The following is a 144,179-nucleotide window of genomic DNA, read 5'->3' as shown; positions in this document are numbered from 1 at the left end:
AAGAGTAAGGAATCTTCCAAAGTTAGTAAGAACTATCAACTCACAGAACCCAAGAATGGTCACCTCCACCATTCTCTACAGGTCCAAGGAGAAACTAGTCTACCCACACCCAAGTTGAGGGCACAGCTCCACCTCTTAATGGGAGGGTTACAAGGTCGCAGTGTAAAAGAGCACATGGAATGGGAGAAAATAAAATCTGTTGCAGGTAATGTCCTTTTTTCATATTATGCCTCCATATTGCCTTTTTGCTGAAAAAAAAAGCCTTTTTTTATGTGAGAAAAAGAATAGAACATTGGGTTTTAGTTCTCCTCAGAGAGCTACATGGAGACTAAGCTAAGAGACTGTATATTTTATTAAGTGGAAGAGGAAGTTTTATGTTTATACAATATATTTATGTTTGTCCATAAAAATCAATAGAATGGATAATTGAAATTTATTTTTTTTAAGTGGGCCTTTAGCCCAGCCGGTGTGACTCAGCGGTTGAGCATTGACCTAGGATCCAGGAGATTATGATTTGATTCCTGGTCAGGGCATATGCCCAGGCTGCGGGCTCCATCCCCAGTCGGGGACCTGCAGGAGGCAGCCGATCAATGACTCTCTCTCATCATTGATGTTTCTGTCTGTCTCTCCCTCCCTTCCTCTCTCTGAAATCAATAAGGACATAACTTATATTTTTAAAAAGTGGGTCTTTAAGCAAATTGGCTTTTTAAAATAGTTTTTAAATAGGAATAACAAAGACAGACTAAATCTAATCAGTCTTACATATAGTTCTTACATTTAATTTACATATCAGAATTTAGGAGACTGCTACACTCACTTCTGCTGCTTCTCCTTCATTTAAAATTTTTTTTTGAGCCAAGGCAAACAGAATTCTTGTGCATTAGTCCGGATGCTCCAAGAAGATTGATCAGATGTACAAGAGATTTATTGGGAGAACCATCTGTGAGGGAAAACAGGAAAAGATCTATAGGGAGGTTGGAAGAGCTAAAAGAACACAATTTAGGTCTGACCACCGGGAAGGAGAGTGGGAAGGAAGGAAGGGAGAGAGGGAGAGAGATGGAGTGAGAGAGAGAGAGAGAGGGAAAAGGTCTTAGACTGCAGTGCAGTTTTAAGAAAATTTGGCAAGCCCAGCAGGGAGTGTGAGCCAAAGTCAGATATCAGAGACATCTGACACACCTCCCTATAATGAGCCTGCTTTAATAACCCTGCCACACTCAGTCACTGGCTGGAAACATCAGTACAAAGGCCATGATGGATGCCAGGGACTGGGGCTGGCTTCAATTATGCTCCCCCCAATAGATCGGAAAGATGCATTTTCTTGAAAAATAACTCCTACTAAATTTTTTCTTTATGCCCTAAAAACATTTCTGTAGTCACATTGCAAGCCATCCTTCAGTTTTTCAGGCCTCATCATTTTATCAGGGAAGAAGTTCTCCAGCTTCATCTGAGTAATCCATTTCAGGTTTTAACTCTCTTTATTTTAAAACTCTTCATGGCTTAGATTTAGCTTGATATTGTCTTAAATTTTTAAATTTCTTTTTTATCATTCAAGTTTAAGGTCAACATTTCCTATTTAATAATTCAGCACCAGGATTTGATTGTGTTTAATAAACCCTAGGCAAAATTACTCCTAAGCCATTGTATAGCACTGTTAACTACCCTACCAAAAGACTTTTTGGATGTCTCAGAAATAAAAATGTGAAATTAGATAAACATAAAAAAAGTTCGTGGACAATTTATAGTTCACATAAAATATCAGTTATATAGCAAATTTTAAATCACTTCAACTACAATACAACTTGATATAGCTAAACCCCAGTATATTTCCTTAGCCAATAAAATAGTATTATTAAATTAAATGCCAATTTTCAAAATGTTTGTTGGTAGTTTTAACTAAAATTGATCTGGTTAAATGATTTCTAATGATAAATTGATTTTTTATTACACAATTTTCTTTACCCATTATCCCTCTGAAATTTTCCTGTCTCCTGGGCAAATAAAGGAAAGACCTGTAGAAACTTTCCTTTGCAATGACTTACAGACTTCCAGATTCAGTGAATCCTGAGAAGGGCGTTTCTTGGCCAAGAATAAAACAGAGAAGCTGATCAACAGCCACCTCTCTCTTCCAAGTCTATCTCTTGCTCTATTTTCTCTGTTATTCTCTTTGATGTTTTGCCAGACTCAGGCAATTAAATGCAACACATTCTTCCCCCTACAATAATATTCAGTCTCCCCTTTGCCGTGCAGGATGTTTCACTATTCATGCCAAAGGACTTCAAATCATAGTTCAGTTTCAGAAAATGCTTTCTTTTCATCACAAATTAAACTGGAAGTTTTTTCTTGCTTTCACCAGCTTTCCCACCCCCCCTCCATATTGATGCCAATGGGACTAAAACGTATGCATATATGACTATATTGGCATGTAACATGGCACTAAGATTTCAATTCTGAATTTCTGTGACTATTTTTAGTGGCATAGTCAGCTCTTACAGCATTATATACAATTCCAAAGCCTAACGGGCAAATCCAGCTTGAGGACCAGATAAATCCAACCTGACCCTTAATCAGCTGATTTAATGAGGGGGGACAATAGCTTTAATGACGTGATAATCCGATTATTCTTTGATCTTTTTTTCCACATCCTCCCTTCCAGTTTTTCTTTATTCATTATGGTAACAATGCATGGGTGAGATTACAATTTAGAGTGAACTGACGATAGCTTTAATGTTACATTACACCTAAAAACACTTTCTGGAAATCTACCCTATTTTGATTCTGAGTCCTGAATCTCTTCCTTTGGAGTATTGTAGATCAATATGTGCTGCAGTTATTTAGACCGATGGCTACTTTAGTAAATACATTATTTTTTTTGTATCTGAAAGCTAATAACACTGTCTTAATTAATCCAAATATATCAGAATTAACAGGAAGAGGGGCAATTAGAGTGGTCAATTGAGCCTATTTAAATAAGTCTTCATTATGTTTGAGGCAATGGAAAAAAACTGGCATTTATCAGGGTGACTAAGTGTTCTTAAATTTTATAAAACATGTCCTTCTGTCTCTTACCTATAAACAGCTTATGAGTCTAAAAGTGAGGTTGCTGTAGTCTAATGCAGCTCCTAGTGCACTGGAAATCATCCAAGCTGGAAGCAACCCAGATTCCCATCAATACTGAAATGGATAACTAAATCACGGTACATTTCACATCACAGAAACCCATCCAAGACCCAAACGAACAGAATGCAGCTCAACAATATAAATGTGTTTCACAAACATGGAACTGAGTAAAAGAAACCAGAAATACGAGCATATATATTGTAGTATTCAATTTATACAAAACTCAAAAGTATAAAATTTAATGACACTATTTAGGATGAATGTTAATAAGCAAAATTATAAATGAAAATGAGGGGTTGATAACCATAGTGGTCAGGTGGTCATGCATTTGGGGATGTGTGTGGAAAGGCTGAGAGGAGTGACTGTTGGGATGTTGATAATGTTCCTGGATGACCGTTTTGTGATTAAAGTGTAATGAGTTGGGTGGGGGGAGATACTTACAGCCTAAATACCCCTAAACTGAGCTTTTTACATTATTAAAAATGTTATTATTAAAAAAATTAGTAAAACCATCTATGTATTTTTCAAACTTATTTTCTTGCACAATTTTTTCTTTAGAACAGTAACTGTTTATTAGGAAATGTGGCTGGTAAGGCAACCTCTGTCATTTCTTTTTAGAGGGCTTTGTACATTGGCTGTTACTGCCATAAAGTACCAATTGTGTCTTCATGATATTTTTGGCAAAGTCTATCAGGTACAATTTAGGGAAAAAAGACAGTTTGAGAAATAAAAGTGTGTCAGAGCTAAAGCATATCCTGTTTACACAAGCTCAGAGTTACTAGAACACACTGGCACTTTCCTAAAATAAGGAGCATGGTAAATATTTTGACTTTATATATTGGTCAGAACATATTTTTATTTTTCTCTCTCATTTTATTGAGGGTCTCCCAGTGTACTGAATTCGAGGTTGGAAATGATTGTTCCTTAGAAGTTTGAAGGAGTTCATTGAATTTTATCTTGCAGTGCTGTTAAAAAGTCCAAGGCCGTTCTGATTCCAGAGATTTTATTTATGACAATATGTATTTTTAGTTTTTCATTTTTAAAGCTTGTAGAATCTTCTGTTTTACCTCAGTGTCCTGAAATTTTGGAGGAGCTCTTCAAGAAAAATAATATCAAAGTGCAAAAAAAAAAAAATTAGGTACAAAAGTAAATATTTGTCTAAAACTCATAAAGAAAACAAAACAAATTATAAATTTTTAAAATAAATGACAAGTACTACAAACCTCACAAACTCCTAAAAAAACATATAGTTTTTATTAATTAACTACCTTCTATAACACTATAATACATTGTTCCTACTTTTTTGTCTGATTACTCTTTGATCTCGTCTTTATATGACAATAGTGTTGTAACAGTTTGTACAGAGAGAGTAGAAAGATATTTCAGTTTTCCTCTAGCATAGTTAATTGAAATTTATCTTTTATTATCAATAATTTATATTTTTTTCTGCTTTAAAACTGATATAATTCATTATGTGGAATGCTATATAAATTTGGGGACACCCCTAATCCCTATTATATATTTCTGCATTATCCCTAAATTTGGTAGCTTAAAACCATAGCCATTTTGTTATATCTCACAATTTTGTAGGTCAAAAATTTGTGCAGGGATTGACTGGCTAATTTTTCTGCTCCATATGGTATTGACAAGGTCATTTGGTCAGGTTCAGATATGGCCAGGTTGGTTCGGAGGATTCATCCTCACAGGCTGAGGTTCAACTGGGACTTTTTCTCTCTCCATGTAGACTCAGGGCCACTCCATGTGGTCACTGTGTGAATTTACCACAGAATGCCCAGTGCTCTAAGAGACAGTCCTCTCAAAGGTAGGTCTCAGAACTAGCACAGTACCACTCCTGCTGTACTTATTGGACAGAGCAGTCACAGGCCAGGCCTGATTCAGGGGGAGAAAAAAGACCTGATCTCTTGATAGGAATTGTGGCAAAGGTTCTATGATTGTCTCTATTATATCACAGTGATTCTATTTCAGTCATCTATTGCTACATAACAAACCACTCCCAAAACACAGAGGCTGAAAACAACAATTTGCCATCATCTCTCATGGCTCTGAGGGTAGTCTGGACTCAGCTTGGCATTTCTCACCTGAGAGTTCCCATTCTGTCACAGTCAGCTGGAGGCTGCATATATAAGATGACTTTCTCACCACACGCCTGGGCTGTCAGCCGGGATGGTTTTGACAGGTGGGGGATGCTCTCTACACATAACTAGCTTGAGCTTCCTCACACTATGGTGATCTCAGGGTAACTGGACTTCTTACAGGATGTATTGCTTCCCCTAGAGAACATGTTCTAAGAGAACCAGGTACACCCTGCGAGGCTTCTAGGACTTTGTCTCAGAAGTTACCCAGATCATGTCTACCATGTTTTATTGGTCAAAATCAAGTAATAAGGGCGAACCAGATTTAAGGGGAGGAAAGTACCCAAGAACATGAGTTGAATACCAGGAGACATTGGGGGCTATCTTTCCTGTCAGCTGTGACACCCTAAACAAATTTCTTTCATATATATATACTCTTAGCCCAATCAATTTGACACATGAAGTTATTCACCACAACCATAAATAAAATAATACCTTAAACAGCTCAGCCCTGATACCTTTTCTTACTCTCTTTAGCATTTGCTGTTGGCTTTCAAAATATATCCTTCCTATTTCTTCCTTCAAATTCATCAAATATTGCGCCCTCCCAGCAGTCTCTGTCTTATGCAGCAATATTTAAGAACTGCACATAATACTTTTACGAGTGACACCTACCAACTGCCCATACTTTTTACTTTCTGCAGAGCTAATTTAACATTAACTGAAATTTATCCTTAACAAACAAAAATTATAGTAGGAAGGAGTTAAAATTAGCTGAGCATTCTGCCTTATAGCCAGCTAATGGAGTTCAAAGTAGAAAGAAAAAAAGAAGGAAAAGGTAGACAAACTGAAGAAAAAAGAAAATGCGAGCATAATGTATACATATGAGGGCAAGAATCATATGTGTTTTATTTTTTGTTAAATATCCAGATTTTAGCACATAGCCTAATACAAAGTAAAAGCTCAATAAATACTTGAGAGGTACATGGGGTACAGCTGGACAAGCACAGAAAATAAAAAAAACACAATTATGGAATATCCCCAAGGGAAAAGCAACAAACAGCATATTCCTAAAACTGGAGGAGAGAGCTAGAGATAGTGATGGAGACAAAGAGAGAAAGAGCTCCCATGAGCACATTAAACCACAGACCGGATTGAAAGAGAAAGGAAAGAGAGAGGCCAGGAGTCTTTGAACCTTAGCCTGGTGACAGCTCTACAAAGCTGAGAGACTTCAGAAGTCTATTATCTTTGATATTTGAAATGCTAATTCACTGATTAAAGGCCTTCCACCACTCGTTATTTATACTTAAATTTGCAGGCCACAACTGCTCACCAGGCAGGAAATGACTCTTTTGGTTGTACTGACAATGACAGAAGAGCCAGGGTGATGGGGTGAAGCCCTGCCAAGATCTGAGGCTGTTGACCCTTTTTTTTAGAATAAGTACAAGATACCCCAGCATTGGATGTTTGCATTTTAAAAGACACAGTATTTCAATAACATTGCTGTTTTCCACATGATTCCTTTTGTTTGGTCATGCCATCCAGTCATTCATCCTCTAAGGAGGCCTCTGAATATTAAATTACTCAGAGGATCCCTTAACCTTTGAAGATGTCCTCCCTTTTGAAGGTGATTTAATCTAGGCAGTAGTGGACAGCAAAACCCTAGAAATAGCGATAATATAGTCAAACAGAATGGTTGGTCAGTTAAGTAATGTTAAGTCACATGAACAAGAGAAAATCTGAAGACTGGGTGAAAAGCAACAATTTAATTTTAGCTTATTTCTCATCTTAACCAGTATTTCTTTTTTAAAATTATTCTTATTTTTCAATTACATCTAACGTTCGACATTATTCTGTGTTAGTTTCAGGTGTACAGCATAGTGGTTAGAAAATCATGTACTTTACAGAGTGGTCCCCCCAGTGTTTCAAGTACCCACTGGACCCCACACATAGTTATTGCAATGCTATTGACTATAGTCCCTGTGTTGTTCTTTCCATGCCTGTGACTAGTCTGTAACAATCAATTTGTACTTCTTAATCCCTTCACCTTTTTTGCCCAGTCCCCTAAACCCCCCACCGCTCTGACTACTGCCAGTCTGTTCTCCATAGTTATGAGTCTGTGTTTTGTTTGTTTGCTTGTTTTGTTCTTTGGAGTCTACATATAGCAAAATCATATTGTATTTGTCTTTCTCTGTCTGGCTTATTTCACTTAGCATCATACTCTCTAGGTCCATCCGCGCTATCGCAAAAGGTTAGCCAGTCATTCTTAATCTTGGTTGCTCATTAGAATCACCCGAGAAAGTGCTTTGACATACTGACTTCTTGGCCTCGCTCTCCCATATTTTGATACTGTTGCTTCAGAGTGGGTCCTGGACATTCATATTAAACACACGCAAACACCTCTCTTGAGGTGATTTTAATGAAAATCCAGAATTGAGTATCTCTGCCCTAGGTGATCTGCTAGTCTCCTTTTGTATTAAATACTATCTACACAACCACAGTTCTTTTCTGATTTACACACTGGTAACTTCACCTGTTGTTTTACTTCAAGCTTAGCTCTTGATTGGCACACCCACCTCCCCCAAGCCCAACTTCATTCTTCTTCAATGTTCTCCTCCCTCCGAATCCTCCATCACTGCAAATAAATGTCATCAGGACTGACACGGGAAAAACCTCCTGACACCTCGTGCATGTCTCACAATCCTCACATTCCACCATCGTGTCCTGCTGATTTTACTGTCGGGGCATCTGTCCACTTCTCTGTATCTCCGCTGCCTTCACAAGGCCCCAGTCCTCCCTAGTTGTACATCAGAGTTACTAGAAATGGTCTCTGAACCACTTTCTCTTCCTCCACTCTCTTCCTACAATGCATGCTCCACAGAAAAGTGTTTATGACATTTTGCTGAAGAGCGTTCAAGATCCTTCTCAGAATGGTGGTTCCCAGGGGCTGGGGGTGGGCGGGGGGAGGAGGAACTGGGAGATATTGATCAAAGGGTCCAAGCTTCCAGTTGTAAGACTAACATGTCCTTGGGAACCAAATGTACAGCATGGTGACTACAGCTAATAATACTGCATTATATACTTGAAAAGTTGTTAAGAGAGTAGATCTTAAATGTTCTCACCACAAGAAAGAAATGAGAATTATGTGACAGCATGGAGGTGTTAGCTAATGCTATGGTGACAATCCTTTTGCAGTATATAAAGGTATCACATCAACACACTGCACACCTTAAACTTACACAATGCTATATCCCAATTATAGCTCCATCCAAATTGTTTAATTTGACCTACTACAGTCTCATTTCCTACTCCCCTACCCTCACACACCCTGCTTCCATGTCTCCACTGACCTTCTTTCTTTTTTTGTTTCTAGGCCACATCAAATCTGTGGTCTCTTGAGGGGCCTTATACAGCATCATTGTTCCTTCTGCCTGAACTGTGCATCTTCACATCTTTCCTCTCTGAACTCCACCCCCAGCTCTCCACACCCCTGCCCTGTCATTTTGGCCTGACTAAATTCTATTCACTCTTGAGTTCTCAAGTTACATATTACCCTCATTCTAATTTAGGTGCACTGTTCCTTCAAAGCATTTCCAAAATTGCAATGAAACATTTATTTGTATATTTATATATTTTTCTTTCCCAGTAGAATGCAAATTCCACAAAGTCACGGGCTTTGTGACCTGTCTTGTCTTGTTAGTGTGAAATGCCCACCAAGTATCACAATGTGGGTCTTGTAGCCCTTGAACACTAAATATTTAATGAACAAATGATTAAAATGGGAATGTCCTCTTTCCAAGGAATTTTATTGACTCTGGGAAACTGATGAGCACTCATGAGTCCCAACTTGGCTCTCACACAGAGTAGCCGAGGGTGAGGAACTCAAGATTATAAGAAACTTTAGATTGGATCCTAATCGGGTAGGTGTAGCATTGGGGATTCCTAATAACCTGTGCCCTTTTACCCTATCTGTGTTTCATATGTTGTCTTCCTCAATGAAAGCATGCCCTTGCTTGCCCAAGGCATCCTGGTGGATCGCTGTTGCAGTGTGATTTTAAAACAGTGTTAGTCTGGCATGCAGGATGTGAGGTAGATCATGGGACATGAGCAGTGGGGGAGGCACAACAGCTTAAAATACCACCTGGGTCTCCCTCTGACACCCACTGAACCAGAGATTTCCAATTACTAACACACCGAAGTGATTCCATCCATTGGTCCAGCAACATCAGTAAATCTTCTTGAGGAGCTATCTAGTCCAGAATCATCTTTACCTTTTACAACATGAATAGTTCCAAAGTTCCTCCAGTATTATGTTAGCTATTTAATTAAAGTTTCTATTTAATTTGATTAGTTGAATCATACCTGTTTCAGAGGCTATTTACAGAAATATGAAATGCTTCTCCAGTCTTGTTCTGGCCCAAGAATATAAAATCATCAGATATTAAAAGCATCAAAGAGCAATCTACTCTCTTGTGTGTGTGTGTGCAAACAATCTACTTTTTTATGGCAATCAAAAAAAAAAAACAAGGTCATAGTACCTAGAACTATGAAGAAAGCTAGCAGAGCATAATTTCCTATATCTCGGCTCTAGGCACTTGGCATTGACAGTTAACTGGCTCTAGAACTCACCAAGGATATTTCTGGGGACTTCTGAAGGCATTCTCCAGCAGAGGCACCCATTACATTCATCCTTCCAGACATCTGCTATCATGAGCTCAGTCACCTGCAGGAGGAGCTGCACATTTCAATTTACTTAGCACCTTGACTCAGCAAATACTGCACAGGAAGCAGCCTCAGGGCAGTCAACCGATAGAGTCATCCACAGCTTAGAGACCAATTTTCTGGTCCCAGGGGAGGTGTAGAGAATAAGAGGCAGGTCATAAAATACCTGTAGGCACCAAGTGAAACGATCCAGGGACCATTTTTTCTTCAAGGTCACTATGAACAGTCTGGGTCTCTTGGCTTAATTTTCTGGGTATCCCTCCTGATAAATTAGTAAAAGTATAGAGGTGTACAGGTACAAAGAGAAAGAAGAAAATGTTTATTTTTTTGTTATAATTTTTTGAGCATAGGCAAAAATTTTATTTCTCATTCTTTTTAAAAGTCATTTTTAATTAACTATTATCAGCGTGTACGTGATAATGAACCAATAGTATAAGTCTCTATATTCATTATTAAAAGCATCTCCTCTTGTTATTATTATTAACAACTAATATGTAGCGAGTGCTAACTATGTGCCTGACAATGTGCTAAGAATATTATATGCATTATCTCATCTAATTGTGACCATAAATTTGTGAGAAGCTAGTAACCTGCACAATCTTGTGTATGCGATGACTTGTATTATAAAATAACCTTCATGTTATTCAATGGTGACAGCAATCCTGTGAAACGTTAAGAAACTTTTGTAATAGGAATTTAATAATCATGGTAAAACCTTAGATAAAAAACAGCAGAAGAATTTGTTTCAATAAAATTGGTGGGGAAATACAACATACCTTAAATGGAACATAAGATTAGAGACCTCTATATTAAGATGACACATAGTCTCTTGTAGCAGTCAACATAAATAGCAATTTATCCTTACAAAGTACATTTTAGTTCCATTTATAATGTTCTCAAAATAATAGAGGGAAAATTGAGGAACAGATCCTAATTAAGAATCAAAGAATCCACAAGAAAATGAGTTATAATTTTTTTCTTTAGTTGTCTACTTAAAAAAATATATCTTACTGAGATACTATATTTAAATATACTTAAATAACATGCTTCAAAGAGCCAGCCTTAACTTTCAGCGATGGTACATTCCAAGGATAATTTCCATTTTTAAGTTTATTTTAAAAAGATAGACTTGTACATTAAATTTATTAGAATTTGTATTTTGAAATTCATGCATTTTCTTTAAGGCTGCTATAGCATTTAAGTACCCATTTCTAGAAGTCAGACTTCCATGACTTATTATCTACAAAAATATGGATAAATAACTCAGCTCTGCTAAGCTGGTTCATCAGCTATAAATCAGATTAATAATAGCTCTGCCCTACAGGGTTGTTTTGTAGATAAAAAGAAAATTGATTGGCCTTAAAGAATTGAGTATAATTACTGAAATGAAATGATATTTGCCTAGTCACATTTACAGAAGCCTGGGCCCGCACTTGAGTACGCTATGCTCTAATTTGGCAAGTGTTTAAATTAGCTCTGGGCGGCAAGATTCCCAATTTGGAAGCATTTTAGAACACAGCATCACACTGCATATGTGATAGTGTTTGTTATATCCATCTGCCTCTAAAAGCAATTTACGATCAATTTTAGGATGCTCATAAATTTGACATTTAACCATAATTATCTTAAATATTTTAAAAGAAATTTGTATGCTCACTTGGTTTCAGACAACCAGTAGAGCTGTGCGTGCTTCATACTGAACTTGGAGTTGCATGTGGGTTGCCTAGTATATTCGCTGGCGTCTAAATCAGCTCATGCTGCTAAAACAGGATATCATGGACTGGGTGACTTAAAGAATAAACATTTATTTCCCACAGGTTTGGAGGATGGGGAGTCCAAGATCAAGGTGTCAGCCTAGCTGGGCTGTGGCAAGATCTCTCTTTCTGGCTTGCATATGCCTTCTCATGGTGTCCTCACAGGACAGAGAGAATGCAAGCTCTTGGTGTCTCTTTCTATAAGGACACTAATCTCATCATGGGGCCCCCAACCTAAACCCAATTACCTGGCAAAGTCCTATTTCCAAATACCATCACATGGGGGGCAAGGACTTCCACATATGAATTTGCGGGGAGCACACAAACATTCAGCCCATGGCTAGAGCTACTATGGCAAAGCACCACATGCTGGGCGGCTTCAATAATAGAAACTGATTGTCTCACAGTTACGGAGGCTGGGAGTCTGAAATCAAGGCATCGGGGGCTTTGGTTCCTGCTGGGAGCTGTGCGGGAGGGTCTGTCCCATGTCACTCTCCCAGCATCTGGTGGTTTGCTGATGACCAGTGGTGCTCCCTTGGCTCCTGCTGCAGCAGCCTGACCTCTGCCCTCACCTTCACATACTTCTTGTCTGTCTGTGTCTCTGTGTCTGAGTTTCCCCTTTTAATAAGAACAGAAGTCATACTGAATTGGGAGCTCATCCTATTCCAGAATGACCCTGTCTTTACTAATTGTATCTGCAATGATCCTATTTCCACAAAAGGTCACATTCTAAGATATTGGGGTGTAGGATATTATCATAGGAATTTGGGGTGGGAATGCAATTCAATTCATAATGCCCTTAATATCTATAAAACTTAGATAAGGACATGAAACATTATTTAGCTCCCAAGTTTTCATAGGTTATATTATTTTTTCACATTACTATAAAACATTATTTAATATATGATGTGGTCTATGTTTTCTCACTTGATACCTTCTCTTCTGTGAAAAGTAGTGGCAATATTGAAATAAAATTCTAAGCTTTGTGGGCTAAAAGGAACTTTCATTTACAAAAACAAAACAAAACAACAAAAAATCAGAATTCTAAGCATCATCTGAGAACATTTTGCCAAATCAAATTAGCCACTTGCTCAGTTTCCTGGTATGGTACTTGTAGTGTTTAAAAGTGGTTTCTAAATTAGCTATTAAAAAGCATTTAATTTTGCATAAAGCAGCTTTTACTACAGAGCCTTAATTAAAAGTCACTATTCAATTATTTATGTACCACTTGGTGTATTCAAACGATTTAGAAAGAACTAGCAAGTGACATTCTATAGATTTGGGCCTATTGGTACACAACGCTCAGGGTAAATTCAAAATACAAATTTGATCTTACTTTTTTGGTTTTGTATCTATTAGTCTTTGGAAAAAGCTGGCAGCTTATCAGGTCTCTCATGAGATAAAAAAGCCAAGAATATAGTGGAAGCATTCTGAATATTCACTTACAAGTCCAGAGAAATTAGAAACTAAAAGTTTTACCAGCTCGCAGGAGAACAATTAGGTTGATAGGACAAACAAATTTGTAAGAGATAAGTAATAATCACACCAAAGGAAAGAAGACTCAGTTATCTAACGCAATAGGACATCTGCAGCTTGTGGGTGACCAGGCAAGCTCTGGGGCTGTTGGAATCCTCAGTCTAGTGGCGTCCAGCCCCATGAGGTTTCCTTAGGGACTCCTAAAGTGAGAGATGTTTAAGGGCATGACCACAGTCCCCCAAACAATGAGCAAAGCGAGCAACATGGGTGCTTACTGCCTCTTTGATACCTTGAGGATGCCCAAGCGGTTTTCTGACACCTGGCCATCTATTGGAGTGGACAGCTGCAGAGGGTGACACCGCCCATCGTGGGCAAGCTGCCCCAGGAGGAGCTCGAGTTGTATTTCAGGTAGAAGCAGATCAAGTAGTTCCAGGTGTGGCGGTTTTGGGGCGTGAAGCACAGCGGGGGCTCTGGTCAGTCATAGCTTCAAGCAGCCAGCCTGAATCTCTCTTTTCACATACACAGTAGCCCACAAGTCTTCTTTCAGGGAGGGAGGGAGGGAGGGAGGGAGGAAGGAAGGAAGGAAGGAAGGAAATAAAGAATAAGTGTTGGAGAAGATGTGGAGAAATTAGAGCTGTTGTTCATTGTTGGTGGGAATGTAAAATGGTGCAGCTGCTTCGGAAAACACCATGGTGGTTCCTTAAAACAATAAAAATAGAATGACCATATGATCCAGTAATCTCACTTCTGAATATATAACCAAAAGAATTAAAGCAGGGTCTCAAAGAGATATTTGTACACCCATGTTCATGGCAGCACTATTCACAGTGGCTAGAAGGTGGAGCTGATAGACAAAATATGGCATATAATCACACCGTGATGGAAGGAGACTTGACTTGAGTGGTGAACACAATGCGATGTACAGATGATGTATTATAGAATTGTACACTGGAAACCTATATAACTTTATTAACCAATGTCACCCCATAAATTCAATAAAAAATGTTTAAAAATTTAAAAAAGAAATGGTTAAGATGGTAAATTTTATATCATGGGTTTTCTACCACAATAAAAAGTTATTACACAAACTTTCTTAAAACTACATAAAAATGTAATAAATGTAAATAATTACATTTTCAAATAATTTTTGGGGGAATTTTGAAGCATTCTAACTTCTGAGATTATTAAGACTTAAAACTTCACTAAGACTTTTGAGATAACCCTGTTTTGGGCCTTCCCTCCAATTCATGGCTGATGATGTGGGCTATTAGGTATAGGTTAGCTGAAATGCTACTGCTCTAAAATCCACGTCATAAATACAAGCTTCAATGTTATTTTTAAATACTTGATACTTTAAAAATTTCCTATGGATTTGAAATTCATTTGCATTATCACAGAAATGTGAATTATTACATTTGGCAGTGAAAGAAGTAGAGGTGCCATTAGATTCTAAAATAATTTCAAATGTACATTTTAGAATAGTTGTAAGAATAGTTTAAACTTTTTTTACTTTTAATTATGAAAAATTCACATATATAAAAAAAGAAAAGAGATGTTAGGACAACTAGATATCCACGTTTAAGATTCAATTGCACACTATTAAAAGAGTTGGTAGAAGGATCAAAGACTCATGGTAAAACCTGTGCTACTGAAAAATAAACAATTTTACATTGAGTTTTAAAAATAACTTTTTAAAATCAACCAAGTACTTACAAGGTCAAGTTTGACACATAAAAAGGCTGCAAGACTCTTCTAATTTAAATGACTAAACTTTTATTTTTTTATTGGCTGGGTTGCTTCCAACAGGTTCAGTGAACTCACAGTAATTATCATGAGGCTGGTGAGAGAAGTTAACCTCCTAAGACAAACATAGCTTACTGCTATAGGTGAGCAAGCACTAGTATCTACAACAAATATTTTCATAAACACTGCTTTCCATAAAACAAAACAGTTCTAAGGTCAACAGTACTTAGAGCATATCTAATAAAACAAATGTCAAATAAAAATATGAAAAATTGATTAAAACATTGAACTATTAGGGGAAAGTTCCCTTCTTTGTTTAGTAAACAGACTCAGATACTTCCTTTAAGATGATAAGGAACAGACTAAATGTAGATTAAATTTACTTTTTATGGTAAAGGCTAAATATTCTTTGTTCTTTTTCTTACCTATCTTTCTAAACATAGGAATGACTAAGCTAGTGCTTTGGGTTTCTTCTGTGTTTTTTTTTTTGTGTGTGTGTTTTATTGTTGACAGTATTACAGGTGTCTCCCATTTCCCCTCTTTTTTTCTGTATTTTTTTTTAATTTTTATTTTTTAGTTACAACTGACATTCAATATTATATTAGTTTCAGATAACCTAGTGCTTTGACTTTGTGGAGTCAATTGTTTCAGCACCCTGTTATTTTTCCTTCCAGGTTTCACTTTAGGAATCTTTGCTTAGTGAGTTTAATTTAATCAAGGGTGAATGAAAGTATGCTAGGCTAATAATCTATTTTTCCTCTTATAATAATTTACTGTGAATGAGCATTATAACCAAGTTCTTTATATTCTGACTGGCATTTTGAAAATTGAATAATCCTCCCCCCTAAAAAAAACAGATACCCATGTCCTAATTTTTAAAACCTATAAATATGTTACTTTACATGGCAAAAGGATTTTGCAAATATGATTAATTTAAGGGTTTTATCCAGGTGTAATGTAATCACAAGAGCCCTTCCTTTAAGAGAGTAGCCAGAAACAGAAGCAGAGGCTATGCTGTTGGTTTTGAAGTTGGAGGAAGGGCCCACAAGCCGAGGAATCCAGGCAGCCTCTAGAAGCCGAACAAGGCAAGGACCTGGATTCTTCCCTCGCTCCTTCACACGAACACAGCTCTGCTGACCCATTTTAGACTTCTGACCTCCAGAACGGTCAGATAATAAATCTGTATGGTTTTCAGCCACTGCATTTGTGGTGGTATGTTCCAGTACCAACGAGAAAGTAGTCCAATGGTCTGCAAGCAGCTTTCCCTCATCCCACCTACAGTACTGCCTGTTGTTGCACTTAGGTGTGTTTGAAAGCGTTGCCAGGCTGTAGGGGTCCATTTGCCTGAGTGCATCAAAGCCCAGTAACAGGGGTTTGCAGCCCAGACAGTAAGGATTTATTAAGGAGATGGCGCCATGCCGGGAGTCACAGGTAGCTCATGCTCAAAGACCGGCTCCCCAGTGGCTTCCAGGGATGTGTTACATAGGGCAAAACATTAATTGTGGTGACTAACAGAGTTAGGGTCATGGTCTCTACCAATTGGTTGGTGCTAGGGTAGGGGGTAATAGATCATTGCATCTGGTCCTGACGTCAGCCATGGAGTTATTCTGTCCAATTTCTCAAGGATTTGTTCTGTGGGTGGGATCGTTCCACTTTCCTGGGTCTGGAGCTAGAACACTACTGAGGCCATGGTACTATGCTTAGTTTGGTTGAAAACTGTCTCAAGTCAATAGACCCAGGCAGGACCTTGTTTCTAAGACTACTGGATACTGATGAGAACCTTGTTTTCTTGAGGGCTTAATGATTAAGCAAGGGAGAGGGAGGTGGGTGAGTCAGGTGCTAGGTGAGGCCAGTTTGAGTCAAAGGAAAAAAATCAAAATAAAAGGCCAGATTAAAGAAGCCAAAATTTCTTCCTGGTTACATAGACTGGCCCAGCTCAGGCCAGTGCCTCCAGTTCCTGGCCTCGAAGGTGGTTGAACCCCTGGGTGAATGGTGCCATATAATAGGTAGCTAAGTTTTTCCTACGTGTGGAAAATTAATTTCCTGACAAATTAATTTTAAGTAAGAGACAATCTAGAGGGAGAATCAAGGAAATGCCAACACCTAAGCCCAACTAGTGACTCTAATCAGTAAGTTTTAACTGTTCATCATTCCTTAATCTAATTGGAGTTTCCTGTAAATTTGAGTAGAATAAATTCATCTTGAACCTCTACTGCTTTGAAATTAGTCTAGAACTTTCAAGCCAAATTGATATGAAAAATATTTCCCAACTGCAATACTTTGATTCTCCTTAATTAAATATCGATCTTTGGGGTTTTCTCTGATTACCCTCTCCCCTATTTGGTTCAGAGCCCAGACCGTCTATGGCTTGCAGCTGCTTCCACATAGAATTAATAATATTATTGGTTTCCTTTCATTCTCCTGGGCTGGATTCTGTGACTGCCTGTTCATCTTATCCCTCGTTTACCTTCTAAGATAACAACCTGAGAGCTGTTCTGTGTGTGTCTGTCTATGCCCTACAACATTTCCTGCTAATATCCTGCTGAAAGATGGCCTGTGGGATAAACTTTTTAGAAAGGCAAGGCATGAAGTTACATTTGGTTCACATTGGTTATTGCAATTCTGGGGGGTAGGCCCACCTTTAAACATTCCTTTCAAAAACAGTCAAGTTTCAAAAATTAGATCTTTAGCACTATGTGTTTTACTTGCAAAAGTTAGATCTTTAGTACTATGTGTTTTACTTTTAAAATTTATTTTTCAGTGTTTATAAAGTGAAGGGGGATTTTAGAAAAACGAATTCATCCAAAACAGACACTATGTGCGGCGTTAGTGCAGAGCTCTGGGCATAGCTGTCTTCCCAAACAGATACTAACAGGCCATTCATTTCTGAGTGGCCTATTGTGTTGTTCAAGTTTATTACCCGAGGTTTAAAAAACAGAATGCGCAGTGAGTTATCTAAGCTGCTCCATATTTCCTGGAAAATAGGCTATTACTTTTTTTGTTTTTGACACTACTGTGTAGTGTTTGAAGGCCAACTCCTATGAGAGATGAACAAAAAGTAAGTGGGTCACTGGAGCAGGCAATTCATTAAATCAGCCCCAAGTCTTCCTTTTCCTGTCCCTTCAATTCTTTATACCCTAACTTCCCTTTCCTCTTCATTTTTTCATTGTGAGATATGTCAAGGAAGGAAGAATGGCCCGCAGGACAAAAGAATGACCCCAGGACCAAAATGAGATGATAGTAGGAGACTCTGAAAATGACAATGGCACAGACATTTCATATGGGAGCTGGGCTGTGGGACTGTAACTACCTGACATGAGTTACCTTCATACCATTATCTGGCAAGTCCTTGTTATCTGGCTGATATATAATTGTTAAGGAGCAGAATATTCTTTCATGAGACCTATGCCATTTTCCTGAATGCACACATTTCTAACATATTTTGCAGTTCAGTCTTCAGAGGCATCTACTGTATTCATGTAATAACTTGCAGATTTCACACTATTAGAATCATAATTTTGAGCATGCTTTTAAAAACAAGAATATTTTCACCATATCTGAAACAATGCACAAATCATAAAAACCTCTGGGGAGTTCATCTGTTTGCTTGAAACTTTGTTGGTCATTTTATATGGAAATAACTTATTTTATATATACACCAGGGAAAAAATAAACAAACCTTTGGACTCCATCTAACCAAAACAACTTTAGAAATTAACATTTGACTTAATAATTTTTAACCACAGGATGATGAAGAAATTTAGAAGTGACCTTTATGAATTTTATTGAGAATTTTAAAAAATCGTGATTTGTGACATTAGCAAATCTTTAAATCTTTCCATTGTAACCAATTTTTTAGGGCTTTCTGAGAGGATATGAATGGGGGTTCACAGAGGCCAGAGGGCAGTTGTGGAGTATATAGAGAATCATGGAATCATACAATGCTTAGAAGTCTTAGGTCTTACATATAGAATTATGGAATCATACGATGCTTAGAAAGATATGTGCTCTTTCAGGTCATTTTGTTTAACCATGCAATTTTGCAAGAAGAGAAACCCAAGTCAAGAGAACACAAGAATGAAGAATAGAGAGACTATGGTCTATTTTTTTTAATTAAAATTTTTTTTTTCTGGAGAATTGAAATCCCAATCTGATGCACCTGTCCCCAAAACTCTTATTTCAGATGCTGAACACAAACAAATGTAGTTCTCCAAAAGTTATTATAAGGATGAAAGGTGATGATAAGCATTTTAGAGAATTTCCCTGACAGTTTGAGGGGTATTATTTTGATCTGAAGAGAAACTGAAATGATATTTGCAGCACTTTAAAATGAGATTAAATAGTACAATTTTTTATTCCATGTAGCTCCCATACAAAAGTGTATATATCTGTGCGTGTGTGTGTGTGACTATGTAGAACTCTGACCAATATAGATTTTGGTATCCTTAAATCTTGATATCATACTATAATAAAAACACTGAATCACTGAATAAGTTATGGAATATAATGAAACCCACAATCTATTTCTAAGGTGGTTTATCATCATTATGTTTACGGGTTTGAACAAGCTGCCAGTTGAGGTAATACTAAAAAGACCAGGAAATATGCCAATATTTGTAATTTCATGTTTTTTCCTACCAACTAGAACACAGAAGGTATGATAGGTTTTAAAGGTACCTATAAATACAAAGCAATCCGAGGCCTGGTAACTGCTCCCCTCCCACCGAATGGTACCGATGCTCATTTACTGTGTAATACTAATTTTGTGATGTAAGTTATGACCTAAAAGAATTCTCTCTTCCCCACACAGCATAAATTCTCAGTCCTTAATTAATTTGTTTATAGATTTTCTTAAAGATTTTTGTCCTATGGAAACTTTTATAATTTTTTTTTTTTTTTTTTTTTACAGAACATCAGGTTTTTCTTGCTGTTGCCAAGGTAGCTAATACCTGATAGAGATGGTAATCTAAAGTGGAGGATTTCTGGAACCAGAGCCTTCTGTCTGGAACTGTGAGCAATCAAGCTGAACGTGAGTTATCGTTTGAGTGTGGTCGAGCCTGATGTCAAGTTCATAGCAAACAGTCTCTCCTCTGTTCTTTCCTAGATCTCTTGACTTTTAATTAAACCCCACTTTAAGTGATTAACAATAACATGATAAATCGTTTCTAAATTTAGTTCTCCAGATGTGGAAGCTACAGATTTTTCTCCCCAGGGTTTTTAATGAGGCAAATGTAGCAGAGTTGGAAAAAAGCTTACATCTAATAAATAGATAAATGAACTAGAATAGGCGTGGAGATTGTGTGGCTACGGCAGCAAGCAAGAATGATGGCAAGTCAGTAAGATTCCTAAAAGAATTCATTGTTCAAGGTCCTTTTCTGGTAACGGCCGAGTAGTTTCCATAAGACCAAACTCCTAACAGGTAACAACTCTAAACTCTAAACAAAATAGGAAGAACAATTACTTTAAGGCACTGGAGAGTGATTTAAAAAAAATAAAAATCAGGCAGATACTGGTGGGAGGGCAGAGAATGGGAGGAGCTGACACTTAGAGGAAGAGAAGAGCACTGGCGAGTGTGTCTCCCCCAAATCCCACCACCTTTAAGAAAAGTATACAGTATATATATAGCCTTTAGCCTGAGAACAATGATTTGAATGCCCCACCCCTACCCCCGACCTCTCATCAGAAAAAATGGAGAATGATATATAGTGGAAGAAGGTAAAAAACTACAAACTCAGAACACAGTATCCAGTGAAAATATTCTTATAATAAAAGCAAAATGTAGACATTTTCAAATAAGAGTAAATTAAGATAATTTGTCAGAAGACCTACACCATTAAAAATTTGAAAAGCAGGAATTTTTGTCTTCGGTTTTATTTTATAATTAAGAGAAATGATACCAGATGAAAACTCAGATCTTCAGGAAAGAAGATGTACACCATAAATTGTAAATAAACTGATAGGTATAAAACATGTTTGTTTTAAATTAAAAATGCATAGAACTGTTTAAAACAAAAAGTAGTAATATTGTATTCTGGGAATGTATAATGTTTGTAGATGTAATATATATATGACAACTTATTCCATAAAGCATGGGGGACAGGGTAAATAAGCCTATAGAGTTTCAAGGTACTTATATTTTATGCAAAACATTATAATATTAGCTCTAACTAGACTGAAAATTTAAGCTTGTTCATTGTAATTTCTACAGCAACCAATAAAAAGATAACATAAAGAGGTGTAGCTAGAACAGATTGGTGGTTGCCAGAGGTTGGCAGGGGGTGGGTGAAATGGATGAAGGGCGTCAAAAGGTACAGACTTCCATTTATAAAACAGATAAGTCCCGGGGACATAATGGCAGCTATAGTTAATGATACCATATTGTTTATTTGAAACTTGCGAAGAGAGTAGATCTTAAAAGTTCACATCACAGGAAAAAAGATAAATTCTGTAACTATGTATGGTGATGACATTAACTAGACTGTTTGTGATAATTTTGTAATATACACAAATATTGAATCATTAAGCTGTACACCTGAAACTTACATAATGTTGTATGTCAGTTATATATTAATAAAAAATCAAGAACAGAGGTATAGCTAGAAAGGCAATAAGTAAAATAAAATGGAATACTAAAAAATAGTCAATTAATTCAAAAAGAAGGTAGGAAAGGAGGGATAAAGAAATACACGGAGAAACAAGTGAGAAAAAATTGTAGACTTAAATCCAACTATATCAATCCAACTAACACACCACTTAAAAGGCAGAGATTATCAAGATGGATTTTTTTTGGTGAGTTATATTTTTATTTAAATCATTTTTTATTTTTCAATTACAGTTGACATACAATATTAGTTTCAGCTGTACATGCCAGTGATTAGACATTATATAACTTACTAAGTGATTATCCTGATGGATCTCATACTCATCTGACACCAGTTATTAGAATATTATTGACTATATTCCCTATGCTGTACTTTACATCCCCCTGACTGTTCTGTAACCAATTTGTACTTCTTAATCCCATCACCTTTATCACCCATCCCCAAATCCCCTCCCATCTGGCAACCATCAAAATGTTCTCTGTATCCATGAGTCTGTTTCTGTTCTGCTCGTTTGTTTTTTAGATTCATTTGTTGATAGATATGTATTTTTTGCAATTTTATTGTTCACATTTTGTACCTATTTTTTTCTTCTTCTTAAAGAAGACCCTTTAACATTTCATGTAATACTGGTTTGGTGGTAATGAACTCCTTTAGCTTTTTTGTGTCTGGGAATATCTTTATATGTCCTTCCATTCTAAATGATAGCTTTGCTGGGTACAACGATCTTGGTTGTAGTTCCACGTTTTTCATCACTTTGAATATTTCTTGCCACTCCCTTCTGGCCTGCAAAGTTTCTGTTGAGAAATCAACTGACAGTCGTATGGGTGCTCCCTTGTAGGTAACTGCTTTTCAGATTCTCTCTTTGTCTTTAACCTTTGGCATTTTAATTCTGATGTGTCTTGCTGTGGGCCTCTTTGAGTTCATCTTGTTTGGAAATCTCTGTTCTTCCTGGACTAGTAAGTCTATTTCCTACACTAGGTTAGGAAAGTTTTCTGTCATCATTTTTTTTCAAATAGGTTTACAATTTTTGGGTCTCTCTCTTCTCCTTCTGGCACCCCCATGATGTGAATGTTGGTACACTTGAAGTTGTCCCAGAGGCTCCTTACCCTATCCTTATTTTGGGGGATTCTTTTTGCTGTTCTGATTGGGTGTTTTTTCTTTCTTATATTCCAAATCACTGATTTGATCCTCGGCTTCATCTACTCTACCAGTTGATTCCCTGTAAATTTTTCTTTATTTCAGTTAGTGTATTCTTCATTTCTGACTGGTTCTTTTTTATGGTTTCCATGGCCTTTTTTAAATGCTGTTGAAGCTCTAAGTTCACTGAGCAGCCTTATAACCAGTGTTTTGAACTCTGCACCTAGTAGGTTGCTTGTCTCCCTTTTGTTTAGTTCTTTTTCTGGAGTTTTATTCTTTCTTTCATTTGGGATGTTTCTTTGCCTCCTTATTTTGGCAGCCTCCCTGTGTTTGTTTCAATATATTAAGTAGAGCTGCTACATCTCCCGGGTTTGGTAATGGCCTTATGTTGTAGGTGTTCTGTAGGGTCCAGTGGTGCAGCTTCTCTGCTCAAGCTGGGCACTCTAGGTGCAGCACCCCATATGGACTGTGTACACGTTTGTGTTGTAATTGAGCCTTAATTGCTGTTGGCATGTCAATGGGAGGGATTTACCACCAGGCCAATCAGCTGCAAGGACTGACTGTTACCACCAACCACTGTGGAAGATCAGCTGTGCAGGAGGCCCACCCCACAGAGGTGGGCTTACTTCAGCAGGGCTCTGGTCAATGTGCCCCTTGAGTGTGTTGCTTGTGGAGGTGGTTGGGTGGTGCTTTGATGTGGTCTGACGCTGTCCACCAGGTGTGCTTGCTCTGAGGCCTCCTGGGAGGTGCAGGCCAAGGTTAGCCACCACCTGTCTTCTGCCTGGGGGCAGCTGGCATGAGCTACAAAGCGATCTGCTGATGGCTGCTACTTGTGCTGGGCTTGGAAGTGCCCAGGCAAAGCCAAACTGGGAACCAATGCCAATTGCTGCCAGTACCGGGTCTGGGGCCATTTAACAAGAGGTATGGGGCATGCTGAGGCCAGATGAGCTTGTTTGAGATATTTTAGGAAAGTCTGAAGCATGAACCAAGATAGACCGTTTCTATGGGAATGCCACTGGAAACAGCTTGGGTGGGCCCACAAGTTGGCTGGGGCGGGGTCTTAGGGAATCACTAGGTGAGGGTGAAGAGTTGAGTGAAGTTTATGGAGACTCAGAAATGATGCCCACCTGCCAGCAGTGTGGGTGTGTGTAGGGGGGTGTCTCAGAACAGGAACAATGGCCTCTGCCAGCACTTCTGTCTGGGAGAAAGCTGCCCCCCCCAACTCTTGCTCTGATGCCAGATATTTCAGTTCCTCCCTGTACGTCCCTAGTACCTTTTGAGCTACTTCCCTGGCACTGGGGCTCAGAGGGAGTGAGTACTGTGTGAGCCCTTTAAGTGGAACTTCCTGGGATTCCAGCATCCTCCATCTCCCTCAGCCTCAATCCCCTCTGGTTTTTACAGCTAGGATTTATGGGGACTTTTCTTCCTGGCACTGGAATCCTGGGCTGGGGGGCCTGGGGTGGGACTGAGACCCCTTGTTCCTCAGAGGGGACCTCCACAGTCCAAGATAGCCCTTCCAGTTTTTATCCTGGTACACGTGGTCATCCCATTCCACACTGTATCCACCGCTGAATATAATCATTAATAAATAATACAGAATAAACTCTGTGTTTCACCTACTCAATACAGTTTGTTCTTGTATTATTATTTATTAATGTATTCAAAAGTGGATACAACTGTAAACTTACTTTTGCCCCACTCTGTATAAAGACATAGGTTGAAAGTACATGGATAAAAAACAATATGCCATACAAACAATATGCCTGAAAAGGGTAGCCTGGCTATATTATCAGCTAACATAGACTTCAAGATAAAGATTATTACTAGAGGTAAAGGGAGATATTTCATAATAAAAAACTGACCAATCAGGAGAAAGACATAATAATCATAAATGTATGATTAATACGATCTTCCAGATACTGAAGCAAAATTGGTCAAATTAAACAGAGAAATGTAGAGTCTATATGACTTAGAGAAATTAATACCCCTTTCTCAACAATTGACAACTACTGGACAAAGAAGTCGTTAAAGCCAGAATCTCTGAACATCACTATCCACCACCATGACCTCATCAATATTTATAGAACACTCCACTCAACACGTGTAGAATACACAGTTTTGTAGTGCACATGGTACATTCACAAAGAGAGACCATATGTTAGGCTATAGAACAAGTTTCAATAAACTTAAAAGCTTTGAAATCATGCTGTGTATGTTCTCTCACCACAAAGAAAACAAACTAGAAAGCAGTAACCGTATGTCAGAAAAATTCAAATATATGGAAATCCAAAAATGTACTTACCCATGGGTCACTGTCATTGTTCACAGTATTTCAGAAACCATGTAGCATTCACATGCTATGCTGTAAAACATGTTTTGATGTGAACAAAAGAGGACGTATTACAAAAAGTCCACAGCTTTTCAAAAACTCATGGAAAAGCTTTAAGTTTGGGCCCAAAAGATAAACGACCAGATATTTCATGTGCTGTTTTATCCCCAGCCTTCATGCCGTGTCAGAATTTAACAATCTTTTGTTACAAGCTAGTTAGCCTGAAACGAAACCCTCCTACCTAGACTGCCATATGCATGTGAATCTAAAATTCATTTTAGATTCACATAAAATTCATTTTCACTCCTCTGTTGCCTCTGTTTCTATCACCCTCTATTTTGAGATATGTTGAGAAGGCTCATAGTCCAGATTCCCTTGTATTTAGAAGAGCTGCTGCTCGTTACCACAAAACCTGCTGCTGAGCTTGTTAATGAGCATACTGGAAACAAGAAATAAAAACCCAAATACATTTTCATTTCACTATTCAACAAGAAGGGAAAAAATGAGAAAAACCAGCTTTCGGAAGAACTGCTACTTTTCAGAAGGTGTTCCCACGCTCCTGGGAAAGAGTTCATATTATCTGCCAGCTGCCTCCATAGCTTGAGCTGAGTCATATAGCTACTGGGCACTGACATCATCTGTTATGTTAGGAAAAACCCTTATGCTAGGGAAAAACCATGGGAGGATGCCACATTATCTTGCCCCAGAGATACTGTCCAGTCTCTGATCAGCCTTCAACAAAACTGAAATCTACCATCTCACTAACCCCAAAGCCTGGTCCCTCTCTGTTCTAAATATCCTCCCACCCTCTTGACATTTCAGGGATGTGTTTGTTCTAAGATGGGCTGACGTGAACTTTAGGTTAGGCCAGTGGTTCTTACCCCTGAGCATGCATCAGAATCACCAGGAGGACTTGTTAGAATAGATTGCTGGGTCTATCCAGAGTTTCTAATTTAGCACGTCTTGGGCGGATCCTGACAATTTGCATTTCTAGCTAGCTCCCAGGTGACACTGAGGCTGCTGGTGTGGGTCTACACTTAAAAAAATCATTGGGTTTTCCTGTTAAAGGGGAAAGAGAATGTTGAGAAACATCCCAGAATTTACTCAAAGGGTTTTTTCCTATTTTAAGAAGTCAAGACTGTCTGAACTGAGACCTTTCAAACCCTCCTGTACGTCTTATGAATACTTGAGGATTTCAGGGGAGACAGGAGTTTGAGAGCGCTAGGGAAGAAATGATAGAAATTCAGCATCTTTCCTTTCCTTTCTTTAGGTATCCCATTCCTAACGAATGTGTCACAGCTTTTAAGCCAGTCTAAATCAAGGTGCCATCCTATGGGGCTTGGTTGCTTCAACATACCTGCTGCCAAGGAATTATAAACCATTCATCCCACTGGCTCTCAATGTGTACGTTAGTAGACCACCAGCAGCGGCATGCCCAGGGAACTGGTTAGAAATGCAAATCCTCTCATCCCACCCCAGATGTACCGAGTCAGACACTCTGGAGCTACTGTCAGCAATTTGTAATGAACAAGCCCTCCAGGGGATTTCAATCACACTCAAGTTTGAGAACTAGTAAACTATAGCCCAATGCTACTTTACCTGTTTTAGAGACCTGTTCTGGTATGGAGGGCAGAGGCTGAGGGGATTACGGCTGGTCAACATTGTGTGGTCAACACCCACAATTTGCTGTTACAGAGAGAGTCCTACTAAATGGTCTTTATGAGAAAAGTTATTTTTGCTTCTTTTGGAAACAAGGGATGTGTCGGGATCATTTTATAAATTACGGGCCCGCATTTTATTTTCTGTTTCAGAGGGTCACACAATCAATTATGATGCATTTCTACTTAGTGCACGAATCAAAATTCTTACTAAGTAGCAGTCAGGCTGTGGTCCCAATGCTGAACTTTTAGAGAAGATATAGGAATATATTAGATGAATTTATAATGAACCCTTTAAAAGGAATTCTTAATGCACATTCACTCCCATTTACTGAATACAATGCAATTCTTGCCAAGCTATGCACTGTGCTGAGTGGCAAAGATACAGATATGGGAAAAACACAACCCACCTCCTTTATTGAAGAAATAATGGATCAGCCATCACCTGAAACCAGCCCTCAGACCTTGCCCCAGACCTAGAGAGTCAGAAACTTAGTGGGGAGTTTCAGCCAGCCATCAATTTTAGTCCTTTGGGTGATCCTGATGCATGCTGGGGTTTGAGAACTAGCAATCTAGCCTAATTATTTTCTTTCTCAGGTCACAGGCAACTCTGAGAATCTGATGTTTTTGCATTTATTTAACTTTGAGTGGTATGAACTGTGAAGTCCCAGTTTAAGGGACTGATCTTGTCCAGGCCCTTACTTTACAATTAAGCATAGTAAATACTAAGAATTAAGTGACATGCTAATTACTTAAAAGGCTAATTAATGGCAGAATGGTGCCTCCAAGCTCAAGCCAACCAAATGCATCCCTCTACTCCTCCACTTACACAGCAGATAAAACAAAATGTGGAAGTTGTACAAACAACTGAAGCCATAGTAATTTATGATTTAATTAAAAAAATCTATGTTGCCCATATAAAAGAGAAGGCAGGGAATGATTTTTTTGGTAATGAATGCTATGAGGAAATGTATGTTCCAGAACTATTTCCGAAAAACAGATGAGCCTAGGAATTATTCTTTGTGCCAAAAGAGAACAGTGCAACATTTTGGCTCATTAAAAAATAACATCCTTATGTTTCACGTGTTCTTGCTGAAAGAACTGGTTATTATTGTTGGTAGATTGACCGTGTCTACTTAGTCAATTACCAGAAAGAAACTAAACACAAACAACAAAAGGAGGTGAAGCTAAGTTCAGTAAAAGGCATAAACAAACTACTGCACACACCATTTCAAACACAGGCAAAATGTATCTATACTGTCAGAGCCCAGGATGATGATTTACCAAAAGGGGGCTGCTGAGACTCTGCTAACGTTCACTGTCATTTGACTGCTGGTTACACAGGTGTGCTGTTTCTATTCAAGCCATAGGCACAGACTAGGCATTTTTCTCTGCTTCATATCAATGAATAATTAACACACACACACAAAACCAAGGTGTAGAGAATTTAAATATGCAAAGTCTGGCTCTAAAAAGGTGTTTTGCATGAAAGAACCCACCTCCTTTATTGAAGACATAATGGATCAGCCACCACCTGAAACATTTTACTCCCCCATCTATTCCACAAGCAGAGGGACAAGGCAGTGTGGGGGCATCCATCAGGACGGACCTTGAAGCCTACCATTTCCGAAGTACAGAAATAGTTGCCATTAGCTCAGAGAAGGTGAGGTCAGAGATGCTGAATCAGCTCTGCTAGGAACACATTGGCTCAACCCAGGTGACTCTATAGCCATGCAGGACCTGATGTGTTTCCAGACTGTTGGTTTTCTTGGCTGGAAAACGAAACATTTTCATTTCCCTTGCTCCAATAATTTTATAAATTGGATCTGCTGAATTCCAGAAGTTTAAACTTTCATATTTTTAGAGGTTAACAGGTAATTTTTTATTTCTTATTGAAAATGATATTGCTTAGACTATGCCCCAAATAGGTATAAAATGCATTCAAATGTATAAATGCAAATTCAGAAAATAAAACCATATTGTGTTAAAAATATTCAAATCCTTTGACCCAAATTCCATTTCTATTTTTTTTCCTAAGTAATTATAGGTGAACTAAGATTTAGGTAGTATTTTAAGGGGTTATATTTAAGAGAAAAAATTATAAAATACCTCCTTTTGAACAATAGAGTAATAAAGATGATGCTTTACCCATATCAAGAACAATATGTATTTTAAAATCATGCTTTTGAGGAATAGTTATTGATATAGTAGAGTGCTACAGAATCTTATTTAATAAAGAGCAAGACATAAAACTATACAGAATGACTTTTTAAATTAAACAAATTATATATGTAAACATATAAAAACATCAGAAGTATTCATCTCTGTGGCAGTATACTATGTATGTTTAGGTTCTTCGAAAGCATATTTATATATGTGTATATTTATATATATACACACACATAAAGTAAACGTACTAACTTTTTAAATTACAAAGATTTTATGCATGCTCTTTCTAAAGAAATTCAGGTAGAACGAATAAAGAGAATATTCTACTTCTCCTTTCTTCCTCCCAGCCCTACTCAAGATTTATGCAGAAATAACGATTAAAAAAAAAAAACTTACACAAAAAGGACTTATTTAAAACATGGAAGGAATTGATCACGTTAAAGATTTAGGTATGTGGTCAAGTCACGGGGAAAAAGAATTCTCTTTTCTCCTGGACAGCCAGGACACTAGAAAGCCTCTCACCTCGGCGAGCGGTTCCCAGGGTACCCTGCCCTTGTTTCCACTCCCACGTAACGTTTGCCTTGGAGGCTGCCATCGCCCCTGCAGCAAGAGGGCAGACCTGGAGGTTTCCAAGAGCTAAGGAGGACTTGTGGAATAAAGTCATATGTTTCGCATTGCTGCTATTGAGAAGAGGGTAATTTAGAGTAAAATCCCCTAGTTATAAATAAACATAAAGATCTATTTACATATGTAAATATCAATAGAGCTGAGGAAAACAAGAGAAGTATGAAACTATATATTTACATATCTAATAATTATTAATAATATCACTTTGTTGTATTAGGGCTAAATGCACATGTAATTTTGGGTCGCTTTCTATTTCACTGTGAAGGCGACTGAAGTTTATTTACTTAGGATGCTTAAAGGAACAGTGTTGTTTTCACAGTCGACAAGAAACGGAACCATTCAAATTCTGGATGAGAAAAAACAAAGCACAACACTGAGGTGTTATCTGCCCAGGAAGTCTCATTCCGTAAAGAGAGAAACGCTCTGAGAAGATAGGCCCGGATTTTTATAAAGCCATTTATTTAAAAAAACTGGTTTGTCAAATCACATACACGAGCAGATACACAACTACCAAAGTGGCCCTGTAATAGACACCAGTGGGCGTTCACCACACAGTACCTGAAAAATACAGCTAAAAAAGAGGAGTCTGTTGGGTGACTCGGGTTCCTACTTGACTCCTTGTTGAATGGCTTTAGGTTAGCATATAGTGAGTGAGAGGTAGAGTCCCAAGAATAACAGCTGATGCCTCAGGGCTCCATTTAAAAACAAAACAAAAACAAAAACCATTTTCCCCCTCTGCACAAGGGAAACCTATCCTATTTTTTCCTTTGTGAAAACAGAAGCCAAGTTTCTCTTCTCGAATGGTTCAGCATTCCCAACCAAAGTGTTGTGTGGTGACCCAGGCAGGCATTGTGCTTCTCCAGCCGTCTAGTTGTCCTCACCTTCCGATTCCGATTCTAGGAGGTAAAGGAAAGTCAGGATTGTTGTTGTTTTTCCTTTAAATGAGGTTACCAAAGAGTTTCTAATCCCCGCCCCCCAACCCCTGGCCAAAGATATTTCTGTCCTAGGCATCCATTTACTAGGTAAGATAGATACATATGAGGGCAGGAGGTAGCAAACTTGTGTTCCCTTTGCTTTGAAATGAACTTGGCCTTTCTAAAAATGCAACATCATAAATACTTTTAGAGAATATAACTACTTCTATTCTTTGACTCACCTAAAAGAAACTTTCCATTCTTAGTTGCATTTACTCTCATCCATTATTATTATTCCACTTTGTGTTCCCATTTTAATTATCAGTCAACTGGAAAAGGTGCTTATAAAAATCTATACGATCCCATAATGTGTGATGAAAGCAAATGTATTGTTTTTCTTTTCGGATCTAATTATATCTTTCTCTTTGTTCATAATTTAAGAGGGCCATTTTGTTCCTTGCCGTGTAGAAATTTTCATTGCCCTGATTTCAGAATGGAAGGCTAAGATGTAGGCTGAGTGTCCGATATGGAAGACACTTCAAGAACTTGTTTTAGAAAAGCAAGAAAAATCTATAGAAGACGGAGCAATCTTGAATTACAATGAGAAAGTATTTGCTAAATGGCCACCGAGGTTGTTAAATGGAATCATACCTTCTTCTGCGTTTTGCAACCACTCAACAAATTTCTTCATCTGGTCAAGAAAAACACTTTTGCCTTTGGCCACATGTGCTTCTTTGTACCACTTCAATATCGCTTCTTCACTCAGCACGTCGGCTGTGATTTCAAACCAAAGATTTCAAAGTTACTACACAAATGTCATGTTTTGAAGCAACTTTGCGTCTTATACTTTAATAGAAAGCAATCATGCTTAACATTAAAAGCTGTTGTAAAAGAAATCCATACCTGAAACTTATCAGAAGACAGGAACCAAGCTCATTTCCATACAGAACATGGCATATTTTGGCACTTTCGCTTAGCAAGTAGTGATGGCTGATGGTACAGTGTATCTCATCAGGCATGATATTGTGAGGCCTATATGCAAGTCACTCTTACAGTCCAAATTTGCTGGTAGGAAAGGGGGCTATTTTGTGATTTTGCAAATCAATCAGTAATATCAGCATTTCAGAACACTGTGTCCTGCCAACTTCAAACATCTTGATTAAGCAACAACCTCAAGGACTGGACTTTTAAGAGGATTTACTATTTTAGGAGAAAAAATGTAGACAGGATCCAATAATGATATTAATAATTAGATATAAAGAGGAGCTTCCTGGGTATATCAGGGAATCAATACACACATAATCCAAAGTTCTACACCTACAGCATCATATTCTAAACTGAAAGAGTAATGTTTTCCTTGTACTCTAAGAGAAAGATAGAGACATATTAGACCAACTTCCTACAAGTTTCTAACAAAAAGTATTATCTATTAACTATCAATTACCTAAAACTCTAAATTCCACCAGTATGCCTGATACCATCATTATCTTTAATGTAGAGTATTTAATGTTAAGAATAGGAAGGGGAATCTCAAAACAATAGCATACATACGTTGCCAGTGATCTAATGGGTTGTCTTTGGAGTGGGAAATGAGATGCAAAAACAATAAAAAGGATTGATTATGTCCCCAAAGCCTACCCAATCCATTAGAATGCTGATAAATCACTCTCATGTATTTGCAGTTAAAATATAATTTTAATTTATGAAACAAGAGAAATGATTTGATAGTTTTCATTTAAAACATCACAGACTTTTTTGTAACATAACCTTGTTTTTTTTAAAAAATGTTAATTAGCTCTTGTATTCAACTGAAAAAATCAAGTTGGCTAAAAATGTACACAATTGGTTTTAGGCAATATAAGGTTTTTATTTATTTTAATCATTAAACATACTACATTTTGTGAAGGAAAGAGGAAGTCTGCGTTTATTCACTTATAAAAACTGGATTTAAGCAGGAGTCCCATAAAATTACTCTTAGCTTCCAGTCTTTTAGCTTCTTCTGTTTCCAGCTCCACTCACAATGACGACAGAACGTGCCCAACCGCTTGCATCAGAGCCCAGTTTTTATAAAGGCGAGGAGCAGGCAGTTCACAGCCCGAGGAAGTGACTCGTTACTGTGCAAGGCTGCTTCACAGGGATTTTTCAACTAATTAGCTTAAATGGGTTTAAAAAGCCTCATTTATGTAACTTATCTCTAGGACATCTTTAAGATGCTTGTGATTAGATCAATAATCTCACAATTGTTTAGATCACGCTCCCCTATGAGACAATTCTGAGCATGTACACCCAACATATGTATATTTTTGGGTTTAAAAGTTGGGTTTAATAGTTCTATAGAACTATTAAAAATGTCATAAAGGAAAAAAATAGAATTAAAAATGGGGCAGACTTATAAAGGGACATTCTATTTTCTCTCCTCACCTTAATGAAGTGCATCCGATATGATGTTCATGTTGGAAAGCTGATTAAGGCTGCAGTTTAGTGACAGTGCTTGTCTGGGTGGTTCCTCCTGAAGCTCAGAGCTCATTCCTGTGTTTTACTGCCCCCCAGAGGCTGAGAGCGGCCACGCAACTACTAAAACACTTGCCAAGACTAAGACTTTTCTTGTGAAACGGACACTAGATGGTAAGTAAAACTTACCAGATGCGTTATCCACTAAAAACCAGACTGTGTGCAAAACTGAGTTTTCAGAAGAACCTAATTTATTAATAAATACTTGCCACAAGACTAAATTTCTAGTATCTGGGAATAAATAATAAACAAGGAACAGAAGCAATCACACAGGGAGAAGAGTTAATGAAAATTGGGAGACTATAAAGTACTTGCTAGGATCTCCCAGAAAGGCCAACCACAGATATATATCTGTAAAAGCACTAAGAAAGGAAGATGTTTTCCAACTGCACAGAGTTCCCTGAGATTACAATACATTTCTCTCCTTCTACCAGGCCAGCTTCTTCACCACCTGTGGTGAAATACTCGCACCCCTGGAGCCTTCCCTTTTCCCTCCAAATTAGCTTCAACTGCGAGCTGGGTGCCCTTTCCAGGTCACCCCCCCACTCCTCAGCACTCTCTGTAGGAGCCTTATTTTAGCAGTTGACAAGGTGACTCTAGTTCCTAGCTTTCTTCTGCACTGAAATTCAGGGACTACTGCATTTCCAGTGTTTAACATAACAACTGTCATCTAGGATTGCACACCCACCATGCACAATGGACAAGTTCATTCACTTGAGAAAAACTAAGTAATTCTCATTCTACCAAATTATAATTGAAACTTTAGGTTTTCATGAGGATCAAAGAGACAATATTTTAAAAGTGGTTTGAGAATTTCAAAGCTTTAGGCAACATTAGTTATTTAGATATTAAAGTTGAATGAATACTATGTCACTTGGGACTTAGTAAATTCAGTAATTTTATTAGAGATGTAACATTGGGACAAAGTAAAAAATAAAGGATCTTAGGAATCTGGGAACATATGGCGAGAACGCCGTTCACCCTTTTTAAGGACAAGAATAAGAAACTTATTTTAGGAGAATCTGCACAAGGGGCAGAATGTAACCTAAGAACTGTGTGCGACCAGTAACGCCCACGGCAGAAACCCCGAGTCCTTGAGAAGGTGGCATTCTACTCTTCAGACCTACAAGCTGAGAACCGGGTACTTAGCTTCAAGAAGGAAGAAGAATTATTTTTAAAAGTGCACAATGTCATGTTTGAAAATTAATGATGAATTCACTATTTTTCCTCACTGTCTTAGAAATATAAGAATCAAGATTTTAATACAGAAAGGGAATTTTCACTAAGTGACCAATTACCACTTTTTTTCTCTCATTGCTGAAAAGCATTATTATAGTTTATTCACTTTTATTCCACAGTTATTTATATAAAATATTTAAAAATCTTTCAATAGTAACATTCATTAAAGTAATTAGGTTTGTCAAAGGGGGCATGGGTAACAACATCTGTTGTCCTCTTGTTCTGGATATATGGGGAGGATGTGAGTGCGTGTGGAATGAGAGAGATTAAAATAGAAAAGGGGAAAGGATTTCCATTATTTTAAAACCTACATTGAAGCAAAAATGTTCCTTTTAATAAAAGGAATCCATATCACCAGATAAAAGAAGCAAACAGACACAATTTGATATCTGTAAAATGTCTATGTGTAAAATGTATATGGAATTAGTGGTAAGTATAATCTTAAACGTGTTACCATAGTTCGTGGAATTTGTCCCTCTGGCGTAAAACACCCTTTAGACAGTGGTCCTGGACCCACAGTCACAGTATCACCTAGAAATCTGCTAAAATGTGAATTCTCAGGTCTACTCCTGGCCCTGTGGAATCAGAGCCCCTGCGGATTTGGGCTTTAACAAGCTCCCCAGGTGATTCATTTGCAGATCAGAACTGGGAAAGGAGTGCTTTAATACACTGTTCACCAAGCATTTCTGGACATGTAAAATACTACATAAAAAAACATCCAAATCCTCATGAAAACAAATAAAATATATGTCTCCTGGTGCACAAGTCTTTGTAGGATGAAATAAGGTCAGAGTAAAAACCACTATTCAAAAAAGGTACAAAGGTAAGCACAGAGCTCTCTTAATAGTGGAATGGAACAAGCATTCCTGGGGGTGGCCCGTTCTCAGGAGAAGACATGCAATTGTTTCATTCAGACAAACAGATTGTATGTATTACACTGTGGAAAATTATGCAATTATCTAAAAAAATGATATTTAGTTTAAACATCTCAGTGATATATTTTAAAAAGTTTCCTGATTTCATTTCCCAAAATAACTAAGCCAGAATAAAATGACATTAACACTTACCTTCCTGTTCCCCTGGGCGCTCATACTTGCCACAGACCTTACTAACTTTAGATAGCTTAAAAGGAATATGATGGAGGAAGGATGTTGGCATTAATGTTTAAAATGAGAGCTCTGAAGAAGGACTGTAATTGCTCATATGTGTGGAGGACAGCCTATTCCATGACACGGCCACCGAGGTCCCGTGAGATGGCCCCAGGCCAGAGTGGAGACTGCTTACGACCTCCCACACCATACAGACTGTCGGCTTGTAATTAATGTTCATTTTGACAAAGAAAAATCAGCTCCCTCTGCCACCTCCTGTGATGTGCTGGTTCCTGGAACAGGCCACTGGCCTGACCTGGTGAGGCAGGTAAAGCAATTTCCCGTGCCGGGCAGCCCTCCCGTACCGGTACCCATGACTCTCCCCTTTTCACCCTACATAATTCTTTGGTGCCTGCCAAATGGCAAGGAGAAAATCCACTTTGTCCTGCAGTGCCCAAGACAGGCGTCCTATGCAAGTCTCCGTCCCTGGACTGCTAGCTGCCAGGCTGGAGCGGCCTGCGCTTCCTTCAGTCTTTCCCTGCCCTCCGCTTGCGAGGTAGGTTTCCAGTCTCGGGCTTTGCCCTGGGTCTGTGTTTGCGCACCAACAATACGCAACCCAGATGCCAGTACTGATAAAAAGTAGTTTGTTTATTCTGTTGTGAATTAAATACAGTAATAGCACTAGGTGCTTCTACAGATGAAGCTTGCACTATGTCTCAGTTAAAAACAAAGATTTGGTTAGAGAAATCGTTTGGTTGGGTTAGCTGTTAAACACCAAGAAGGGAAAATGTGTGCTTAGGCTACTAGTTTATAAACAGTTTGCTTTTTTTTTCCTGTAGTGGAAAATATTGACCATCCACAAAGCCAGTGTGGAACCCATCCCAAGGGTCTCTCCGCCAGTTTAGAAAAGGAGTGAGCAGTGGCAGGTGGGGACAGAATGCCCACTGGGTGCGGGGATCTGCTTCTTTCTTGGCTGCTGGGTACCGTGGGTGGGTTGGTAACATGACCTGCAGGTTTGCTGCTGATGGGTCGCCTTGGGTATCATTAAGCCCCCCAAGGGGACCTAATGCAGATCTGGCCAGAGAAAAACACCAATTCCTGAACTTCAAATGGGACTTGGCAGTTATCATGTTCTTCTTCTGATAAAACTACATCAACACAGACGGAAGGATAGTATAGAATCATTTTTTATATGCTGTTGGTATAGACTGAGATCAGTTAAAACCCTAATAGCATTCATTTAAAGGCAGTGCCAGTTGTCATGGCAACCCAATCCTTAAAAATACAATGAAAAGACAGTAAATGTGAAAATCTAAAAATTGCCATTTCCTTGGAAAATAGGAGAATGGCTGGGACAAATAACTAAAATAGAAAGTAAAAAAGCTAGTAATTTCAGTAATTTTAAAGTCAGCTTTATATACCTGAAAAGGTCTGAATATAACCTTCCGAAGCATTCTGATAATCATTATCAGAGCTAACCCTTATAATTCAAAACCAGACCTTATTATTTTATGTAATTACATTTTTTCACAGTCCCTCCCCCACCCCTAATAACCAGTTCATCACCAGACTTCTGGGAAGTTCTACCAATGAGAGCAGGGGCTTAATCGGGCTGGTTCCTGAGGGCAGCATATATTGCATGTGCATGTTTTTCTATACACACTGTGGCTGCATCACTAAAACTTGCAAAGATTAGTGTAAACTCCATGTCACCCTCTGTCTGACCCCCGCCGTGACTCTCCAAGATCTGCCACAGAACATGGCCACCCATTGGTGGAGCCACGTGGACGGTACCTTTATAAAAGAGAACCACGATCTTCTGAAACGCTTTCATGAAGTGGATGTTGTCGTAACAGTACTCCTGGACCTTCTGCAGGAGGATCAGCTCTGACTGGCCTTGGGAGCTGAACACAGCCAGCAGGGGAGCGTATTGCTGCAGGAAAAGTGGGGAGTGGAGCTGTTAACCTTCTTGGGAGGTACAGGGTCGACAAGACTTAAATCACAACAGTAATCTGGAGAGCTGCTTAGAAAACATTCACTTTTTGGATTATCTACTCGTTATATTGTGTCCAATCAAAATGAATTTTTTATCCCAGCATCTTATCAGACTTCTCTCAGTGTACCCACTAAAGAGAGACAAATGTGAACTTTAGACTATATTAAAGGTAACTGTTGTGCTTACTATGTCTTTCTGTTGGATATTGTGAAAATGAGACAAGGAGGGAGGCTCTCCTTCCCCAGGCATCCAGATTCCCTCACAGGTCATCTTTATGGCTTTGTTCATATTGTTCCCTTTGCCTCAAATGTCCTTGGCTTCCAGTCGCCGATGGACAGCCATTTTTTTTCTAAGACCCACTCAGTTCAATAGTTACCTCCTTCTAGGAGCCTTCCCTGATCAACTGAACCTGCACAGTTTCCTCACTGCTCAGTTCTCACTGAGTGCTAGCTCTGATTTATATTCCAACCTAGTTTATATTTGGTAGTCTTTGACTTCCCAATTCAAGTATAAACTCTAAAGGCAGGATCTAAGTCTCCTACTTGTCTTAATTCAGTTTTATAACAAGACAGTTCGTAGAAATAAAAATATGTGTCTATACACAAAAATATATAATTTACACAATCAGTTGATTTCCTCTACTAAGATACTTTTCAAAGTCTAATGTCAATTTGTAGTTTACCTAAACAAAAATATTCACTAAGAATTTCCGTCATGTAGAACAGAAAGAAAACCAATAGTTAGAAGATACTCCTCTTTAAAGACTGACTATATGACTCTTCAGTGGATTTTCTGACATTGTTTTTAGTAAGAACTTACCCTTAGGTATTTCATAGGCTCTTATATCTGAAACATTTTAGGTAGTAGCAAGTTTGAAAAGAAAAAATTAGTAAATATGTTTGGCCTGAGTCTGGGTGAACGGTGGTTGGAACCCATTGGTCATCCTGTTAAGTGCTGCAGTTGGCCTACAGCACAGATTGCTCCTTATTAAGAACCTCACCCTGGCCAGTGTGGCTCAGTTGCTTCAACATCATCCATGCACCAAAAGGTCGCCAGTCTGATTCCCGGTCAGGGCACAGGTCTGGGATGCAGTAGGGGGCATGCAGGAGGCAGCAGATAGATGTTTCTCCCTCTCCCTCTCCGTTCCTCTCTCTCTCAAATCAATAAAAACATAGTAACAACAACAAAAACAAAAGACCCTGTACCTTCAGGTGCTTAAGGGCCTGCTCTGCAACGAGTTCTTCCTTCTTGTTCCATTCGACAGCATTCATGATACAGGTCCACAGAAGTCCAATCACTGCTGTTTCTGGAAGATCATTCCTCTTCATCTCTTCTTTCACGTAGAGCACCATCTGAATTTCAGGAAAAGGGAATCAGACAGTAATAGGCAGATGGGGAGTTCCCTCTCGCTGTCCTGGCTAGTGAAAGGTTTGGGGCAGATAAATACTCTTCTCAGTCCCCCCCTTCCTGGTACATATTGTCAGATTACAAAAGGGGCAAAAACCACGAAGATTTGTTCTCAACGCAGATTTATTTTTAGTTTAAAAATTAATAGACCTAGCTCTGCCCAGGAGCTGCTGGATAATAGAGGACAAGAAAGCATCTTTGTTTCTTAGGATCGACTGTTTTCCGTTCAGGCACTGCTACGGGCCCAGCAGAGTAGGGTTCACGTGAGCCAGTTTGACTTCCTTGGGGTTTGGAAAAGGCAACCAAGCTGTTAATTTTTACCTCTGACTCTCACCTTTAAAGCTCCTGATGGATAATGTCTTGGGTTTAAACAACTCTGTTCTCCACAATTCATTCTTTATTATTTTTGATGACCTTCATGCCCCATCTCAGTGAAATGTTAATTTGTAAATAAACTATACAGTGCAAAGGCAATTTTTATAGGATACATATCAATGCAGCACCATTCAGCAGATTAGTTTCTCCTAAGAATGAAGTTTCAATATGTAAATTATCTTCAAATCTCACAGTATGAAATATAGATCTGCCTAACTTAATTGTATATCAATCTTGTTTGGAAAACTCTTCAGGCCTCCTTAAGGAAGGCAAAGTTTGTGCTACACCGCCCACGGTGCTGCTCAGGTTGGCATCTGGAGTGAGGTCGGCCTGCGGCCGCTCACCTCCTTGATGGGCCGCTCACCTCCTTGATGGGCTGCTCACCTCCCTGATGGGCTGCTCACCTCCCTGATGGGCTGCTCACCTCCTTGATGGGGCATTCCTGAGAAAGGCGCTCCTGGAGTTCCTTCTGCAGCTCCTTCCTGGTGCCCAGGGACTGCTGCACACGCAGGAAGTCGGACAGCTCCTTCAGGCCTGCGTCGGTGAAGTACTTGGCAAAGTGATCCACGCTCTGTCTGTTAACTGGAAAGAGCTCCTGCGAGGGAGAAGGGAGACTGTGAGGCCACCAGCTACTCAAATTTTATACCACAAGCTAGTCACATTTCAGCAAACAAGAAGGACAACATTTTAATATTAAAGTAGCACTTAGCATATCTCATGTTTGGGAGAAAAGAACAAGGACTGATTTTTAAAAAGAATAAATTTCAGGTATATTTCTTGAGCATTTGCTAAGTACTTTCTAAAATTAGGCAGTTATTCAAAGAAAGAAAAAAAGCTAAGCAACTTAGATAAACTAGCTTCACTCATTTTGAACCATTTTTTCCCCTCTTTTACTTCAATCAAAGTGTAGCATATGTAAACACAGAACTAAATTTGCTAAATTAAATGTAAATAAGACACTTTGAGTATTTGGATTGTTTTAAACTGATAGGAAAACTGAAATCACTAGGTAGCTACACTGTTTCCTTAACTATTAACAGACAAGTCAGTTTTAATAAGGCTGAAGTGATTTGAGATAATATTAGAAAAACAACATTGAGTATTGTCATCTCAAGGACCTCTATTCCCATTCTGAGAAAACGCTGCCATTATTCTAAAATACTAGAATTTTGTTAAATCTGTTGATGATGGCTCTCAAGTTCATGGTGAGATCTAATCTAAATCCACTCTTCCAACATTTCAGTTCATTACATAATTTTGTTGGAAAATTTAAAAAGAGCAATAAACCACGGCCACTCTTATTTTTACCTCATTTCCATTTTACCTTACACAGCTTGGCAGCGTCTCAGTAACACTTAGTCATGTTCTAATCCTGTGTGACTTTTAACACTCAACTAAGAAATTCAAGGCAACTTTCAAAGCTCTCACATTTTGCTGCAGTCTAAAACTTAGATCTAAACCTTTATGTTGGTTAGAATTGCATGTATATGGTCAATGGCTTTGTGGCTCCAATAAAAATCTCAGAAGAAAGATCTGGGTGGTCACCGTGTATAGGGACATAGCCAGATGGCTTCTAAGTCATGACTCAATTTCAATATTTTTATATCATCCCATAATTTCCCGTGTTGAGTCATGAGTTTCAAAATGTCAGAACAGAGTTGGTGGGAGCAGGTATCAAACACACATTCATGTTAAAGCAAACATTTCAAACCAGACTGAAATTCTGTCACTGACATTTGGGCTAACATTCAATACGTTTTCCAAATTTGGGGGCAGGGAACTAATTTAGTCTTGAATTTCTGCTACGAACAAAGATGTGGTGGGCCCGTTGCTTATAATTGTGTAAAGCAGAAATTTTTATGGATGATAAATTGAGCCCACAAAGTTAAGCAGCTTGACCCAAATTATGCAGCCAGAAATATTTAAGGACAGAGCTGTGTGACCTCAAAGCCAATACGTGTTTCATTATCCTGCGCTGGTATTTAACGTTGCATTTAGAAAGAATGAGACTGAGAAATCTGATCTAAAATTATGTTGAGCAATATGTCATCAAACATATTACTCATGGCTTATATATAAAATGTACCCAAAGTCTTCATGAATGTTACATAATATATTGAAAATTATCATTCAAATTAAACTGAGGCAGTCTGTCTAAATTGTATCATGACATTTACTGGCTTGGAACATGGTTTGCACTTGTTCAGAAAACCCTAACCTGGTACAAACCTCCATCGTCTCATCCCTATGTATGGTCTCCCTTTTCTGCCCGTGCCCCTGGATCTATTCTCAATGCAACAGCCAGAGCCATCTGTTAAGGCCCGAAATCACATTATGCACAAATCTGCAGAGAATTTTTCAAAAGCTTCCTATCTTACTCAGAATAAAAGCCAAAGTCCCCCGACTATATGGGCTGTGACACTTCCCTGGGCTGACCTCCTATGCTCTAGCTCTTAACCAAACACTCCCTTGCAGCCCCCAACATGCCACGCCTCAAAGCCTTTGCATAGGCTGTTCCTTTGCCGAGAATATTCTTCCTCCTGGAGGTATCTATGTAGCTCACTCCCTCACCTCCAAGTCTTCATACAAATTTCACCTTATCAGAGGTCTTCCCTACTGCTGAAGCCAGCACCCCATGCCCTAACACTCCTCAGCTCTTCCCTACTTTTCATTTCTTATTACATCTTTGAATTGCTGAGTTTACTGCCTTGCTCCCTGCAATAGAACGGCAGCCCCATAAAGGAAAGGTTCTATTTGTTTGATTCCTTTCAGTATCCCAGCTTCAGAAAAATTTCTAGCCAACATCCCGACCTTTGTTCCCTTTTCCAGGGTCCAGGGAAGTGACATTTCTCATCCCCTCTCTTCTCTGAGTTGCTATAAACTTTTATTTCGTCTGTTTTATAGAAGTGGGTAATTGCTAAACTTGAAGAATATGCTACTTTTTCTAAAATGCACTAGCACAGAGCCAAAGAGAATTTTATTGTATGTGCTAATGAAACGAAATGTTCTCCTTGACAGTGGAACTGGCCCTCAGCAACCCATCCATCCCGAGTCAGCCCACGCCGGGCAGGCATGGCTCTCGTGCACAGACCAGTACCCTGCGCCTCATGAGCCCACCCTGTTTCTGACAGAAACTGCAACCTACGCTCCTCATACCCCAAATATGTAGACATAGAAACCTAGTAAGAACAGCTAAATGATATGTGTTTTTCAAAAGGAAAATGCATCAAAAAATTTTTTATGAAGCAACCTAATTAAGTTAACCAAGCCTGGCCTACTGGCATCTTTAAGGAACCCTGCTTTAAGAAATAACCACGTCTTCTGTGACTAGCTGTAATAGATTGTACCTTTGTTCTCAATCATTCACCCCCTCTCCTTTGAACAAGTATTGAGAGAAGCCCCTCCTTGCTGTGTCTGTCTGCAGGGGTGGAAAAGATGGCTGGGTGTCTTTCCTACCCCACTACCAGGCTTCTCATGACTTCTTTTGGCCAACAGGGGAGCTTTCAATGCCCTGGAGGAGTGCACTTTGGTCTCCTGTGTTCCTGTCCTCTGCCATGAGGACAGAATGGCCCAGATGGAAGCTGCTCCTTCAGCCCGGGTTCCAGATTAAAAAGGCAGACAGACCTCTAGGGGGGCCTAGCCGAGATAAAACTAACCCACAGACTTGGATACAATAATATGTTCCTTCCTATGAACTTCCATCCTGCTCAGCGATCTATTCACGTGTCTTTAAAGACTCTTTTGTCTATATACAGGGATCCACCCTGAGTTGCTAGAGAGTAGGTTCCAGGAGGGCAGGGAACTTTTCATCCTGATCACTACTGGCTCATAGCTTCTAGGACTGTGGCAGGCACAGAGCAGCCTCTCACTGCTGAATGAAAACTACTGTCAGTGGCAGAAATTGACGAGGTATTAACTAGAATCTTAATTTTTCTTCTCTATCATATTCTAAAGACTTTAAAGATACAAATAGGGCTATTTTAAGGTAAACTTCATTTAAAAAGCAACAAGACAGTTCTAGAATTATTCCATGGATCAGGACCCTTGCACGCCGGAACACGCTGGGAGAGAAAACCAGGTAAGAGACTAGGTAAAGGGTAAAGAGAAGACGGCTGGGGTGTCTTTTAATTTTAGACTTTGTCCTAAAATTACAAAAGCCGTTTCCCTTGGAGAAATCTCTGTCATTTGCACAGCTGTTGCTTCTGACAGAAAGAAATTATAGGGAGCAGATAGAAACTAAAAGGACAAAATAGTTTTGATTTTTTTGGGGAAAAATATAGAGAAATGAAAGTATAATCAAGCAATTGTGATAATGGGAGCTTCAAATGAACTACAATTAACTTGACTGCTTTCTTAAGTAGCTTAGTATTTCCAATGCATCTTGGTATAAACAAGGAATGTTGTTGAAAGTTTTATTTTGTTAACACGATCACATGCATTTTAGACAGGTGTCATTCAACTATGACCCAAGATACCACACATGCCTGCTCAGGTAGGCTTGATGTGACCTTACCATTTGAAAATTCAAATTTCTAGTTACTAGTTAAAAAAGAAAGTGTTCTGATAAATGTGAACACTCTATCACCACACTTCCACACTGGAAAGTTTCTGCAGCCTTTACGAGTCTTTAGTTTAATCATTCCATTTATAAGAGAAAGGTCAAACTGGAATTAGTTTCTATCTGCATAACAGAAGTCAGAGGAACCAAGCTTCAGTTCAACACAGGCCCGGCCCCCCAGTCAGTGCCATGTTGCAGGCACTGCCAGAGCCGAGCTGGGAGAAGCAGCAGACAACCCCCTTCGTTCAGGCAAGACTTACGAGCAGCCTCTTGTCCAAGTTGGCTTTTCTCAACGAAGAGGTAACAGAGTTGGCATCTTTTTCTGCCATCCAGGCTTTAAAAAGCTTGACAGCGAATGAGGCCGCAATGCCTGTTTGTTTTTTTTTTTTTAAAAAAAAAAAGAGAGAGAGAATTTCATTGCTTTTATAAGTAAAACCACTTGTGATGATGCTCAAGGCAACATTTCCCACCAGGATTCCTGCAATGAGTAAATAAGTCCAAGACGTGATCTGGTACAAAGGGAAAATGGATACACCTCTAGGCACAGTGCTATTCATTACTCATACGGGAACTTTCATTTTTGAATACTTTCAGAGAGTTACAATATTTTTCAAAGTTGGACTTCCTAATTCCAACCTAGTACAACTATACTTTTCTTTATTTTTACCTTGGTCAAAAACAGATTTAATGCCAAGTATTTTCTAGTGTTCTTGCCTGTTTCACCCTGTGGCTCACCAATATTTCATGTTTGTAACAGTGATCCTGAGATACAACAAATAAATCATGAGACATAAAACTAAAATGTCAACACGTCGACTAACCTGCTGATAAATGATATCAGTAAGAGCATTAGCAGTGGCAGATATAAATAAAGCCACAGATAAACGTGCATCATTTACTTTACAATTTTACTTTTTATAAAAAGCATTTAAAAATATTCACAAGTTAAGCTATAAAAATATGTATGCTATTACAAGTTGAACTCTTCTGGGTATTTTATGAGATTATTCAATTAGCTATGTTAATCAGGAAACCACTCAATTACATATCCATATTTCCATTAGGATTTATTTCCAAATATAAATAATCAGATAACTAGTAGAGAGCTCTTCTACGAATACTTCGAATTTCTAAATTAATGTTCCTTTTTTCTTAATGAAGAATTAAGGTACAGTTGAAATATTAAATTGATTTTTCTGAATTGAAGGCTTCACTACTGCTGGTGGCCTAAGTAGCTTCAATTCCCATTTCCTCTTTCCCAAGAGATTCCCATCTGCTCAGGCCAGGTGACTTCTAATCAGTCTAAGTCCTGGCAACATCTCTTTCTGCAATGATTATTTAGTGACCTTAGTTTAAGCTCATCTGCCCACGGCATCCCCCGGCAACTGCTCCTGGGCTGGAACTAGTCAAGTGGCCAATTTCAGCCAATCAGCTGAAGGCAAAATAAATTATTTTCCATATCCTACCCCCACTGAACCCCAGTGAGGGAGCCTGTGCCATAACTGTACCAGCAGATCTCCTCTTTTAATGACCAGGAAACCATCCTTGCTTGAAACTGATGCTATGGGGAAAGCTGAAGGAAAATACCCGAGTCCTGAGTGATTTGCTGTTCCCCCTGAAGTCTGCCCTACTTTTACACTTACTGTTACATAAGAAATAAGTATCCTAATATACTAATTCGAGGCCCGTCTTCCAGTTACTTGCAGATAAATACATTCAATTGCTCTATCATTTATACAGACACCAACTTCACCAAATTTTCTTCATTCCAATAGCGGAGTAATGGAGCCCCCCCATTGTGGTTATGACAATAACGTGTCTTATAAGACAGAGAATTTTATGTTGTAAACTTGTTGACATGGATTTTTAATAGTTGAACAAACTGAACAGTAAAACTCATATATACCATCTAGATTCTACAGCTGTTAATATTTTGCCAAATTTTGTTTATCCCATGTCTGTCCAACTAATAATTTAAATTTTTGATATATTTCGAAGAAATTATATCATCACTTAGGTTTTTAATACAACCAGAAAGGCAATCGTTTTCTGCTATAAAAGCTAAAATACTCTGAGGTAATTAATATTTAGTTTACATTTTATCTTGTTTTTCTGGTGTAAAATGTCAATAACATAAATGAAACCTGTGAAGTATCATGAATTCTCTCCAGGAAACTACTTTAAAATGTTCTACTATTAACAATACAGTATTAGCAATTACAGAGTCCAAACTGTTATAAATCTGAACTATTTTAAGCTGAAAACTATAGAGAATCTATTCTTCTCTGGAAACTATGAACCTTTTCACTGCAGGCATGAATGAGGCTCGGATTTCATGCTTAAAAGAGAAAAACTTTAAGTTCTAAGAAGAAACAGATGTTTTCATAAAAGCTCTTCTAATTTATTTTTAAGAAAATAATAACTCTTTGTTTTGTGTTCTATTATAACTTGAATATCATTATCCTCCTACGAGGAAAAAGTCCAGTTTTGTTTTATTCTATAATCAAGTAATTATATGTATGCCTATCAAACTCTTAATTCCTTAAAGTTAAAGCAAAATTTTGATGCAGCCGCCTGGACTTTTAACATAATAAATGTCTTAAAAATGTGATCAAGTGAACATCTGAGTACAAGCTCTTAAGTTAACAGTTTAGAAGAATGGTCCTCGCCAGGGAAATAAACAACAGCCCAGGGCGCAGCTGGGAAAGTGAAGGGGCATTTTTGGTTGTTACACTGAGTGGAGGCGGGTGCTACAGGCGGGCGTTTTGTGTCCGAGGGCACAAAGGTGAAGTGTCCAGCAAAGCACAAATGAGTCCTGCACAATGAAGCACTGTCTCAACAAAATAAGCCAGCAGCATGTAAGTTGAGAGAAGTGGTTTGGACCAAATCAATTTCAGGGCATCTCACCAGGGCATTGAGTGCCGCGCCAAAAAATTCTAGTTTGTTAGTACCCTTATGTGTCTCAGTTTAGGGGTGCGCATTTTTCATTTGATTCTCTCCAAGAGGCGCCTACAATTCTGTCATTTTTGAAGAACGCACGCCCACGCCCGTTGTCTGACCCGGGGAGGGGGGATGCTGGAGCCCACTGGGAGGGGGTTCTGGTATCTTCCTATCTGCGGCTTTACTTCTGCCTCGGGCAGGGGAGAAAACACGAGAGCAGGTACCTTCTTTGACTAGGTTGTCGGTGAAGAGACTGGTGAGGATGGTGGCAGGAAGGATGCCGTTGCCCAGCAGGATGCCCGACAGCATTGCCAACTTTGTCTGCTCGGCTTCGGTAAAGGCTTTAAGGAAGAGGAGAAGCTGTGGGTCAAACAAAAGAAACCGTGTCCATAAAGCAGAGGACTGGCGCGGGCAGCACACGGATCGCACCCCGCGGGCCAGCCCGCAGGCCCGCACGGCCGCCCCGCCACGACCCGCGGCTCTCACTGCAGGCTGGGCGCTGTGAAGGAGCCTTCATCAGGCACCGCTCCCTTCTGCCGAGCTCGCTTGCAGCTAACTGCAGTTAACATTCATGGGAAGGAAAAGAGGCGTTTGGGAAACAGTGTGAACAGGTTACATAAATAATTTACATTTCACTTTTTGGACATTATATAATGAGAATAACGCTTTCTGAAGCATATTACTGTCTTTCACATTCCCCCCTCCCCCCACTTCTTTGGGTGCCACCCTCCCTTCATCGACCTACTTTCTTTGGGTTAAAGCAAAACAAATAAATAAAAAACAGGAAAGAGTCAATAAACTTTGACATCCTGCACATGCTTTTTCTGAGCTCACAGCGCATAATACTCTTTAAAAGAAGACCCGAGTGAGAAAGGGGTTCTCTAAGTTCTTGTAAGAACAAGATGGAAACTTGGTATTTCTTGGCCCCTGCAGGTTTGCCACCAGCTCTGGTGATGAGGTAATGGAGGAAATGTGGTAAAGAAAGTAACTAACAGAGAAAAGGCTTCTGATGTGAGTTGGAAAGAGCAATTTTGGAGAGGCGGTAGAAAATGTAACAACCCCAGAAAGGCTGAAGGGAAGCCAAAGCCACTCCTCGTTCTGAACTGTAGGTGTACTGAGTCTGTGGAATGCCCCCCTTTCCTAACCCTCCCCCGCCTAGAGCTCGGACTGTACCCCCGGCTGTTTTCTCTATTTCATCAGGCCTCAGGCATGCGGCTGAGATCCCCGGGGCTCAGTATCACTGTCCGGATCCTGCTGCCTTTTTCATTACTCGGCTCCTATGAAAAGTTACTGGCACCAATATAGGCCTAAGCGCTTTAGTGCCAATGAAATTCCATTAATTCTGTGTGGTGGGTATGGCAATATTAATTTACTGTCCCCAACAGTTAAAGGATTATTACATTACAGAGAGGTTATGGGACTCTCCAAATATTTATATCATGAATAAGTGGCAGAAATGGAACCAAACCAGTCCATTTCACTCCCAATTTATGCCTATTCAAGTGTTGATGAATTAAAATGAAGTCGCCTTCTGGGTTCACAAGAAAACTGGAGTGAGGGATGAGAGCATCAGTGGTCAAAGCTCCAGGGAGCACCAGGAATGGGGTGGAAGAAACACTGACAAAATCAGACACTTCAGACCAACCTGGCCTTTCCCTCCTAGTATAGAAATGAGTAAATTCAAGTGAATAATGTAAAATGGCTTTTAAAATACAAATTTTAACACTACTTGGTTAAAAAGACATTAACATACTTATGTTCATTAAAAATATTCCATTACAACAAAATGCTGCAAAAGTTAGATCATTCTTTTAAACTAATCTTCACATTGCTCAATTCTATTAATCAACATTAAAATCAGATGCTGCAAGCACTGAAACAGCATTTTCATTAAAAAATAGAATACTGTGAAAGAGAAATCATTCTCGAAAGCATATTCATCACACAAATGAAACAGTTAAGGAAGCCTTCACAGTTGAAATGAGCTAAGAGAAGTAAAAACATGAGTGATTATTAGACAAAGCAGTAAGACGTTTAATTTATCTGAATGCTTTACATCATTTTTTCAACATATTCATTTCTCTTTTTAATCAAACACTCTTATTTTCTAAGCACCTAGGAATATAATGAATCACATTTTCCCATTTAAATTTTTTCATATTAAAAAAGTAATACATGTCAGTAGAATAAAATCTAACAATAAAGAGTAACATAAAAATGTAAAAAAACCTCTCTATTCCTACTCCCTTATAATTCACATTAACTTTGATGTGTGTCCTTCCAGATTTTTTTATTCTTTTAATATGTTTTATTGATTTTTTAGAAAGAAAGGAAGGAAGGGGGATACAGAGATAGAAACATTGATGAGATCGGCTGCCTCCTGCACACCCTGTACTGGGGATTGAGCCCACAACCCGGGCATGTGCCCTGACTGGGAACCGAACCAGTGACCTCTTGGTTCATGGGCTGATGCTCAACCACTGAGCCATGGGCAAGCTGTCCTTCCAGATTTTTAAATGTACTGATATATGTCTATAAATTACAAATAACTACATGTATACCACAGGCTGATTTTACCGAAATGTACATTGATAACAACTAAAACTTGTTGAGTGGACCAGATACTCTTCTGAAAATTTTATGTGTATTAATACCTACAACAGCCTTGATCTTCACTTTACAGAGAAGAAAATTGGGACACAAAGAAATTAAGTAACTTTCCCAAGGGTAAACTACTACCAAATGGTTGCTCTGCACTTGAAATTCCATTTAACAATTTATCATAGACATTTTCTCTACTCAATTCATGTGGCTCTGCCTCATAGTAGCCACTGTATGGATAGACCATAATTTAATTAAGCAGCCTCCCACCAGTGCACATTTAGGCAATTTCTCAATATTGTGATGAACCCTTCAAACACATAGTTTTATGTATCCTTGCTGAAGGACTCTTATAAAATGGAAAGTTAGGTCACAGAGAATGTGAGTTTTTTTTAAAAAAATGATTTTACAGCGAAAGCGTTTTTCATTAGATATGGGACCACTTTGAATAGGAAGAAGCAAGTAAACAGCAAAGTAGATGTTATGGTTTCTCTACAATTTAGGCAGATGTCTAAAATTGGAAACAATGACAAAGAAACATACAGATCTGTAACAAGTTAATATAGTGACTGCTATATATAAACACAGTGGAACTACAAATTGGAAGAGGGAACATGTTACTATTACTGAAAAGAGGTCTCTTTAAGGTGCTACTATTTATTTCCTACTTGGGGGTGGGGGGGGGCACGGACATGATGTATAGTTACTATGTTAAGTACTTTATATGTTATATCATTTATTTCTACAATTACCCTAAGATATGTAATCTTATTATAGCCATTTTACAGATGAGAAAAACCAGAGGTTTACATCTATATATTATCTCCAAAGCTGTGCTTTATCCCTTTTGCTAGACTGTATTTTCTAAAATTAAGGAATTTTACTGAGAATTAGCAGCTGTGCAATGCTATTTCACATGCTTCAATTAATTATATCTCCTTAACTTGATTCTCCTCTTGATATATTTATTTTTCTTGAATATTTCTGGTTTTTATTTTAAGCTCTGTAAGGTCAGAGAACATATTCTATAAAACTGTTCCTACTGAACAAAGCATGCTATCTCATATTAAATATGAATGAAAAAAGTCTAATCATGTATTTCTTCCTACAGGTATTAGCTAAATATGTTACAGTCATTCATTCATTCAACAAACATTTAATAAAAAACTTAAGCAGATAAGGCATTACATTTGAATTTTTACCTTTTTCATTGCATCCTCAAAAGCCTTTTCCAAATACTTGTACCTCCTGATGAGTTTATTGAAGACCTAAACATAAAGAGAACCATTCAATATTATGTAAACAATTTTAAAAGGTAGTAGAAGGAGGCGTAGAAACTCACCCAAACCACAACATGGATCTACAACAAAAAATGTGTAGTTAAACATGCTCATGCTTTGATATGAGAACTATAAGCATTTCAAAGGAGCTATTCCGGCCTAAGGGGAAAAATAGCATCAAAATGCACATGCTGAATAAAATAAATTCACTGAAGGATATAACAGGTGAGCAACCAAAAATAACTTGGATGAAAATAAAATAAATATAATTTTAAAACTCTGAGATGCAGAGACTGAAAATAACTAAAATGTGCAGTCCATGTGGGATCAACATGTGTTCACCAGCCATCCCTTTAGTACAAATAAAGCTATAAAAACAAACAAAACTATTTCCCTAAAATTCCGTAAATCATAGACAGTAAGATACAATCTGAAGAATTTGTTAAAAAATATCCTGTAGAAATTTGTTAAGAAAACCAGTATTTGAGCAAATTGTGAAATATAAATACGACTATTTTTAAGTAAAAAACAAAAACTGAAGCGAAGGGGGTTACACGTATAATCACCTAGATAGCTGGCATGATGGAGATTATAGTCTACGTAGATACAAACAAGTTTTTAGCAGATGAGCAAAAATTGATATTACTTAATGGCAATAAAGGATTACTGGCCACCACAATCCAGTTAGAACTCTGCAGCAGGGCTTATGACTGTGTCAGGGGCATTCTGGACTGCTTTTTAAGTGGAATGATGTTTGCTATGGACTAAATGTTTGTATTCACCCCAAATTCACATGTTGAAGCTCTAACCCTTAACTGTGACTGCATTTGGACACAGAGACTTTAGGAGGTGGTTAAATGAGGTCCAAAGGGTGCACCCCTAATCTGATAGGACTGATGGCCTTATGAGGGGCCAGGGAGAGCACCCCCACTAGAAAACAAATCCGCTGGCACCTTGATCTTGGATTTCCCAACCTCTTCAACGGAGAAATAAAATTCTGTTCTTCAAGCCACCAATCTGTGGTATTTTGTTATAGCATCCCCAGAAGGACTATAAGATGCTCTTATGTAATTTAAGTGGGATTTTATAAATATTTTGATAACTGTGGAAATGATCTCTGAATCCAATTCCTTTCTCTTATATCCACATGATAAAGTCTCGTCTAAAGCTTCAAGTCTGTTTATTTCTTAGTGCAATCAAGACGGGGTCCAAGAGTAACAATTACGGTGCTGCCTTCTATAGGGAAAGAAGAATGGCCCAGGCATGGAACTGATGAGTACTGATTTTCCTTCCAGGCCTTCTTATCTTTCTTTCCCAGTGAAACTCAACTAGCAAATAATACACCTGTTACTTGTGTTAATTTAATTCTAACAAAAACTCTATGAGGAAGATAAGGCAGGCATTAGCATGATTATTTGGCAGATCTCAGAACTTCTACTAAGTGTCAGAGCAGGAACAGGACTCAGAAATTCTGATCTGTAGTGAACTGCACTTATCTGATATACCAAAAGGTAAGGGGGAAAAGTAAAAATCCACCTTTTGAATTGAGGACATTTGTTCAGTACACGCCTGTTTGAGGGCTTCGTGACCATTGACATACAGAGGAGAAGGACAGATTTATAGAGGACAGGCTAGAGCCTGGCCCCTCAATCCTTAAAACTGTAAGTTTTTATCTGTTACACATTTCTTATATATAGAAAGGAAAAAAATATTTTTGCTAAAATGCCATGTAATTGAAATAATTTTTTGAAGTTAAAATTCTTAATGGCCACACATTTCATATTAGTGGCTTAGCATGCCTTCTACATTTTAATAACCAAAGTAAAGACAGTTTCTAGCATGTGAAATTCAATCACTTAGCTGCCAGGAATCCTATGGCCTTTTTCATGTATATACTGAAATGTGTACAACAAGACTTGTTGACCTAGGACTTGCCTGCAACGTTTAGCTGGGAATAAGAACTGCCTTTTAAGAAGGGTCTGCGGGAGAATCAGAGTCGGCACACACCAATCCTAAGCTGGCCAGTCGGGCTGCCCTCAGCTCTCTAAGGTAACCTGGTTCCTCACACTTCCATCACTTCTGACCTTCGTCAGGGCCTAATCTTTTTACCAATCTAATGCATGCAAAAGGGTATTTCATGATTTAACTGAAATTTTCTTAGTGACTTTGAACACGTCTTTATCTGTCTTGGGGGGAGACTGTATTTCCCTCTCTTTGAAATGCCTAGGTGTCTCTTTCTAATAGGTGGCTTGTCTTTTTCTTACCGACTTGCAGCTCCTTATTTACTCGGATATGAATCCTTTACAGGTTTTCATGCATCACAAATAACTTCGTTCTTCCTTTTTAACAGCTACATGATCCTCTATTAATATGAATTACCAAACTTCACCTAATTATTATACTCTATTGGTCGACTGTCACATTTCTTTTTTAATCCCTTGAGATTATTTTAAGCAGCACTATGATAATTAACACTGTATGCATATCTGCAGGGTAGAGTCCTAGAAGCGGAATTCCTGGGTCAAGGAAATATGTAGTTTTAGTTTGGAAAGATACAGCCAAATTATTCTCCAGAAAGGCTGGACCAATTTATGCTCCCACGGGAAAATAAGTGAGTATCAATTCCCCACATCCTTTACAGGTGAAAGGTAAAACCTCTACCTTCATAACGTTTAATGCCCACGGTCTTGTTATGAAGGCAACTGAGTATCTCTTCAGTGTTATGAGCTATACACCATTTTTATTTAAAAAGGGGCCTGTAGAATTCCTGAACCTAATGTTTCCCTAAATCCTGTTCAAATGTTTCCCTTCTAATAAAGCAATCTCTCAATGATAGGCTCTACCTGAGCATGGTTTCGGATGGTTTCATGATCTTCTTTTGCTGAAAACACACAGTGGTTGGTCATCTTGGTCTTGTCACCATCATCTATGCGTGTCCCTCCAGGGGCTGCAAAGAGAAGGGTAATTACAGTTAGGACAACACTGAAAGGAGAAGAGCCTGTGTAGAACAGACCAACCGTGCACCTCAAGGGGAACAATAAAAGTAGATGCAAAATCTGAGAGTAACTTAAAGTGTCATAGGGTGATCTGCATGCGTAGATATATACACACTGTTATACTTTTGCTTCTAATACAATGCAAACTGTTGCTCCTTTTTATACTCCCACCACAGTGTATGAGGTGGTTGTCCTACAGCCTTGCCTGTTCTCCTAGACCCTATCTCTATAAGTCTGGTTCTTTCCCAACTATACCCTTAATCATGGAAGCTAAGCAATAACATTTATTCAGTGAACTTAATTCAATTATTCTCAATGCAGTTCCTGGCGTTTCCCATATCAGGACATGGTTCACTTTTCAGCCTTGATAATATTTTGTTGGACTCCAGTTCACCAACACGGGCATTGAGCAGACCTGGCTTTTCTAGATCTTGTTGGTTTCTACTGGAGGAGGCATGAGAACTGTTCCCTCCTCCACTAACCCAGTTTTCCATGCAGGGTTGGGCAGTATGCATGCCTTGCCATTTATTTGCATTTCGTCACTCAGTAGCTGCATTGGCTAGGAAAGAGTGTGTTTTATTTTCTTTCATCTTTCTGCCCCATGGCCTATATGGTATCATAAACTAAATGGACTAGAACAAAAGAATGCCATTTTTCTATGACTCAACTTTCCACATTCAAAGTCTCCTCCTGTAAGTTTTATGGTGGCCATTAAAACACTGGCTGATTAGAAGAACAGAGCTGAACAGTAGGTGTTTCTGTTTTCTGATTCTATTTCACTTTAATTAGAGTAGAAAGTTTGAGCAAGCCAAGATAGATTAATATCTTTTATATACTCAACAAATATTTATAGAGTATATACTTGTACCAGCTACTTTGTTTGTTTAAGTGTATAACTGCCTTGATTTAACTTGTGATTTTAGATCTTTGGATGAAAAGGTCTACACATAGCCAACTCTTTCCCAACTCCAGCATACAGTGTTACAAGTAAATTAGTTTTTTAGAAAAATCAGCTCCTTCAAGAGTCATTTTCATTCAGGTAATTTATGCATAAGATTTAATTAGCTCTCTGTAATGAATTCAACCACCTGGACCAACATTTTATTAAGATGATAATCTTCTAACAACCCTGCACTAATAATTCCAACCCGATAGAAGTTACATAACTGAAACATCTGGTTTTGAAACTACAGTCTTATTTTTAAGTGGTAAGTTTTAAAAACTGCATTCTTTTACAAAACAAAACATGTTACACATTAATATTGCTACATTAAAATTTATTTTCCCAGATACTGGGACCAAGCATTAATTGCTATTTCTAAAAATTTTGGTGAGTCTGCTGTTTTTCTCAAAGTACAAGTAAAAACAGTGAACTATTTCTTGTATCTACCCTTCAAAGGGTAGAACTGAAAAACCAAGATAAGTGTTGTTTCAAGAACAATGGGAGAAGGTAAATAATTTTGTGGGAAGAAAATTCCCCTGTAGTTGATAAGTAAACAAAGCGCTTATATAAAAAGAATGCACCTGACTGGCTTCATTCATTACACCACAGGTCTGGCCTGGGTAGACATCTGGGCTGTACGGCCTGTGCTCACAGTTGTACCAAACAACTGTGAATGTACAGATGAGAAGTGAAGGAGTGAAACCTGGGCTGCACATATAAATTGGCTGATCATTGCTATACAGATGGTAAATGAAGCCTGAGATAATCAATACACAGCATACAGATAATTTAATACATATGTGGGGAGAGTAAGCATGGAAATCCTGGAGTCATGTGAGAAGCGACATCCAGATGTAGGAGGAAGTTTAAATGGTCTCATGTAAGAGAAGAAAGCAAAACATTCCAGATGCCACAGAAGGGTCAACAGTGCTGTCAGGAGGGCACAAAGAACTGGAAACGGTCCATGTGATTGAGTAATGACGTCTTGTGTGACTTTAGCAAGAACCAAAATTCTCTGAAGACTATTTTTGCACGGAATTTACCAGTGCATCAACAAAAGCATATCATAATTAATGAAATACAAAAAGCTAATAATCACATCAGAAAATGTTCAACTTCATTATTAACCTAAAAACTTTTAAATAAAAATATTTATCACTTACGTAATTGACAAAGATATAAGAACTGGACAAAACTGAAAATACCTAACATTGCTAAAGGTGTAGGTAAACAGAAACACATGATTTTTTAATTTATTTATTGACTTTAGAGAGAGAAGAAGGGAGAGAGATAGGCTCATTGAGAGATTTGTTGTTCCACCCATCCATGCACTCATTGGTTCATTCTTGTATGGGCCCTGACTGGATACTGAACCTGCAACCTTGGTGCATCAGGACGATGCTCCAACCAACTACGCTACTCAGCCAGTGCTAGGAACACAAGATTTTTGATGAAAACTAACATTCCCTTTTTTGGGCTAGTTTTCTCTCTCTCAGACAGACATAGATAGATACAGATATCTCCATTCTTCAATTCATTAATTCCTTGCTAAATACCTAAAGATATAACCAAATAAAAGCACAAATATATGTGTATACAGATACTGATTACATTGTTGTTTGTAATAATGAAAACTAGAAATGACTTAAATATTCTTCAAAATCAGTAGTTTTAATTCACTCTAGAATCATCCGAGGTAACACTCATGGGCATAAAAGGCAACAACACACTGCAGAGTAAATACAAAATAACATGTTGAGTATCATATTTATGTACTATCCCATTTTCAAAAGTTTGTGTATTTAGATAAAGAGAAGGGAACTAACCAAAATATTAAAAATGGTTATACTTCTGGGTTTGAACACATTACCTATAGCTTTTATGCTTGGACTTGAATTACCTACAGTGATGATGTGAGGTATTTTTATAAACAGTAACAACAACAAAGTTAATTTATGTAGTGAGAGCCAGCAGTGCAGACCAAAAAGGGGCCTGTAGTAAATGAGGTCAAGTATCAAAATAAATATAAGAGCTCGGAGGGAGAAATTAAAGGGTGAGTCTACCTCCAAATGGAGACACATAGACACCTGTCTTAAAGTGGGCTGGCTTAAGCAGCGTTCTCAATGAAAGCCACGGGCAGGCACTGGGCAGGGCGAGTTCTCAATGTACTGACTGTCCTTTGCACAGTGAAGCAGGTGGCATACCAGCCTCCACTCCTAAGTGTATGTAGCAACCACAACACTTCCACACATCTGTAAATGTCCCCATGGCAGGTGAAAATCCCTGGGAATTTGACTATTTTTGGCCTAGGGAATTTGACCACTTCTAGAAATACAGGCTACCACAGAAACTAACTATAAGAACTAAGTCCAAAGAATAACTATGAAAGAAACAATGGGTGGCTATGCTACCTAATAAACATTTAAATCAAGGTACCATGTCACTAAAACAGTATTCTGCAGCCTTCTTCCCGGATGCCTCTGCTCTATAAGATACAGTTTTTATTTTCCCTTTTTACCTATATTTAATAATTTTAAAACTTCTATCTTTAATCCTTTAGTTATAAACTCACAGTTACAAAGATGTTTTTAAACTAGATTTAAACTATATTTCTGAGAGATTTTATTATTTATGGATGAAATGGCATTTAATAAAACACTAGTAATTATTTTTAAATTTGTTGACACAGTTACATTTTATTGAACCAAAAAAAAAAGGTGGATTCAAAAGAAAAGTTGGCATGACACTGGGGGTTAAATAAATATCCTGGAAGGACCTAGATGACATACACAAAGTTATACTATACTGCAGAAATTACTCCTCCAGAAACAGTTAAGGATGAGGAACCCATGGGGAAGCTGGCGTCTAGCTAAAGCAGAGTGGCCAACTGTACTGTACTGTCAACAAAACCCCTCAATTCTATTCCTCTTTTAACTAATAATCATTTCACAGCCACATTAAGACTATTCCAAATTGTAACCTAGGTAAAAATTGTTGAGACTCCCACAAATGTAAACTTATAAAGATTCTATCTTGTAAGAAATGTTTCAATAGAATTAGTACATATACTATAGGAAGATGCTAACGCAAGGCTTACCAAGCATACTGCCAGCTACCAGGATATCAAAGAGTGTGTCTGCATAGCGACGATAATCTAATCTTGAGCCTGTGGAGTCCAGAAACTTGGCTACAGCTTCAAGGTCATCTCCAGCTTCATTAAGCCCCTGGACAAGTGTATCCCTGAAGACTGTGGGTTCGAATTTCTCTTTTTCATCTAAAATTAAAAAGATATATATATAAAATTATTACTTTATTTACATATTACATTCCCAAACGCAACCACATACTTCCTCTGTTCACTGTTCTATATTTGATAGTGTAATTATTTAAAAGTTGAAGTGCAATTAAGTTTTTCTACTAGATTTTCATGCTCTAAACCCCTTGCTCAAACATTTATTCATGTAATTTATTTCTGTTTAAAGAGGCCACAAAAACATTGTTAACTCGAATACATAAAAATAGAGTATAACACTTCAAACTTAAAATTTTGTTTCATCTGAGATAGAAAAAAAAAAAAAAAAAGATCCAGGGAGAATCACCTAAAAATAAAGAATATATATAAAAACAAAATAAAGATTGAGAGGGAGGAAATAAAGACGGACATCTCTTTTTTATTTGTTATTGAGATGTAGGTGACTATAATATTAGTTTCAGGTGTATACCACAGTAATTCGATATTTGTATATATTGTGAAATAATTAACGCAATAAGTCTACTTAATTAACATCAATCACCATACATAGTTACAATTTTTTTCTTATGATGACAACTTTTAAGATCTACTCTCTTGGTAACTTTCAAATAGACAATATAGTATTATTAACTACACACTGTATGTACATTGCATCCCCACGACTTACGTGTTTTATGACTGGGCGTCTGTACCTTCTGACCACCTTCACCCACTCTGCCCACCCCCATCCCCTGCCTCGGGCAGCACCAATCTGTTCTCTGTATCTATGAGTTTGTTTAAGGCCTTCAAAGTCCACTCATGTTGTCACAAATGGGAGGATTTCCTTCTTTATTATTCTTTGGGCTGAATAATATCCCAATGTATATATACACCAAAGTGTCCACTGATGGACATTTAGATTGCTTCCATATCTAGGCTATTATAAGTAATAGTGCAGTAAACCTGGGAGTGCACGTATCTTTCTGAGTTAGTGTTTCTGTTTTCTTCACTAAGTACCCAGAGGGGGAACTGCAGTGCCGTATGGTAGCTCTGTTTTTAATTATTTGAGGAACCTCCACATTGTCTTCCCTAGTGGCTGCACCAGTCTGCATCCACCTACAGTTCCCTTCTCCCCATAGCCTCCCCAACACTTGGTATTTCTTGGAGAGATATCTCTTTTTTCAAGATAAATTATTCCAGTATACTTAAATACTTAATATATATTATGAGCTATAAGTGTATAAAAATATCCAGCTTCGGAGTACATGTTCTCAACCCTTGACACCCTTAGAAAGTACTGAGGATTCGAAGAGGTTGTAGCTACGGATATTTACTTTATAGATATTAAAAGAGGAGATTTACTTAATGAAAAAAAATTAGTGAGAAAAGAGGCACTGCTTTACATTTTTGCAAATCTCTTTTTAAAAAAATATATCTTTATTGATTTCAGAGAGGGGAAGGGAGAGGGAGAGAGAGATAGAAACATCAATGATGAGAGAGTCATTGATCAGCTGCCTCCTGCACGGCCCCAACTGGGGACCGAGGCCGCAGACTGGGCATGTGCCCTGACAGGGAATCGAACTGTAGTCTCCTGGATCCTGATCTCTTGGATCCTAGGTTGATGCTCAACCTCTGAGCCATGCTTGGCCGGGCTGCAAATCTCTCACTCCTGGCTCACCAGCAGACAGATGCATGCGATCTGTTGGGCTATCACACACCTCTAGCCTCTGGAAACTCGTGACAATATGTGAAAGGGGCAAATAATATCTTAGTATTATTTTGAAAATAGTTTTGATTTTGGAAATGCCCTGAAAGGGAGTGAGAGGATGTAGGAATATAGACATGGTGTAGCTTCGTAGCCTCAGCAGACTCTGACAGACTTCTTGTGGGAGGTCACTCTGGAGCCAGATCTTGAACTAAGTTAAGTATCATACACTGTTGAAAAGAAGTCAAGATGACCAGCGAGAGGTCAGAGGAGACAAAAACAACCACCCCAAAACTAGATGAAGGCAAAGGATGTGGGGAGAGAAGGGCAAGAGGAGAACCCAAAATTTCGGGGGAAAGAGGAGCGGGAGGAAAAGGGGATGAAAAGAATGCCATGAAAGAGAGGAAACATTTCCTGAAGAGGAAATAATTCCTGGTAATGAAAAATACCGCAGAGATAGTTAAAAACTCCAGAGAGGCGCTGACCTAGAAAATAGGAGCAAAAAGTAAGAAAAGTGACCCACCAGTCAAATGTCCAAATAATAAGCATAGTAAAAATATAATTCTTTTTTTTTTTAAAAAAAAGGAAAGGAAATTATTTAAAAATGTCAAGGAAGTTTTGCAAAACTGAAGGATGTACATTTGCCCATAAAGGGCTGTCCAGGCACCCGGCACAGGGACTGAAAATTGAAAGTGGGCCCGCAGCAGGGCGCCTGTCACTGGGTATCTCAGACGGCGGGGACATGCAGCTGTGCGAAGTTGCAGGGGCAAAAGGACAAATCAGATTAAGCGTCACGGAACGGAGTGAAAATGAACCGCTCAACAGAAGTACCGAAAACCAGGAGAAACTTCCTCATGATTGTGAGGGAGAACGATTTCTAAGCTAGAATCCCAGCGTGCAAACTATCCACCAAGAGTAAGAGCAGAGTAAACACACTTTGAGGGGTTTAAGGCCTCAAAAATTATGTTTCTCGTACACTTTTTAAAAAAACATCTATTGAAGCCGACACTCCATCAAAACGAGAGAATACTGTGATCTCATGATCTTATGAAGTCGTGAGATCCCAGGGAAGAGAGGAAAAAATGCAAAAGCCGGGCCCTAGTGCTCTCCCGGGCAGCGAAGACAGTATTCCATGCTGACCGCTGGGGGGGCACTGACCGAGCGCCTTTCTCTTATCATAAGGTAGGAACCCCTTCAACAGTAACTTGCGAATCCCCAGTGTCCACTCTAGTAGGGGATTTATACAACACAGGGGGGAGGTCAGGGGTGACTGGGCTGAAGGCACAGGAAACAAAGCAAAGAAATGAGTAAACCTATTACATTCAAAGATAAAAGAAAAAGGAAGTGACCAAATAGTTGGGCTACGAACAGCACGTGCGAAGTCACAGTCACAGTAATGCTGACCCGAAGCAGCGGTTGGGCTGAAGCTGATCTAATGAAAGGCCAGAGGCGGCGGCTTGCAGGTGGGTGGGCAGAGCAAGAGAGGCAAACCCTCACCTTCCACGCAGGAAGTGCATGCACACTGTCTCCAAAAGAAAAGCAAGAAACAGCAGCCACTGAAGAGTGGTATTTGACTGCATGAATGTAAATGTTAAAAGAAGCAATTTAAGAGTAGAAAGGGTTCTCGTGGGGAGCAGGCTTGTTGCTATAACACGTCTTGCAGAACTGTCTATTTAAACCATGTGCATGCACAACTTTGATACAATTAAAAACTACACGTTAAAGGCAGACACCACAAACTGACTACTCATAGTGGTTTCCTAAGGGGTTAACACCTCAGAATCAGAGGAGAAGGTTGTTCCCAGTACATTAGCTTGAAGCAGCACAAGATACCGTCAAAGCAGATGTAAGTGAACTTGAACACTATTCATCATGAACAAGAGATGAAAGTCCTTTTGATGGCATAAGCAAAACATTATGTAGCCAAGAACATGCCAATGTTGACTGCAGGGAAAATACAACCAGGGTCTTGCTGTGTAGAGGGGGAGGAAGGAATGGGAACTCCAGAGGACAGATGAGGCGGAGCAGAAGTGGGTGGGTAGTAAGATGTGCGGGAGAATCTCTAAAAATAAAAAAAGGCTTCATTCTCCAGTTATATTTTCTAAAAGATCTGCCAAGGAAGAGGAAAAGTAAAAGGGGGGAGACAGCATACCAGGGCCAGAGATATCTCAACAGTGAGCAGTGATGCATTAAGTCAAAATGATCACTTACAGCTTGGGAATCTTGAAACGTCACAAGACATGATGGGATTAGTAACTCTTGTGCAGGCTGGAAAACAAATTCCCACCTCCTAAGTAAGGTAAGTATCTGTGCAGAGGATTACAAAATTCCTGCACTGGGGCATGGCAAGAACATGGATGGAAGTTTGGGGAAAAAAGACCATTTACCAAAAGGTTCTTTTTCATCTGCAACAATAGTATATGCAATTTCATATTTCATTTGAGGACAGTCTAGCAGAGATGCTAGCAAATCCTAACGAAAATATGCCATTGCTTCCTTGAGTTTCCATTTGGCAGGTCAAACCTCCCTCCAAGTGGGAATATATAATTAGGGTCTCAAATTTATACTGTGCTGGTGAATCACAAGTGTGACACGTTGGAATTAGTCACAATAGCCCTTATACTGACATAGAGAAACAGGCCTATTTCTGACACTCAAATATGCCTCTAAGTTATCTATGTACATTGCTTTCTCTGGGAATTATGGTAACTGGTTAACAAAGCATTTTTCCAACACGTTGATAATTAAGTGATAAATAACATAACCTACGTTACTAAGGTATATTAGTAAGCAGATAACCATCATGGGTTTTCTAACTATATACGCTATATATTTACACATTTAATGCTCTACTTGGTTATTTGTTTCCACCACTCATTGTAAATCTAAGTGATTTCAAACCACTACACAGATGTAAAGCCTCAGGGAGAAACCTGGGACCATGGTCACTCTAGATGTGCAGGTGGGTCATTTATTTCCTCTCCTATTTTCCCTCATTTTAATCCAATTTCCCTAAAAAATGTACAAGGAGGTCAGTTGTTATTAAATATTTCATTAGCTAAGCATAACAACGGTTCAGGGGGGAAATTTTCATCCTTTCAGATTTCCATAAGCCACCCTGGAAAACGAAACTTCTTTGGAGGAAATATCATAAACAAGATATGCATATTTCATGAAGGAAGAGACAGTGTGGAAGGAGTTCTATACCATGGGTCCTGCCATAATGCTGAATTTTGATGTTGAGCAATAAGAAATACATTTTTGTACCAACTTGTACATGGAAGAGCATTAGCTTTGCTAGGAAATAATTTCAAATCAGAAGACAGTCTATCAAAATGACCTTGAAACAGCCTCAGTGGATTTTTCCTCAGCTTAACAAAACTGCCAACCATTTATCTGAAGCCGGCCCCGTCATAGCAGCAAAAGAAAAGCCAGAGCACAATAAATCGTCAGGAGGCGATTCACTATTACAAAGAATATAAAACGAGGTTGACTCTTTTTCTCCCGCCAGCAGTCTGGCATAAAATGGCTCAAGTGCTGCTTCAATCTCCAGCAGGCCTGAGTTATATCAACGCAGCTCAATGGAGCAGTGCTATATAACAGACGGCTGGGCTCTCTCTCTGAGTGCTCCAGCAGCAGTAAGACTCAGGCACGATCTTGCCCACCGAGGCAAGCCAGCTCAGAATTAGAGAAGACCTTTCCGGTTGCAAACTGAACACTGTAAGGCCAGTTTGCTTGTGGAATCACGTCTGCTGTTGCGCAACACACTCTTAGGCCGGCTCTTGGCTCTGGAGCTCAGCTACGGCGCGTGAATCAGCGTCACACTAATAAAGCTGCTAGAGCTTGCAGATCCAGGTCTGAGATTAACACGGTTCTTCGGCGGGCAGGGGATGGCAGGCCTTTCTGCACCTCACAGTTGGGCACATATTAAACATTATCACGTTACTGGACCCAACAAAACCTCAACTGTAATTAGGTCTCTGGATTGTATTGTTCCTCATTTATGAAACCCTTTGGAAATCAACTATGTGATTTTTATAGTTTTTCCCCCCTCAAGACTGCTTTAAACAGTAAGACAATGAATGCATGTTGGTGATAGTGCCTTGATTGGTACCAGCTTCCAGATCTCAATGGGGAAATCACTTTGTTAGAGAACTAAAGAGTGGGTGGTGGCTCAGGCTATGCTTTTACTCAGACAGCTTATGGGATGAGCCAGAGATTAAAAAAAAGACCGAAAAACAAAAACAAAAACAACCTCCACCCCCCAAAAGACAAAAAACCAAACAAGCAAAAACTCTGAAAGAAGGAGAGTGCAAAACAGAAATACTGTACAAAATAACCACTTGGTTGCTTTAACACTGTTTAATTTTCATTGTTTAGTGGGAGCTTGAAGTTTGTTTCCAGCGGGCAGCATTTAGTTAAATTCAGCCTCAGTGCTGCTTAGTGACTTGGTAACACTTCTAATCCAAATGACCTATTGTACTGAGACTCTTTTTCTTTCTGTATGACTACACTCGTCCTTACACAGACACAGCAGGCAAGGCAGTATCAGTAGCAGGTGCTGCACCAACACCTCAGCTGGACAGGCCAAAGGCATATAATATGGGTTATCAACTGAACAGTGTAGCACTTGATGCCCATGGATGGCATTATGCTTCATAATCAGCAACGAGGCCTTCAGAAAGATATTCAGCCATCATTTATCTTCGTACATGATACTTCCTTAAATATTTTCAGTCACTTTCCTCAGTGTTAGTCAACACAGTAATTTCATTTGTTTTCTATTTTTAAGAGTTTCCTTATCAAGTATTGGCTCAACTGTTCTTAAATCCAAGAAATTGGATTAACTATAAACATTTAAAAATATTCTTTCCGCAGAAAGGATGGTAAGATGAACATAACATAAAAAAGGAGAAGTCACTCATGTAAGCAGAAATTTTACCAGTCACCCTCAAACTACTCTTCCCACAACAAAAGACACTTAAAAATATCCTGAGTTTTAAAGATAAGTAAAAGGGCAAAAAGTTTAATTCGACTCCCTAAATTCTGAAAAGGTAAAAACTCTTTCCCTAATTTACTTTTCTCTTAGTTTTAGCACCCTTGCTATCTATAGTTTTCAAACAACAACAAACAAAGCAAAAACCAAACACAAATGCTGATGTCAAAACACTAAAGGTAATCAACTGTCTTGAGTGGCAACTTGAACGGATATAATTATCCTCATTTTATAAACAATGACACAAAGCTCAGATAAGTTAAATGACTTGTCCAAAATCAAATGCCTAAGTGACTGGTGATTCTGAGGCTGAATCTCAGACCTTCAGATTATCTATCCAGAGGTCAAGAGAGTAGAATAGTGAGGCTAGCTGGAAACGACAGAATTCTAATTCTTCTTCAATTTTATGTTTTCATTAGAACTTTAAGCACACACTTATACACACACGAACACACAGCACGACCTACCCCTTTTCCGAGTTTTGAACCGCTGGCCTGTTAGCACTGGCTTCTGATGCTTATTCATAAAATTTCTGAAAACAAAGAAAATAAAGATTATGCATTTCAATTAGGCAGTTCATACAGAAATGTACGGCTAATATGTTTAATCTCACCCATACTGAAAATACTCTTAAAAATAACATAATCTTAACTCCTATACTAGCAAAAGTTCTAAAGTTTAATAATATCTAGTGTTGACAGAAGACATAGGGGAAACAACTTCAGACATAAGCTTTGGCATGAGGGGTAAACTCCATGCAATACTGTTGGGAAGCACTTGTTAAATATCTATACATATTTACATGTGTTCAACCTGTGCTCCAGCAATTCCTTTACTAGTAATTTACTCTAGCTATACCCATACAAGTATACAAATGTATTCTGTGTCTGTACAAAAGAATTCAGTTGAGCATTGTTGGATGAATACAAAAACCAGCAATTTAAATGCTCACAAACATGAGGCTGGTTAAACAAGTTATAAAAAGCCATCCAATGGAAGTTCACGATGCTTTACAAAAGAAGGCATTAGCCCTGGCTACCTCTCTGATTATGTTTCCTGCATCTACCTCTCTTCCCATCACTCGCTGCGCTCCAGGCACACTGCCCTCTCCTGCCGATGTGCCAGGATGGTCACCTCCCTTCTGGGAAGGATGTTGCCCGGCACTCCCTGGGCTGACCCTCTACACCCGATCAAATGCCCCTGTGCGGAGACGCTTTCCTTCTCTCGTGGTGCTAAGCAGCACCTGCCGCTTCAGATTGTGCCCTGCTTGCCTATGGTCTGTTTCTCCCATGAGAGTGTGACCTCCCTGTGGGCAGGGAATTCACAGGTCTTGCTCAATACTGTGTCTTTAGCAACTAAAATAATGCTGAGTGAAGAGTAAGCACCTAATAAATAACTGTCAAATGAGCTGTGACGGATGATCAAGGCCCTGCTCATGGAACAAGCAAGTGGAATAAGAGTGTAAAACATAATTTTTTGGTTAAAAAAGTGGCACATACATATACATATATACGCTTTTCCATGCAAGTAAAATTTCAGAAAGATATAAAAAACTGCTAGAGCCCTGGCTGGTGTGGCTCAGTTGGCTGAGCGTCCTCCCGTGCACCAAAAGGCTGCGGGTTCAATTCCTGGTCAGGGCACATGGCTGGGTTTTGGGCTTGATCCCCAGTAGGGGGCACACAAGAGGCAGCTGATGGACATTTCTCTCTCATATGGATGTTTTTCTCTCTCTTTCCCTCTCCCTTCCTCTCTCTCTAAAATCAATTAAAAACATTAAAAAAATAAAAATAAAAAACTGCTAGGAGATCTTGCATTTGTTGTTTACCTCAGTGGGCAGAGATTTGTGTATTCTATATTCTTCTATTGGATTTAATATACAATTAAAAGATATAATAAATTAGCTTTGAAAAAAGTGAAAAAAATAAGAACTTTTTAAAATGAAGAATAAGTTTGCTGGCATAAATATTACAATCTGAAAATATGTCTAGATTGCCTAAATTATGAAGCCCAAACAATTAAAGATAATGCCAAGCAAATTATTTAATTATCTTTCAAAGTATTTGGAAACTGTGACTTGGAAAATGTCTAGATTTTCTCCTATACTTATACCATTAAACAATTAAGAAAATTTATAGTATTCAAGCAAATTACTTGTGTCTCAAAGTTTTAAAAAAATTCTTGAGCATGGAAAAATTATTCAATTTATTACCAAAACTTTCTTCTGACCCACTAAAGAAAAGAAACTTCTATCTTCACACAGAAAGCAATCTATCATTGAAAACTTTAATCAGAACTTAAAAAGAGTAAAACTAATTAAAAATAAGGTAACAATCCCAGACAGTAATATGGCTTAAGTAGAGACAATTTTTATCAATCCTATAAAGTTAAGTGAATTCAATACATCATGCTTTGCTAAATAAAGGTGACTAAGGCACATTCCAGGTCCTCAAAAAGCACAGAGTCTCTGGAGATAAAATCCCAACATTTACAATACAGTGAGATAGTTGAAACCAGCTGTAGGGTCTTAGAACAAGGGCAGAGAAACCAACTGATTGCTGTATGTGTACGGGGCAGCAACTATGCATTAAAATAGTTATAAATGTAATAGACTCAATCGATGAAATCTCATTTTATTTGATAGATGTTGGAAATACAGCTTCTAATGCATTACTTATACTCACTGCAAAACTCTTTCATTCAGAAATCTCCCTGTGGGCATTTTCAATAGATTCACTCTTAATCGGCAAACATTTTATCAAGGAACAAGTAATGCATATATATCTACATATCTATAGATAACAGATAGATGATAGATATGTACTCAGACACACGTGTGCATGCGTGTGTATTCTTCTTGTGCCCACATTTCTCCCCAAACAACAAATTTTTATATAAAGTGTTTTCTTCGTTAGTAAAGAAAGATACCTGTTAAAGAGCTGGGGTCTCACACCGGAGATGCAAAAACAAAAATAGAAAAAATAGAGCCCAACTAGCCTGAAACTCCTCTAATAGGTAAACATGCAAGGAAGGAGATACTCTTTGCCAAGGATGTTACTATTTTGGAATAAAAAATATTTTAAAAGTGTGAGCCCTCTCTAAGTTTTATTTTAAGACCCAGAAAATAAACACCTGGGGTCCCCCAATTACCTCTACCTTTCTACTTTGTTTCATGTAGCTGCTAATGGATGATTACCACTAAACACAGCCTACCTATAAGGGAATTACCCTAGTTTGAAACTGTCAGCTCCGTTTAAGCCTTCTTCAGCTCTAAACACTCAACGTTTGTTTCTTCATAGCCTAATTATGTGGCTTTGTTTCACCCCCTCAAAATATTCTGTATGGAAAATAGCACAATGACTTGTAAATATATAAGAGATGGAAAGATTTTGATGTACACACCACCAAAAATTAAAATAAACACAGAGACTCACCTACTGGTATTGAAAGACTAAGTGAAGATACTCTGTTCACCAAAAGTCTCTATCGTTTAAGCTGTTACTATTTGGAGCAGAGGCTTGCTTTCCCTCTAAATTTAGCTCTGCCTGCTACATTATCATCTGCTCCAGTGAAGGTCAGCCTTTATAAGGCACTCACCGAAGCCCTGGCCACAGAGACCCAAGGGCACTTTGAGTAAGAAACTGCCAGCTTCAACCTGGGAATGCAACAAAGAGAGTTGCAAAGCCAGTTCTATCAGGCCAATGTCAAAAGCTTACTTTTATTAGATTGTATTACAATTTACAACTTACAACTAACTAAAAATACATTTTTAAAAAAATCAGAGTTTAGCAGAATCTTCAAAGATCAATTTGTCTGGGGTACAACTTATACATCAGGATTTGGCCTCCATTAAAAAAACAAAACCAAGCTGAACACACACAGAAAAAGCAAGCTCATGTCCCATCAAAATGGGAAAGCTCCACAGGTTTAAAACATTATTTTTAAAAATTGTATGTAAAATGTTAAAAACAAAATGGGGTTAAGTATTTCAAATGTTATCTAAGAGATTCAATTCCTTGGATAGTCCACAAGATAAAAGAAGACACTGAAAATACTAGAATAAGCCACTCAATCAAAAATTAGAAAGCAGTTACTCTAGTAAAGAAATAAACATTTTGAATAAATTCCAATTTAAGACTAAATTAAAAGATTTAATTGAAAGGTTCATAGGTCTAACAGATAAATTTCACCCCATTTCACTCTAAATTTTCTAACTGTCCTCATGTCCTTTGCAGATTCCATCACTTACTCCCAATCAGGCCCTGGGCCCAGGTGTGACAATGCGCCAGCAGCATGGATGGGCCTCATGGCAAGTGTGGACTAATTCTGCCAGTTGTCCATCCCACCCGGAGTAGATGGACCACTTGTGTGATGTCTTGCTTGATAGTATCCTTAATTCTCTATTTGGAAAGAACCTGATCTACTAGAGGAGGACTTGCACTCTAGCTGTCCCTACAAGAGGATGGCGGTTCTCAGCTAGTAACCCAGAGGTTTGGCCTGATGACTCTATTCTTGATGTTCTTCTGATCTGGTTCATCTTTGAATTATGATAACCTGCCTTATATAACCTGCTCACTACTAACATACACTATACATATACTAACTATGCTATACAAACAATCTCAACTCTAAAGTGAGGTCACAATCTTTTTCTACAAAGGGCTAGAAAGAAAATATTTTGGGTTCTGTGAGTCACATGGTCTAAATTCCAACTACTCAATTCTGCTGTTAACAGCCTGAAAGCAGCCCTAGACAACATGGAGACAACTGGCAGTGTTTCAGTACAATTTTATTTACAAAGCAAGTGGTAAATTAGACTGAGCCCCCAGGTTGCAGAGCACTGTAGCCAACAGAACTGTCTGCGCTGGTGGAAATATTCTATGTCAGCACTGTCTCCCTGTAGTGCTCTTGAAATATGACTAGTGGGGCTGAAAAAGAAAATATTTTGTTTTATTTAATTTTCACTGATTAAAATTGAAATAGCCACTGTGGCTAGTGGCTATCATGTTGGGCAACCCAGTTCTAAAGCATTCCTTACAGCTCAACACACTTATATTAGGCTTTTTAAAAAAGATGAAAATACATTAAAAAATAGGAATTTTTAATTAATATTTTTCTAATAAAGTAGCTCTGAGGAGCATTTTGCCCCAATTTCAAAACCTCATGCCTATAGCAGGAAAATAAAAGAAGGGCCAAACTTCAAAGTGAAACTTTCTGTGTAGAGTCAGTATTACTTCACACAATAGGGGGAGTGAAAGACTTTTGACTCTAAGGTAATAAAAATGATGGGGCAGCAATGTCATTCCCAAAGTATAAAGTGTTTCATGAAGATATGATCACACCAGTACACAAACTCGTGATATAATTCAGCCACTTTACTGCCACATTCTCATGAAGTACTTTGTGTTTAGTTGCAAGTTTTAAGAATTACCTTTTTTCTATATTCCACATGAGTGAAATGATTTACCGTAAAAAGAACAAACTAAACAATCCCCATATTCATAAACTATTTTCCTTTCCATTAAAGCTAAAACTACAAGAACAAACATCATAAAACATCCCTTATGGAAAGGTGACATATCCAGGAACCATTTGGGTTGACAACACTGTCACATCACTCTTTCAAAAGCAAAAATAATTAAATCGCCATCTAAAAGGTTTACTTATTAACGTTCCATAGCAATAAACTAAATATATGCTAGAATAACACTGCAGAATTTGTTGCCCAGAAAACATTAGCTTGTTTAATATCTTTATCATGATTTTGTAACAAACAACCTCTCTATAATCAAAATCATTAAGCCTCTACAAAATCTTCATTATATCTCATAGCAAATTCTATGTAAGTTTTAGTATTTATGGTAATTAAAGAAAACATGAAAAATTTAAAATAACATATCCTACAGAAGAAAAAGTTTCTAAACAAAATCAAATATTTCTTCAATACAAAAATATAACTGTTACATTCATATCCCTTTCATTCTTACCCTTATTGATATAAAAGAAAGTATCTTTCTTAAAAATCATGAAACATAGTAACAGTTCTCTTCTCAAAATTTATAACTATATTTTCCAGTGAGAGGCATTAAGAGTGGAAACAAATTGTGAGCAACTACCTTATAAAGAAAGATCAAAGCTCAAAGGAATTGTGTTGTGATAAAAAGACCAGTAAGAGTTAACTATGTTCATCTAAATCTTCCTTAAGAAGATAGAAAGGCATCATAATAAAATTTTCATTATAAACTTCCAAAACTATATCACATCTTAAACTTATTAGTATACCTCTTATTTCTGAATGCTGATTTTCTTGCTTCTCTTTTAATAAAAACAGAAGTATTCCAAAAATTACAATTTGAGTATTAATGTACAGCCTCTTCATAGAAATAGAAGTCCCCTAGGGCATGCGCATTCCCTTTTTTGGGCTCTACCACTTGCCCCAAATGGAATCTCTCCAGATCCTTCCGTGCCCTCAACAACTCACTAGGCTCATTCAACTTTCAGTCAGTCTGTCTAACCTTACTGATGTCATTCTATGTCTCTCAAAGACACAAGCACACATACACTACACACATTGTAGCATGGTTTGGCTTTTAGAAAACCCATCCCTCAAATATAATGTTTTAGGGTATTTTAAAAGCAAAATGCTCTAAAACCTCTCTTCTAGGTAAGTTAAGACCCTTAGAACTTTTGTCTACAATACGACAGAATTTTGATAATGATTGCATCCCTACAGTATTTCAAATTGTAAATTCCGATAATTCAGAGGACACAGTGGGACAAGACAAGGAAATGCCTAGCTGTGGTTTAAGTATATTTATTAATCTAGCAAGTATTTTGGGGGTGTTTATGGTGTGTGAGGCATTGTACTCAAGCAGGGGTTTCATCTGGGGGTTATTCTGTCCCCCAGGGGACAGATATTCTGTTCCCCAAGGCAATATCTCCTGGAATCTAGTGGGCAAAGTCCAGGGATGTTACTAATAATCTATAATGCACAGGACAACTCCCAACAACAAAGGATTATCTGCTCCAAAATTTCAGCAGTGCCAAGGTTGGAAAACCCTGCACTAAAGAGGAAACAATGTTGAGCAAAATCCAACATGCTCTTTACTCCAAAGAGTTAAAAACTGTATCCACTGGTCTCAACATACCAGAGTAGCAAACAGGCAGATATTTCCTTGAATGACTTGCTTCTGTTTGCCAAACACTGACGTCAATGTTAAGGAACACAAATTTATCACTGAGTAGCTTGTCATAGCTAAAATCAGAAGTATATTTAGAATACAAAATAAATACTTCCCACCATCTTTCATACTGATTCATGTACTTCCCTGTAATTTTAGATCCTTTGATATTTGGGGGAGGGCGGAAAATAGGCAACAATCTGGGACTTAAAGAGGGAGGTAGAAAAAGAAGCTGAGCACCAGTAGACAAACTTTCCCCACTTCCAGATACTGCAGTCGTGAGAGTAGAAACACAAGAAAAAAAGGAACTTTAAAATGCAATATATGACTGAAAAATACAATTGTTTAATTTTTATGACTTGGAGAAAGCAACCATGTTCAGGAGAAACAGGAAAAAAAGCTAAGTTCTAGCCATATGATATGATCATAGCTACATAAAATACACCAGCCCTCAACAGTGGTCAACGTGAGCAGTGGGTCCAAGAGACATTTCATTCCTCTTACGTGAGCAGTGGGTCCAAGAAACATTTCATTCCTCTTATTTTACTTGTCTATATTTTTCTATCATATTAAGGATATGTAACTTTTACAATTAGAAAGTTGTAAACGTTTAAATAAAAAAAATCTTTCAGCCTCTTCTGAGGCTCAAACCAATTCCAAAAGAGTCGTATGTAATAATATTATTTGTGCATAAAAAGAAATATGTTATAGGCTCTAGATAAAATTTCTTACTAAAAGAAATCAAGGTTTCCTGGATAAATGGCTGATTCCAAGCCTGGAGTAGGGATGATTCAAAATGATCCTGGGACATTTTGTATTAGAAAATACAGAATTGCTTTTAAAAATGAAAATTGATCAAACAACAGAGGAACCATCTTGAGAACCATTCAACTGGCATAACCTGGAACAATTTGAGCACTAAAATAATTAAGGACAGGGACAGACAGCAACTCAGTGAATAAAATAAGAACCCACAGGTGCATACTCAATTCATTTTAAAGAAGGGAAATTTATCAGTGTACAAGGGAAAGGGAACTGAACAGAAGGAAAAGCTTTTCTTTCAGTAGACGGTTAATTAATAACAGAGAAGGAAACAGTTAGAAAATCACCATTTTGCAATCACCATACCAAAAACTGATTCCTGAAAGAGACATCGATGTATGCTAAAGGTATCCTGACACACACATGCGTGTGTGTGTGTGTGTGTGTGTGTGTGTGTGTGTGTGTAGGGGTACTTGATGATCAACAGTGTATTTACATAAGGCCAAAGCACCTTCACATACATTGCAAAAGGAAAAACAGTAACTGCACAGTGGAGTAATAAGATACCTTAACCAATAGACAACAGCCATCCAATGCCTCTAGATGTTCTGCACTTGGGACAGGAGACTGGTTATGCGGTATTCCAAACGAAAACAAGCCACCTGCCCTGGCCAGTTTGGCTCAGTGGTTAGAGCATCGGATCCAGGACCTGAAGGGTCTCAGGTCTGATTCTGGGCAAGGAGGCAAACAATCAATGTGTCTCTTTCCCATTGTTTCTCTCTCTACCCGCTTCCACTCTCTCTGAAAAGCAATAAAAAAAATATCCTTGGTTGAGAATTCAAAACAAAACAAAACAAAACCACACATGACCTGAATTTAATCATGAGGGAACAGATGCATACCTACAGGCATTCTCCAAAACAACTGGACCATTTTCTTCAAAAATGTCAATGTCTTAAAAAACAAGGAGGAGCACCCTGGCTGGTGTGGCTTTGATTCCTGGTCAGGGCACATACCCAGGTTGCAGGTTTGATCCCCAGTCGGGGCGCATGAGGGAGGCAACCGAGATGTTTCTCTCTCTCCCTCTTCTTCTATCTTTAAAAAAAAAAAAAAAAAGTGGACCAAAAAATGATTGCAGATTAAAGAAGAACCAAAAAGACATTACTAAACGCAGTATGCAATCTTGAAGGCTGTGTGGGTGGCGGGGGGAGGTACATACATACATGTACGTATGTATGTATACATAACATTATTGGGATGACTGATGATACTGGGTTGACCATAGTGATAAGATGGTACTATATTAAATTCACTGAATTTATTATTGCACTATGGTTCTGCAGGAGAAGTATCTTATTCTTAGAAAACACACATAGAAGTGATAAGGGATACTAGGGGCAAAGCGTATGCAACCTACTCTCAAATGGTAAGAACCCTGGAGCACAGGAACGTGGGCAAGTAGAACAACTAAGGGAGCTGAAAAAGCCCAGGAACCTGAACAACACCAGAATTTTGCATATTCTGGAACTGCATAGAAATAAAGCTTGCCACGGAGAGAAATACCCTAACTTTCACATCCCTCCAGATGTGCTCACCTGCAAAGAAGGAAATGACCCTGCTGTCCTAATTGCACTCTCTAGGGAAAACAAAACAGAACAGAAACAAAACCCCTCAACTCTTGATTTCAAGGTGCTTATGATACATTACTCAGGTTAATATATTCCCTGTATCTGACTGACCTGTGTACAAAAGATATTTATTTTTAAAAATGCCCTTACTGCTACATCAGCAGAGGGGGGTCTTTTTCCTGCTGCTAATGCAGACTATATATACATCGGCATCAGCGAGCGGGAACTGGCTGACCATGCCCTGCACTACTTGTGTGATTCCCACCATGGAAATATTCTCTATATGACAGTCCTGACTGAGGAGAGATCCATGAAACCAAATATTATTAGAGATCACAATCAGGGAAAGAATAAAGTCAACAATGGAAAAAAAAAAGTGTGTGCATGCAAAATAAAATGGGAGAGTTTTAAAGATAAGAAGGTCTAACCTCTACAAATACCTAAAGGCAAAGTTATGATTCCTGAAGAAAAAATGTTTTTAAAAATTTTAAGTAAAATTGACCAATAATTTTTCTATGTATTTAAAAAATATTTACCAAAGCAAAACACATGTAAGTATAAAATGTTATATAGTAACCGATTAAAAACATATATTCCAGAATTTACTGATCAAGTTAGTTAATGTCTTTCTTCAATACAGGATATAACTATAAATTAAACCAATAATGTTTTCATTAATTAAAACTCCTGTGGATTATTATTTTTATGGACCGCTTCTTTTATAGTGTTCAAAGGCAATGAATACACTTTTCAAAGAGAAATTTAAAATATTTACTGATCAGTTCAATTATTAGCAGAGTAAATATAAAATTCTACAAGGTGGGAATTTGGAAGGTCCATATCCATCAAGATATGGTTTTATGTTATCCACTATGTTTGTTTATCTCATTAATATATGGCCGGGCATTTTACATATAATATATACCACCTGATTATTTGATAAAGATGTGAAAAAATAGATACTTGTTGTAGAGAACAGAATTCCTTACACATCACTGATTTATAAAGTCAGCTCATCATGTACGATGTTCAGATTTTTGGGAAAAATTGGAAATAAAAAACGGACAGTAGTATCTACATTCTAATTTTCAGTAATGACCCCTGCGCAAATTTTAACAGTATATTCCTCCATTCTTTTCTTTTTGGTGCATACATACAGAAAAAAGTATGAAATCCAATTCCATCATCTTTCCTAATACAACACCAAAGCACAATTTTAAACGATGTCTTGCATTAGAACTTGCAGTTATGTGGCTTGATTCAAGGACACCCTCCAGCATCTTTATTTTAAAGCCATGTGTTCCAATGTACCACTTTAGGAAAATCAGAAACCCTTCCTGGAGAGGGAAATGTCCTTGAGATTTATTAATCATAGTGTAGTTTTAAACTTATAAGAAACAGGGTAGTCTCTCTATTATTTTATTTTAATTGGCTCATTTAAATTATAAAGCAGCAACTGGCTGATGGAAAAATAAACAAACAAACAAAAAACCTAACACAGTACAAGAGAGTATGAAGTAAAAAAATAAAGTCTACTTCCCAACCTTTCACTCCTGATCTCATGTTCCTGGAGTGGAGTCCACTCCATGGATGCAATAATGTTTAATCCTATAACACTGTCTTATGTTTCCTTTCAGAAAATGTCTATGCACACATGACAATAAATACACATGTGTACGTATAGAAAATGAGTTGAACCCTTATTTATGTCAGGCCCCCAATATGTGTCAGACCACATGCTATCGAACAACCCATAAATTCATCAGCTGTAACAAATGATCCACTCCAGTGGGGGAATGTTGATAACAGAGGAGGCTATGTATATATGGGGCCAGAGGGATATGGGAAATTTCTGTACCTTTCTCTTAATTGTGCTGCGAACCTAAAACTGTTCTACAGAAATAAAGTCTTTAAGCAAGTCAGTTTATTAAGGTTGATTCTGTGTCAGACACAAAACTGATGGGGTGTTTTAGGACTACTTGATCAAATGGGAAGTTAGGAGATAGGTTATCACAGCAAGGATGATTGAAGAGTGTTCCTCTCTTCTCAGCATTTTAATCAAGCGGGAGAGGAAAAATATAACGCCCTAGACTGGTAACTAGTGAGATCATTTGCTTTGGAGCAATTGCTGAAAAAACATGGCACTGGACCTTCGGGATGCTGAAAGGTGGCGGTAGGCAGGCGTCCAAACATTTCCTCACTTACAGGTTCTCTCAACCAAGCCTCTCCTCCCCCATCCTCCCAGGAGCTGACCTGCCAAAGCCTGTCTAGCAGATGAAGTTTTATTTGAAGGGTTGCACACACCAAAAAGTTGCTTACCATACATAGGCCTCTTTCACAATGAGGAGAGCATGAACTGGCTGGAAATACAAAAATCTAGTCTAGGATTTAATGGGACACCACACACTGATGGTATGGGACTGTACTCACTGACACAATTCTATAGGAATGGACCACACAAACTTAAATTAGTGAGAAAAACAACCCTAAACAGCACAGCGCCACAAACTCTCTCAACTATATAGTACTTTCGAAAACAATTCAAATAATACAGAATCCCTCATTTGTATTCCTGTGCCAAGCCCTCATCTGGTACTGGTCAACAGGGATGCAGCAGGGACCAATGAGACAAGGCGCATGGTGCTCACTTTCTGGCAGGTGGACTTTCATCCAAGTACTGCACAAAAAATCTGCAGTGTGAGTTAACAAGAATCGGTAGTAAAGTACATCGCATGATGCCTTCAGTTGCAGTTGTATTTATTAATATTTTAATATTAATAATATTTAATATTAATAATAAAATGTGTTTTTTTTTACTTTTTACCTTATAATTATTATCCATAACTGAAAACCATGGACCTAAACCCCAACCCTTTTCTAACTAACACTCCAATAAGGTCCTGAGATGTCACACCACTTGCTTGAGGCCATGCACTGCACTCCAACATTGGTGATACCACAGAGATCAAAGCTGGAAAAAAAAAACCCTCACCCTCAGGGGCTTAGGTACCTAGAAGAGTGAGGGCCAGATTCTGATAAACTCAATCTCTACTCAGCCCACTTTCCCAAAAGCCAACCAACATTGCTGCAGTGTCTTGGGTAATTATTTATATGACTCTCAAAGACAGCTTTTTCATTATTTAGCTCATAGATTTTATGGTTTAGAGTTAAAGCACAAATATTAATTTTAAAGTCTATTCAGCACTTGGACAAACTGGATTATCACATATTACCTCCAAAATGCCAAATAGTTCTACAGGATTCTCTATTAAGGAAAAAAAAAGTCTTTAGTGAGAGGATTTAACAAAAATCCTGCCTCTTAGGGATGTGTAAATAGGAAATTTGTGGCACCATGGTTTCTAGTACTGCAGGAGTCAGTTATCAAATTGCTTCCTACAGCAGCTCAACTAACAAAAACACAAGCTTCACACTCCTGAAGGCCAGGGCTGCATCGCTTTCCTCTAGCGAGCAGTTCCCTCTGTACCATCAACTGGGGCTCTCCTGGTGTAAAACCACCCCATTCTATTACCATGTCTACTGAGAAAAGCATATGCCATGTTTTTTGTTTTCCCTTAGAAATAATCACAAATCCAGGAAGCCATCGAGGTTAGTTTGAAAAGCATTCAAGTCCTTTGTGTGAATATACAAAAGAAGAGGGTGACAGAGTGTCATGGAACGGCACAGCCCACAGAGGTTGATGACACAGTCTCTAGAGTGCTAAGAGTTAGGACCCCTTATCACTCACCTCTGCCCAGTGGTTTTCTTGAGATTTATTCAGAAGTCTGCAAAAATAACAGTACATCGACCAATTATATTTTAAGTCTTCATCTAATGTAAAAATAAGTTGAAATATGAAGACCATTTTACATCGTTCACAGACTTAAGTAATAAGTTTTCCTACTAAAATATTATTTCCATAATCAAGAGAGTTAAAGACAGCCAAAGGATTAGTCTTTAATATTAATATGGATGTATTATTCTTCCTCATATGGAATCATTACATTGTTACATTGGTTTTTTTCTGACATAAACTAAAAAAAAATAAAATAAAATAAAATAAAATAAAAAGATATACCTGGTATTAAAAATCAAGAATGGATAATGGAAGCACTGTCTCCTTGGCATTTGCCAAAAGAATGGTTCATTCAGTGAGTTACCGAAACCTTTATTTTCAAAGTTAGATCGCTTACAAATATGACTATCAGGACATGTTTGGCTTTCTTTGCTTACACGTGCCAAACTGGGAAGAGGCCAAATCATTCAACATTGGTGTTGAACTGCCCAAAGAGACTTGCCAAAGAGACCCCCGGCCTCAATATAGACATGGGAGTCAGCTAACAATGAAAAGTATTCATGTGTATCCTCTGCTAATCTTGGTAGATTTTATATTTAAAAAAACTAAAAATGATTTTAAATCATCATGTGTATTTTTTCCCTAAAAAATACAAAGAAAAAAATGCTGTGGCAACTCCTAATAACAACCACAATCCTGCATTAAAATGATTCACAGCACTCTCATTATTAAATCCATGAGTTGTACCTCTCAGGTTTACCTGCTTCAGCAATGTCTTTATTACAGTCACCACAAACGTAGCAGGGGGGGAAAAAGAAGTCCAACTGGAAAAAAAGTCAAATTCCTTTAAGGTAAAGATCAGGTTCCATGTCTGGATATCTATACAGACATTTAATCTGCAAAATAAACTTCACAAAGAATTTCCTCCTCATTTTCTTTTCTAGCTGTTTTGGCTATTTATATGCCAGCTATTTTTGGATAATTTCAAATCATTTTGTACTCAAGGGCAAAATATTCTAATAAGTGTATGCTTTCCTCTTCCATTGTTTCTTTTTATGCCCATTACCAACTTTCCTACTTCCACCAATTCTGAAGATGCTGGTTCATAATTTTTAATTTAGCCTTAAGCTTGTAATGCCACATTGTATACATTACTTGAGAACAAGAACATACCACCGAAGTGTTCCTTAAAATATAACTCTACCACTTTCATGATTTTAAAAGTTGATATACTGAGGAAAACACGCCTTTGAATGAAATCATTTCTAGTTCCAGTATGGCTGGCCACAAAACTACAGCCAATTTTGCTTTTAAAATATTTATGTTATATTATTTTAAAGTTTTCTTCAGGGGAGTGGGGGGATTCTCCCTTTAATGCTCTCCGTTTTCTGGCTGGCCTGCCCTACTTCACCAGTCCTTCCAGACCCCCTTCAGAAGTGCACTTTCTCCAGGAACCAGCCCTTCCACCGAGCTCTCCCCCTTGCGCCCGTAGTACTCTGGTTGGGGACTGGAGAAGGCTCTGTTGGAGGGGTCATCTGAGCTAAGGATTTGAGTAAAATTTGATATGCAGAACTGGGTGGAGGAGGGCATTCCAGGAGCAAGAAGCAGTGTGGGTGGGTAGAAGAGTAACTACATTGTTGAAATTAGAGCTGAAAGACTGGCAGGAGCCAGGCAGCCACTTAAACATGCAAAGGTAAGTCTTCAAAGGTGCCTGCCACCAGGGCTAACCTAGCAGGGCAGAGCTGTAGGACGATGACCTTAGTCCCTATTGTTTCAGGGGCTGGCCTGTCTCCTGGAGGATAGTATAAGCCTCTAGGGGACAAAGATCATGTCTTATCCTTTGTGACTCACTGAATAGATGCACACCAAGTTTCTTATTAATGAAAAGAATTATGTCAATCCTGAGGTATAATTACAAGAATTATATCTTCTGTGAGAGTCTCTCTTTAATTTTAAAACTGTTTTATCTTCCAAAATGTAGGAAGATGGGCTTGTGGCAAATACTAATGTCTACACAATTTTACTTTGAAATGGTTTATCAACGAGTCCCATAATTATGTTATTTGTGTACTTCCCAATGCAGAAATAGATAGAACTGGCCCTAAAAATAACAACTCGTTTTTACATAACATTTTCTAGTTCACAGGGTACCCTCAAGGATTCTCAAAGTCACCCTGTAAATGTGGTTCACATCCCTGTTTTATGTATGAAGAAAGCGAAAGCAAGAGAGATCGCCTTGGAAAATAAACCTGATCCTGGAGGTTGGAGCCTCGGTTTTCCCACTCCAATTCCCAGGAACATGGCTGTGCTTGGTCATCTCCCAGGGACCATCCATAACCATTTCTCATCAGGTCAGAAAAGGCTACTTAATGGGACTGCTTTACTCTCTACCAATCAACAGACTGGGAAGAGATTTTACTCAGAGGCTGATGAATGTAGGTGTCAGGGCTGCTTTGTCTGCAGACTCCAACACAATCCCACAACAGACAACCAAATGATGAGATACAAACTGGTTTTCTACCTCAAATATACTTATTGGGAAAGTGAATGCTACCTTTTCCCTTCTGGTGCAGACATAGCTTTCTATTTTTAATTACTGGAACGATTTTATTATACTCAGAGACAAGAGGCACCAGCCTGGAGTTTTAAATTCCACAGTGACATATCTAATATAAACATGAGTCTAAATTGGGCACATACTAATGTGCGCTTCAACATCACCTGGCAGTGATACTGGATTGGCTACCTTGTCCTTAGACGTTGTGAAGACTTGGCTTTGAGCTTAATTAAATATTCTTTAAGAACCCTTCAAACAAGGCCTGGGAAGACATGTTATAAATGATACAAAAGTTTTACACGTTGGCCTTTGGAAACACTGACATTTAATAAGTGCAAATCCTAATAAAAGAAACTTAAACATCAAGAAGTGTAAGTTATGAAGCTGCAAAAACCCAGAAAGTGGGTGACAAAATCAGCATTTAGTTAAGCAAACCCTGAATAAGAATCTGATGGGCACACCTGTCCTGAATCTGGTCCTGACTTTTCTGTGTTAATATGCTTATCCTAACAGTGCTGATCATGGCTCACCACCATCCTGGCACACCTTTTTTTTGGAAATGGCTTCTGACTTGGTTTATGAGACAGAGAAGAAAATCTCTACTTCATTCACATCTTGATTTTCTCTGTTAAACTAAATATATTTGGACCACTTGTTCAGACTTGTTTGGAAATTACTTTGTCAGTTTCCAAAAAAGATGAAGATTAGCTGCCAGTGACACAGCACTGAGTAATGCCACCTACTTTTTTGTTTTGTGGAGAAGTTAAAATGTGATGCAAACAGGGTATGGAAATGCATTGTTCACAAGACAATCTCCTGTAGATTTAGGTGTAACTGTTCTAACATTTAAATGAATAATTTCATAAGCCAAACTCCAAGTATAGAAAAAGAGCATTTGCATTCAAATTACTTTCTTATGTTTTGTTAAAAAACTACAACATTTTTTCAGAGCCTGTAATACTTCCAAAATTTACTTTAAAAACTTCATTATGGAAGATTTCAACCATATCCGAAAGTAGAGAGAGCAATATAATGATGCCAACGTATTCGCTGCAGGGCTTCAATTGCAATCAACGGTGGCTCATTTATACTCTTAGCCCCTGTCCCCCACTGTCACACAATTACACTGACGCGAGTATCAGAGGTCATATCATTCCCTCCTTAAATAATTCAGTACATATTTCTAAAAGATAAGGGATCCTTTTAAAAACGTCCAATCACTCAAGAAATATACCTAAATCTAAGAAAAGAAAGTCAAATGTCAAGGAAAACATTACTTCAAAAGATCTAACACTAAACAAATGAGCTATTTCCCTTCAATAATAAGGAAACAGCAGTCTCTTTTAGCAGAGCGCTAGAGGTCAGGGGCTTTAAGGGGGAAACCCCAGAAAGGTGTGCACAATTTGTAACGTTCATATGAAAATTTTTTTTCTTGGTCTATCAGAATGTCAAACAGCTTGAGACTGAAAACATTTAAAGATCTTCTGCCCTTGGTTATGATTGTGTGATTGTGCCAATCACCTCCCTGTGCTGGGAAGAATTAGTCAAGCAGGGGAACAAATCCACCTAAAATAACTTAGAGATCAAACTGAATTCAACTCAGCAGTTACTGAGCATACAGTAGCTGCAAGACAGGAGTTACACTGTTGATAAACAAAGGTAAATTAGTCTAGTTAACTTAGAGTCTAGAAGGAGAAGACGTCCAATAGGTGAATATAGCTATAATAGAATGTCATGAAAAAGGTGCCTGCTGTAGGTATTTTCATGGGGATCCAAATGAAAAAGCAATGATGTTACCTGGGGGGCGGGGGGAGCACCAGGGGTCATAAGATAGGAGAGAACTGCAGAGAAGGTCAAGAATTATACCATCAATTCCTGTCTGAAGATCCTCCTTAGCCCCCTAGCTGAGGGACATGAATCAATATGTTCACTGGTGTCTGTACCCCCCTCACTGGATGGGGTGGGAGAGGTGATTATGAAACTGGAGAGAAGAGGTTACATGTAAGTAGCATTTTGAAAATGGAACAGTCCTTCAGATCTGGAGAGGAGAGAGACTCACTGAAGAGGGAAGGGAGGTCATTCCAGGAAGAGAAAGGCAGGAACAAATGGGTGGAAATTACTGGCATGTCAGGGAACCAGCAGTGTGGTGACTTTACAGCAGAGTGTGTGGGTGGGGCTGGCTGACTGGAAATGCCTGCTGGGACCAGAGCTGGAGCCTTCTAGGCCAGAACTGAACCATCACAGGTTTTAACTGAATCAGTTCTGCCTTTACAGAGTACGTCTCACTCTTGGGTGCCTGATGGATGCCCAATGTTTACTGAACTGGTGGTGCCCTGAATTAGGTGGATGGGGTAAGATAAGTATTATTAAATACTCGATAAGTAGTAGTTACTTAGGAGTCAATTGCAATAGGCCAGGAGAGGTCTAGAGTGACAGTTGTAGAAAAGAGACGAGGGGACATTTCAGAAATTTTAGAAATCATTATTTTTAAAAAGTGAAAAAAGAAAAGAAACAGAAGAGAGACTAAAGCATCATACAAATTCCATTACACAGTGTGGAACAGTGTTAGTATAATCCCATTTCTGCACAAAAAAAAAAAAAAGTGGAAGTATATATATAAGCTATAAACACATAAAATATCACAGGAAGGGTGTGAGAAATAGATATCACTGATTGTAGGGCATGGAAAAGGGATTGGGAGAGAGGTAGAAGAGAGACTTTAGTCCTTTTGGTGTGCTAACCACATGATTTTCTATCAGCTAGTTAGAAGAACATAGAATTTCTTCCTTACTGTCAGCCACACAGGCAGAAAATGCGGAAAAGAGAAAAGGCTTCGGAGAGAGATCTGGGTTCATTCTAGCTCTGACTCTTCCTAACTGTGGGGCATGGACAAATTAATTTCTTTTAGTTTCTGTCCTCTTATTTGCAGAGAGAGAGATAATATTGGCTAATCGCTGGGTCGCTGTAACAACAGTTAAAATAATCCTATACAAAGCATCTGGTAGAATACCTGGCAGAGACTAAATAAATAGTAAGTAGTAGCTATTTTATTATCAAGAAAACTTCTTTAACGTAAATACCTTCTTAGTATAAGAAAAGTTCCTCAATCTAGTTTAAGGTATGCTCATTAGCTAATCTTATTCCTACATTAAATATTTACACTGTACAAAACGACTAATGTAATCCATCTGATGAACACTATCCATTACATATCTGTTTCTAGAAATTTAAACTTAACATTATTTATCTGCATTTCTAGATAGATGTTAATTTTTGTCTTTAAATGCCATTGACTCTGTATTTGCTGAAGTCATGTATGCACAGAGGACTACTAAATACAAACCAGGTGCTACAAGGTACGAAGAAAGAATAGTAAGTTGCTATCCTCAAGGAACTGACAACTTCAGTGAGACAAACAGGTGTGACCTTCAAGTAACCATGGCCCAGATCTGGCAGAAGAGATGGAAATACTGGCAATGAAGTACCCAATTCTGGCCATGCATTTGCTGTAAGATGTTAAGTCACATGTTAGGGGAAGTTAACTCTGCAAACATTTTTTTAGGTGAGTTTTCTTAGGTGGGTTTCTTCTGTACAATACTATGCTTAAAATCAATTAAGACCAGTAGCAGCAACAGCATCCTAAGTGTTACAAAAGATTGGTCACTCTCAAAAGTCTTACTACTACACTTTGAACAGTCCCATCATTATTAAAGCATCATCAAACAAAAGTTCCTTTGTTATACACTGAGATGAATAATTTCAAACCATTTTCACGTGAGATGTTCTGGCTCAGATCTGCCCCAGCCTGGAAAATGAAGATTTCGAAAAGAAAATAGCTGGGGTTTTAAGAAAGATTTTTGTTAAAGGCAGGAAATAGTGATGAACATCTTCCAGGATTTCAGAAGTATTGGTGAATGCTTAAAAACAAACAAACAAACAAAAAAACCCCTACAAAGGCCTAAAGCCAGAGGAAAATGCATTTCACTTCATACACAGCACTGTGGGGAGAGAAAGAGTGGTGGGGCATGCACAACAAAAACCAGCCAGGTCATTTTTCAAATATTTCTCTATGAAGCAGACGCGTCTTGGGAGAAACATCCATACGAGTCTGTTGAGAAACAACAGTATAACGTGCACAGCGCTTTCTACGGCAGCTTTTACGGATGCTGTAAATACGTTACGGATGCACCTCGGAAAGATGACTTACTTCCCACGAGCCAGGCTCGCTGCCGAGCCCAAGAAGGTACACGCTGGTCCTTACCCCCTAGCTAGCTAGCCTATGGCTACATATTGCAGCAGCAGGTTGGATATTAAGAGGCTAATCGAAAGCCACCTATGAGCAGCAACACCAATTTAATCTCTGCCCTCCGCCTCTCCCCTCCCTCTTTCCATAAATCTCCAGATCGGAGTTGCAAAGAGACCGGGAACTCCAGCCGAGCGGCGAGGCCCTCCCTCCCCGCCCACTGGGTCCTCTCCCGGGCACGAAGTACTAGTCAAGCGTAAACTGCTCCCAAACATCCTCAGCAGGCTCCGCGGGGCGAGTGAGACCCGGTTTTCTCCCCCGGCTTCCAGAGGGGCCGGCAGGGATGACAAGTGGCGCGCGCGCGCACGGGGGCGGCGAGGGGGGCTCGCCGGAGACGACGACCTTCCCCCCGCCACCCCGCCCCTCGCTCCGAGCCTCAGCCCCGGCCTCCCGGAGCCGCATCTGGAGCCTCAGCCCCGGCCACGCACGAGCCGACCGATGTGCACCCGCCGCTTCCCACCGCGTGGCGGGCCCCCGCCCGCTCGCCGTCCCGGGGTTTTCCGCCGGCGGCCGAAGGTGGCGGGCGGCGGGTCTCGACCCCGAGGCAGCGACGCGCCGGAGGTGAGGCGAGCGGGGTCGAGAGGATGCTTCCCCACCGAGAAGCAGGAAGCCGCCCCAGCGGGCACATGCTTCCTCCCCGCCAGCCCCGGCCCGCCGGGAAGCCTCCGGCTGGGCGGCGGACGCGGTTCCCGCGGCCTCTCCTGCTGCCCCTGCCCCACCGGGGTTGCTTCTCACCTGTCCAAGAAGGTAGCGGCGACGCGCGAGGCTGGGAGCTGCGGCGACTCCGGCAGCGGCGGTGGCGGCGGAAGCGGTGGCGGCGGCAGACAATGGAGGAGTGAAGGACAGACACATTGACATCGACACACCGAGCCCGCCGCAGCCCCGCCTGCCGCCCCGCCCCGGCCCGCCCCCCGGCCCGCCCCTGGCGGAGGCCGCACCACTCCTTAAAAAATGGAGGGGGGTTAGCCAGAGCCAGACACCACTGCAAGCCCCAAAGCAGCCATTGCCGGGCACAGAACTTACAGAGAAGTAATTTAAATATTTCGTGTTCTTAAACATATAAATCAGGTTGGCCTTAGGAAACGTGTTAGAGGAATTTAACTCCCCCCGCCGTTTTTTGCCATTTGGTTTTTTCTTCCCAGGCCCCTCCAATGGGAGCCTTTGGGTGCCGCCTCCCGCAGCTCCTCCTACTGGCTGGGCCAATGACGCGCGAGAGGGGCGGGGACTGCCGCTGGGCTTGTAAAGACCGCCCTCCCGGCTCGCCGGAGCTCGCCGGCTGCTCGCCAGCCCGCGGGAGAGAGGGGAGAATTCGAACGCTTCCTCGGTGTTCCGGTCTGGAGCTGCCCCTTTGCGGCTGGCGTCCCTGACCCAGACACTTCGTTTCTTTTTAATACTTCCAGGGAAACAATAACCTTCAAGCTGGCGGAAGCAATGGTTCACATAAAGAAAGGCGAGCTGACCCCAGAGGAGAAGGCGCTGCTGGAAGTCATCGGGAAAGGTATGGGTGCTGGGCTGCTACGGAGGCGCTGCCGGCCTGGCCCGGGGGCGTGGCGGAGCCCGGGCGGCGGTTCTGCAAAGACCGGGAAACGGCGTTTCTCGCTTTGACGTGGGGCCGGTGGTGGGGGCGGAGAGGTGGGGAGGGACTAGCGCTGCCGGGACGGTCGCGGAGGTGGCCGAGGTTGGTCCTCAGAATCAGCGTTTGGAGAGGTACCCATTTCCCGGGCCCGGCTCAGATGACAAGGAGCGACCCCGGGGTGTGGGCTCCAGGGTGCGCGTTCAACATTTCTGAGGTGACGGCCGCCGCGCTCGGTCTCGGCGACCGCGGCCTGGCAGTTCCAGGTTCTTCGACCGGTGCGGAAAGCAGGAGCGCTTCGACTTCCGGAGGCCGAAAGCTCTGGATTCCTCGGCTGTCCCCGCCCCTGCCCGGGGGGGAGGGAGCTCGGAGGGGAAGGGTTCTTGATAAGGGCGCAGAACTAGTTCTGTAGCTTGTCCCCTTGAGGCTCCCGCGCCCGCGGCCTCCCCGCCGCCTTCCAGAAGCCCCGGCCGCCGCAGGAGCCCTAGGGAAGCCGGGGGGAGTCGGGCCGGCGTCCCCCCCTCAGCGCGCTCGGGGCGGCCGCGCTCTTCCCGCTTTTCCTTCCACTCCCCCGACGCGTGTCCCGCTTCCGCTGCTGCGAGTCGTGGGGCGGGAGACACAGGCCCCTGGCCCCGGGGACGAGCCGAAGCCGTGTTTCCCCCTCATTCCCTAGTGGGGGTCCCGGCGGAGTTCCCCGCTAAGTCCCGTTACCTGGCAGGTGACAGCAGGGTGACAGTGGCTTCACCTGCTCAGCGAGGGCGTGGGGACGGGGGTGCGTGGGCCTGCGGGTGAAGTTAACGTGGTTTTGAGGTCGAGCATGAGAAAGCCACGTGTGTCCTCGAATGGCAGAGGCCATAAAGGCTTCCCAGTCCCCAGTCTTCTAAGTAGCCAGGTTCAGATCTGGTTCCCCAGAGTGTGTGGCGAGTTAGCCCTTCACACTGACAAGGAAAGTCACAGTGTAAGAGGGAACAAATCGGATTTGAACTCAGCAGGTGGTGATGTGAGCCCACCCCGTCCAATCTCAACTTTAAGGCCGTCACAGCTGTATTTGTAATAAGCGTTCCCTGCCTAGAGTTGTGGGAGTTGGAGTTCTTATTTTTTTGTTCTGCACGGTTCTCGCCGACCTATTTGGCACTGCAGCCTTTCTGCTCTGCCTGTGTCTGGGTAGTTTCTGCTTGCCTTTGTGCTCTGGCACTCAGGTAAGCAAACACGTGAGTTCCAGCCGTATGCCAGGGGCAGTGCTGGGCGTAAAGGAGACAAAGGAAGGACTCACGATCCACCAGGGATGCAGATTTGTTTTTAAGCAATCCAGAGCTGTCACGTTCTTGGAAGCCTAAACAAGTGGGCAGTTTCAAAAAGTGGGTCTCTGAAAGGGGCAGGTGGGGGGCTGGAGGTGTCTTTGGATATATTCTTAGGTGTCCACTGGTTTTTATTTAAAGATTAAATATAAGAGAATACATGTGAATTTAATCGGGTTAGTGCTAGGGTATTTGTACGTGTGCGTCAAGTTGCACCAGTGTGCACGTTCTCTGCCTCACCGATTTTATGCGCCCAAGCAGATGAGAAGAGTACTGAGAGAGACTTAGTATGTGATCCATTCTTGTCAAGAGAAGGCCCCTGGGACATGGCTATACTTTCAAAAGTAATGGGGGACATGAAAAAATAACTAATGAATGTTAATATGAGTCAGGCATAATATTAACACTTTACATGTATTGTAACAACACAGGTCTGGTTTCGAGAATGTTCCCTCAGTCGTTTGCTGGTGATGTGACCTGCAGCAAGTTACTGTTGTTGCTCTTCAAGTTCTCTGCTTGAAAAATGGTACCCACCTCACAACATTATTGTGAGGATGCAATGAATTAGTATATGTAAAGCATTTAAAATACTATTTGTGTTGGCTGTTATTGTGGTAAATATGGTAATCTCCACTTCATAGACAAGAAAACCAAGGAACTGAGAAATTAGATAACTTGTCCAATGTCACATAGGTAATAAGTGGCAGAGCAGAAATACCGTCTGGCCCATAGTCCTAGAAATATGCTGGACTTGGAAATAAACTAAACAAAAAATGAAACCAGCACCATATAACAAGCCACACCATATTCACTTTGAGAGACAATTTAAGCAAAACATTATAATCTGTCAAGTTAATTTTAAATGTTACTGATTTTATAGTTTTGAGTGCATTTAATTTATAAAATAGTTTTTTGGGGGTTCGTATTTGAATAAAGGTTATAAGCAAAGCTTGTATTTATACTCATTAAAAACATTTTTAAAAGAGGTGGATGTTTTTGTTTTCCTCTTTTAATATATATATATATTTTAAATATATCTTCATTGATTTTAGAGAGAGGAAGGGAGAGGGAGAGAGAGATAGAAACATCAGTGATGAGAAAATCATTGATCTGCTGCAGCCTGCAACCCGGGCATGTGCCCTGACCGGGAATTGAACCCTGATCGCCTCGATCCTAGGTTGATGCTCAACCGCTGAGCCACGCCCGGCCGGGCTGGATAGGACTTTTTTGATATTGTTATTGGGCTCTTTTCCTCTTGACTACATTTCTCAATTTTGAGAACACTAGATTAGTCAGTGCTCAAACTTGGAACTAACAATACATTTTTAGCCAAGTGCAACCTATCATCTCGTTCAATGTGAAATAAACTCCACGCATTTTTGATTGTCTTCCTTCTGTCAGTCACTGCTCTCCTGAAATTAAGCAGACCATAAGTGGGACTCACAGTCGGAGAAGGCCGCACAGTGCCTCTGACACTTTTAGAACAGTTTCTTCTTCTGAGTGAATTCACATGCTAGGTATTCTGCAGGCTGTCTTTTTGTTAGAATGCCAGGAAGTTCCAGATGAAACTGAGCTGTTTCTTATGTACCCATTTAAATCATAGTTAATGACAATATCCATTTCACAACACTTAAGAAGAGAAAACTGAAATCGCTGAAGTGCCTGAACTGCCTTATATTACTTGTAAAGATTGACCCATTTGTCTAACTTATGATATTTTTCTTAAGCACTGAGGAAGCACTATTTCAAAATAAATTAAGCCTTCTTTAAGGCTATAAACCAGAATATCTTCCATTTACTTACTTTGTTTAGTACTTGAAATATCTGGAATCACTGTTGCTGACTTATAACAAAAAAGTAGTATTTTAATTTTTTTTCATTATTTGTATAAATGCAGCTATGAAATAGGTTTGGATAATAAGGTTTATTTATTTAGGTATGATTTAAGTATGACAAATGGTACACATTTAAAGTGTACACTTTTTAAAATCAGTTTTTGACTTAAGTATATACATCCATGAAACCATCACTACAGTCCAGATAATGAACAGTTCCATCACCCCAAAAGGTTCTTTGTGCCTTTTTATAATTTTTCACTTCCTCCACCACTGTCTCCAGGCAACCACTGATAGGTTTCTGGCTCTATTGATTAAATTTCTCTATTCTAGAATTTTATGGAAGTGGAACCATACAGCAAACACTCCTTTTTTTTTCATGACTTCTTTCACTTAGCATCGTGATTTTGAGGTTCATCTATGCTGTACCAATAGTCTGTTTCTTAATTTTTTCTTTTATTTTCATTGTATGGATATACCACTATTCGCTTACCCATTCACTTTGATGGACTTTACAGTTCCCAATCTTGGACTATGAAAAGAAGATCCTGCCTTAAGTTCCTGTATAATGAATAATATTATTTCTAGTATCTTCATGGTTTAGAAAGATTCAGGTTTACTAAAAATTATAGAGTTCAAAGAAAACATTAAATGTATAGTTACATTAACTCAAAGACTGAACAGGTTATGCAACATCTGTGGGCTTTATTTTTGTCATTTATAGAAACGACAGTTCTTTAGATATTCTGATTTTCAGGCAGTGATTCCTAATCCGAATTTAAGGCCATTTTGTTACAAAGTCTAAAAATAGAAGTAAGAGAACTTTTAGAAACGTCAGACTTAAACAGATTTTAGTATTTTAAAATACATGTTATAATTAGAGGTCTCTACTTTTTAAATATATTTATAGCTATATATCTATAAGTAAATCTAAACCCATATATTGTTATTTTTAAAATTTAGACACTTTATCCTCCCTCCCTCCCTCCCTCCTTCCTCCCTCCCTTTCCTCTTCTCCCCCCCTTCCACTCCACTCTGTCTAAAGAACAATTGAAAAAATATCCTTGGGCGAGGATTAAAAAAAAAAAAGGTTCCTGAGTTCGATTCGGGCCAAGGGCACCTACCTCGGTCGCAGGCTCCATCCCTGTGCCTGGTCAGGGCTCGTGCAGGAGGCAGCCATTTGATGTGTCTTTCTCACATTGATGTTTCTCCCTCCCCCCCCTCCGCCGCCCACTCTCTCTGAAAAGCAATGGAAAGAATATCCTTGGGTGAAGATTAAAAAAAAAATTAGACACTTTAAATATTTTATACATGATTTTACTTATATATACACATTATAGCAACTAACAAGACAAACAGTATTTGAAATACTTAACTTGAATATAGATTCCTTAAAACATCCCTTTTGGGGATCCTATGAAATGAATGAAGACCATATATACCCAAAATCTCATGGTTATCTGATGGATTGCTGGAAACAAATGTCCAAAGTTTTTTGTTTCTCCCCTTTCTTGGCAACATCTGCTTGTCTTCAGTAAGGGATCAATGGTCCCAATCTAGATATTAGAAATGTCACAATGATATTGTGCTGCTCTGAATATAAAATAACAAGAGCATCTAATATGCACTGAAGGGCTAGCATTAGGACAGGATCTTTGTCCTCTGAACCCTACAGGGTGGATACTACTATCTGCTTCACAGAGGACTTGTTCAATTTCATAGTAGTCCTGTAGTGTGGTAGAAGAGAAGGCACTAACAGCGAGAACATCACTGTTAGCACCATCTCTCCTCTGCTAAAATGCTGGTCTATCCAGACAAGTTGATTAGTCCCACCTTAATGAGGCAGGTTGGGTTGTGTTTTCTTTGGTTGAGCAACTTGGAAAAATTCTCAAAAGGAAAACAAATCATTACATATTACTTTCATCAGTTATACGTCTGTTAAGTTTTGTCTCCACTGAAAATAAATGTTGGCTCATTTCACATTCCCCTTATAGTAATGTATCCCCCAATCTTAAGAGTTTGTTAAATCAGATTTAACATACTTCTTTCCCAGAGTAAAGCGAAATAAGTCAGGCAGAGAAAGACAAGTATCACATGAGCTCACTTATAGGTGGAATCTAAAGACCATAATAAACTGATGAACAAAATAGATTCAGTGACATAGAAGCATGGAACAGACTGACAAATCTCAGAGGGAAAGTGGGGATAGAGGGGGGGTGGGGAGAGATTAACCAAAGAATTTATATGCATATATGCGTAACCCATGGACGAAGACAATAGTGTGGTGAAGGCCTGGGGGTGGGGGGGGAATGGGTGCAGGGTAGAAGGGGTTGGGGGGGGGGCACATCTGTAATATTTTCAACAATAAAGATAAATTTAAAAAATAAACTTAATTGCAAAATATTGTTTGAGAGTCTACTGTGGACAGTAAGGAATGAAAAAAGTAAAAATCCTGCCTGAGCCCTGTGTTTCACATTTCTATGCTATTCTAGACTATCAGTAATTTTCTACTAATGCCATTAAATTAGGAACAACAAATTAGAAATCATCACAAGTTTTCCTCTTTGGATATCTTGCCCATCTATTTTCTAAGATATGTTTTCATTCTCTATAAGCCAAAACCATTTCAGGAACAAATTTCTCATCCTATTCCCTGCATGCAGTGGTATGTTTGTTCACGCCTCACCTTTTATTGATTTCTTTTTAACTGCTCTCTAACAGGACAGATTTAATTTAGATTGTTGGCCATTGGGCTAAACAGTTTATAGAATCATTGGTCTGTTCTTTAACGTGAGCCAAATGTTTATGACTGTAATCTTTATCCCCCCCTAATATGTAGCAGGCCTCAGCATGCTCATGATCCCTGTAGTATTCTTCCTTTACTGCATAATCATCTCCTGATCAGATGGAAAATAACCTGTTATTCCTTGGAGGACACTGGGATTCAGCTGAAGCATCTTCCTCAAGTGAAATTGGGGTGTGGGAGTTTTTGTTCTGTTTCAATGCCACTCTAAAGATGTTTGTGAGAAAGTCTGTGGTAAGAAGTCACAGGTAGGAGTAAGGTTCTATGCTGCTTACATGCTTTCCCTTCTCATTCTGTAGCATTGCAGATGGGGTAGAGGGTCAGACAGTGTACTATTTGCAAAATAGCTGCTGTCACAATCCAGGGACTTGGAAATCATTCACTTGATATTTCTCCAGCAGAGCTATTTCTCTGTCAATCTAGGAGACATTTCTCTGTTGTAAGTTGGTGTAGAGCAAGCATTTGACTTGCCTAAGAAGCAGGTCAGGGAGAGAGAGAAGTATGCTTATCTTTATTCTGCATTCCAGAATGCTAGTCTGGAAGACTAGCAGAACTTAGCACATTCTTGAACTATAATTCTAAATTTAAAGAGAAGAAATAACTCCTAGTTGGGGGTGCTCCTATTTTATGTCCTTTTGGAAGAGAGGCTTATCTCATCCTTTCTCCCTGAGAACATTCAGTTTCATTGTTCTCTTCCCTGTCAAACCAGAATCATTTTGGCAGAACTTGTGGCTGACTCGTTTATGATGATAATAGCAACATTCTCTCCTGCAGCTACTTGCTTCTATCAGTATGCCTCACAGAAGACTGGAAAAACCTGACAGTTGTGGCCCAATTACAGCTCATTTTCTAATTTATAGAGGACTGACCTTCAGGATTACATCAGAGGACTTTAGCATGAGAGTCTAAATACTGATCATAGGGTACTTTTATATAGTATCAGGCTTTAAAGATATGTTTACCTGAGCATTTCCAAACCAAGAATGCTATTACAAGCATGTCATCAATTCACAGGGCCTAATGGTGACAAAGTATATGAATACTGACTGTATTTTGAACACCAATTATTACGTTGACTGGTATTTAAGCTTTAAGTGATGGGTTGGACTAGATGCCCCTTAAGATTTGTTTCAGTAGTAAGAGTCTTACACTTTGTGGTTATTGTATTACTGCCAAAAGGAAAATGTGGCCGATTTAATATAACCTAAGGTCAGTGGAAATAAAAACAAGATGGAGCTATTTTAGTTTCTATAAATCTTTTATTCCAGATAATTTCTTGGTAGAATAAATAGTGTGTGATTGATACTTTATTTCATAACAACCTAACCTGACTAGTATTAATTTTACAGATAAGCCTTTAATTTGTTTCCCCCACGTTAGATTTTTTCCTATTCTAATGATAAATAACCTTTTTTTTTTTTTTTAGGTAGTGTCCAAGAAGCTGGAACACTATTAGCCAGCAAGAATGTTCGTGTCAACTGTTTGGATGAGGTAAAAATTTAAAAAGTTTAATAAAGTGTTTTACTGCCTGTGAGAGTGGACTATATATAAAATCTAGTAAGAGTTGTTTTTCTAGCCCTGGCCAGTGTGGCCCCGCGGTTAGCGCGTGGGGCGGTGCACGGAAGGGTCTCCTGGGCTGAGGCTCCATCCCTGGCCCCTGTGGGGGCAAGTGCGGGAGTCAGCCAACCAGTGTGTCCCTCTCACTGATGTTTCTCCTCGTCTCTCCCTTCCGCTCTCTTTAAAAGAAAAAATCTAATGAAAAAAATATCCTTGTGTGAGGACTAACAAAAAAGAATTGTTCTTCTAGAATCTGTGCTCAAGTTATACTAATACTAAACCAAGTGTAGGCAGACAGGTCACAAAAGGTAAGAACCTGTTTAATTGTATTAGTAATCAAATAAGTGCAAATCAAACCTAAATTATAACATTTCTTGTGAAATGTGGGAAACATTGGACTTTTATATGTTAATGGATTAAGTGTAAATTGGCATCAGTTTTTGAGAAAATATTAGAATTTGTGTTATTTTTATTTTCATTTATTTATTTATTTTTTAATATATCTTTATTGACTTCAGAGAGAGGAAAGGAGAGGGAGAGAGAGATAGAAACATCAATGATGAGAGAGTCATTGATTGGCTGCCGCCCGCAACCCGGGCATGTGCCCTGACCGGGAATTGAACCCTGATTGCCTGGATCCTAGGTTGATGCTTAACCGCTGAGCGACGCCCAGCCGGGCAGAATTTGTGTTATTTTTAAACATATGTCCTTTTGGTCCTGCAACTCTACTTCTAGGGAAAGCTAACTATACCTACACTCAGCTTTCTAGATAGAACATTTGCTATCCAAAATAACTCTGAGATGATGGTAATGTGTATTCTGAGGTGTCCAATACCAGCCTTATCTGTGTGTGGTTATTGTGTTATACAGCACAGTTCTGCTGCTAGAAAGTTAACTCAACTTCAGTTTCTTGTGCAGAAGGAAGAGGGGTTTTATTAACCCTTTACCCACACATGTATAGCAAACTTATATCAGACAAAATAAAGTTTAAAATAAAGAAATATCTAATAGATCAAAACTCTTTCTTATAAATTAATAATCTACCGAGAACATACCAGTCTTAAGCCTTCACTTATAAGCATATAAGCTTTGATGTTCATTAAAAAAAAAAAAAAAAAATGAGAAATTTGTAAGACCATAGTAGAAACTTTCAGGAAACAACAGATTAAGTAGAAAAAAAGTAATTCAGGGGCAGAAAATTTGGATAACTTAATTAGCAGTCTGTGTGCTGTGTTTAAGACAGAAAAAAACAGTACATTTTTTTACATGGAACATTGATAATTAGTCTATGTATTGTACTGTTTTATAAAAGAAATTTTAGCTAATTTCACACAAATTCACCAAACATAATAGAATACATTGAAAATGAACAAAAATATGATCCAAATAGTAAAACATGTAACCTGAAATATTTTAAAAATTTTAAATAATTCTTGGTAAAAGATGAAATAGAGTGAGAAACTTCCTACTATTTAGGACTGAAAACACTACATTTATCAAAAAATTTGATATGGGAAAAAATACTGTATTATAAACATGACACAAATAGGTTCAGAGATTACACAGCAAGCGGCATGATTGGGATAGCTCACTACCTCTTTGGAAAAAAGCTCTCTCATTGGTTGACTCTGAAAACCAATCACTGCTAAGAAGACAACTGGTAAACAAGAAACACCAAAAAGCAAAAGGAAAAAGAAACACAAAAGCATTTTATTTTTATGAGAAAAAGGTAGTGTCGGGAAACAGGGAGGCAGACAGATAAATAGGTTGATGTGATTAACAGAGGTGACAGTTAAAACACAAGCAGACATAAAATGAGGACAGTTTGTAATATAAGACCCAAAAGCTTTGGAGACTACATTGTTAGTCTCCATATGCTTTTGCATATCCAATGAAATATCCAACCTCCTATGTACTGGGTACCTAATACTATTTGGTAGATAAAAGAATAAGCTGTTCCAAGTTAATTTTCTCAGTAACCAAGAATATTCTAAGTTTTACAAGTGCTGGAGTTTCAAAGTTGTTTTGAATGAAAACCTCTTAAAACATATAATCTCTCACTTTAGTAAACTTTAGAATGCTGACATAATTTGAATTGGTCCTGATGATTCAAGACTATTATTTTGAACATAAGCCATCAATATTCTCAGGGGACTGTTGATGTGAGAATTATGGGGAAGATGGGACCTTTCAGGTGGTTGTACAAGAGGCAACTTAATGGGAGTAGTCAAAGTTTCTTGAGAGTAGTAATGGAAAAATGGTAAGATTATAACTTTAAAACTCCCCTAGTTGGGTGTGTCTATAAGGATGTGGCACTTAAATGTTGGGAGTGGTTTTGGTGGGTGTGGGTAGTCAGAATCTCTTTGTACAGAAGCACCTTTAAGGGAGTAGGAATGGACTATACAGTCACTACCTTTTGAATGAGGCAAAAATGTATTCAGAGCATGACCAGGGTGATAACCCCTAAAGGATGATATAACTACATAAGAAGCTAGTGTGTAGCCTGGTGGGCAGTCACTCAGCAATCCCATCCTACCATGACAGGTTGTCTAGCTCAGAGTGAATAATCCCAAGACTACAGCACTGTCCTATAATTAAAGAAAAAAATTAAATCAGCTTTCAGTACAATGTGATAATATGCTTACAAGCAAAGATGTGAAAAGCTTATATTACAGACTGTCTTCGCTTTATGTCTGCTTCACCTCTGTTAATCACATCAACCTATTTATCTGTCTGCCTCCGTTTCCTGACACTACCTTTTTCTCATTAAAAAAAATGCTTTTGTGTTTCTTTTTTGCTTTTGCTTTTTGGTGTTTCTTGTTTACCAGCTGTCTTCTTAGCAGTGATTTGTTTTCAGAGTCAACCAATGAGAGAGCTTCTCAATGTAAATACTACCAACCATTCCTCCATATTTATATAAGACCACAGTCTTGTATATATGACCAAGTCATATATATGATCAAAGTATAAATGTAGTTTGGGAGAGCATTGTTTTAAAAATGAGACCACTGTAATGTACATTTCCTGCATCTTGCTTTTCTCATACTTTATTCAATTTTTCCCTTGGTAGGAATTCTATTTGTTTTGAGATTTTTTCTGTATTATTATTTTTTAATGCATTTGTATCTGTGTGTTTATTTGTTTCCCCAGGAACTAAGTATGTGTGGTAGAAATGAGAGCCCTGGTAACCTGGGTTCTGGTCTCTGCCCTGGTCATTTGACTAGTTATATGAGGTTGGGCAAGTCTTCTCTGAGTTTGTTTGCTAATCTGTAGAAAAACAAAAACCAATAAGACCATCTTCCTCAGCAGTTCATGGAAAATGCAGGTGGGGAAGTGAATATAAAAATACTTTACAGATTATAAAGTTAATTTTATTAATTCATGTTTGTTTTATGTTTTTAATTTAATTGCAGGAGTTGCTCATAGGTTGGTGAAAAGGCAAATAAGTAAACTTAATACATTTTTTCCTTTCTGTTACAGAATGGAATGACTCCTCTAATGCATGCTGCATATAAAGGAAAACTTGATATGTGCAAATTACTTTTGCGACATGGGGCTGATGTAAACTGTCATCAACATGAACATGGATACACAGCCCTCATGTTTGCTGCGCTTTCTGGTGAAGTTTTAGTATTTATTCTAATATATTACTATTAGTAATTACCTACACAAATTTGTTAGAAGTACATATATACTTTTAAATGCAATGCATTTTTATTATAGTAATTTTAAGGTCAATTCTAATAGAAAATAATGGTGGGGATTGGTTTTTCAAAAGTTATTACATATGAAATGTATAGTTATTTTGGTAATTTTTTTAGTTATTAAAATCAATTGATTCTTTATATTGACAATATACAGTGTGGGGCAAAAGTAGATTTGCTGTTGTGAGTATGCGAAACACAGAGTTTATTTTTGTATTGTTATTATTTTCCATATGAACAAGTGTAAACATAGTTTTGCCCCCCCCGTATTTTGTGTAGAGTTGTGGAGCTGGATCAGTTATTCTTTCAGGTTGGTTCCCTTGATGTTGTCTGTCTTGTTGTTCTCTTGAGAAAACAACTGCTCTGCTGGAGTGCATGTTTGCTGCACTGGCATTTAGGTACTAAATGGGACTATCCATTTAGAAATTTATTTTGATTTATGTTGCTTATTATTTGCTGAATAAAGACAGTTGGGAAATATTATCTAAAATTAAGTGGAGTTATCTAAAATTGTTGCCATTTTTTAAGGAAATGAAGATGTACTATAATATCATACTTTAAAGGCAGTAATCTGTATTTTTATAGTCCTGGAATAGAAAAGCATTCCTAAGCATTACATAAAATACAGAATTCAAAAAGGACAACATTGACCAATTTGACCACATATAATTTTAAAATTTCTATATATAGAATATACCATATATAGAGTTAAAACACAAGTGGAAAACTAAGGAAAATATATATTACATGTCTTAAAGGTCGTATTATTATAAATGAAAAGGTCTTATAAATCAATTGGAAATGGCAAATACTGCAGTAGAAAATTAAACAGAAAATTGAAAAGAACAAAAGCAATACAACTGGCTAACAAACAGATTATTTTTCACTTACCACTTTGGCAGAGTGACAATGCCCAGCATTAGCACAGGAACCTCTGCACTATTTTGGAGTGTACACATTAGCCCAGCCTTGCTGGAAGGCAGCCTGGCAAAGTGCATTTAACATATGTGTAACCTTTGCTCCCGCAGTGTTTTCCTGGAGCTGTTCCTCAGGAAATTGTAGTTCACGTTGCAAAAATTAATGGAAAATGCTGTTCACTAAGTGTAGTTTATAATAGCCGAATATCTGTAGTAGAATAAATGTAAAGGATGGTTACAGACAAAAAAATGTAGAAAGGTAGACCCCCAACTGTTAATAGTTATCCCAGGGCCTGAAGGTGTAAAGGATGGGTTAGTAGATATTAAGTAGACTTCTATTCACTTTTGTCTTTGTTTTGATATTTTTTTGTTTGTTTTGACTTTGTACTAAGCATTATCATTAGGAAAAATATATTTTGTTCTGTTATAAAAAAAATAAAGGTGATATTTCTATTCAGTTTTTATATTGCCTGATGTGTTTTCCAGAGAATAAGTTTAATTTCTAGTGGGTTCTTCTAGCATTTTACTCTTTATGATTTATATATGAAAACCTAAAAGTTTGTGGGGAAAAGAGGTACAGATAGGGCGACGTTTGAATTGTACCCTCCTTAACATTAACAAATATGTTCCCTTTTAAAAACCTAGGTAGTAAAGACATCACCTGGGTAATGTTGGAGGCTGGAGCTGAGACAGATGTTGTCAACTCAGTAGGAAGAACAGCAGCTCAGATGGCAGCCTTTGTGGGTAAGTTATTTTATGGCAGTTTCACATGAGGTTGTACCCCAAATTTTCTCAATGGGAAGAATGTCACTTTGCTTCTCAAAAAACAAATACTGTTGTGTTTTTTTTTTAACTGTTTATAGCCCACTAGGTTTTGTCTGACTCAATGGAATACCCACGGCACTTTGGAGGTGAACGAGCTATTTTAAATGTCCACTTTGTGAGACATAAAGAATGGTGGAGCTGTTTTAGTTGTAGTTAGATACTTTGAATGAGTATATTTTATTTTCTAAGGAAAGTAGTGTAACCTAATGTTTAAGAACATCAATTGCAGAGTCAGCAGTCCTCAGTTTACATTCTGGCTGTGCTACTCAATAGCATGTTCCTTACTGATTCTGACCTTCAGCTTCCTTATTGTAACATGTTACATGCTTACTGAAAGGATTAAATGAAATGATAGAGCTTTATGTGTAGCACTAAATAAATGCCATCAGTTACTGCTGTTAATTATAATTACAATAATGTAATTCTTTCATAGGAGGGAGCATTAATAATAATATACAGCTGCTTCATTATCATCCTCATCAACCACAAATATTTATTGTGTGTGCCTAATATTTCGTGATGTGTTAATCCTGTTACTGTACATAATATAGAGGGTTTAGAAGAGAATGGGAGTGAATATTTGATCACTGGTGTTTTGGCCACACTAAATTGGCAGGCAGAAGAGTCCATTGATAGAAAAACTATAAACATCCGATATACAGGGAGCACCGTAAGTGGCCTTGTGGGGACTAATAATTCATTAAACAAATACTTAATGTTCACAACCTATATACCAAACTTCACTCTAGGTGCTTTTGTTATATTGGTGAACAAGAGAGGCTGTTCATGTGTTCATGGCACTTGAGGATAATAGCAGTGATGGGCATTGTGAAATAGTCTACTCCAAGGGACTACTTACAGCTCCATAGAAATACATCAAGAAGGGATCTTCTATCCTTATTCTAAGGGGCGTTCAAGAGAAATAAAATTTAAATTGAGATAGAATGGGAATTAATCAGATATGGGGTATTGAAACTATATATTTTGTTAAATTTTACGGTCAAATTATCATGAAACTACTACCAGTAGCTACCATTGATTAAGTAAGACAGTCACTGAGTCACTTTATGACAGCTCTGTGAGAACAAATATTATTTTAATTCAATTTCAGCAGGGTTGGAGAAAAGTATGGCATTTGCTGTGCAAACTTCAGAGAAATATTTATCTCCAATAGCTGTTGATTTATTTCTTTTTCTTGTCATTTTTATTAGTCTCCTGGGTTTTAATAGCTATTCAATTTTATCTTATTTTCTATTTGAATTAGCTTCAGGCTTCAAAGTAACAAGAAATAGTAATAGTGATAATTGGCATGTGTTATCATTTTAATGGAAATATTTTTAGCCTTTCATTTTTTATTATGATTTGCTCTTGGTTTTATTATTGCATTAATGCCACTCTTTGTCTTAAATTTTAGTTCTACTTTTTCTGATATTATAGCCATTCCTGATTCCTTTTTTGTTTTTAGCATTTTGTCAATAAACTCTTTACCCATCCCTTTGTTTTCAATTTTTATTATTTCATTTTAGTAGTGTAACTACTATTACACCTAGATATTTATTAACATGTAGGTGGGTTCTGTTTTATAACCCAAAAGATATTCTTGCTCTTTTAAAAGGTTTCATTCTGCTTATGCATATTTCATATAATTACTGATAAACTTGATTGCACTCCTCTTTTACTCAGTTTTTTACTCTGTATTTTACTTGGTGGTGGTGGTGGTGGTGGTGGTGGTGGTGGTGGTGGTGGGGGGGGGGTGTGTGTGTGTGTGTGTGTGTGTGTGTGTGTGTGTGTGTGTGTGTGTGTGTGTGTGTGTGTGTGTGTGTGTGTCTGTGTGTGTGTGTGTCTGTGTGTGTGTGTGTCTGTGTGTGTGTGTGTGTCTGTGTGTGTGTGTCTGTGTCTGTGTGTCTGTGTCTGTGTGTCTGTGTGTGTGTGTGTGTGTGTATTTCCTCAATGTGATTGACCTGGTCATGTTATAGAGTACATTTTATTTCTTTTATTAACTTGAACTTTCAAGAATGTTTTTCATTCCACTAGTGCTTACTTTCCTATTCACAACACTCCCAATTAAACCCATAGTTCTCAGCTATCATCTAAAAACAAGAACAAAACTATACCCTGTGCCCCACCCCCAAAACCCTGTATTTGCCCGTTTATCCACCCCAAAAAGAGGAAACCTTAAAACTCATTCATTTCTTCACATCCTCTGTTTTGGTTTTTTAGGCAACAGGCCTTTTCTTTCCTCTTCTGTCACTTCCTAGCTGTGAACTTTGCTGAGAGAGATTAGTATTTTTAGTACCAAAATGTACTAAAGTGTACCTCATAGTGTGTTACTTCTCCTTCAGTACTTCTCATGGTCTATAGTACAATTCTTCAGTCATGCTTTCTCCACCCATTTGGATGATCTCTGCTGCCAAGGGCTGTTGGTCTCCACTGTTTCCTCTTTCTCCTCACTCCATCTAGACATCTCTGTTCTCATTTAGGTTTTAGTGACAGGACCTTCTCAGATGGTATGTAGGTTGTATATGATTTGAAACTCATCATAACCAAAACTATCTTTTTCTCTGGAGAACACGAGTCATATCTTGGGCAGTTTCATGATTCATGTATCATTGTTCTTTTCTTGAAATCACATGTAGAAGTTACTCCACAGTTTTCCTAATCCTGGTTTTGCACATGGGAGTTTGATTTCTTTTTCTTTATAAATTTTTCATTCTCATTATGGAAGCCTGTTTCAATTTCAGTTTATCCCTGAAAGTTAAAAAAAAAAAAAAAAAAATCTTTTTTCTAGGATGTGTCTAGTTGTGTATGTGTTCTCATTAATCCTGTCCAGGACTGACTGAGGGAGCCCATTCAATCTAGAAGACTCAAGTCTGGTGATAGTAATCACTGGAGCAAAGTGGTGCACTGGTTCCCCCTACTCCCAGCATTTATTTTGTGTATTAATGGTACTGCTTTATTAGTATGTATTCAGAATTCGTAAATTAAAAACCAGTAAAACTACTGAATAGTTTTGATTATAAAAGTCTAAATATAAATTAAGTAAAATATATTTATAATGATAAATTATAAATGTAAATTATTAGCAGATTAGACTAAAATGTCAAAATAATTTCAGCACTACCTAAAATGAAAGAGATTAATCTTATAAAAAGTAAAGTAATATTTTTCCTTCTCACAAAAGTGTAATCTTAAGAAATGCCTAGTCCTGTGACAGTGTCATTGTTATGTAGCCAGTATTTTTAATATTTTCAACTCCTAACAGGGCTATTTCTGACTATACTATTGGGGGACTGATGAGAAGATAAAAGTTAAATGCTAATTCCTCGTTTTCCTCTCACCCCTTTATCTTTAAATCTTACGTCTATTTTAATACTTTTTAGGAGCTGTTTTACAACTTTTCTTTTAGAACCATATGTATCACTAGACACAGTTTAGCGAAGTAGCATGGGGATGTATCAGAAGCCATAATGTGGATTACAGGCTTATGAGAGCAAAAGCTTTTTCTCTAATGCATTTCACAGAGCCCAGCTTTTCTCAAATTCCAGGGGAGGGGAGATTAGGTTACTAATATGAATAGTAATTATGACAAAAGTTCTATAGAATATATTTAAGTTTCTATATAACAAAAGCGAGATGTGACTAGGGAATAATGACCATTACTTGTGTAGGGTGGAAGAAGAGACATTTAAGTTACATGCAACCTTTGTAAAATATTTAGGGTAAAAAATTGTAAGTTGAACACTGCTTTTTTTGTAATCCACATAATCTTTATACATATTAGGGATTCTGTGTCTTTAGAAGATTTTTTCCCTCGACTTTACAAAGCATGCTTATAACCTTTTACTTCTCCACCTCTACTCTCCTTTCCTGAAAATTAAAGATGTTAATGCATGTTTATCGCACAAGAAAACAGAGCAACATAAAAAAAATTTGGAAAATGCCTTACTGTAATAAAATACCAAATTTCCTGTTTTTCTGTTAAAAGGTCAACATGATTGTGTAACTGTAATCAACAATTTCTTTCCTCGAGAGAGATTGGATTATTACACTAAACCCCAGGGACTGGATAAAGAGCCGAAACTGCCCCCAAAGTTGGCAGGCCCACTGCACAAAGTTATCACCACAACAAATCTTCATCCTGTCAAGGTAGTGTAGTGTCTGTTATATTTGCTTTTTATTTAAAAATTGCTTCAGACTCTAAACTGCTCTTCTTATATAGGATCATAATTGTACTGGGTTGGGTCTTGTAGATGCAGAGCTTGCAATGGGCTCTCTTACTCAGTTGACAGAGTGAAGGAGTGCTCTCATTTGAAACCTGGAACATAGTGAGGACAGGAGAGAGGAAGACAACTTAGGTAAAGGGGTGGATGCAGCTGAAGCCTAGCTTCCACTTCGTCTCACAGGGAACTCTGGACTGTTAATGACTCTGGAGAGGCAAGGAGGGCAGGCTCTCACATCAGTCATTGGCTGAGGCCTGTCCCCAGAGGAAAAGGACAGCCTTCCAGATAGTGCCAAGTCTGGTGGCTCCCTGGGGAAGGAGGCAGCTCTGAGCGCATAGCAGCCAATATTCCCAGCAGCAGGGACCTGGTACACAGGCCTATAAAGAGGATCTGGGCGGGGCACCAACAGCGTCTACTCTGATAGCTGTCCTACGAAATGTTCTGAAATGCAATCATGAACACATTTTTTTAAGGCAAGTAGCTATTTGATGACTTTAAGTAATACAGTTCTTCCAGTACTTATTCATATCACACAGATTTTCAAACTTTGACAACTAACCCAGAAGTTCAAATGGCTTAACTGGGAGACTTCAAGAGCTGTTCTGAACTATTTTCACTGCTATTTTCATATTTTATATACAACTCTTTTGTTTGTTTATAAAGTAAATTTTAATCAACCAAATGAGTATAATTTCTTTAATGATTCACTACAGAAAATTCCACATGTGCTACAATAATGCTGTTCTTGATCAGATTTCAATGTCTCTTGTAGTCTTCATTCATAATATATAGATTTATAGTAATTCAGAGCTGTTTGGTGAACAGGACAGTACACTGGGTCAAAAACTGAGGTTTTTCCCTTAATACATGGTGGTGTTACAATGTAGTGAAATAGATTTCCTTAGAAGTCTATTACAAAAGAAGAATCTCTATAGTAAACTCAACACCATTAAAATAAGTAGACAATTCTCACAAACTCTTTTGATGGTACACGCTAATTTGAAGATATAAGTTCAAAATTGTATAGAACCTTATTTATTGATTCATTCCTTTGCAATGTAGACTTTGAAGCTCAAGAAACAAACGAACAAAATATACCTGTCATGTGACCCTTCACCCAAATTAATTTTCTGGGCCATCAAGAAAGATGATGAACTAGCAGATTTTTACCATAAGACAGACAAGTAGAGTCTATCTTGATTTTATTTTTCAAAATTCAAATGTTTTACTTAACATTCTGAAAAAACCACTAGAGGCAAACTTGTGATCCTAAGTGGGCAAAGAAGAAATTCAGCTGTGAATCACATGTTTGTATTTCTACTGGAGATTACAAAGGTCTTATAATTTAACCTTTAAAAAATATTTAGCCTCTTCTACATCAGCGCTTCTTGTCCACCCAGCACACAGGGGACATCGAGATCTCCTGTGAATAGCAGCAACTGCATCTCCATGGCACTCTTTCTCTTAGGAGGGGCAGGCTGGGGTTAGAAGTCAGGATTTTTCCTAGGGATATAATATTTCTCAATGTAGAGAATGTGTGTTTTTACAAAGCCCTTGTTCCGCCTCTAGCCTGAACATTACTAGATATTCTGGTGTAGACTGATTCAGTGTCATTTATCTCTTTTTTCCATCCTCTTAAGATGACAATAATCTCAATTATTGCAGTAATTGAGTCTGTGGAGTAATTTTTGATGTTTACAGGGAACCTAGTCTCTCAGGGTTAAATGTCCTAAGAATTATGGTACCTCCAATTATTTTGAGTAAATCAGATTAAGGGTATATCTATACAGGCAATAAGTTATAAAAGTATATAAGCTGAAATAGCCTACATTATATTTTTTAGAGCATTTGGTCTTGTAAGAGCTACGACTCTATGATTACAGTACTTCCCTTCAGACCAGACCTTGCTTTTTGTAGGGATAAATGCTGTATTCACTTGAAAACCTTTCTTTTATCCACACTTCAGATAATAGCTGCCCAGTTGCTTCTGTGATGGCCCATTTTCATTGCCTTACCCCTTTTCAAACTGGCATTGGTTTCCATAGGCAGCATGATAAAAATGTAATTAATAGCCACTCTATAAAGCTAAAGACTTAAAAATCTGCACAGAAATCATCACAAAATTCATTTCTTGCTACAGTGCACCCGACACCGCTTCATTTGCATCGAAGTTAAGTGGCTGCTACAGCAATAAGGGTGTTTGTTTTCAACAGGGACTTGGGGAATTGTGCTACTGCCCAGAATACAGAGGTTAGAAAGGAGAAAATAAGGTTCACAGGAAAAATGACAACAGAGTTGAGCACGGCAGCAGATGTGTGCAAATGAGCTCATTTTTTATTGTTAACATGACTTTTAAGCCCAGAATTGTTGATTTAGTAATTTTTTAAAAATGGAATTTACAAAAAAAAGAATTCAAAATGCCACTGTATAAACATACTCTAAGGTTGCTGTTCTCTGGGAGATGAGATATATCTGGGCTTTTATACCTACAGAATATATTTATTCCTCTTCACTAATGAATAATAATGATTTTCATTATGTATTACTTTATAATGTCACAGAGATTAAAAAGAGGAAACTAGGTCAAGTATTATCATTTTGTGTGCAGCTATGTAAATGTTTCCGGAAGCTCATGGTAGAGCTGTGGTGATGTAACATTTTTTGTATATATTGCTGTATATTATAAAATAAATAAAGCCTAATGTCTTAACAAACAAAAAATCATTAATCTGGATTCTGTTTGAGATTTTTTTGAAGATCTTAGTTTAAGATCCTATGTTTTAATTAGAAATGCTATATACAAAAATAGTGAATAAACACCTTTAAATGATTATAGTTGACTGCAGAAATATAAATGGCTAATTCATGAGTCTACCATAGTTAATTTTTGATATATGTATGGTAGGAAAAGTTGTCAGCAAATTTACAAACGAGGATTCTGATTATACTTATTTCATGAATTCTAATAATTTATTATTGAGTGCGATATTATATATCAATCTAGTAGTATCAAAAATAAGTAAAAGTCATGTTAAATTCACAAGAACACTTAATCTATATAAAAATTCCAAGTGGGAGGCTAGGCCTGTGTTTTACTTAACAAATTATCTTTTTTTGTGTCTGAAGAAAAGGAACTAATTCTTGAAATCTGCTACCTGTTCTTCCCTAACATTTATATTACCTGGAATAGGTATTCAGCTGTAACACACAGGTTAAAAATAGAGACTTTCTGCTCTGTTCATACAATCATGCCCATGTTACACACATGCTTACATTACTGTTACATCACTGTGGATTTTTATAGCTGTCCTCTGTAGACCTACTGCATGTAATCTACCTTATAACAAAGCCAGTAAAAAGAAATACTTCTCACCACACTAAATTTGAGCATACATAGGAAGTTCGGGACTCACAGTGCATCAGACTTAATAACTCTAATATTCCTCTTTTTAAAGCTACTTTTGCTTTCCTCTTTGATCTGTTTTCATTACTATGGATGATTAGAATATATAGGGAAAATCTCCACAGAGAATATGTAGTTAATCAGAAAGAATACACCTTTTATTTTTAAGACTTATTTCTATAAAAATTTCATTTCCTTATAATTAATAAGAATTAATGAGAGTCGTAGTTCTTTTATCCATGAAATTTTAAAGCTCAGTGATGTTAACTAAAAGTAGTGATCACTTGTTGATTTGATTGTATATATAAAGGGTGTGCAAATAAGCCATTTATATCTTTAGCAAAAGTACTTTTAACAGACACTAAAACCATGACTGAGTAGCCAGCTAACACCTAGATGGCAGCTCATATGATAACTTGGACATCCAGAGTTCAAGATATTCTACAATATCGGGGTCCTTCTATATTAGTTTTATAACTTTGATTGAGGCCATTTGCATTCTAATTTGAATTAACATAGTAAATATGTGGCTGTAAGAAAGACTTTATTGGTAATCTTTGGAAATCAACTAAAATTGACTACCTAATGTTTATACAGAAAAGTCTCTCGTGGAATTTCTAAGCTCACTAGAATTTTTTCTAGATCGTGATGCTTATAAATGAGAATCCTCTGCTGGCAGAAGAAGCAGCTCTGAATAAATGTTATAAGGTGATGGATTTGATTTGTGAGAAATGCATGAAGCAAAGTGACATGAATGAAGTGTTGGCTATGAAAATGCATTACATCAGCTGTATCTTTCAGAAATGCGTTACCTTCTTAAAAGACGGAGAGAATAAACTGGACACTCTGATTAAAAGGTACTGTTTTTACCATGTCGTGCATAAAATACACTGAAATGAAATGTTTTATTCCATGAAGCCTCCTTATAGATTTAAAACACAAGCATTTTAGTAGTAGTTATTGCTGGTTTCACATTTAGTCTGCAAGAAACAGGGACAATTTTATGCTTAGACTGTAGACTGATCGTTCTGTGCTCTCTACAGTGTTTTTGTTATCCTCTATTACAGGTGAGGAATCTGAGGTTTGGAGAGGTTAAATAGCATGCAGAAGATCATGCAGCTGGAAGGTAGTCCAAGTCCAAGTGTGAGGACAGGTGTGCTGTGCCCTAGGTGGTGCTCTGGACGCATAGTGGCACTCAGTGTGTCTCTGTTACTGTACCTGGGACAGCTGTGTGTTACATTTGTTCTCTCACCACCAGGGATCAAATTCTCCTAGTTTTCCTGAGAAAAGTGAACTAAGTCAGAAGGGTGTGACTTGCTGAGTTTTCATTCTTTGTACAAATAACTGACCTGGTAATAAGTAACTAGCTAATCTGATAGTGTTCTGTGTGCTTTATGGCAGGGGTCACTTTTATAAATGCCTCTCCAGGCCCCTAAACCTGACTCGGCCCAGACCAACCTGGAGGCAGGTTTGAGTCTAATCATCATGATTTGAAGAGGCAATGAAAACCTTAAATAGCCAAGGAGAAACTACTAAAAGTTCATGGGTTTGGCTGGGAGGAAATGCTTAGTGATCCAACTCCAATCACTGTTTAAACAATATCTTTCAGCTTGTTAAAAGGCCGACCTTCTGATGGCTTTCCGATATATCAAGAAAAGATCATTAGAGAAAGTATCAGAAAATTTCCTTACTGTGAAGCAACCCTCCTCCAGCAACTGGTGCGAAGCATTGCTCCCGTTGAAATTGTAAGGCTCTTAATAACCTTTAACTCTATCTGGAAGACCTAATAGCATATCTGGTACAATTAGAGGCAAGTTCTCTTTAGCATTAATTATTTAATAAAGGGAACAGTTACTATTTGAGAAAGTTTTCAGGAACAAGTGTGGAGCTAGGCCTGTCAGCCCTATTCCTGTTTACCCACTTCCCTCCTCTGATCATTTTCTCCCATTTATATAGCCTGTGGTTTAAAAGCCCTATCTCCCTGTGTTGGAATGTAGATGGTTACAGAGCAGACTTGCATTTTAAAATACCTCCATGAACCTGTAAAGGTGGGTGCACATCCGCTATATGATGCAGATACACATGTTCACTGTAGTTTGTGAAAAACCAGGCCAAGGTCCTGCACTAGAGGAAAGTAGGAGTTGGTCGTGCAGGTTGATGGTGTTGGTCAGTGGAGAGGTGAAGGCATGAGGCCTGGCTCATTGTATGCCCTTATAAACAGTCTCACAGTATGTTCCAGCTTCTTGTGGAACCTACTGACTTTATAAATTTTCCATTCTTAAAAAAAAACAAAACTACTTTGCAGCTATGGGAAGTAAATTTTAACTTTTTAATTATCTGTTCTTTAAGTTACCTATTGCCCTTTGTCCTATATTTACTTAAAACAGTATTTCATAAGACACTCCCTGCCTTCACTATTTTGAATAAGTTTCTGTTCACATTTTCCACACAAGTCAAGCTTTAATAAGTTTCAATCAAATCCTTATCAGCCTTTGTCTATTAGGCAAGAAGTTGATCCGGACACTAGTCTCATCCATGGCCTCCTCCCTTCCTCTGGCAGTGTCGGTTCTTCTCTGCCATCCCTAGGGTGTTACATCATTCTCTGTGAAAAATCAGGACTAGAAATGCATTCCAAGTGCTCCCTTATACATTAGGACTTCACCTTTTCAGAACCACGATTATAATAAGAAAGACATGAACAGACAAGATGACCTCACGAAGATTGATTTATGCGTTGATTTATGCATGAGGACTCTCCATTGTTTCCCATAGAGATGCTTTACCCTGTTTAACATATTTGGCTATTTAGGGTTTAAGCTTTTGGAAGATTAAAGTTAGCAAATTATGAGGATGTTTGTTAATTAGGAATATATTTTGGCTATAATATCAAACTCCATCCAACCATGAAATAAATAAGGATTTATTTATTTAGAAGCCCCAAAGTAGGCCGACCAGATATGGCACAGTGGCTCAAAAATAAGTAGATTGGGGACCCAAACATTTTCCCACTCAACATTCTTTAACTGTATAGATTTATACTCATGCTTATCACCTCATGGTTGCAAGCATACGGTGCTCTTTCCCCAAGCTCTCATTCCTATCCCAGTCAGGCAAAAAAGGGAAAGGGGTCTGTAGCTGGGAAGCAAGCAGTCCCAGAACCCCACTGCCTATGCTGCATGGCCACTCTGAGCTGCACAGGCATCTGGGAAAATGAGTATTTTTGGCTGGTCTAAACACTGCAGCTCTGAACAAAATTATGATTCTATTAGTGAGGAAGTTGGGGAAATGGCTGTCAGAGAAACAACCAGCAATGGCTGCTTTGGGGTATTTCTAGCACTAACAAATGGTAGCTGACATTCTGCCTTCAAGGAGGAAAGCAGGAGAACTAAAAATAGCAGCCCAGAGTACTTAAAAACGTCAAAGCAGGTCAGTGTAGGGGTCAACAATTCATCATCGTAGCCCTGTATCACAGAGAATGTAGTTAGAGTTTGTGGAGTACTATGATTGTTTATCCTAGTGATCTGAGTCATTGAGAAAAGGTTTATTAATAAAGTAGGAGTTGGTGCATTTTAGAAAAATGTCTAAAAATGTTTGATCTCTTAAGAGTTATATATTCTGCTCTCTACAAAACTATTTATCTGGAATGCCTGTGGTTATGAGTGTCCCAGATAGCCACTGTTTACTTCCTGATGGGTTTTGTGATACTGCAAGTTCATAAGCCTTGAAACAATGCTAACCTTTCCCATAACATGGTGCTTCTCCGGCTGACTCCCACGAGGGTCACTCCTCTGCCTAGTGTGGAGTTCTGGCTTCTGTCTATCACAAAGTTCAGCAGGAAGTGTGAGGCATGGATACCCTTAAGAAATGTTGCTCCAGCCTTGTAACAGATTATACTGTTAAAACGAATTTTCTTTATCAATTCATAGCATATACCTTAACTTCCTGTTTTATAGGATACAATGAATTACAGTATTCTGTTAATTTTTAGACTGTCTTCCATGGGCAGAGCTTTGGTACCTAAACAGATTATTTGAAAGGTAGATGACAAGATTTTATATATAGCAAGAAAGAGTTCTTGTTATCCAATAGTGACAAGAAAGATTCCATGTGGTTACTCAGCTGTGTCAGTTTTTTTCTGAAGCATTAAGTTCACATTACCAGTCATGCTTCTAGCAAAATATGCTTGTTTAGTTTTATCTTTGGTAACTGTGAGAATGTTATTGTGTTCTGACTCCCAGAAAAGTCCAATTTGGGGGGAGATTTTGAACATGTCTCAGACACTTCTGTGAAAAAATATTGGAACGTTAAAATATAATTGTTATAAATCTATTGAATATATCATATTCTGTTAATTTGTGGACCAGATTATTGTCTAATCCAGTACTCTACTTTCAAGGCAAAAAAATTACATAGATTAATAAGTATTTAGTGTAACATTAAGTGCCAATAATTCTCAAATTTTTAGTATGTTTCAGAATTATCTGTAATAAAGCAGGTTACATGGACCACCACATCCTTAGATTCTAATTTAGAAGGTAGAGGATGGCAGATTGATCTGAATTTTAAGCAAGTTCTTTGATGCACACTATCATTTGAGCACAACTTCCATAGACCTTCATTCCTGGTAAAATATATTAACCTAAATATCTAGTATCTGAGGTTTCATTTCACCTATATTTTCTCACCATAGTACTATCTTCATTCCAAAAGAGAATTCTTAGCACTTTAATAGCAAAGGAAACCCAGTCATTATTGTTTTCAGGAGGAGCATAACAGTTTCGAAATGAGTGCTACTTTTAATTCTTTTGAATATTTCGTTTGACTATTAAGTATGCAGAACAGTGTAAAACAATGTTCTAAGAAAATCCCACTCTGAGTTCATTGTCCTGTATCAGAAATCTTTGTGGGCTTATTGGATAATCCTAATTGAAAAATACTTTTATTCTGGAAGAGGGCCAACTTCTCCTCTTTGACTGTTTGGAGCCATGACTTACCTCCCTTATACTTTGTGTAGAAAAGGTGTACTCAAAGGGTACTTGTCATTTTGTCATGATAAAGTCGGTGTAATCTGTAGACCTAATGATTTTATCTCTTGCGTGTCTGCTTCTAGACAACATTGTTCAGGGAGTGTCATCTTAGTAGTCTTTCCATGGTGGTTTCAGAGTGTTTTTCCTCCTCTTTATACCCATTCCAGGGTTCCGATCCCACTGCCTTCTCTGTACTTACTCAGGCCATCACTGGTCAGGTGGGTTTTGTGGATGTTGAATTTTGCACTACCTGTGGAGAAAAGGGAGCGAGTAAAAGATGCTCAGTCTGCAAAATGGTAAGAATGAAGTTCTTTGAAGTTTATTGACATCTGGGTTAGATTTCGTCCAAGTTGATAATTGAGTTTGAATATTCTGTAAATGTTGACATTAATTTTCTAATAAATTTTAATACACTAGGTATAAAGTATTGCATCTAAAACTGAAAAGTAATTTGGAAGAGAGCTAAGGATAAGTGTAGTTCTGTGTCCTATCTTCTGCCAAATGTCCAGGCTGCCCCAACTATGTGCTGACCACCCCAAAGAAAGGAAAGCTATAAATAAATGAATAAATATGAGAAAATGAGACAAAGATCATACATAGGGAACCAAGGCTGGTGCAGGGTGAGAACCTAGAATAGGATAACTCATAAGTTTATGATCTTAAGATTCTGATATTGACTTGAACTATAATCTCTTCATCACCTTTTCCTTGTAAAACTATAACGCCCTTTGGACTGTCCCCAATCTTTAATTTCTCTGGACTATACTACCTACTTCTGCCAGAATTATCTTTGTAAAGATAATTCTTTATAATAATATTTGCTTGTTGTGTTTTTCTCACATTCAGATATTACACACATGCATTCGCTTTACCCTCTAGATAAGGTTAATTTTCTGTTGTTTTTAAGGTTAACATTCTTCTGTAACCCATTACATTCCACTGTAACCTATTTCTCCAGCTTTATCTCCTTTAATCACTTACTTCTGAGTCTCAGTTTCCTTATGTGTGAAATGGGACTAGAGTCGTGAGAATTAAATGAGACTGTCTGTATAGGTTAATTATTGCTACATACAAAAACACTCCAAAATTCAGTATTTAAAACAACAGTCGTTATTTCTCCCATGTTTGTGGGTGACTGGGCTCAGTCAGGGCACTTCTGTTCCATGTCTCTCTCACCCTCTGTGGACCAGCAGCCTGGCTGAGCACGTCCTCATGGTGATGACAGAAGTGTAAGTCAGCAAGTAGAAACACAGATGAGGCCTCTTGAGGTCCAGCCTTGAAACTGCCATGCTGTCTCATTCCTTGGGCCTAAACAAGTCACATAACCAAATTTAAAGTCAGTTTTCCTCCCCTCCAGTGTAAAGAACTTTGCCATCACATGGGAAAGTGCATGGATGCAGGGAAGAATGAAGAATTGGGGCCAATAATATAACCTACACCACCTTTCATGTGTAAGGGGCTACCATAGTGCTTGGCATATAATCTTGCAAAGGTCTAAGTTTCATTCACACAAATTTCTTGCTGTCTTTGAACATGTCACTCACTTCCCCTTTCCTGCATTTTTGAACAAGACAGTCCCTGCACTTGGAATGCTTTTCCCGTTTCTTTGTCTACTGACTCCTTCAGTAGAGAGAGTCATTGCTTTCTCTGTGCTCCCATTGCTATTACATCCTATACTGGGCTATGTGTCTAACTCCCTCCATGATGCCCATCCTGCTCTTTTCTGACCATAGCTTCCTCTGGGGCAATTGCACTGTACCAATTAGGGCATGTAGTAGGTTCTCAGATAAATCATTTGTTGTCTTTCATAGACCATTTATTATATATCCATTATTATTATAAAGGATAAGCTAAAAATTACTAATACAAATCAATATACACACACATCGTGGTTTCAAAATAAAATATAGGAAACTTATCATTTTTATAGCATAGTTCTTGGTTTAATGTCATAATTGAAAAATCCTGCAATCACAGCACTTGAAATGCAAATAAACCTACAACTGCTTTCAGGTAATATACTGTGATCAAACCTGCCAGAAAACACATTGGTTTGCACATAAGAAAATCTGTAAGAATCTCAAGGACATTTATGAGAAACAACAACTGGAGGCTGCCAAAGAAAAGAGTGAAGAGGAGAACAGTACGTATATAAAAATAGAGCTTATACTGCTGCTTAGTGGGAAGGGAATGATAGATATTAACACAGGGTCCCCAGGAACTGAGTCTTCCCTGGGGACCAGCGAAGCTTGGGGTAACCAGCATAATGATCACACTTATGTGTGGTCTCGAATGGTCCCTATTTTGAGTCCCTGTTTTGGTGGGGATAATGTCAGCCTAGGTGTCACTGGAAAACAAAAGACATAAAATTCTGATTTTGTTCCAAATTCTGATTTTGTTCCACATTACTATCTGACTGCTCTGGAACTGTGGGACTCTTAATGAGTATTTACTTATATTCTTCTCACAGAGGATTTTAAGTTCTTCGAATAAGGGAATAATTAAATTTCCCCTAATGGCTACCCAAAGATTTCAAGGTTGGAAGCTGTTAAATTTCTTAATGTAAAAACTGTAAGTGAAATTAGAGCGGATTTATGAATTCCAATTGAATTGCAGATCTAATATATTTCTACAAGTGTCAGAGCAGTGAGTTCCACAGTATTTTTCCTCTCCCTCCCTCAGGAAGTATGTGACTTATTTTGGTTGGAAACAGTGAGTTGCTTCAGCTCTTCCTGGGGGGTGCACACCCACTCCTACACTGCACCCCAGAGTATATACCAAGCATTCTGCAGAATCCTTATAGTTTGAAAAGGTTTCCTAGGTGACTTTGATACTAAGCATGTCCCCTTTACCACTTGGTTGAGAAACACTATTAGTGGGATTGGATATTCTGTAAAAAATTAAGTCTAATTTGTATAAATAAACTGTAAGAGAATAGTCAGGATTTCTGATGGCCATGCTTTTGCCTGTTTTCTGGACGAAACCTGTATCCTGTGTGTTGAGGGCAGCAAATAACAGCTGGTCATGTTCTGTACAAGTCACATGAGAGAACAGGATTGTCAGCAGAGTGGGAACTCCTGGCTGCTAAACATCAGCCAGGGCCACACACTATTCTAAGTGTTACAAGCACCTGCATTTGCCACAAATGTAGGATAGGTAAGGAAACAACTTTGTACAGACAGTAACCCTAGACAGACATCAAGCTAATTTATGGCAAAGCTGTATTCTAATGCAGACTTTGTCAGATCCCACACAAGTTCTGATTTCAAGGCCTGGCTTTGGAGCCTGAGTCCCTCGATGAATTCAAATGCCAGTTTTGTTGCTTTACTAGCTGTGAAACTTTGAGCAAATTAGCAAACCCTAAACCCTCTCTCTTCAGTTTCCCTATTTGTAAAATAATAACAAGAGAGATAATTTACCTCATGTGGCTGTTATGATGAAATAATACCTGGAAATCGAAACAAAATGACTTTGTGTGTGTGTGTCAGGTGGCAAACTCGATGTCGATTTGAATGGTGTTGATGAAGAGCGGCCAGCGGCTGACGCGGCAGGCTCCCAGGAGGATGGCGACCCTAGAGAGCCTGTGGAAGGGGAGAAGGCGTCTCTTCCGTGCGATGCGGGGTTGGAATGCTCACAGGGCGCTGCCGCGGGCCCAATGGCAGCTGAGGAGTAAGCCGGAGCACGCGCCAGCATGGACGGTCCTCACCCTGCAGGGGCTGGAGAACTCACGTGACTGTCCCCATTGCCTGTGGCACCCGCATGGCACCGTGGCAGGGTTTCCTAGAATAGATGCTTGCCAACAGAGCTGTGTCTACCATGCCCTAATGTCCACTGATTTCTGTTCTATAATTAGACAGATATTCCTATGGAAAATTTTTTTCAAAATACAGGAGAAACATTTCTATTTCCTTTCTGAGGCCAGCTTTCCAGCAATTGTTCTCAAAAGGGAAAAAATCCCCTTAAAGAAGAAATAGAGGCTCTAGGGGACAAAGGGTCAAGTAGAACAGGTGTAGGAGAGAGATTTTCAAGAAAGAAAAATGTTAGCTACAAAGATGGGAAGTTAAAAAAATCATAACTTATGTGTGGATAAAATGCATATAAATAGCATTTACAATAGTGGAGTTCTACATATTAGGATGTAAGGAAATGAAGAAAGCCTGTGTGTTTAAACATCTCTGCCCTAGTTCAGCTAATTATAGTTTTCTATAGAAGTTACCTTGAGCAGCCTGAACTGTATGTACTTCCTGCAGGGATGTATTCTCTACATATAGTATGTGCACCTTCAGAAATACCAGGTTCCCCAGAGGGAATTAAGGCATCGCCAGAGTTATCTCAGCATGACGTTTTTGATAAAATTATGGCTAAACATAGTTTCCACAAATATTGTAAAACTAATTCACGAGCCATATTCCACCTGAAAGGCTGGCTTTTATCTTCCGAAAAGCTTATCATGTGGGCTTTCCTTCCAGAAACTGGTTTATAACTGTCGTTTATAGAATGTTCTGGCATCAGTTTTTAGAGTGTGCAGTATTTAAGCAGAGCTAGAGTGTGATGGCTGAAGATAGCACTGTGTTAAATAATTTCTTGTGTTGATTGTAAAATAAATTGTGCTTATTAATATAACCAATTCACATCTTGTTTCATAGTTTATTGCTGCAGGAGTGGCAAATATTAGAAAACTTAGCAAATGTTGCAGAACAAAGTAGTAATTTTTTTATTTTTGAGAGAGAGAAACATCAATTTGTTGTTCCTCTTATTTCTGCACTCATTGGTTGATTCTTATATGTGTTCTGACTGGGGATGGAACCTGCAACCTTGGCATATTGGGACGACGCTCTAACCAACTGAGCTACCTGGCCAGGGCCAGTAATTGTTTTAATATGTACAGTTGCAAATCAAAATGACTAGAATTCTCACTTCACTTCACTGATCAAATTATTCTATCTTGCTGATTCTTTTTCCTTAAAAGGAGAGAAAATTACTTTTCTCCCAACCCAAACACATCTTCTGAGCACCCTATACCATGCTGCTTTAGGAAGACTGCATGCGAGTAAATCGGATAACTGGTTAGGAATGCAGCAGGCAGATTTTTCTGGACTTGTTAATCATGACAAGCCTTCAAGGTACCTCATTTGCACAGGGATTTTTCTGGAGTAGTAAAATAGTCCTCCCAGGCTGCCCTGGCTCACAAATGTTTTTTCCTAGGTCCCTGATTTTTAATTGTTTCTTTGCATTTGTGTTGACATCATTCTGTATTCATAGTTCTTGTCTTTGGATACCATGGAGAGTTATTAAAAAAGCAGAAGGAAACAGGAAAATCCAGAGATGTGGCAATGTACAGGTTATTTCCCCTTCACTGAAATGAATGTTGATATGAATGGGAACTAACACAGCTGTAACTGACATAAATAGGAACTTTTACATTGGACAAGGAGAGCTTCAGATATAAACTGTGTCAATATCAAAATTTTCCATGAATTTATTTCAGGGAAGTGGTGGTCAGAAAATGGGGTATAAGAGAAAATGAGGTTAGTTCTGGTTAAAATTCCTTCCTTTGTCATAAATAACCCAAAATAGAAGTTTCCATTATAACAGCATCAAAACAGGTGGTCATTCCAGTGTATATTTTTAACCACATTGAATTATTTTCAATATGCTATTAAGAAACTTTTCTCAAAAATAGGACCTAAAGGATTAGCATAGTCTTATTATTCCAATACATCTTATACTATTAAAGTATCATTTGCATAGATTAAAAGTAAGATCTTATTTTAGTAAAAGGCAAATTTCTCTTCCTTCTAATAATTACTTCAGTAGATAAACAGATTCCCCCCCCCCCCCCCCCATAAGGTAGCCCTAGCATAGTTTCTCCCTGGTTGATTCTGTCTCTGAAAAACCCTGACATAGGTCAGGTGTCCAAGATTAGTTCAGGCTGCTATAACAAATTACTATAGGTGAAGGTGGCTTATACAACAAACTGCTTTCTCACAGTGTGGAGGCTCGAAGTCAGAAATCTGGGTGCCAGCTCTGTGGAGTTCTTGGTGAGTGCCCTCTCCTGGTTTACAGAGGGCCGTCCTGCTGTGTCCTCACAGGGCAGAAACAGGGCAAGCTAGCTCTTTAATCTCTTATAAGGGCGCTAATCCCATTCATGAGGGTTCCACCCTCATGATCAGTTACTTCCCAAAGGCCTTATCTCCAAGTACCGTTCTCATTGTGGATTAGATTGAAACATAAAAATTTTGGGGGGACATAAACATTCAGTGTATGACAACAGGCATAGTCCCCAAGGGGCATAACTGCTCTTGGGGTAAGAATAACTATTAGCTAAAATATATTAAGCATTTACTTTGACAAAGCCACTCTACCTAATACTTTACATACATTATCTGATTTAATTCTTCAGTCTCCATGAGATAACTGCAATTATTATTTTAAATATAGGAAATTAATGCTTAATAAGTGGAAGAGCTAAGCTGGGTCTCTGATTCCAGAGCCCCTGCCTGTAGCCATTCCCTTGTAAGTTCTTTATATTGTTTTTTTGTTTCCTAGGCATGAAATCTGGTGGATCCTGAAATAAATAATGCTTTCACTTAAGCCAGTGTAAGTGGGCCTCTGTTGTTTAAAACAAATAGATTAAAAGCACCCTCTCAATTGTGTCTTCCGTTTTGGTAGAGTTTTAGGTTACATAAGTAAGGATCGTGTCTTCTCTACTTTTAGATTCTCCCCAAATAATATTTTCTCTGTTTTTAAATCTCAGACACTCAGTAGCCCTTCATTACTGAACAAAAATGTTTGGTATTGAGTGCATTTTAAAGCAGATCTTTTCATTCAAACAAAACATTTCCGTTGGTTCTCTAAGGAGACAGGTAAGACATCCTAGCCATGTTTTTGTCATTGGAATACATTTTTCATCCTTTCCGGTGACTGTGGGCTTAAAAATACCAGACTACACCTTCTTTTACTACTCTTTCAGTGGTTAACCTGTAGATTACAATATCCCATCCTAAACGTATTTACAATCTAATTAAAAATTAACACTTCTTATGCAACTCCTGGGCCAGCTTAAACCTGGTCCCATTTAAATACACATTTCCATCCTGAAATGGGTTGTAGCTGTACCCAGCCAACACTTGCTTGGTGGCTCTGATATACTCAGGTCACGAGTAGCTTTGATCAAACTGTCACCTGCTCGATGGCCAGGCGCTCGGTTCTGGAACGGATGCAGTAGCACGCCAAGCGCTAATTGAAGTGACCAGTTCTCTGCTGCTGCTGCTGCTGCTGTGGCCTTATTCAAGACCCCTGGACTGTGACTCTGAGAGCTTGCCAGAGACTTCAAACACCATCCTTACTTCCAACAAATATTTCTAGCACCATGGATTATGCTGGGTTACTGTACTGCTTATCTGTGTGACCATGCTTACTACTGTGTAACCAGTTACCCCCAAAACTTACCAGCATGCAGCATCAATAAGCATGATCTCAGTTTCAGCCGCCAGAAATACAGGAGCAGCTTACCTGAGTGGTTCTGGCCTGGGGTTTCTCAGGAGTGCAGTGCAGCTCAGCCAGGGCTGCAGTCATCTGAGGCTTTAACTGAGTCTGGACGATGCCTTGCAGCTCACATGGTTGTTGGCAGAGGCCCTAGTTCTTCACCGGCTTGGGGAAGGAGGCCTCAGTTCCTCACCACATGGACCTCTCCAGAGGGCTGCTTAAGTGTCGTCACACCAAGGGCAGCTGGCTTCCTGCAGAATAAGTGACCCAGGAGAGAGAACAGGACGACATTTCGATTCTTTCTATGACCTAATCTTGGAAGCCACAAGCCATCACTTTCCCTTGATATCAGCCACACACCCACATAAATGCCAAACTCTTTCTCAGCTGTAACCTTCTGCCAGGGACCACACCTGAACTTCTGACTCTGGCTGTGCACAGAATCCTAGGTGCCTGCAGGCAAATGTTTGTTAGATTCTCAGTGACAGTTCATTTCTCTCTCTAGGGCTTTCATCTGCCTGTTCTGATGTCAGCCCCACCTCTACAGTACAGGGTAAGGCAAAAATAGGTTCTCAGTTGTGAGTTCGCAAAACAGTTTATTCTTGTATTATTATTTACTAATTATTTTTCATATGATCAACTATAAACCTACTTTGCCCCACCCTGTATATCTGTAACAGTGTGATGGTTCTAATCACCATCACGTAGGGGGAAATGTCACCCTGCTTTTTGTAAGCTTTTGAGCTAGTACTTTTAAAAAATATGTAAAATATTTACATCTTTATTGGTTTCAGAGGAAGGGAGAGGGGGAGAGAGAGAAACATCAATGAAGAGTCGTGGATTGGCTGCCTCCTGTGCGCCCCCTACTGGGGTCGAGCCCACAACCCAGGCATGTGCCCTCACCGGGAATCGAACCTCAGTCTCCTGGATCCTAGGTCGATGCTCAACCGCTGAGCCACGCCGGCCAGGCTGAGCTAGCTCGTTAGCTGGAGAAAACCAGTGATGTGTTTTGAGTTACCTTGACCATCCGGTTTTGTGTCTCGTTACCACGCAAGCTGAAAGCTTTTCTAGTTTCTCTGTCCTCTAGCAGCGTTTTTCTGGCTAGGCAAAGCTCAGCCTATCCCACATACAAATTACAGATGCCTCCAAAACAGCAGACTGGATTAATTAACTGTGGTATAATCACCCAGTGGAATACTATACAGCAAGGAGAACAATAGAATCACTGCTATTAGCAACAACACGGGTGAATTTTACAATGTTGAGTAAAAGAAGCCAAACAAAAAACAATTCAACTTCTGTGATTCCATTCATATGCCTTTCAAAAACAGACACCATCAGTGTACAGTTTGGAAATCAGGACGGGATTACTTTTGAAGTGAGGGTAATAATGGGTAATAGGACTGGTGACAAGTATGAGGCGGCTTTTAGAGTGCTGGCAATGTTCTAGTTCTCGATCTAGGATGCCACTGTCATGGATGTGTTCACTGACAATTTGTTGAGCCGAGCACTTATGATTTGTGTACATTTCTATATACGTGTTTTACTTTAACAAAAACGTAACACAAAATGTGGGAATTATTTTTCATTATTGGTGTTTCTGTTTATATTTAAATGTTTCAAGTAATGTCATAATACAGAGAGAAGTTTAATATATAACTGAAAACCACCAGGAGTCCTAGAAATACCAGGGGTTATCTCAGTGTAATGGTGAACATTTGAGCAGGTTCTGTGCCTTTGTCTTCAAGGTACTTTTCCTCTCGTTTTGGAACCGTGTCCCAGTTCAGAGAGGTAATGGCCATCGCCGATCTCTTCATGGACCTTACAAAAACAGCATCTTCTGGGTCATCAAACACAGTTCTGCAAAAATAGCAATTATGTCAGAAAAATATCAATTAGACCAAAATGAATTTTTAATTTAAATATCTCAGTGCCACATTTTTTTAAGGTGCCACTAACAAGTATATTATACAGTTTCATGGATAGAGTTTTAATAATAGAGTTTTTGACCAAATTTGGGATCAGCTATTACAGTTTAGGTCTCACAAATTTATACACTCATGTTTTAAACCATTTAAATGAAATGATTAAAGTATTTCTAGATCTCATATGCACATTAGTATTTTATGTACATTTTACTGGAATATTTTCTGTATTATGCTATATTTTATAAATGTGCTTGGGGATAATATTTTTCAACACTGAGTCAGAAAAAATTCCTAGGTTAAAAATTAAAAGAGATAATGGTTTTTAAATTCATCAATATTCATGAATTTGAAATGTTTTTCATAGTTTCAGAAGTATTTGCTTTTGAAAATGTAAATTCCAGTGAGTATAAAATGTTAATAATTGCTCTCACTGGGCATATTTAGGGGAACAGTAAACAAGAAAGGTAAAGACTCTCATCTGTAATAGCTAATAGTTCTTAAGTTTTATTTTTTTACAAATCAAATCACTTTATCTTAGGTTATAAAAATAATATTAACATTTAAATATGTCAAATATGAATATATAGTTGAATTCATTTATGAAAGACAGCAATTTTTCCTATCAAAGAGTTAATCATTTTTTTAACTCATTAAAATCTATTTTGGGAAGTGGGGATAATTTAGGGGGTGAGCAGTTACAAAATAATCCAGTAATGAAAGTAAAGTTAAAAATCACTTACTTCTCTACATTATTCGCAAATGCAAAATCTAAAAAAAATACATTTCTGAATTAGTATCTTTCAAACGTTTAGCATTTTAAAACAATGGGACAATGGTGTAAAGAAAAAGTCTAGAGTATAGCTCTCTGGTCTTCGAGCAAGCATTCAGATCCATCAAAAAAAGCCTTGATACCAAAGCCCCAACTGAAACTTCCTCTTAGATACAGTACCTTAGGTTTGTCTTAGGTTTTGAGGCAAATTTTTGTTTTCATTTATTCATTTTAAATATATCTTTATTGATTTCAGGAAGAGGAAGGGAGAGGGAGAGACAGAAACATCAATGATGAGAGAGTCATTGATCGGCTGCCTCCTGCACGCCCCCGACTGAGGATCGAGCCCTCAACCCGCGCATGTGCCCGAACAGGATTCAAACCTTGATCTGGATCCTAGGTCAATGCTCAACCGCTGAGCCATGCCTGGCCGGGCTTGAGGCAAATTTTTAAATACAAAACGCATCTCCAAACTCTGAGAACAGAATGCTTAATCAATGTAGTTACCAATGGAACCCAAGTGGGAGTTTTTATAATTGAGATACTGAGTCTCAGATGCAGAAACTGATTCTTTTTTTTTTTTTTTAAGATAGGCACATGTATCTATAAATAGAATATAGACCAAATGAGGAGAAATATTTAGGGCAATTTAAACCATTTGGATTCTTGGCATTAACTTCAAAGAAACGGAATAAACCCCAGGTCACAGGAATCCGTATCTTCCTTAGCTCTGGAGCTCAAAGGCTAGTCCTCGAAGCTTGGGTTTCTTACAGGATCTTGCAGAGACTATCACTGCTTCATTCATTCCTCTTCAGAAGGCCTAGTGCCAGGCTGGAGATGGAATGTAGCAGCACCTGTTGGGCCACCAAAGCCCAGGGTGAGCTCTTGGCAATCCATAAGCAGCAGGGAGCGCTCAGCCTCTGCCTTAAGAGAGGAGCTGATGGCATCCTTCCCTTTGCAAGTGGCTGGCTTAAGTCTCCCACAGATCAGAAAGCTGGAGCAAATTAATATCCAAAATACAACTTTTACTTACTAGAAGAGATGGTGTTCAAACCCAAGGGAGGCTGACCTCAAAGCTTGTACTCTTGCCTCTACGCAGGTTGTCCTCTAATTGGAGTATGCACAGATCACTTGAAAAGGCTTGTTAAAGCAGTTCCCTGGGTCCCACCCTTGCGTTTCTAATCAAGTAGCTCTCATTTGGGGCAAGAATTAGCATTTGTAACAAATTACTAAGTGCTGTTGCTGCTGGTTTGGGGACCACATTTTGAGAACTACTGCTCTGCACTATACTCTTCTGCATCCAGGACGTCCTCCAGGCATTACGCCTCTTCTATGGGACACATAGGGATGAAGGAACAAGTTAAGTGACACGGTGGAAACAGTCATACAGGTTCTACATTGTTACAACGGGCCAGGTCTCTTCAAAAAGTCATGGAAACAATCTGGGGATCTATTCTAAACGAAAAGAGACTAAAGAGCCAGAACAGCCAAGTGTAATTATGACTCTTGAGTGGATTCTGGTTTGAAAAAGCAGCTATGGAAGCCAACTTGGAACTGGGAAAATCTGAATATGGATTACGTATTCAATATATAAATGTTACTTTTCTTAGGTGTGATAATGGCCTTGTGGCTATATACGATAATGTAATTTTTAAATTTACAGGCCAAATTATTTAGGAGTGAAATGTCATAATGCCTGCTACTGAAGTATTTAAACGGTTCAGCAATACTTTTATATTTTCCAGTTTACATAAGGCAAAGTCTCAACGGAGGGTGGTGAATATGGCAGAATACTATTATTGAATATACATGGGCATATATAGGTGTTTAATATTCTTTCAACTTTTTCTATTTTAGAAAAATTTCACAGTAAATAGTTAAGAGAAAAGTCCCGATTTTGCCCTCATTTTTTTCTCTCTTGCTCTGTATAACTTAGCTGGCTATAAAAGTCTTGGTTAATTATTACTTTTCCTTAGCATTTTAAAGGTGTTAGATCACTGTTTTCTGACTTCCATAATAGCAGTTGGGAAGCCTGTTGTGAATCTATAAATTATTCTTTTCTAGGTAATTAAGATTATTTTGCCTTTGGGGTGGATTTTTATTGTCATCAGTCTTTTATGTCTTTGGATTAATTTTGTCTGTTGAATCTAGGGATTTATATCATTTACCAAATTTGGAAAATTCCCAGCTTTATTACTTCAAATATCACCCTCTGCCAAATTTCTCTAATTTTTTTCCTTCAGGATTACTAAATTTATATTGAACCTTATCTTTCTAATATTTTCTTATCTCAACAGCTAATTAATATTTTCCATATCTTGCCTTCTTCTGTGCTGCATTCTGAATAATTTCTTCAAAACCCTTCCAATTTAATATTTTCCCCCTTGTTTCTAGAAAATCTGTTTGAGAATGTATTTTCATTTTCAAATGTATGTTTGCAAAGTGTCATGAGGAAAAAGGCTTTTGTCTTTGTATCTTTTTAAATCCCTCTTTGTGATGCCTGATGGTGCAGCAGCCCCCTTATACCATAAAACACACTAAAAATAGCAGAACAAAAGACAGGTGTATTCTTGAACACTAATGACATCGATGAACTTTACACTAACCTGGAGCCCTACCTTTGTACTTCTTTACTATGTGAGAAACATAAACCTCTATTTGTGTAAGTCACTGCAGTTGGATTTCTGTTACATACAAGAAATTAATTCCAGCTAATAAAACATCTTGAATATATTCAACTTATACTTGCATATAATGACCAAAATGTTAACAGTGCTTATTTTTGTGTGGAGAAATCATAGACAATCTTTATTTCTTCTGAATATGTTTTCCATATTAGCAAAAACTTCCAGCCTTAATTGGTGAGGTTGTCCAGTGACAGTAGAACAATAACTGTAGCTTACTTACTGATCCCGTTATACTGTGCTACATACTGGGGTCAGGAATTCATCGAGATGTCTCATTATTCTCACACTACCTCATTTAATTCAATATACGTAAATGAAGATAAGCATTGCACATCCCTTTAATTTGACTAATTAGAAAATATTTATTTCACTATGTAGGTACTTAACTTATTGTAAATTGCAGTTATTATTATTATCAAATTACCCAAAAGTTTGAGAAATTGTGATTTCAGTTTTGAAAATACCTGAAGGTACTGTCTGGGCTGGTTTTTGCTTAAAAGGTGATCTAGGATTCCATGAGGCATCTACTTTTCCTCTGAATGCTATTGATTGAAGAATATGAGCCTTTTTATGGTTAAAAATGGTAATCATTGATCTTCTTTCTTTTTCTGTAACTTCTGATAAATGCAATAAGTAATGTTATTGCCTAACAGTATAAATATATATACATGGTAATTCAAAACAGATTTGAACGCCTTCAAAAAATATAAGGCGTCCCCCAAAACATGCATACACACACTTTGAATAATTATAAAGGCAATGTTTATTAAAATATATTTCATTTTCAAAATTGAGCTATCAGCTGTTAAAATATGTATACATTTTTTGGGGACACCCTGTATTTTTATCTGAATTATGGTAGATGTGAACATCCTGTCAAAACTAATTTGTGAAGGGCTATCACAGCTATTCCCATACTCGTACAAGTGCCCAGTATATGCCCCTCAGGTCACAGGCACAGTCAACCCTAATGCCTCCCAGGCCCTTTCTAACACATCACCACGGATGACTGAGATCTCATCTCTGCTACATCCCTCATTTCCTCAAGGCTGTGAGGGAGAGGAGGCGTAAACATAAGGCTTTGATAAGTCCTCTTTAAGAAGGTACTCAGTCATTATTAAGAATGCGCAAACCTAGAGACAGAAAGCTAAGTACATAGATGGATAATAAAGCAGGCAGGCCTCCAAAAATGTAAACTGTAACCCACTGATCGTTTTTGTAGCTTATATGGATCAGATATGCTAGTTTATCTACAATGTCTAAAGATATACTCATGAAGAAGTTATCATTGATTATATACATTTTATTATATATGTTTACAGAATTTCAAAGTATATGATTTTCAGAACTTAAATAGACCTTAAGAGATTCAGTCCAATTCTCTCATTTTTGAAATAAGAAACTAAAGTACCAGGGGGTAAATGATTTGGCATTTAACACATTAGCGTCTAAATCAGAATCTGGAGACCTATCTTCACACTCAGATGACCTTTCCAAGACAGTAGTCAAGAGTCATAAATTCCTAGAGTAGGGCAAATTTCATAGAGCAAAGTTTTTGATAATAGTTTTAAAACTTTCATTTACACAGAAAATTATTTTCAAAGATATTCAACATTTTTAAACCACCAAACTACGACTGCCCCTCAAATATTTCTCTGCAAGAAAAGGCGTCCTTACGATTTCGGTCAAGCAACTCCACTCCAGGAAGGTGGTAGATGATATATAAACGATACAGGTTATATTGGCACAAAGGGTTTTGGTAGAGACCTGCAAAGATATCAGATTTCAAAATTAGTTTCATTTATCACTTGATAAAATCCAGAAAACTGCAGGATTAGTATAAAACACAAGGACATGTCCAGCTCTGCTCCACAGACCAAGCCAATAGCCTCAGCTAACCCTTACTTACTCAGAGCAGCACTTACTTTTCCTATCTGTTAAATTCATTCATTCAACAAATATTTTGAGTGCTTATTGTCTACTAGGAACTGTGCTAGGTGCGGGGACATATCATTGACCGAAATTTGCCACAAATGAGAAAAATTTTAACATGTCCATAAGTTAATTTGCAAGGAAGACCTAGATTATCAGCTCTATGGGGCCTCAATGCTGCTCTTTATAGCAAAGTATTTATTGATTCTCTCCTTCCAGGCACCAAGGTCATGAGGATGCCTGTGTAGAGATGGGCAGAGGGGCTGGGCTCTGTGTTCTTTCTCCACTTCCTACCATTGCCCACAGTTCAGAGTATGTACATGTTGGTAGCAGCTTCAGATCTCAGCAGGAACAGAGCTGAGCAGGTGTGGATGCTGCATCTTGTCCGCTCTGGCCGGGTGCAGGGGGCTCAAGGCCCTGTGCACAGGTGCTGGGAAACCTGATGGGCCATGCTGGCTAATTTGGCGGCTGGAGGTGGGAGGCACGCGGGCGTCGAGGAGCTCCTGGCACTTCCCACGTCAGATTCTTCAGGCATAGGTATGTGGAACATTTTTACAAATCTTCAACTAGGAAGTTGTGAGGGTTTTATTTTCAAGGAAAAGGTAAAATATGTCCCTGTTCTTCTTTAGGTAGTATTAAACAGGGTTTGTTTGGTTTTTTCCCCGATACAATGTGAAAACTTTTACGATTTCCAGTTGGATATCTTTCTACATGCAATTTCTAGAAAAAACTTCTGGAAAATACATCTAGTGAAGACCACTAGATGGCAGTAGCAGAAAGAGCTCCAGCTATTGTACAACTGCACTCTTTCAACAATGAGGCTCTTTTAGTGTGCATGTTAAATTTAGCAATACTCCTATAGCATTCAACTCTTTATAAAATACAAGTAGGCTTGATAAAATCATGAAAATATTAAGCATTAGAAATCCAGAAAAAAACTGATTAACATTTATAAAGAAGAGTTTGCAATCTAAAGATGGGAGGGCATGCTTAAAACACAACAACAAATTCAAAAAACTGAAATTATTAATCATCTGAATGTTTTCTCTGTAGTTAATCTAACGTTCTAATATTTGTTGTATAAATACAAATGTTTATGGCCAATAAAATCATTATATATAGCTATTCCCTGCGGAAAACATGAGTTTTAGAGGGATTTAAGACAGGCAATGGAAGACACCTGGTGCATCATAAACAAACGTTTTAAGACTAAGGAAAGGCATAAAAGAAAATATAGAGCCAGGAGCACCAATTTTTTTTTTTTTTTAAAGGAAATATATATGTATTGGGGTTGAGAGGAAAAATGAAATGGATATTGTTCAAGATTTCCTAAGTGAGGGCCAAACTGGTTTGAATTTTAATCTTAAAAGAGAAGGAATTTAAAGTGGAAACACATAATTATAACTACAGAACAGGGAATAGAATGGGCATATATTACACCAGTAACAAGGACAGGTTTAAAAAGATCCACAGGGATCACGCATTGTATTCTGAGCCAGAAAGAGAAAAGACATCCTTCAAGGATATAAAAGCAAAACACAATCGTTTTTAATGAGTTTAGGAGGAGAGAAAGTCACATGTTCTTTGGCGCGGGAGTCTGCTCTGTATCTGGGCGAATCAGCTCCGATGCCTCCACTGTCGTTCACCGCAGCAGCTGGAGCAGGGCCTGTCCCCGCACAGGACGCGAATGGAAAACGCACCAGCACCTTCCAGCGATGCTACTGCTCCCACACCCTTCACACTCTCTTTCCCTCCGAGATCATGACTGCTTCTTTTCTTGGTTTTTCTCTCCTGGTGCTTAGTTAAGTAACATCTTTATATAAATTAAAACCAGCAATTTCTGGCTTCAGATTTGGACTTACTGCTATTACATTAGTTTCTTAAGAAGATGTCTCAATACTCAGAATCCGATGTGCTTATTATGGTTCCACATTCGTCTCATTGTAAAGTGAAATCTAAGTGACAGCAAGTCTGAAAACCTAAATTAACTTAAAAAATAAATAGAATTAAATCATTTGAAATGCATTTCATCCTTATTAGCCTTTGCTTTTCCCCCGGCTCTTAAATTTTAGAAGGAAGCATTCGTATTTTTAACTGTCTTTGCCTCCCCCTCCTGCTATACTATTAAGCATTTCACATTTTGGATTTACGAGTTTTGGATTGATGCTACTAAAATTACCATAAATTAAGTTTCTAAGATATGAAACCGGTTTCCTGTGTCTGAAAGCTCTGAAAGCCTTCGTGATGTATGGGGTACATTCCTTTAGAAAGCATGAAGCAAAACTGCTTACACTTTCACTCTCAATAGGTTAATACTATTTAATCCGCCCTCCCTCTAGGCTGCTTACGGAGTGCACCTCAGTGGCGCCAGCGCTGTCTTGCTTATCTTAATTTGGGATTCTGAGTCTAAGCAATTTACATTCACCCAATAATATATCAAAATGTCTCTACCACCTTACTGCACACACTTGAGTCACATAAGTCACATGTGTGAATCTACTTATTATTGAAACAGAAGAGAAAAAATACAGGCATCTAATTAATTGGCTTCAGTTAATGTATTTAAACTTTTAAAGCAAAATTTTAAATCATAATTTAAATGAATGTTTTTAAGACCACCTTTGAAGAAAGTTGATGTAATTAATAGTGTACCAACGTAGCCATTCTGACGTGTGGGGAAATGATCTAGAGAAGCTAAAAGCGTATGTGCTGTGGCCTATACAGCGTGGCCCGTGGGAGGGAGTTCAGATGTCAGTGATCAGACACTAAGAGCTTAAGGTTCTGGCCCAAGGTTACTTAGAAAGGTCAGCATCTCCACGATGATCCCCGTCTTATTTGAACTAAAACCTATGACCACCGCATACCACTAAAGCAGGGGGTGAACAGAGTGGAGGGGTCAGAATATTCTCTTTTTTGGGACAAACAGCAGTGACAAACCAGCTCTTTTTATTGTTCTGTTTTGTTGTTTGGGATGGGTGGTCCCACCTTGAGGGACATTTCAGGTTAAGAGGCCCAAATGAAGAGACCGCTGAGATCGTGGTCCCACCCTGAGCTCTCAGCATCCCTAGTCATTCCTGGGCCGTTTGCTGGCAGCGGTGGACTGCGGCCCAGTGAGGAAGGGCCCAGTGAAAACGTTTAAGAGCAGAATCTGTAGAAAATGAAGGCCCGTCTTGAAAAGGCACTCTCTGTCTTCAGTGGTGACTCCTTATAGCTCTGCTAACAAGCAAGTCTTACAAATTATGGAATGTAGGTGTCTAAGTATACTCTCCAATAGTGAAGGTAATGAGAGAGAGAAAATTTGAGAGAAATGCAGAGACTAAAAGTTCAGGAGAAGGAAAGTGTAAGTATTTTGTTGCTGTTGGTGGGGGTTTGTTCTCTCGATTCTGGGAAAAAGGCTGGGGGACTGCAGGTGAGTGAATGTCACCAGCCAGGAAGTGTGTCTTTGACACATGTAGATCCTGATTTAGAAGGAGTCTGGAGGTGGGAAGCGAAGAGGAAACTGGAGCTGGGGAAGGAGGGTGTGGATAGGTAGGCCGCCTGGAGAGAAGGGGTGGGGCCCTCCTGACTCAGCCTGGAAGTCAGGAATTCCAGTTTCCAGGACCTCACACTCTGCAGCCGGGTTCCAGGCCTCCCTGAAGCTCCCAGGCGTGTGTCTCCCGGGCCAGTTCTTGGCAATTCTCCTCATAAATGCCAGTGGATGGTACATGCTGAGATGGATTAGAGGTTTACCTCCAGGCCATCTTCTCACCCTCTCAAGAACTTGCACTTGAAGTGGGATAATAAAAACACTTCAGCATTTTATACGGTTTTGCAACTTGAAAAGGCAAAAATTTTAAACATTTCAAAAACACATGAACTTCTCATAGTTAATGAGCTGAATCTAATCTGTGATTACAAATGAGGCTCACAGAAACTGCACAAATACAATTAGTAGTTTAGTAAATGTAAACATTTTTTCCTCATACAATTTAACAAAAATGGGGCAAAGGTTCAAAATATGCATACTTGCAACCAAAATTTTTCAAAAAATGCTTTTTTGTGTGTAATTGGACACATTTTCTCCATTTCAAAATATCCCACTACAAGATTCCCAGTTGGAATGATTGTAATTCTATAACTTGAATAGGTTGAGAAAAGGCACTCCTGCACCACACTCAGGGCTGACACAAGTCTGTGTTCACACACACACTTGACAGACAAGTGGCCTCGGGGCTGGTTTGAGAGTCCCCTCATTCCTGGGGCAGGCACATAATCCTGCTGACTATGACCGGGAAAACCTTGATTGCTAACCTCCAAATTTTGTATTGCGAAATAACTTTGCTTAAATTGAGTTCTTATATTTAGCAAATTATCCAATTAGTTTTGAATCAAACCCTTTCAACCCTAAGAAATATTTAGCCTGAGAGTTATAAAACTGTAAGCTCCATAGAGGTCCAGACAAGGCCTTTCCTGTTCACTTTTGTGTCCCCATCTAGTAGAGCAGCTCATAGTAAATATTTGTTGAACGAATGAATAAATGATAAATATTTATTGACTGAATGAGTAAATAAATAGATAATTAAAAGAAATGAGGCATAACTATGTTTCAACATTTCTTAGCAGTTTGCTTAAAGCTTTGAGCCTTGTATTTCCACCACTAAAGGCAAATAATTCTAATCATGTCATAGGATTGCTGTGAAGATTTGAATGAGAATATTCTAAGAAAACATTTTCTCAACAGGAAAGACATTTGAAAAAGTTACTATAATGAACATTATTTAAATTGTCAGTTATATTTTTAATCTATTTACTATTTAGCAGAATTTCTAGACTGTGCATATTAATTCATTATCTAATCTACAAAACCACAATTAAACAATTTTTGTTTTTGTTGCTATATCAAAATAGCATTAATGTCAAAAATGCTTTTTTAAGAAATGTTTTACAGAAATAGCTTAATATTTGAAGCAATCCTGAGAAGTAGCTATTAGCTCATTTTATAGAAAAATGAAGTGAGAATTCCAATCTAGCATAACCAGTCTTTAAATCATGAAAGCATCTGTTCAGCACAGAAGGGCCAGATAATTCAAACATGCAGGACAATTCTGAGTCACAGACCTTATCACATCTCAAAAATAAGCATAAAATTGCCATGAACTTGGTAATACTAATACTTGGGTTTAAAGAATTCAGTTATAAGCACATGAACCGTTTCTCCTAAATTCAGTACATGTAACTGATTAACACTGAAAATGTATGAAAACTTTAATCACTATCAGTGTTATTGATCTGATTAGAGCCTCCACCATCAACACCAATTTACACATATTAAAAATACTGTCTCTGGAAATTCTGAGAAATGAATAGAAAATGAATAGAGGAAAAAACCAAACCACCACAAACCATCCATGTCATAATATTACATAAAGAAGTTTCCAAACTCTGAAGTTTGAAAACCCACTCATCGACCTGAGCACCTTTTCCCTTGGTACACCTAGAACAATTTGGCCTGTATTGCGATTGTGTACCGGTTTATTTACACTTCAATACTATCAGTTTACTGAGAGTAGGAACTGTGTATTATTTATTTTTCCAACCCATCTCTTACTCTCTTCCAATACTGCATCTCTTACTCTCTTCCAATACTGAGGCCATTTCTTTGCTGGGTGTGAGTCAGTATTCATGAATGAAGTTTGCTGCTCACCCAATTAAAAGCTTAAATAAAAACTTAGTTGGGCCAGGCCAGTGTGGCTCAGCAGTTGAACGTTGACCTATCAACCGGGAGGTCATGGTTCGATTCCCAGTCAGGGCATATGGCCGGGTTTCGCACTTGATCCCCAGTAGGGGGCGTAGAGGCGGCAGCGGATCAATGACGACTCTCTCATCATTGATGTTTCTCTCTCTCTCTCTCCCCCTCTCTTCCTTTTTTAGAAACCAATAAAAACATATTTTGGAAAAAAACACACACACAAAAAACAAACTTAGTTGTTTGTGTGTGTGTGTGTGTGTGTGTGTGTGTGTGTGTGAGCTTTATTGCTATAATTCACATGCCACACAATTCATCCATTTTAAGTATACAATTCATGTTTTCAGCATACTCACAGAGTTGGGCAACCATCACCACAGTCAATTTTAGAGCATTTCATCACCCCCAAAAAGAAACCCCACACCCCTTGTTCTTTAGCTGTCACCCCCCAGTGTCCTCAACCCCCAGTCCTGGGAAAACACTGACCTATTTTAAAATAGTTCCCTCTTAGGGTTGCTGTCATGATAGATGGGCATGTCATATAAATGGAAACATATAATATGTGCTAAAACCTACTTCTGAGATAAAATCAAAACCACAGATTTAATCATGTAAATCATCTGTGGACACTTTTGTCACTTACTTTTGGCAAGTCATATCATTCCACAAAATTTGTTTTCCTACCTGTTGTTCTTTCCAAAACATATTTTTAAAAGGAACAGATCTAGTCTTGTTTTTAGGAATATCTAAATATTTTAGTTATTGATCTAATTTAAATTTAAAAAAAATCTCCCGTGTTTTACTATTTTAATTTATGGCCATATAAAAGTGTAAATACTTAGGGTCTTCAGATTCAGCATTCCCTTTAATTCCTTCACTGTTGCATTGATGTTTGTTAACTCATTGTGGTGTAGCAGGAGTATATGCAACGAAGGCAAATAGCGCAGGCCTGAAAAAAAAATGTTTACAAGATTTTAAAACATTTTTAATGCCAACTAAACACACTAAACAAAAGCAAAGAATACATTACAGCTGGTGAAAGGAAGAATTATTATCAATAATATTGTGAATTATCATTAAGAATAGAACAAAGCATAAGAGTCCAATTAATGGAGTATAATGTGGGAATGTAGAGTCTATTTCTTTTCAGTGTTATTGTTTTATAGCTTTTTTCTGTAGTAATGATTTTTTTGTTTGATTTTAGAAGGGTTATTTTCTTTATTTTTCTTTTTTGTTTTGTTCTATTTTGCTAATGTTTCTTAGATTTATAATGTCAATCAAGGGAATAATTAATTACTCATTCAATTCAATACCTACCCCCCAAAGGTGAAGGGCTTAGTCAAAGAACATATATGCGTAACCCATGGTCAGAGACAACAGTGTGGGATGGCCAGTGGGAATGGGGGGTAGAGGGGGGTGGAAGGGGGCAAAAGGGAGGAAAGTGGGGACATCTATAATAATGTCAACAATAAAAATTTTAAAAACAAGAAAATTTGCATAACAAAAATTATTTTCTTTACATCATACAAAACCAAATATTCATATCATTTTTGTCGATTCTAAATTTAAAATTTCCCCACATTTTTAACATAAATGAAAGTGGGTTGTGTCTTTGCAATAGCCACATCATAGTTTAATTTGCAAAAATTTATTTCTTCATGGTACATGAAATCACGGGAGATCTTAAAATTTATGGCATTTTGATTCTACGATATGTAACATCAAAGAAAAATGGTTCATGTTGCACCTCTTCGTATTTCATGATCATAGTACATCATGTACTTTTGTACCTGGTTTGAAATTGTCAGTTTAGAGATTGGTGCACATATAAAATTAATTCATAGTGAAAGAATCTGACTGGCAAAAGTGATAGCCAGTAAAAACATTAAGACTATTTATAAAGTTGTTATATTTATGAATGCTCCCAAATATGGTTAAAATTTGCTTCCACGGTATCTAGTTTGTGTCCAGCTGTGCAACAGACTGGCAAAATTCCTGTCAAAAAAAGATTTATTTACTGTTTGAATATCAAGACAAAAGACAAGGTTGCATTAAAACTGTAATCAAAAGGACATTTCTTAAAATGAAATGTAAATAATAAAATAAAATAAAAAATAATAGCATTAAAAAATAATAGACTCCATCACATATTTGCAACAGAAATGTTAAAACAGACTTTGCATGCCATTAGCAATTGTATAGTTAAAAGTTATTACTTAATTGTAAATTCACTTCATCAACAGAGAAAATTTAGACATACCTTCTATTTCGATTATTGCATTGTTGTTTAGATATAGTTCTGTCAGACAATAGTTTCTAATTAGAAATGTTATTCCATGGAGCTGAAAATGGAGAGTTAGAAAACAATTTACTTTCTACAATAATTATACAGACATATACCTATAAAATTATAAGAACAACATAGAAGTTTGCTGTTTGCTGTTGTTTTTTATTATTTGCTACATTTTGGTCTGGGCTACTAATTTACATCTGGATTGTCTTTGAGAACAAGGTGGTAAAAAGGATGTTTTTAGCTCACTTATTATAAACCCCTTTTACCACATCTTGACCAAATTCCCTTGCACGGTCTCCAAAGCCTCTGTTAAAGGGCCTCCCTAGACCTTTTGCTCTAACATTTCACACAATTCTGCCCCATATAGGCTCATTGGATCTGGCTCCCACATACCAACTCATTCACCATCACATACTATAAAGTGCCTATCATGTGCCAAGGGCTCTCTCAGACCATTTCTGCATCTGCATATGAGTTACGATTCCTCTTGGCCTGCATGACTTTTCTTCCTGGTGCATTTCTGATGCTTCCTAAGGATCAGCCCTAGGCCAGCAAGGCACACGAAGCCATGCTGAGTGGGTGGGCCACCGCAGGAGGTTTCCTCTGCTCCAGAGATTTGTTGAAACAATCCTTTGATCTCCTTGCATCTTACTACTGTCTTCTTGCTATTTTGACCCACTTTTTGTTTTTTTAAACTTCCACTGCTCCAGTACTTTGAGTCAGATATCCTGAGTGATGGTCTAATTCTGAACTCTTTATGCCCCAGACTAGGAACCATCTCCTGTTCTCCAGCTCACTGTCCTTCTGGTAGGAAGACCTCCTAAGGTTAGCCAAGGACTCTGTAGTCTGAATAGAGACAGGAGGCAACTCTGCCAGGTCAGGCCCAGTGCTAAAGCTCCACCAGCCGGCGTCCGGGAGGAGAGGGTGAGGCAGAGCGAGCATAACCCTGTTACTCCACGGCTCATCTTTCTAAATAAGGCCTTTCCTGACAACCTCTGTGCCCGGGAACCTCCATTTTCTTGACTACTCCAACACCTCATTTGACTGGTACAATTAATCACTTGGTCATTAGTTTTGTGTCTCCCTTGAGGAAAGGACCGTATTTATTCAGTGTCTTATTCTTCTTCCCGTCTCCCCATTCTCCTAGTGGTATGGGGGAAGGCGAATCTTACTTTTTTTTTTTTTAACATATTTTTATTGATTTCAGGAAGAGGAAGGGAGAGGGAAAGAGAGAGAGAGAAACATCAATGATGAGAGAAGCTGCCTCCTGCATGCCCCCGACTGGGGATCGAGCCCACAACCTGGGCATGTGCCCTGACTAGGAATCGAACCCCGATCTCCTGGATCCTAGGTCGATGCTCAACCGCTGAGCCACGCTAGCTGGGCTGAATCTTACTTTTAAGCTTCGATTCAAACTTTAGTTGTATATGAACTGGGAAATAGTCAAAATCACTCTTTTTTTCTGACAGCTTTGTTTTGTTTTAAATGTATTTTTAAATAAACAGTAATAATTCACAAACACATTACCGCTGTAACACATTTAAACACCACAAATAAAATTAAATTCCTGTGTGGCCATTCCTCTCTAAAGAAATGCCCCCCCTGCATTCCCTTCTATTCAGATGACCAGATTATGTTATTAGATTAATGTATCTTAATTTTGTAAACCAGAGCTCAGGTCAATGTAGAGTAGAGCTGTCACTCTCAGTGTTGCAAAAAGGCACTATTGAAAATTCCTCAATTGAACTATTAAATACTGTAAGCATGATATGTGGTATTCAACTCTAAACTGAATGTCAGAATTGCAAGAAGAACTCTATCGTTATTTTTTAAATATCAACTCTATAAACTTAGTAAACTGTAACAGATTTGTTTGAATTATGAAATGAGAGGAGGTGGAGTCACAGAGGTAGGACAGGTGTGTTTTAAAGCAGTAGGTGAGGTAAGCAGAAGAATGAGGCCTTTACTACTTCATGCAGGATCTAGTAGGGAGAAGATTCTCATGGAACAGTAATTGATCAAGTGCTTAGTACTCTCTCTCCATAGAAATATATGCTCAGGATTGTAAATTAGTGTTATGTGTTTATTAAAGCCTATTATGGGAACTATTGTTGACAGTTAAATGGAACTGTTTTGGCCTTTGATAGACTGATTTAGATAGAAGGATGCCGACCTACCTGATACAGTGAGGATTTATTGGAAATTTTACTCTTGCCCTCTCATACCTCAGAAAAGCTATTTTCGATCTGCATCCAAAGTTTGAAAACTGGTTTCTTTAATGAATTTTCTTTACTATTTTGTTATGTTTACACCATTTACAAATTCTGAAGCTATAAAAGGCACGTGTGCTGCTCCTTTCATCATTTCACAGATTCATCTGCACTAAACGATGTCAGCACTCATGTTGGAGAACCACCAATGACTGCACCCCAGCTTTTGCTAAGTCATGAGAGCAGTCATGTTTCCCCAGTTAGGGAACCATTCAAAGCAGTGATGATTGGTTTCCAGTCGATTTCCTAACCCTTTCTACTTTTCCTATCAGCCTCTTGACAGCAGCTCACTACCTCCCTCCTCCTTACCACGCCCTGATCTAAATATAGCCACACCTGACATCACAGCATAGAAAAGGAGCATCAGCGGAAACCATGACTTTTCCCCCTCTCCTTTTCCAGTAGCCTGCCTGACCACACAATAACAGAACAGTACTAATTGTCCAGGCTTTGATTTCTCTTGCATTACTCATTAACATACGAAGAGTACTAATGAACTCAACAGATTCATTTTGATTATAGAATCATAGTTTTCCCAAGAGTATTAACATTCTTTGACCATGGTTATTGTTATTTTAATATTGCCCTGTTTGTTGGGGTAAGAGGGGTGGTGGGAGTGAAGAGGAAAGAGATAAAGCCAGATCATAAGGATGCTATTGAAATATTCTGTGCAAAAGAGTGCCATTGCCTAATTTTATTTTAGAAAGAAAATGGCAGGGAAGAACATAGTTTAGAAGGATTAGCAAAATTAATGGCAGGAGATGAAAAGGGTGTTAAATGCTGATTCAGAAGAATATATGCTGGCTCAGAGTAGAGTAATGGCTGTCCAGGGAGAGAGAAAAGTGAGAGACAGTTCCAAGGTAAAATTCACAGGACATAATAGACATTACAGTGTAGCAAGCTGTTGAAGTCAAGATCTAGAAACAGGAATCAGAAAACATGCTGAATGTCCTGATATTCCAGCCATCGTTAAAGTAAAATGTTATTATAATTATCCCTTAAGAAATCTACACTATTGATTATAAGGATTGCGATAGGATTTATATTTACAAATATAAATATTTTTTACATTTTACAAATCTCTCTTAGCTCAAGGCTTGGCACATGCATGTGATTCTGGTGTTGACGGGCAAGTCAACAGTGTGGAAACCAGTTCTGGACAAGGTTTGACCACGGCTCACCTAGATCCTGAGAGTATTTTACACTTGATTCTTAAGCTACCTGCAATGTCTTTTCTATGCAATGTCTTTTCAATATGTGATTTTTCTGCTTCACTCAGCCAAAGCATACTTCTATTAAGTGAACTTCCATTACCTTAACCAGCACATATGCAAAGAAAAGGTCACCTCGGCAGAAAATATTAGGATTTTTATTTACTCATCCTCCCAGTCAACAAATACTTGTTGAGCATCTACTATGTGTAGACACGCTGCTGAGGTGTACAGCTGTGAACAAAACAGACAAAAATCCCTGCCTTTTTTTTTTCTAGCAGGGAAAGAGAAAACAAATGATATGTACAATAAGTAGATTATATATTATGGCATCAGTTGATGTGATATGGGAAAGCAACCATGGATATTGGGGGTGCCAGTATGAAGGTGGTGTTATATTTTAAGTGGGTTGATCAGAGTGGGCCTCACAGAGGAGGTAATCTTTGAACAAACACTTGATGAGGGGGCTTGTAGAAGGAGCGCTTGGGGACCAGCTAATGCATAGGTCAAGGACAGTACAGTGCCTGGTGTGTCTGGATCAGAGTGAGCCAGGGAGTGAAGGTGGGGAATGAGGTCAGACAGGTGATCAGGGGTCTACTTGTGCGGGGCCTTGCAGGGTGAGTGTAAGAAGCTGCCTGAAATTAACAGGAAATCGGTGGAGGTTTTGAGCAGAGGAATGACATGTTTTGACTTAGGTTTCTACAGATCACTACGTCTACTGAATTGAGTGAATCTCAGTGGGGGGCAATTTCCCTCCAGGGGGCATTTGTCAATGTCTAGAAATATTTTAAGTTGTCACTTCTAGGGGGAAATCTTCTGGCATTTAGTGGATAGAGGCCAGGGATGCTGCTAAACATCCAAAAATGCACAGAACAGCCCCCACAACCAAGAATCATCAAATAGTCAAATAGTCATTAGTACCAAGGTTAAAACCTGAGGACAAAGACCTATAGATCAGTAATTAAACGACATGATAAAATTCTGAAAATTCTATAATTATGTGTTATTTAAAAGGGTCTATTACTGTATGTTTGAATATTAAAATCACAACATTTCCTAAATTTACATAAAACTCTAAGGATTAATTGGGGATAATTTTAATAATATACATAATTATTTAGGAGAAAAAAGAAAAATTGCAATATACTTCCAAGATTCCTAAATTCACTTTTATGGTGCTCCTATTCAATAAATTTTTAAAACATCATTTATGTTTAGCTTAGTTTAAAATATGTACAATACTTAAAAATACAATTTATACTTTAAAAATAATTATCTTATCCAGAATAAACGGACTTTTATTGTCATGTTTTCCCCTATTTATTCCATGTTACTATTTTTTTTGCATATGCTCTTTTCCAAAAACAGGTTACATTCCTCAGGTAAATCATTTTTAAGAATAATAAAATCTATAGCGTACATGTTTATGAATTTCACAACCATGCACTGAAGTCTTATTTAGGTTATTTATGTTGACTTACTTTTTTGAGGAGGCTTTAAATATTTGGCAAAATATGTTTCTTTCAACAAAGTTGACATGAAGGATATAATTAATGTTGCCCTGAGGTAACAGAAACACACAAGAGCCCAAATTATATGGAATGCGTGCCGGTTCCTTCAACATTTTCACTGCTCCTACACTCTACTATGGGGTTTGTGCTGCTGTAAATTGTTTTTTGGAACAAGGTAGGGTATGTACAAGTGAAAAACTGAAATATGTATACCCAAACCTGACGAAAGGAACCAACTAAAACTCCATGATACAAAGCTCATAAAGCTACCTGAAAACAAGTGCTGCCATTCAAAAAATTCTTTACAAATATTTAAAACAGCACGTTAAAAATAAGTATTTCAATTTTAAAATCGTCATTTGCTAATCTTGAACACCAATATTCCTTCCTAAAATATATAAATCTGTGCTCTTTACCAAACTTTCAACATATGCTAAATGTCTGGGAGATAAGAAACAACATATCATGATGGCATAGAAGAATGAGCTCAGGATCTTTCTGAAAGCAATTTTGTTTTAATCTAACCATTCTCTAGTCAGTTTGTGTAGAAAATGTTATTATAAATACGTATTTCAATTATTTTTTAGATGATGAAGTTTATAAACATTGACTTTGCCAGAAGAGGTATTTTTATTTAAATTTAGCTTGTAAAATTTGCCAACTGGTTTTTGCTTCATGGAAGAAACTCAGATTCCATTTTGGACAGCTGCTTGGTAAGGTTTTTTGTTGTTGCTGTTGTTGCTTTTTTAAATCAAATGCTTATTCTAATCTGACACAAATGAAACTACCAAAGTACTGCTAGTTCTTCCAGAAATAGAAAACTACTAGCATTGTGCTACCAATATTACAGGCTTAGTATTAAATTCTGTAAAAATTTTTTTGAGTTAATGAGCCAAAACACAACTTAACTGTAATATAAAAGACAAATCACCTAGATCACTTGTCTGAGCAGACTCAACTTCTCATGAAAAGTTGGAAAGGAAGAACTATGGACGGAAAATTCTCTTGCTCAGGCTCGCTAGAAGATGGGACATGGAAAGGAGTCTTTAGAAGGTCTCAGTTAATATGCACCTAATTGCAGCTGCCTCCCGCTCTTATACTAGGCACGATTAGGAAAAGGGGACCCATAAAGGGAAGAAAAGCAGAACTAGTGAATTTCTGTGCAGTGTGAAGAGAAAACCAGCTCTAAGAGAGCATAATAAAGGAACCAGGCTTACCTGATCAAACCTAGGAAAGCTGGGGCACTGGTGGTCCTATTTAGTTTGCTAGTCCAGGGTCAGACCAGAACTTCCAGTTTATCATGCTATAGAACCAGATAATAAATGGGGGAAGTGCTCACCCTTCTAGCATGCAGGGCTCCAAACACACCAGGCTACATTTACTGCCTCCCAAGACTACTTTCTCATTCCACTCTAGGAAGTTTGCAAATGCAACATCCTCACCAGGAGCGCAGTCACTCCCTCTGCGCTTCCTGTTTTTATCACCAGACCAGGTACCATCACATTTATTGTTATATTCTATCAGTAGCCAAAACGCAAGTACAGAGTAAGCCATATCAGATAGGATGCTACTGGCTCCAAGTAACTTCTAAGGTTAACTCAAACTGGTGCATAAATTAGAACACTTATTCATGTCACACACCAAGGAGTCCAGAGCTGTGAGAGCCTCCGTCTTAGTATCTCAATGATTTTCTGGGTTCTGCTTTTCTCTAAATGTTGGACCCATTCTCAACTTAGTAGGGTGATTCCTGGCTTCATATCTAGGCAAGAAAATATCCAGAGGAAACAAGGGACCTCTGAGGAAGTACTATCATAGCTAATATACCCTTTAGCATTTTGGATCTTGAATCAGAATTTCAATTTTTCATGGAGTGTGAATAGTAAGGTAACTTAGCAACCAATTATTGATCAATGGGAAAACTCACAACAGTTCATTCATGTACCCCATGAACACTTAAAACTTATTTTGTGTATATTATCTTTCCAGTGTTATGTGGACTAAATAAGTATTTTTTTAAAGAACAAAGTTAAGTGATTGTGATTTGGGAAATAATAAAGTTAGTTTGTTGGACATAAAGAACCAAGTACAAGAAGTGAATTCTGCCTGCTGTTGCATCCCTTCCCCCGCCAATCTCCCTTCAAATACAAAAGAAAGTAAAATAGTTGACAGTGTACTCAATCCCCTCCTATGTTCTTGGAGCACCACTCAGGATCCCACTATGTCAGTAAACTGTATGAACATTCAATGACTGGTTGGAGGTGGAGGTGGGACACTGTCCACTATTAGAATACAAAAAAATTTACAAAATCCTAATTACCTCTCCCTTTAAACCTACTGCCAACATATGTACTGTTCTTTCCCTCAAAACTGAACACCACAAGAAGCACACATGAAAAATAAAGATGAGTCACTTTTGCCATGCCTGATGATTTCCATCTTTTTCTAATCAGAGGCCGCACACCGTGACCCAGGATAATTTTTGGCCGAGTGTTTTGAAGAGTTTTGAACTTGCATACCCTTAAGTGGTGCGTGTACTTTCCATTTCAGTCGTTAGCTGGCTGGGTCTCCAAGCTGTTTGGGTTTGTTCTCCTAGAAATGATGTCAAGCTTATGAGACTTATGCTTACACTTAATACTAGAAGCACTTTCATTTTCCATTGAGTTGGCTTAAAAAAGACTGAACGTGTAACGTAATATTGAAATGCTTTCGTACTCACGGCTGCTTCAGGATGCAATGCTGTGGATCTGAACCACTGCTCCACAAGCATACTACTGCTGAAAACTCTAAAAAGCTTTTTTTACTCAGCAGGTGTTTGAAAGTCCAAATTCAAAATGCTAAGACTGGATAATGGATTTAGAATGAGCAAAATAAAAGCTGTTGGAAAGTCAATTTTTTTGAAAGATAGGAATAACTTACTGACTAGCTAACTGTAATGACTATTTGGGTTTGCATTTTAGTTTAGTCGTGCTCTTTGACTTGGAGAGAGCTTGGAGCCCCACTCAGGCTCCCACTATGGGAAAGGCAATGGCCTCCTAAATGCTAGCCTCTAAGACAGTGATTTTCAACCTGTGTGTTGTAAGAATTTAAAACATGCAATACCTGATAACCCAGGGGCATTGAGCTCTTTTCCCTTAGATTGTCAAATAAAAAAATGATAACAGCAATACAACAATAGCCATCTTATATGAAAGTTATACCTATTCTTTTGTCAGACTGGCAAAAAAATATATTTTTTGGTGTACCACAGAATTTTAGTAATTAGTTTGTGTGTGCCATGAGAAGAAAAAGGTTGAAAATCACTGCTGTAAGAGAAGCTTCAGGGGCTACACTCAGTGATCCTGAAGGGTGTTCCCTGCAGTTGGGGATAGGATGGCTTAGATTCTTGCCACTTCCTGAGGAAGCTAGATCAGCTTGGGTGGCTGCTGGGAGGTAACCAACCCCTCTGCCTCTGATAGCAGGACAAAGTTGTGTGAGTCCTGGGAATTGCATGCAGGGCCACTGAGGAATGTTGATCTGGGTCACTTTACAAAGAATCCTGCATACGAGGGTACTTTGCCAAGGCCAGGAGACACTCAGTTGTAAGTACCACTGGGATAAAAGGTGAGGGGCAGTCAGAAGTAGTCAGCAGAGAGGAATCAGAGTTGAAGTAACCTAGTAGGGGAACTTCTCAATAACCCATTAGGAAAAAAACCCTCAATTTTGAACATTTGTTAGTAGCAAAGGGTGCAAATCAAATAACTGTTTCTTCTTTGCCTCGTCTCTGCATCCTCACCTCCCCATTCCATACCAATCCTGGAGAAGACTGGGATGAAGGTAAGAGGGAAGGAAAACCCACCACACCGCCTACCTAATAAAGAAGGCAGGTGACATCTGCTGTCAGGTGGATATGGGCAGGAAAGAGAAGGGATGTCTCATTTATGAACAGAGATCGAAAGTTGATTAATATGTTCTCCTAGACATTCTCATTTCTGAACTATAACTATAACTGAAATGAACGGTAAGGTTTTGAATGGTGTAGGAGAGAGGAGGAAAGTCATGAGGCTGCTGAAGTTTCTTACAGGAGCCTGGGAAGGAGCAGACTTCACTGAGCAGCTTGGGGAGAACATGGGAGACAAAAGTAGCTGCAGTACATAGCATCTCACAAATTGTGTTATTCCATATACATACATATATGCAGATACACTTTCTTACCTAAGTTTAAATTAGGTATATAAAATAATACTTTTAAAGATTAGCTCTATTAGAAACATGATATGAAGAAAGTAACTGAATTATGGAGCCATTTAAAGAAAATATTACGTTACCTTGTTATGATGTAGCCACAAGTATTTTAATTTTTTAAACCTAGAAAGATCAATGACATCTGTCAGTTCCCTGAAAAAGAAAGTAAACATTAGCAATGATTAGTTCAGTTATGGGTAAGGCAGGACATATAGTAGGACTTTGGAGTAACTAAAAACTCTCTCTCTGTCCTTTCAAAATTGTTGGCATTTACATGCTAATTTCCAAAATCCCATCTTTAAAACTTCATTCATTTGGATTAAGATTTTGTTAGCCAGTTAAAACAAATACTTAAAGGGGAGCATTTTATCCCATTAGTAGAAACTTATATCTCATTATGACTTAATTTATTGGAATGTCAATTAAAAAAAGATTTTACTGGAAAGAAGGTAGAGGGATAAAAGTGCAGAAGAGACCGGACTCACAGGGAAGTGTGGGAAATGCCGTTAGCTCCTGCTTCAACAGTGTCTGCAGCGTTCTTACTTTGGGGTTG

At 38.4% G+C, this 144,179-nt stretch overlaps 3 protein-coding genes across 5 annotated transcripts; 1 reads left to right on the top strand and 2 right to left on the bottom strand.

Moving 5' to 3' along the window:
- Positions 1-29,867: 29,867 nt before the first annotated feature.
- Positions 29,868-85,250, bottom strand: BZW2 (basic leucine zipper and W2 domains 2). Its single transcript, XM_016218848.2, has 12 exons — positions 85,165-85,250; positions 64,676-64,740; positions 57,373-57,549; positions 53,180-53,283; positions 50,259-50,324; positions 46,680-46,815; positions 43,776-43,885; positions 39,382-39,552; positions 38,381-38,527; positions 36,974-37,112; positions 30,993-31,115; positions 29,868-30,323 (listed from the first exon to the last, which is right to left on the bottom strand). The coding sequence occupies exons 2-12, from the start codon at positions 64,731-64,733 to the stop codon at positions 30,295-30,297; spliced, it is 1,260 nt and encodes a 419-aa protein (XP_016074334.1). The 5' UTR covers positions 64,734-64,740; positions 85,165-85,250; the 3' UTR covers positions 29,868-30,294.
- A 477-nt stretch (positions 85,251-85,727) lies between these two features.
- ANKMY2 (ankyrin repeat and MYND domain containing 2) lies at positions 85,728-116,218 on the top strand. Of its 3 annotated transcripts, XM_016218860.2 has the most exons (11): positions 85,728-85,927; positions 93,365-93,429; positions 96,976-97,114; positions 98,762-98,860; positions 102,927-103,087; positions 107,207-107,272; positions 107,366-107,421; positions 108,174-108,309; positions 111,759-111,887; positions 113,605-113,734; positions 115,080-116,218. In XM_016218860.2, the coding sequence occupies exons 1-11, from the start codon at positions 85,861-85,863 to the stop codon at positions 115,262-115,264; spliced, it is 1,233 nt and encodes a 410-aa protein (XP_016074346.2). In that variant the 5' UTR covers positions 85,728-85,860; the 3' UTR covers positions 115,265-116,218. The 3 variants fall into 3 exon arrangements, with proteins under 3 accessions (XP_016074346.2, XP_016074345.2, XP_016074347.2); XM_016218859.2 differs by having other exon boundaries at positions 85,808-85,927; positions 107,207-107,421; XM_016218861.2 differs by lacking the exons at positions 85,728-85,927; positions 93,365-93,429 and adding an exon at positions 96,425-96,820 and having other exon boundaries at positions 107,207-107,421.
- A 4,260-nt stretch (positions 116,219-120,478) lies between these two features.
- LRRC72 (leucine rich repeat containing 72) lies at positions 120,479-143,879 on the bottom strand. Its single transcript, XM_087821421.1, has 7 exons — positions 143,710-143,879; positions 134,381-134,462; positions 132,959-133,069; positions 126,141-126,230; positions 124,928-125,080; positions 121,748-121,775; positions 120,479-120,939 (listed from the first exon to the last, which is right to left on the bottom strand). Exons 1-7 carry the CDS (start codon positions 143,797-143,799, stop codon positions 120,774-120,776), a joined length of 720 nt encoding a protein of 239 aa, XP_087677547.1. The 5' UTR covers positions 143,800-143,879; the 3' UTR covers positions 120,479-120,773.
- Positions 143,880-144,179: the final 300 nt, after the last annotated feature.

Source organism: Miniopterus natalensis, chromosome 10 (assembly GCF_054644295.1).
Source record: "Miniopterus natalensis isolate mMinNat1 chromosome 10, mMinNat1.hap1, whole genome shotgun sequence".
In the NCBI taxonomy this organism is placed as follows: domain Eukaryota; kingdom Metazoa; phylum Chordata; class Mammalia; order Chiroptera; family Miniopteridae; genus Miniopterus; species Miniopterus natalensis.
The sequence above is the reverse complement of the archived record's forward strand: the minus strand, read 5'-3'. Positions and strand labels throughout refer to the sequence as shown.

Excerpts from the sequence above, each read along its gene's own strand:
- BZW2 (XM_016218848.2), bottom strand. The coding sequence starts at position 64,733 with ATGAATAAGCATCAGAAGCCAGTGCTAACAGGCCAGCGGTTCAAAACT. Across the intron at positions 53,284-57,372 it reads GGTAGCTGGCAGTATGCTTG|CCCCTGGAGGGACACGCATA; the intron begins GTAAGCCTTGCG and ends TTCTCTTTGCAG. Across the intron at positions 37,113-38,380 it reads AGGCCCTTAAGCACCTGAAG|CAATACGCTCCCCTGCTGGC; the intron begins GTACAGGGTCTT and ends CTTTTCCTGCAG.
- ANKMY2 (XM_016218859.2), top strand. The coding sequence starts at position 85,861 with ATGGTTCACATAAAGAAAGGCGAGCTGACCCCAGAGGAGAAGGCGCTG. Across the intron at positions 98,861-102,926 it reads TCAGATGGCAGCCTTTGTGG|GTCAACATGATTGTGTAACT; the intron begins GTAAGTTATTTT and ends TTCTGTTAAAAG. Across the intron at positions 108,310-111,758 it reads GCATTGCTCCCGTTGAAATT|GGTTCCGATCCCACTGCCTT; the intron begins GTAAGGCTCTTA and ends TACCCATTCCAG.
- LRRC72 (XM_087821421.1), bottom strand. The coding sequence starts at position 143,799 with ATGTTTACTTTCTTTTTCAGGGAACTGACAGATGTCATTGATCTTTCT. Across the intron at positions 133,070-134,380 it reads TGCAATAATCGAAATAGAAG|GCCTGCGCTATTTGCCTTCG; the intron begins GTATGTCTAAAT and ends TTTTTTTTTCAG. Across the intron at positions 126,231-132,958 it reads GCTGAATCTGAAGACCCTAA|GTCTCTACCAAAACCCTTTG; the intron begins GTATTTACACTT and ends ATATCTTTGCAG.